General features: G+C 32.5%; 2 protein-coding genes across 3 annotated transcripts; one reads left to right on the forward strand and one right to left on the reverse strand.

Moving 5' to 3' along the window:
- Positions 1-3,034: 3,034 nt before the first annotated feature.
- On the reverse strand, positions 3,035-60,546 carry LOC129227350 (poly(U)-binding-splicing factor PUF60-like). Of its 2 annotated transcripts, XM_054861893.1 has the most exons (13): positions 60,410-60,546; positions 55,860-55,917; positions 50,343-50,584; positions 46,533-46,579; positions 44,967-45,180; positions 41,490-41,617; positions 40,378-40,446; positions 27,917-28,019; positions 22,875-23,003; positions 14,314-14,500; positions 12,182-12,561; positions 8,262-8,451; positions 3,035-6,355 (listed from the first exon to the last, which is right to left on the reverse strand). In XM_054861893.1, the coding sequence occupies exons 1-13, from the start codon at positions 60,440-60,442 to the stop codon at positions 6,246-6,248; spliced, it is 1,890 nt and encodes a 629-aa protein (XP_054717868.1). In that variant the 5' UTR covers positions 60,443-60,546; the 3' UTR covers positions 3,035-6,245. The 2 variants fall into 2 exon arrangements, with proteins under 2 accessions (XP_054717868.1, XP_054717869.1); XM_054861894.1 differs by lacking the exons at positions 55,860-55,917; positions 60,410-60,546 and adding an exon at positions 50,917-51,038.
- Positions 60,547-61,181: 635 nt separating this feature from the next.
- Positions 61,182-120,189, forward strand: LOC129228520 (AP-5 complex subunit beta-1-like). Its single transcript, XM_054863200.1, has 26 exons — positions 61,182-61,316; positions 73,351-73,445; positions 73,563-73,689; positions 73,775-73,906; positions 79,675-79,799; positions 79,939-79,975; positions 81,875-82,021; positions 83,016-83,090; positions 83,916-84,059; positions 92,031-92,080; positions 93,098-93,176; positions 93,207-93,330; positions 96,617-96,770; positions 98,745-98,831; positions 101,374-101,515; positions 102,448-102,583; positions 102,673-102,779; positions 105,174-105,243; positions 107,044-107,113; positions 108,700-108,767; positions 109,913-109,986; positions 110,780-110,864; positions 112,054-112,098; positions 112,305-112,365; positions 113,928-114,107; positions 118,653-120,189. Exons 1-26 carry the CDS (start codon positions 61,182-61,184, stop codon positions 118,936-118,938), a joined length of 2,835 nt encoding a protein of 944 aa, XP_054719175.1. The 3' UTR covers positions 118,939-120,189.
- The last annotated feature ends 23,990 nt before the right edge of the window (positions 120,190-144,179 follow it).

Below are 144,179 nucleotides of genomic sequence, written 5' to 3' on the forward strand. Positions count from 1 at the left end.
AATGTATCATGAAATTGAGGAAATCGTTAAATCGAAGTTATACTGTATTTACAAAATGAATGACCAGACCAGTCTCGAAAAAATTCCTTGCCTACCCTTCGCGTTTTTAGTGTAACCTAGCTTGGTCTGTTGCAATCAGTCTGATTCCACGATTTGATTGCGCATGCAGGTAATCCATTTGCAATAATGAGCTATCTTTTAACTTTTGCATGCATTTTTTGTACTGTTGTCAATTTTGCTACCATTTAAATGCTAGTGTTATTGTTCCTTTTAAGTATTTGCATACCCTAGCATTGTTTTTACCTACTTTGCAGATTATCTGCGGGTAATTGGGAGTTTTGTGTACATTATTCTAGGGTTCCCACAGTCCCTCAAAAACCTAAAAATTTATCAAAGGCCCTATTTTTATGATTTGCCAAAAGCTTCAACATTTAATAAACGGCAGACATTAGCTAAAAAGCTATAACCTAATAAACTGATAATTTAGAACATAGATTTAACAAATAATTTGACCATTTATATACATATTCCCCTTCAACATTTAATAAACGGCAAAGACGTTAACTAAAAAGCTACAACCAAATGAACTGATAATTTAGAACATAGACTTAACAAAGAGTTTGGCTATTTTTTATACATGCTCATTAGGGTGGAGTGGAAAAAAACGAAATTGAGAAAGATGTAAAGCCTATATGCAAAAAAGTTGCCTCTTACCAAGCCTCTTTATCACACAAAACTTCAGCTAAATCAAATTATATCTTTAGCTGCCCATTTGACTTAGAATTTTAAGTAATTAGACTGATTTTTCATTAAACTGGAAAAAACGGAATGATACAATATAATTACCTCTCATTTGAAACTTTGAAATGAAACTCTTGATAAATAAGTACTTAATATAGTTAGTTGAATAACCTAGGTGATTGCAAAATTGCTTCGCAAATCGCACATGCTCTGTCAGAACCTTTCTTTGTGTAGTGCTATGAACTGCATCCTTTGTTCTTAGTTGGTTGTCTTTGTTTTTAAGTATTCTATTTAGTTCAAATGGTTTCAAACTATTGAGTTGTAACTTCAAATGTAAATAGATGGCTGTTTTTGCATATAAACAACTTTTTAAAAAAACATAGTCGGAAGTCAAAGTCAAGGTGTTTCTTTAGCGTCGTAAATGAGATCAGTGTCAATTTTTATAAGTGCAACTGAAATCCAGTCAATTAAAGCAAATAGTTGTCCGCATTGAAATTTATTGTAGGAGTCTTGAATTCTTAAACAGTTATTGAGTTTATTCATTTTTCCCCTTCAAAGCTGTTGACCAGCAACAGACTCTGTGCTCAGCTGGGCTGGTCGTAAGAGTCCACAATGAAGACCTCAATGGTCCTCTTAAAGCTATCTACCCCCTTACTCTTTACAGCCGCTTCCGGTAAACTGTTCCTAGTGCCTACAAATCTGCTAAAGTAATAATTTGTCTTAATTTTCAGATTAGCCTGAGATTTGAATAGCTTAAAACAACGACCCCCTTGTCCTGCTTTCTATGTAAAAATTTAACCCATTAACATGTTTCATATTGATAAATTTAACCAACTGAATCATGTCCCATCCGACTCTTCTTTGCTCCAGACGATACATATCAAGAATTTTATGTCTAGCACCGTAATCTAAATATATAAGTCTTCTTACTAGCCTAGAAGCACTTTGAGCTGTTTACAATGAAAGAAGCCCAATCTTTCTTCAGATAAGGAGACTAAAGCTGAACAGCATACTAAAGATTAGGTCTTACCAAATTCATGCATCTTTTAAGGAGTATTGATAAGAATTGACGCTGATCTATCGGAGTCACCATCCTATGCTACATTTGGAAGTTTAATAGTCATTTACAATGCCGAACAAAACCTTTGACTTATGTTTTTCCCTCCTTCAAAACAAGAAGTTTTTTGCATAAAAACTTATTTATGTAAAAAATAACATCTTCATTTACATTTGAAGTAATAATTTAATAGTTTGAAATAATTCTTACTAAATGTACTACTTTAAAAGAGAGACAACTAGAACAAAAAACGCAGCTGATAGCACTGAAGGCAAAAAAAGTGCACTGGCAGATCGTTTGCAGGTTTGAAATCGATCTCGCAATTACCTAGGTCATTCAGCAAACTAAATATTATGTATTTATTTATCAAGAGTTTCATTTCAAAGTTTCAAATGAGAGGTAATAATATTTTATCATTCTGTTTTTACCAGTTAGGTCAAAAATCAGGCTAACTACTTAAAATTCAAAGTCAAATGGGCAGCTTAAGATATTATTTGATTTAACTGAAATTTTTTATGATTAATAGGCTTGGGTAAGAGGCAACTTTTCCCGCATAAAGGCTTTACATATATCTCAATTACGTTTTTTTCACTCCACCCTAATGCTCATTGTAAAAAAGTATTGATTTGGTTATAATGATACAGGCCACTTTCAAAGTTTTGATGAGAGATCTTATAGCAAGGTCCGACTGCATACCTAATAATGTTTATAAGCGAAACTCTTTCCACCTTGAAATGTTTCCTTTTAAGACACTGGCGTGAAGTGGTCCTAGGAGTGACTTGGAGTGTCAGTCCGACACGACTGCAGCTGAACTTTAAATGGTAAAATATTTGCTAGAAACGATACTAGGTAATTTTGTAACAAATCATCCTTTTATGCAGTAATAAAAGAAAAGTCTTCTTATTTAAGGGCATGTTTTGCTTTATCTGGACAAACAAAGGTAGTACTGTAATATAATTAACAATGCAATAGGTAACTAAAATATTTATTTAAGTGTCTTATTTATGAATCTTTACTATTCATTAATTGACAGAATTCAATACAACTTGATTTAAATGTTTTTTCCATTTTTAGTATGATTTTTTCCACTCCCGCAAAATTATCTTGCATGAGAACAATACCGACTTCTGCAATATTTTATGAACTTTTATTGAAACAATTTTCTTTAAAAGCTATAGTCATATTGAAATTTAAGCAAAAACAACAAACACCGTAATTGAAAAATGAACATTGTGTAGAAAATATTTTATTATTTTTTTATGAACAAATATACAAGATTGATTTTGCAAACTGGTAGTTACCTGTTAAAATTTCATGAATATTCTACTGATGAGTTTAAAGCAATGAAATGATTGCTCCAATACAAAAGAAAAAAAAACTATTGTTGAAAATCGAATTCATCTTTGGAATTGTGGATTACCTAAAGATAACCAAGTATTAAATTTTTATGCTAATTGATAATTGTTACTGTAACTTCCAAACACTTATAATCCAGAGAAAATTTATTTCTGATCCTTGTTTTCAGTGATTACACATTTTCTAAAGCTTGGCAAATTTTAAAAGGATTTTTAAACGGTAAACAGTAAATGCACTTATTGAGGCTTTTCAAGGTTTTTAGAAGTTGAAACTTAAAACTGAATATTCACTCACAATCCCGAAGGCAGAAGGCACTGCGACTCGCATCGTAATTTTTGATGCTAACTATTTCTTACTTGAGGGCGGGAAAAAAAAAAACATTTTTTTTGAAGAAAAGATTTAATTGTGAAGATTTGTACCATATTTTCTGGGATTAAATTCAGAGGCAGAATGACTTGTAGTTTTTAAATTGTGTATTTAAGCATTTCTTGGTGCTGATTTAGATTTTTCTATTAATCTAACATTGGTTCATCTTGCAGACTATTTTTAGCTTTCTTATTCTATGTCGCAGACTGCTGGAAAAAATTTCTACTGCCGGATCACAATACTTACTTTCAGTTCTGTTCTTTAAAATAGATTAAAAACGAGAATCTAACAATAAAATTAGTTTTATCTTACAGATATTAATTTCTTATCTGTGAAACTGTATAAAAGTTTTTTAGTTTTAAACTGGATATATAGGTGTTTATTTTGATATTATACATAGTCAGCCATTTATACATATAGTAAGTGAAAACTTAATTACATCAAGCATTTGAATTATAAGATGAAAGTTACAGTACTTACAGAGCAGCAACTGATGTTGGTTTTTATACATTTTATATTGTGGATTGTTGTTTGTGTAGATTTGAATAAATTTATATTACTGCTTGTAATGATTAAAGGAACCAAAGAGTTTCATGACTGTTGCATTATGACTTTGTTTATACAGAACAATAGGCAGTTTATTAGTTTTAAAAAAATGAGAACATGAATTTATTAAAACACATTTGAATGTAATTATATGTACATAAACTGTGAACTTCACTTTTTAGTTAAATTTATAGAGAAAAAAGGGACAAAATATTTTTACTGCTATTGTACTTGAATTTTATTATTTTTCAAGTTTGATTTATACATTTTTATTTCATTCGTTTGAGCTTGTTTAAACACTGGTCGCACAATATCAGTGATGCAATTCACAATGTTTATGAAACTTGGTTTAATAATTACCGGTGACGATGGGTACATTAAAATTGAGATATGAATTTTGAGAGAAAAAGGAATGCAATAAAAAGCTTGGGTTTAAGCATGAATGAGATGAAGTTCATTGGGGTTATAAATAAAAAAAAATGCAAGTAGTTTCACATAGTAACCTACCACTTTTGATTCATGTATGCACGCTGAAAATATAGTTCGTTTTTTGAAAAATTCATACCTGTCAACACATTAACATTATTTAAATACATGTTTTTGAGGTGAAACTTAGAAATTAAATACCATGGTTTAAATGCAATGTAGAAGTTATATTATATATATATATATATATATATATATATATATATATATATATATATATATATAAAGGGAGGGGGGAGCACCATGGACACTGCAAAAACTAGGAAAATACCTATAATTTTTTCAAGGAAACAAGGAGAAGTTCTGTAACTTGGTCAAAACCAAAACTTAGAGCATGAAAAATGTCACATGGTGGAATGAAGGAAAAAAATCATTATAATGTTTTATAACTATTTCCAATGCATTAAGTCATTATCTATAAAGAAAAAGAGATGAAGTTTACAACAGCAAAATTCATTACACATGGACTGCAACATGTAATGTTTTCTAATTCTATGATAAAATATGAAAATTCACTTCGAGCAATCTTTTACTTTTGAAAATGCAGAGCATTAATTTTTGTAGGAACTATGTGCTTGATATGCTGAAACCACTGCATCACAATCGACCACAGCCGTGAATGAAAAATTCGCATGCAAGCAAGCAATTTTTAACGTAATTTGAGATACCTGGCTTTTATGGCTGTGGTTTCAGCATTATGGAAAGCACAATCAGATGCCAATAGAGAATCCTGAAAAGTAATGATAAAGAACATCTAAGCAATGTAAATTGATGATTTAGAAAAATATTTAATGAAAATTTTTAAGCTACGAAGTTTATTAAAAAAATTCTACGCTTTATGTTACACAATACCCCAAATTTGCACTGGTAAATTATGCAAAAAAAAAAAAAAGTAAAATGAAAATTTATGTAAAAATTATTTTTAAACAAGTAGGCAAACACATGCTTAGACCATAAATTTTAAGAAATGACTGCTGATTCAAATTTACGTGATTAATTGCAGGAGAGTTTTTAAAACTTTATTAGCCTTGAAGACTCGGCTTAATACTTAAATGCAGATTCTGACATTTCAATTATTATTTTCAATAATATAGTGGTATGAAATTTTTAACATTTTAAAAAATGAAACACTAAAATGTGATTATAATGCATAAAATTAAAGAAAAAAAAGACACACTGTACTCATTTTTTTAACTACATTTACACTGTAGTATTTTACTGTATTAATTCGAACATAAATTCGAGGTAAACCTAAGATTTGTTATGAAAAATATGAAAGTCATGAAATTACTATGAAGAAAAAGTTAATGATTACATTCTTTAAGACGTTTGGCAAGTTAAAAAAAATTAAATTAATGAAACCAGGCTTCTCAATTAACGTAATCAATTGCTTGCCAATATATTGCACGCGTAAATTTCAACGACTGTGGTCGATTGCAATGTTTTTCATTCATGTTAAACTACCAGCATACATAGAGAAAATCCTGAATGCCAGGATTCCTACATTATAAAAAGCAGTCATCACATATTTACACTTGCCAAACAATCATAACAAAGAAAAATGTACAACAAATGAAGTGGAATATACAATATTCATATGGTTGTACCAATATATGTCAACATATTAATGATAAACTCAAAAATATATTGAACTCATATTCTGTACAATCATAGTACACAGAAATATTTTTGATCATCCTGATAAATCATTAGCTTCATAAAGAGTTTGGTCGTAAAGTTCTGCTTTCACAATTCGTCCTCCAAAAAATCGTCCATTCAAAGCATCTCGAGCTTTACAAGCTTCTGCAATAACACAAAAAAATTAACTCACTTACAATGACTTGCAACAAAAGTAAAATTCCAAAAATAATTTTTGATAGGGAAAATACATAAACATGGTTTGTGCACAAAATTTAAATTTTCCCCTCTAATCCTTTAGGGGCCAGACTCGAAGCTCTGAGTAGATCCAGGGTTAAAAAACATCAAAATCATTAATTATCAAATGCCAAAGGCAGCATTGAGCCACCCCAGGTGATGGAGCCCCCCCCCCCCCCCCCCCGAGTAAAATAAATGATATAGTAATATATTCTAATTAGTTGATTTTGTGACACCTAGAAATTCTTATTTATAACATTACTAGCTGTACCCGACGCGCATTGCTACGCCAACAAAAAAATACATCATTACACTGATTTTCATGACAATTGGTTAAACGGGGCAGAAGTTGCTACTCTGCAGTGCCACCTGGTGGCGAGTGGCTTCAATGAGCATATTATGCACCTTCTCTGTAGAAAAATACATATATATACAGTGAAACCTGTGTAAGTTGACCACTTGCGGTGCAGTGCTTTGGTGGTCAACTTAGACAGGTGGTCAACTTATAGAGGGTAGTAACGAAAACATTTTTTTTTGTCATTTCTTGCCCCATGCATTCATTTTTCCAACTAATTGGAATACTTTTAGACTCACTTTCATTGTTTAACATTACTTTAAAACAATAAGTAAAAATGCTTTTAAATATTTTTAGAGATTATTTACCAGAATAATAAATTAAATGAATAAATATAATGCGTAAATTATCATACAAATTTAAAATCTCTGTAAATCGATCAAAGAAAAAAAAAGTCTGATTGCTCATGAAAAACTACTTAATTGACATTAACAATTCCTAAAAATTCATAACGAGTCAAAAGTGCCTTAAATTCTTCATTTGATTTTTTCTTGTACATCTGTAACAATGGTAATATACTTTTCAACGAAATAACTCCTTAATGAAGTTTGGCTATTTATTTATTATTTTTTTTTTAATGTCTGGTTGCTTATTTCATGCATAACTGATTAAACTTTTAGTACAATCTAATGCTTTTGACAAGGGGTCAACTTACAAAGGGTTTTTTGCAATACTCCAAATCAAAGCTGGTGTATATTAGTGGTCAAGATAGACAGGTGGTCAAGATAGAGAGGTGGTCAAGTTACAGAGGTTTTCCTTCATTATATAAGATAGGACTAATTCCGTTCCTGACAAAAGCGGTCAACTTACAAAGGTGGTCAACTTTACAGGTTTTACTGTATAGCAATTTTCATAATCATCGGTCCAGGTATCAAGTGAAGCCGTGACTATACTCAAATTTTGTACTCACGCAGTTTGCAAGGTACTGGGAATATTTATAGACCAGTTCGAAAAAAATCCGATCGATAGTTTCTTTTTTATTCCAATTTAAGTCACAATCCATTGGATAAATACGAATAAAATTATCGGCTGCAGAAATTAATTCGCGTGAAAGATCTCATTGATAATCAAATAGAAAAAGTTTTAAATCCCCCCGTTGCATGAAAAGCCATAAAACAATAAAGAAAGAATTTATTTGTTCAAACTCAAGAAAAATGGCAACAGCTAACTTCTTATCAATGAGATCTTTCACGCGAATTAATTTCTGCAGCCGATAATTTTATTCGTATTTATCCAATGGATTGTGACTTAAATTGGAATAAAAAAGAAACTATCGATCGGATTGAACTGGTCTATAAATATTCCCAGTACCAAAAATAACAAACGGTGAAAGTTTCAGCCAAATCTGCCAGGTAGTTTTTGAGTTCATGGATGACATACAGACAAACATTCATTTTTAAATATAAAGGTTGAAGAGAGGCATAAAAGAGGTGACAGTAATAATAACAGTATAAAAGGAAATAGAAAAAAGGAACTTACCAAACGGGGCACTGAATTCAACAAATATTTTAACTATGATCTCAGCATCATCGTCTTCTGACTGTCTCTCTTGATATATAATGACTCTGTTGACTATGCCATATCTACCACACTCATCAGTAACTTCAGATTCTAAATCATCATCTAAATCTTCAACGCCAACCATATTTCTCAAAACAATCACAGTCGACTGAAATTAAACAGTATTAATATGTAGAAAAATTCTGTGCTTTACATTTGTAAAAATAAATGCATACAACACAGGGGCGAAGAAAATTTTTCAAAGCAAAACATTTTTGCCCAAAATTTCCCCAAAATGTACCTGCATCATAGAATTATTGTGTAGGATCCTTTTTTTTTAACCTGAGAGTAAACCAAAAGGCCGCTAAGGAATCCCCCCCCCCCCATCTTATTGTTTCTTTACATAAGCCGTAAGGGTTTCTTTCGACCATCGGCTTGTTTCTAGGACTCGACCGATGCATCGGCCTGGCCGATGCATCGGCGCCAATGGTTCAACAATTTAGCCATCGGCATCGGCGGCCGATGCTAAATTGCAAGAAACATCGGCCCATCGGCCTTAAAAACTTCGAAAAGCCGATGGAATTGGTCGATGTTTTTGAAAAAAAAAGACCTTTGATGTTTTACCTTTTAATACAAAGTAAAGGTTGTTTTCATATAAAATTGTTTACTAAATTTCAGTATGAATTTTTATTTGAGTCACCCCTGAAAGAGTTTTTAATACTGCATTCAGGTACCAAACAAGTTAATTATTGCGTTGTTTCTTGCTGCTGGATGTACGTAGTATCTCTCCTAAGTCATAACTCCAAAATGGTAAACTGTAGAAGGATAAGTTTTCGCGTGTGGGGTGTGCGTACGTTCCAGTTGTGCACTTCCCTTTTTGTTTTCGATCGGGTGTTCTGAAAAGCCTGTTTACTCATTTTTTGTGGCTATTAATTACTTATTTCAATGCAAAACTAAGATAGCGTCTCAGACTGACGGTCATTTGGTGATATATTGCCGAATTGGAGACCATGGAAACAAATATGAGATGGAAAAACCCCGCTATTCATTTTAAAACACTCTGTATTTTGAATCCACCACTGCAAGTCAATACAAACTCGGGTGCAAGTTTCGGAAGGGTTTTTTTGCTCAATGTTTATGATTATTTTGAACTCTATTTTTTACGACTATTTTGAATTTCCGAGAACACTTGTGCGCCCCTCCTCCCACTCCCTCAATTTCTGAAATCAAACTCTAGTTATACTCCTGAGTTATTTAAAACTAACACCATTCATAAAATTAGAGATTTTTTTTTTTTCAAACTTTATCTATTGTTTAGAAAGAATTTAGAGCATTAATTTAAGAAATTGACTAAAGAAAGACGTTTTGAATGGTGACACAATTCGGAAATCAAAGGGACTTTTGAATTTTTTCTTCGGAAGTGCTGAAATAGATTCAGAAACTCTTCCGAGGTGATGGTTTTAGGGGTTCTGTACTACAAATATTAGGCCGAGGTTGGAGCCGAAGTGTGAGTTACTGCAAAATCAGAGTGTGACCCCCCCCCCTCCATTTCGTAATGCGCCATCTTTTTTGTATCATTAATAGCGATCGATTTTTTTTTCTGTTGTAAGTAACTATTTTTATGTATTTATATAAAATCAATGAATAAGTTATTTTCGTTTTTTATAGAAAAGTTTCAAGGATTTTCTATTATGCAATTTTTTTAAATTTCAGAAAATTACTGTTAAATTGAACAATTTAATTTGAACTTGTTTGTAAAGCTTCATAAAAAATTAAACAATCTAATTGTTCAATATTATGTATGCAAACATCAGATCAAGTAGTCATATGTATTCAGTTATTAACTTTGTGTAAATATTGATTTTGTTTATAGCTGCGTTTTAAGAACCTCGCTCTTTTCATGGCAATTTTTTTTTCCAGCAAAATTTATGTCACTGTTTTAGTTTTTTGAAAAATGCAAAATTTTCTATTCATAAATTTTAAATAAGAAAAAAATATTTCTTTTATGATTTAGTATTGTAATTTATCTGTTATCTTTTTTTTTAATTTGATGACTAAAAAATGTCTACGTGCAATCTTTCCAATTTAATTGCGTAATTTGTTGACGGTTTCATAGTTTTATTCTTAATTTTTTTTGAATGATTTAACAACATAATTTAATGTTTTTTAACTATGTTTAGTGAACTTAAATCCATACATCATTACAATATTACTGAAATCTTAGTTATATGTTCAATTAAAAAAAAATCAATTGTTTATTAAACAGTCTTTTTGTTTTTCTTCCTTTTTTCTTTCTTTCTTTTTTTTTTGGCTGTTGTTCTTTATCTTTTATTGTACAGCAGTCAAAAAAGGAGAAGCATAACTACACCCTATATAGATTGTACGTAGTACGATCCAAAAGTTCGGGACAAGCTGTATAAAACCTTACCCAGAATAGTTCACATTACAGAAGCACATCCACCTTCAAAAGTTTACCTTGAGGGACTATGTACTTCTGCCAGTGTTAATATAACTTTTGGAAACACTTCTGAAAGCCATTTTTTGCTACCTTCTATGATGCAGCTTTATCTTCTCCTGACGGAGGAAAGCATCGTCCATGCAAATGTTTTTTTGCTGGGAACAGGTAAGTCACACGGAGCTAAGTTCGACGAAACATTATGTTATTTGTTTGTCATATCAGAGAATTGACCAATCGAACCGTGCATCCTCAACATGAAAGTCGCCTTCTTCCCTACGATGAAGTTAAAGCAGCAGCGCAAGAGGCCTTACAGGAGGTTGCGAAAATGTCTTCCAGGAGCGCTTCTAAAAGCTATACGAACATTGGCAGAAGTGCATAGTCGTTCAAGGTGACTATTTTGTAGATAGATTTGCTTCGGTAATGTGAACTATTCAGGGTAAGGTTTTATACAACTTACCCTCCAACCTTTAGATCATACTACGTACGTATGAGTTTTCAACTTACTTTTTTATAACGTTTTTGAGTGACGTAAGTTTACGCGCATGAAGACATCACAAGAGAATTTGCGATAATTAACTGAGGAAACGTTCAAAATGGATATTTCGGTCATCTACATGTTCTTAGGTACATATGCATGTACAGATGTGCCGAAAAAACTTGTGAAGTTTAAATTGGGTGATCGTAAAATAAAAATTGAGGTGAAAATCTGATTTTTTTTTTTGTGATTGCAATTTCTTATTCGTAGAAAGGAAGTAAAGTGAAATGAATCAATCATCCTTTAAATCTCTGACAATTTTATCAATTTATTTGTGTTTTTTTTTTTTTGCCATCGGCCAACAGCATCGGCCATCGGCCATTTGGAGGAAAACAATCGGCCATCGGCCATCTTTGAACAATCGGCCAACAATCGGCATCGGCCCATCGGCCAAAAAATGCCATCGGTCGAGCCCTACTTGTTTCTTTGCAGCATATAAAAACCGTTTTATCTTCAAATTATAAGCCTTTAAATACTTTCTAGGGCAAGTTTCTTGTATTTTAATTTTTTTTTTTTTAAATAAATTTGGCTTCTTATAGTTTTTAGATTTTATTTGATATTAACATCTCTTGCATAATCTGACCATGCTTTTACTGTAGAACTGATTTCAAAATGGTCTTTGTAAGAGTTTATTTCGGCACCATAGCCATTTTTCTCATCACTGCACTCTTTACATAAAAGGGGAGAAGAGAGTATTTATGCAATAGTTAAGCAAAAAACTTGTGATGATACGAACATTATAATTTCTTAATGTAAATGTAAAGTTTTATGCGTGCAATATGCAAGTTTTGGGTATGGTAAAATGTTAAACACAGTAGCAAATACTTTCTCAGAAAAAAATATTCAACAATCAAAGGTAGAAGTGTGAAGACAATGAATACATTTAACATTTGAACATGAAATTACCTCTGTTCGCCTCATTAGCTTTTGCATCAAAATATGCCTGGCATTCGTTCCTTTAATCATCATATTTTCCTGCTGCTGCAGCGTTTGTGGTTCTTGTTCTTCCGCAAGTTTTTTTTCTAATTCTTCTAACTTTTGCTTTTGGGCTTCATTGGCACCAGATTCTGTAATTGGAATAACTGGTGGGACAGCTGCAGCGACAGGTAATGTCACAGGAGGAGGTATCACTTCAGCAATAGTTGGGGGTGGAATTGCAATAATTGGAGAGCTAGACAGCTCAGTTTTCACAGCAGTTGCAACAGCAGTAATGGATGGAGGCAGAATGGGTAATGTGACAATGCCCGGTGGAGGAATAACTAATGGAGGCCGTACAGGAGTAACACCTAAAAATTAAGTCCATAAAATCAGAACATTTAATGACAGGAACCATTATCAAATCAGGGAATCATTTACAGCAAATTTTATACAAAAGATATTCTGCAAAGACGACAGTTTTGATCATTTATGACAAAATTTTCTAAAACGGTGGGAATCCTCCCTGATATAATCATTAAAACCTAAAAGTATTAAATAAATTTCCACAAATAAAGTTTTTTACATAGTACAAGTGGAGCAAGATTGTTTCAAAAACATCAGACAAGCTTTGAGAGAGAGAATATTTGCATATTAAGTGGGGTGTTAAGTGAAACTACAGTGTTGAAATTAATCCTGGGTAGAGCAGAGCCATGGCAGCAGCTATTTAGGTCTGGGTGCATACTTCAAAGCTTAAAAATTGGTTAAAAAGGTTATTAAAAAAACGGAAAATTATCTATTTAACTGAAATTTACTTTATTCCATGCCCTTGGTTAATTTTCCTCCCAGATGCAGTCTAGAGAATGGAATGAAGAATGGCTTTTTTTTTTAAAGATTAAAAAATAAATAAATAAATAAATAAAAAGCTTTATTAAATGAATGAATTACCAATGTTTCAATGCACAAAAATTGAAAATTACTGTAAACACATTTTTCAGTGTTACAAGGAACACTTTTTTCAATGCAAAGAGGAAAGCAACACTGTGGAACAGAAGACAGTATGAATAGCAAAAAAATGGAAATTAACAAAACAAACAAGACAAAATGACACCCAGAGCCAAAATTTATTACGTAATTCCATCAGAAAAACCTGTTAATAAATTTCCAAGAAATCCTATAAACAATGCAAATTGTCCAATAAATGAAACTCTGAATAAATCAGCAATACATTTACTGATATTGGAATTAGTTGATCACAAAACAAAAAAGAAAGCAAAGAAAAAGAAGAAATGTACAAACAAAAAACCTAAGGGGGGGGGGGGGGAGACAATTAACATAAAGTAGAAAAACAAAACCTATTTTTATCAAAAGTCAAGATCTGACAAATTGGGGCATTTTTGGATAATTTGATAAGAGTTGAAATCAAAAGAGTGATTTGAATCTCAACAGTGTTGAGCAAAACTGGATTTATTCCCCTCCCCCCAAACTCAAGATGAGTTTCCCCAAATATTTTAAATATTTTTTTCCAACTACAGCAGTGGTGCCTAATCTTTTTCTACAGCAGGCTGCACTTCAGATTGAGATGAGTCTTAAGGGCCAGAACCCATATAAAACTTAATTACGTCAATTTATTTTCCTACATTGCATGAGAAAACATGGAAAAGGGAAGAAAATATAATAACTAAGAATTACTTTCATCATAACTTGTACAAAATTTGTAGTATCTCTTTTGAAAAACCCATTTTCAAAACAATTGGCTCCAAATTTGTAACATTGGGACTAATTGATTGTATCTGGGGAAACCACAGTAGCAAAGAATATGGAAGTTCAGAGGTTTTGAAGAGTAGAGATTTTACCGAGACTTGGTAGGGCCGTCGAGAACAGTTTTGCAACATTCCACAACCTGTTTTATATTAGTAACGGTGAACAAAACTGGTCCAAGTGTGGCCGGTGGGCCATAGGTTGGGCACCGCTGAACTACAGCATAGGGTAGATGATTAGATTACAACTGAAGTACACAATTAAACCGTGAAGAATATAAAAGCTAAATGAAAATAAGACAATAAGAGAACCTTTTAATTTCCTGTAGTGGAAAAAATGTAGTTTAAAAAAATAATAATAACCTGTTATAATTCCAGGTGCATTGGCAGCTAAAACAGGTGTAGGCAAAATTGTTGGTGCAACAAGTCCAGGAGTGCCAATTGAAGGTATAGCAAGCCCAGGAGGAGGTATAACAGGACTTAAAGCAGCTTCTGAGGGAGCAGTAGTGACAACTGGTGAGACGGTTGAAGAAGCACCTAGACCAAGGGCCTGAAAATTTCAACAAATAAAACTGTTAGTAAAAGCTTAACAGAAATGTCAAATATTTTGTTTGTTTTTGATTAAAACGCATCCCATTTCACATTAAAATGCTACAACACTTGACTACATTTAAGTGCAATGCGTACGTATTTTGCACTAGGTGGGTTAGAAAGGCTACTTAGAATCTATATGTAGTGTCACTTCTTCATTGTGCCAAAAAAAAAAAAAAAAAAAAAGTTGCAAGGGCAATTAAATTTTCTTATGTCTTTTAAGGAGATATGCTTTTTTTTCTCATGGAATCATGTGGACACATTGAACCAATAGCACGCCGGAAATGTTCACTCTAAAAAAGAGGGGCAATAGGGAAAACTGATTACCTGCAAGGATTTTCTCACTTCTCATTGCTTTGATGTGTTTAGTGTAAGTCCACGCTTTTTTGTTAATAATTGATAAATTTCAGACCATACGAGTTTTTTGTTTTGAGTTTTATTTAAGAACTAGTTTTGCTATCTGGCGCTGCACGGACATCCTCGAACATAGTAAAGTGACACATGTTCAACACTCAGGCGTGAATAAATGAGGAGAAATGTAGAGTAAAATTTCTTTTTGCATAAATGACAACAATTCCCAAAAAACCTCATAACAATAAGGATATTAGTCCCTAAAAATGGCCTGCTGAATAAGAATGTCAGTTCCTAAAATAATAAGAATAACAGTTCTAAACAAAATCATCACTGCCTTTAAAATCAGGGATAAAAAGAGCCCAAAGTCAAAAAAGAGGTAAAATTGTGAGACTTAAAATTTGAATATATATATTACATTATATGCGAAATTATATTGATACTATACTGTCTTTTAAATATTATTAGATAAATGTGTGTGTGTGTGTGTTTTTTTTTTTTTTTTTTTACTAGTAGAAATGCTAACAAATGAATAAATAAAATAAGTTTGCATTTATTTAAGATTGTAACAGATAATAGCAATTCCATTTACCACTTTCAATTTCCCATAGCCCACAAATCAGGTGAAATTAAAACTTTATGCGACATCTAATGCTATAAAAATTTCATATAATTAAACACTTAATACAAGCTGAATCATTGGACACCATTATTACAAAATGACGTTATTAGTGTGGTTAATCTTGGAGAAATAATTAGAGGAGGATTTTGAAATTTTGTGGAGCAGCTGGGTATGTTCTATAAAAATCATACAAAAACTAAACCCCATCTAAAACTTTTTGAGCTTTGATGGTCATTTTAAGCACTAGCATAAAAATGATTATTTTTAAATAGATAAAAAAGATTTAAATACTATGTCATGATTTGAAAAAATAAACATCTTTAACTTCCTATATTTACATGTCTGTCATAATAAAATAGCACAGTATAATTAAAATAAATTTGAATTTATTAAGATCTTCAAGAGCTATATCTTTGGTAAGCCTGATAAGCATTAAAATTAGATTTGAAGAATGATGTTGGCTTAAATTAACTCCACGGAACAGGATAAACATTTTTAAATGGGCGTGGCAGTCTGCATAAAAAAATAAAATAAAGTATAAGAAGGGTTGAAAATATTAGTCTACAAAAAGGTATTAATGTCTAAGCAGTAGAATGGCATAGCAGATGAAAATGAGAGTGTTACAGAAGCGGATGCAATCGGATTTCAAAAGCTACATCTAACGATTGCACCCACCATCACTCTCCAGCATTTCCCCCTCCAATCCTATTTCACTCTTCACCAACAGCAAAAAATTCCTTACTTCTTTCTACTCAAGGAAGAAAGTGTGCCTCAACAAGAGTCCTGATGGAAAGGTCCGGGCAGAAAGGAGGTGAGGGGGTGTTTGGGCGATTGTGAAATGGGAATGGCAAAACAATGAGTGTACAAGTTTTCAGCAAAAAATAAAACACAGTGAAACTTCGATAAGTCGAAGTTGCAGGGAATGAGAAAAAAATTCAAGTTATCGAAAAGTTTATCTTATTGAATTCGAAAACAAAACTGTAGAACAATATAAAACACCACCACTGACGACCATTAAATTTATAATACGAGCAAAAAAGTGAAATGATAATGTATCAAAGATAATATATCGTTGCCTCAAAGCACCAGTATGATATTTTACTGTTTTTTTTTTGGGATCAGAGGTTTTTACTGTTGTTTTGCGGCGACAATATACGCTTGACTTAGTCAATGTATAATAAGATGTTATGAATGTATAATATGATGCGTTTGAATAGGTTGGAAAAAAAAATTTATAACTTTATTTACTTTAATTTATAACTTTTTACTTACCAAGGAAAAAAGCATGTAAAAAAAATAATAAATTCCGTTATCAAACATTGCTTTTAGCAGGAATTTTTTCTTCTGTTAAATAGTCCTTGGATACTTTTAAAAGCATCAAAGAGAAAGCACCGCTAATCAAAACTTTTTTTAAATTTTTTAAAATTGTTGAAAACTTAGAGACGCATCAAACTTTAATGAAATTTCCCTCTTCTTCGCTAAGCCACAATCCAATAAATTCAACTTTTTTTGGTAGCTTAAAATTTTAATTATTCCATTAGTCTATTTTAAAGTTCAATTTCAAACATTCGGGAATCAATAAAACGGCACAACAAACATTAGCTTATTATAAGAACCAAAGAAAAAAGTCAATCTCGGAAAGACCAGCTGCTTTGTAGAATACCGCAAAATTCCAAAAATAGTTCATAACCCTCCCTTTCCCGTTTTCACTAAAAGTGGAAATATTCCATAATCCCAAATATACGCAACCCTCTCCATGAGCAGATTTTTCTTTTCTATGGAAGGAAATGAAGCAAACAATTGTTCGAAAAAAAAAAAGTCAAATTATTTGCTAATAATCGAATTCAGAGATTTATTTGATCCACTTTGTTTAGATGCCTTTTGATGCAACGCAGTGGCGCAGATTTCTTTCTTTTTGATCACTTTTTCGGAAGAAGAAAAAAAAAAGATTTCAACTTATAGAATTACGTTAACGAGGAAACTTTGACGACAGAAGAAATAAAATTCGACTCATCGAATATTTCGACTCAATGAAATTTGTCTTATCAAAAATAAATAACATTAGTTCTCCATTCAGTTAGACAGAAATAAATATTCACTTCGGCTAATCGAAGTTTTTGACTCGTCAAAGTTCAACTTACCGAAGTTTCACTGTACATACAAGAAGTTTTGAAAATAATAGTCCACAAAAAAGTTATAAAGGTTTAAGTGATAGGATGGCATAGTAGGCGAAAACGAGCGAGTGTAATGGAAGCAGAAGCAATTGGATTTCGAAATGCATAAAGGCTGACGCTTTCTATGTCATTCTTGGGCTTTTTTCCATCCCCACTTTTCTTCTTTTCACCTTAGAAAGAACACATGAGTCAGCGAAATCTTCACGGGAAGAACGAGATCGCGATCGATCGCTTGAAAATGCTCGGCGGCCGGGAAACGAAAAAAAAAAATTGTTACCATTCCTTGACGGAGAATAAAACTAAGGTTGCGTGACGCATGAATAAAATTTTCACCTGAATAAACCCACCCCACTGAATGCCCCCGTCTGCGACAAGCTTTTAGAACTTCATAATCTGTCTGCAACATTTCGGGCGTGGTTTAAATAAAATAAAAAAAATAAACGAGTCTCTTTTTAAATAATTATTTTTGAAATAAGGCAGGACCCCCCCCTTCCCCCAAAGACGATGGTTCACTTCCCTAAATTCTTTGAAGCACTCCCCTCTCAAGCAAGAGACCTCCCCTCACTCCAAAAAACTGAGACCAAAATCTTTCTCAAATTACCTCCTAAAAGTTTCAATGGTGCAATCTGATGACCCCTCACCCCTCTGTCCTTGGTGGGCACCTGACATTTGCAAATTTGCATTGGCTATTGAACAGGGCTCTGTCCAGGATTTTTCACAGGGTCCATTTTATTTGTGAAAAATCAATTCATTTTTTTGAAAGTAAAAAAAAAAATGGCTCATAAAAGAATTAATTTCTTAAAAATTGTTTTAGAATTGCATTTTAGAAGCCTATGATAAACAGTTCATTAATATCTATAGACACAGTTGCAGAAAAACCAAAATTAAACCATCTATTCAGCATTTAAATTTATGACTCAAACAAAAACAGAATTTCGTTTTAAAATCTTGAAACGATGGTTTTAATGGACTTTTCATTTATTTGCCTCCATAAGAAGCAAAGTTAGGTTGAAAAAAAAAGAGTGAAATTTCGATTCTCATATCGGATGCAATCAGATTGCATTTTTCAAAATGGAAGCAATAAAGGTATAAAAAAAGTAAGTAAAAAAGTTTATTAAAATAAAATAATTTTAGAATTACCATTTAACAGGGGTGCATATTGAATTTTATTAATAGAGGGTCCATTATGAAAGTAATGAGCATGTACTGGCAAAATGTATTTATTGATCGTAATTTGTACAAATGTTCAATATTCTTCAAAATACATTCCTCCTGCATCAATACACTTGCGGAGACGTGTTTGCTACGCCTGAAAGGCACCCTGAAACTCTTCCAAGGGAATGCCTCTCAGGAACGATGTAACATGTTGTTGGATGTTTCCCAAGGTTCCCCAATGTTTTCCTTTCTTCTCTCTCTCTCGAGTCGCAGAAACAAAAAGAAGTCACATGAAGCTAAGTAGGGACTGTAAGGTGGTGAGGGGTCACCCGGGGGGGGGGGGGGGGGGGGGGGGGGCATCCATAACGGGGTTCGTCGGCGACCTCCTCCTGGCTCTCTTTGAATGCCTTGTGCCACTTCCCAGACTGTGATCTTGAAATGCAATCGTCCTTGAAGGCTTCTTGCAGCATCTGGAATGTTTCGGTTGCATTTTTTCCAAACCTCACGCAAAACTTTATGGCGTATCATTGTTCAAGCGAACGCTCCATTGCGTTATGTTACAAAAGTTGAAAATATACTTCAAGCGTAGGCACTTATCTCCGCTCACAAGGCTCGAAAGCAACTGACGACTGGATGCATTGAAAGGGCATATCCCGCACCACATTTCCCAGCCGGTTTTACCGTGCTGCCATCTATGGTCATGCCACAATAACATTATGCTCATTACTTTCATAATGGACCCTGTATCACTGACATATTCACCGAAAATTCGGAGCCTTGAAAAAAAAAAAAAAAAAAAAAAGGATGCGTAAAGGTTTAACACCAGACACTAAATGGCGATAATTTTAAAGACCATATTTAAAGCGATCACATTTTCAATGCGATGATAGTTTTCTTTTTTTTTTTTTTAAAGTCATTAGCGATGATAATTTTCCTTTTTTTTAAAGTCATTAGCGGGAAGAAAAAGTTATTACACTGCGTTTTTAGAGAACTTTATAACAACACTGCTAACGATATGATAAAAACAAACAAGCAAAATTATTCACTATGTTAGTTATGTATCTATTTTTTTTTTTGTACACAGAAATATGCGTTATTTTGATTTCAGATTTGCTATTTCAGTAAACAATTTGAAAAAGATCGTTTTGTTTTGGTTTATAAGTGCAGCATGCAGGCGAATAAGAAGAATAATCACGTGTGTGATCATTCTCTCCCTGCTTCAGCAGTTCATTATGTCCAACAGTTGCAGACAGCTTTTTTTATTTTTATTTTTCCTCACTGCAGACATTTTTTTTTTAGCGACAATTATTTTTTTAGCGCGGTCAGAACTGTCCGCGATAGGGTTCCGTTGTCCGCGACATCCTCGCCGTGTCGCGGCGTTTCTGCCACTGGGTGAATAAACAAGGAGAAATATAGCCTTAATTCTGACATTAAAACAAAGACAACAGTCCAGAAATATCATTAACAGAATCTATGAATTTTCATCGAAAACCCGTTACCAATGAGGAGAACTCCCAAAAATTCTCATTCCTAAACCAATCTTAGTCAGAAATAAAAACTTCATTTTTATGAGAACAACAATCCCTAAAAAACAATTATATTGAGGGCAATGTTTCATAAATCAAATCAACAGTTCTGTTAAGAGCTTTAGTCAGAATAGAGGCAACAGACTTACAAAATTCAACTGGAATGTAAACAATCTCCAAAACTCTCCTTCGGAAAATAAAAATATTCTTCTTTATCAATCAAAAAAAAAAAAAACTTTTCTTCACATCAATCTTTGCTTTAAAAAACTATCATCTGGTTAGAGAAAACAGTTCCAACACTCACAAACAGAAAAACAAAAATGTCAAAATAACATCAACAGTATATTTTTAAAAACATCAAGATTAAAAAAAAAGAAAAACAGCACTGAAAAATCCCCCTTTGAAAAAGGACAACATTCCCCATTTGAATAAGGACACCCGCTGTTCAAAATCCACATCAGCTAAGTAAATCTTAAAGTTAAAAACGGAAGTTTTAGCTCCCAATCAGATTATATACAACAGTGATAAAAATTTTAATTAAAAATACAAAATAATATTTTTAGCCATTGTCTCTAGGCTGCACAAACAAACATTAAACAATAAACTAGTATGTTGTGGCCATCAAGAAACTTTCTTCTATATATTTTTTTTCTGATCCCTCCCCATGCTTGATGAGGAAGCAATATTCCCAACAAAAACAAAATTACACATGCAAAAACTTGACGACCATCCCAATGTCTGAATTATTGCAATAACAAAGCAAAGAGCGAAAACTGAAAGTTAATTTAAAAGCCTTGCTTGAATTAATTACAAATATTTTATTTGTTAACAAACATAAGATGGCAACAGTTAAAAATTTTAAATCATTGAGATAATATTTCCAATCATTTCCATACAATTAAAATCAGGAGAAATACGCAGACGACAATTTATTACAATTTATCTATTATCTTTCTTATTGTTGCATTAATAAAGCTATTTTTATTCGCAAAAAAAAAAAAAAAATCAACACCTCTTAGAGCGATTGGCGTCAAAATTGAACCGAAGCCTGTTTACATATGGATTCATATATTCCAAATTTCAACCAGAACGTAGCATTACTTCTTGAGATAGGGCACTCACAATGGAAAAAAAGAACGGGTGATTGCGCTACCCCATTTTTAGCTGTTGACACTAAAATAAAATCAGCTCTTATACCCACTAAGGGCTACTTGCCGATAAATTTTTCTTTCACTCCGTTCATTATTTCTTGAGATACATCAGTCACAATTGACGACAAAAACGTTCTATAGCTCAACCTCCGTTTGAGTTATTGACACCAAAATTGAATTAGCACCTGTTCCTGTTAATGGCAACATATGGACCAAATTTTGTTTGATTCCGCCAGTTACTTCCTGAGGAATAGCAAGCACGCGCAACTCAAAAAACGTCCCATTGCTCCACCCCCCTTGGAGGAATTCGCGCCAAAAACCAATGGGCACAAGTTCACATAGTGGCACACATGTGTACCAAGTTTCGTTCGATTTCATGCGGTAGTTTTTGCTGTAGAGCGGCCACAAAAAACTGGTCACACACAGACGTGACACACAAACACACACACACACACACAGACAGACATTTTCCAAAAATAGTCAAAATGGACTCAGTACACCTCAAAACTTTCGAATCTGTCAAAATTCGAAATTCGAAAATTTGCACGAATCCAATACTTTCTTCTATATATTAGATATAGAAGAAAGTAAAAACAATCAAAATTCGAAAATTTTAACAGGTTTCTCATTTTAAAATGAAAGTCAAAATTAAACACCCTATTTTTCCACCAGCAAGGATGTTTTAATTGCGTTCTTCGTAAACCTCAAGATTTTTGTACTTAATGTATCATCAGGATTTATACTTGGTTGTTGGAAATGAAAAACCCAAAGAGATAACAGTGCATTGAGAGCAACAGATGTTCCTGATAACGATGTGTGTTGTTACTAACGGGAGACTGGAATTACATGTGGTGAGGGTAGATGTGTAACTGTTGTCTTGTGTAATAAATGTGCATTATAGAAACATTTAGGTATTCACTTATAAAGTAAACAGTATAGTGGTCTAAACAAGGAAATGGATGAATAGTTCAAATTTAATATAGCCTCCTGAACATTAGACTACAAGATTGAAATTAAAATTAGAGGCAAGTGAATATTTGAATGATAATATTAGTTAGTAATGAATCAAAAATCCTGCCAAAAAGTGACAATTGCCTTCTTAAAAAAAAAAAAAAAATTTAGAGAGAGCACTACTACCGATCATATTGCAGCGAATAAAATACTGAAAGATAAGAATGACAGTTCAAATCTATAAACTTCTTTGAACCTGTACAGAATTAAAAAAAAAACATTTATGAAATTCTCTCATATTTTAGCAAACCTGTTTTAATGAGCACTCGGTTATGATAAGGAAATAGTTTGTTCCCTTCAAATGCTCATTATAAACAATTTTGACTGTATTAATTATACTTACAATAGCATTGCTAGCAACAGCATCCATAGCTTGAATTTTTGCTGTGGCAGCAGCAGCAGCGACAGCAGCTGCTGTAGGCATCGTACTTGCCGTTGTCGGTGCTTGGAGTGCATTTGGAGGTGTAATTGCCTGAAAAAGAAGCATTGGTAAAACTGAGATACTAAAATAATAAGAGATACAAAGCATTTTGTTTAGCTATTGTTTAGCTATTAACCTGTTCTTTAATCCACTGTATAAAATATATTATGTTTATAAATGTTAAGTAATTAATATCTATGAATTTTAAAAAATTTAACAAATAAAAAAAAACATTTAAATAAAATTTAAAAAAAAAAGTCAGATATTAAACAAAAAAACAATTACAAACCCTGTGAACTACAGATATTACTCATGTATTAAAACATTTAAAATAGTTGAAAGAAAAAATAATTTCAGCCAGTGATTCCATACTTAACTTTCTGATATTCAACACACTTAAAATAATTATTTAAGTAAATTATTTTAGAATTGCATTTTAGAGCTCTACAATAAACATATTATTCATTACAATCGACGTAATTGAAGCAAAAAACAATCAGCGATTTAGACTTTTAACTTTTTGACTCTATTAAAGGACGCAAAATTTCGCTTGCAAATTTAAACTTTGTGATTTTTATAGGAATAAGAAGAAATTTCATTTATTTGCCTCCTAAAAAAGCATAATAAGCATCAAAAATCAGAAAAATTCGATTCTCATATCGAATGTAAAGAGATTGCTTTTATCAAAAGTATAAAAACGGCAAATAAAAAAATTTATTAAAGCAAAAAAAAAATTGCATGGTGCTTTATGCTCACACACTTACTTGCCGTAATTTCAGGTAGGTAAGTCGCCCTATCTATACGCCGCATGTGCAAAAATTTACTAATTAGTTCATCGGTTAAGTCGCCCCATCGTATACGCAGCAGAAGAGTATCAACACATGGCGCCCCACCCCCTCTATATATACAGGGTTTGTCCGGAAAGTAATGGAACCGATTTTCCTCCGCCGCGACTGTACTTCAGAGCGTGCATGCGCCGACTGGATTCGGTAGAGGGCATTCTGATAGCCACAAAATGTCTATTTGAGAAATATTCTCACCAATTCATTTTAAAAGCTAAGTGTAAACTAAGTGTAAATGTTTTTACTCACTTGTATTTCTTTAATAATGAAAAAGCAGTTAATCTTTTCCCTTAAAAGACGCTTGTTTCAAATCACGTATCGGAAAATCAACGTGTAAACATCGGAACGACTTCGAACGACGTGTTTCGTCAAGAAGAAGGATGTGACGTCAGAGCACGAGCGGATACGTGATGTAATCTCCCGATGACTCCGTGGCAAAACGAATGCTCTGGAAAGATCCAGATTGGCTCTTACGTAAGCATATCCGGAATGACGTGCCGTGTGTGCGGGGTAGGATATAAGCAGATGGAATCAGAAGGAAATCACTCTTCTGCTCGCGTTTCTCATTTGACTGACGATGGTCATATTTTTAAGAGGATCGTTCGCTGTTGAAGCGACGTCCTGCACTGAGGAGATGGCTGTTAGGATTTCGCCATGAGATTCAGGGACTTAAAAATTTTTTGAAACATTTTAGAATAATTCTTGTTAAGGTGTCAAATATTTTTTTGGAAAGATGTTCTTTTGGAACATGAAGATTGATTTGAGTATTGTTGAAATCCCACATACTTGTTTATACCATTTACTGAAGTTGGATTTTATTTACAGTTGTTAATTATTAGATTTATAAATAAAATGATTTAGCCTTTCAATTTGAGTTCTGACATTTCATTCACTTGATAGCTACAGAAATGTGAAATAGAAAGGCATCTGCTAAACTTATGGTGTTTACATTCCTTACGGGAGTTAGACACAAATTGTTAGGTCAACACGTTCCTAGCTAATGAACGACCGGGTAGTCGGTTGTCTCTGAGCACCTGGAGAGTCAGGACAGGCATTTTCGTGTGACGTGTTTCTGTGAGTGGTGCAAGCCGAAAATGCAGCGTTCGTTCAGACCGTTGACTAAGTCTTCGTTTAATTGCCCAAGTGTTCAATTTACCAAAATCTGTGGTTAATAACATTGTGACGGTGCATTTGAACATGCGCAAGGTGTGCGTGAAGACCAAGCTGCTACCTGACCAAGGCCAGCTTCCCAAGGCTTCCGCAGACGCTGTACAGCCCAAATGTGCCCCCCCCCCCCCGCGGACTTTTTTTAATTTTCTCGCCTGAAAAGGCCAATGAAAGGCAAGCATTTTGAGACGACAGAGGGGATCCAAGCAGCATGCATCGTGGCTCTTAAGGCTATTCCGGAGAATGCCTACCGTGACGCCTTTAATGCTTGGAAATTGAGCTGGCAGCACTGCATTGATGCAGAAGGAACCTGTTTTAAAAGTTTTTAAAGAATTGTAACAATTGGCTCAATAAATTTTTCTTAATCGACCCAGTCCTATTACTTTCTGGACAAACCCTGTATCTCTCCCTATATATATGCATGGATGCGATCAATTATAATAGTAAGAACAAAACTATAACAAGCGATAACACTTATTGATAGATAGAAATGGAGTAAACTTTGTGTTAAAAAAAAAGAAAGATTGGAAATTGCTACGGTTACATAAAAAACTAGTGTTGCCAGATGACATCTACATTTGGTTGGGTGAGAAGTTTTCAAACCATTGTGTTATACTTAGCAGTTCATCAAAAAATTGTTTAACTTTTATTAATTGATTTTTTTTAAAAATTTATCAACAAGACATTTTAAAACATTACTCAGACTATAGGGACTATCAGACAAGCTAGCAATTCCCCCATTTTTCAGCCTTGTGAAACGTATGGTACCATCACAAACCTGGCACTAATGAAAAGAACAACAATAGCGAACAGAGGCAAAATCGGCGCAAAATAATGCAGGTTTAAGGGAGTGAAAAATTAAATTTAATAAGAACCTGTTTCATGGTGCAATTTGATAGCTCTACTAGCGTTTATTAAATGAATTTTAACATTGCAACTCGATTCAGCCAACATGAGAAACACTAAAAAAGAAGGATGGGGGGGGGGGGGGGATTTCTTCAGATATGTCGCAGATGTTAAATTTCAACTTTAAGACATGCATAAGCCGCGGCTTATCTACCTGAAATTACGGTGATGAAACATTTAAACAATAACAAAACATCTAGAAATAAATATTAGAAACATCAAGGCTTGCGTGAAATCTACAATAACCACTTCTTTAGCTGCAATTGCTTATCATTTGATATGGTATATGAAAAATCAAGGTTGAGGGTGGTCAGAGAGCAAAAAAGAATAAATCCGAAAAAATTTCATAATATCATCCTGAAAAGGGATGATATTATGAAATTTTTTCATACTACATTGCACCATTTCTCGCAAGAGTGTTTATTTCTAAATAAATCTAAATTTTGATAAAGAGGCAACAATTTCTAACCACTGAGTCCTTGAATAAAGGGTTGAGGGAGCTAGAGGTTAATCTTGGCTGCATCACTCATTAATGTCAAACCACATTATTTGATTGACTTTTCCATTTTTCTTAAATTAATTAAAGAAATTAAAAAAAATAAATAAAGAATAAAATAAGCAGATATAACGTAGCAAATAGTAAAAAACAGTCCTACATAAAAAATGATTGAAATATTTGTAGGATGCAAAAAGATTGAAATTCAAACGAGGCATGCAAGTTTCAGCGGAGCACATGTTTGACGTCGTTGGCATGCTTCCCACACATACGTTTTTGGCCTCGTTGAGGATGAAGATTCGAGGGGAGGAGGGGGAATAGAAAGAATAAGAAAACGGGGCCCGAAAATGAAGAAAAATTGGACTGTTTTTGAGAAAAATAAGAGTGCCATTAGGCCTGAAAGACGCAAAAAATGAGGAAAGGTTTCAAAAGCCAGCAGAGGAAGCCGGAATTCTGGCAAAAGCCAGAAAAATATCATCCCTGGAAAAATACATTGCTCCCACTCACTTTCGAAAGTGAAATTTCCCTACTTTCTGAAAAAGAAATTCAGGCAATTTCTTCTATATTACTAGTGACCACGAATTTGAAAGCAACTTTTCAAACATACAAAATGGCCATTTTGCTATGTTCAGGAGGCCCTTAAGCTGTGAAATTTCGTTCAAGTTATTTTGGACCCTGAGGGGTGCTATTTGAAGCGTTTTTTAAAAACAATTTTGTTATACACATTTTTACAAAGTTTATTTTTGTCCTTGGGTTGGTGTGGGATTTTAGATTTTTTTTTAATGTTTAATGAGTGTTTTACCAAAACACGATTTCTTATGGGAAGGGGAGCGTGATTTTTATTTTGTTCTAATTGTAATGCGTATTGTGACCGATTCTTCTTAACAGGCACTTTAAACCTTCGGGAAACAAATAAGATTGCAATGAAATCTTCGGGGATTGGCGAGCGGCAGCGAGCAGGGGGTAGAGCCTCCTAATAATTGTAAAAATTCAGTGCAGTGGAAGTCTTAAATATGTCAATGTACTAAATTTGAAGCCGGTTCTTAAGAAGAAAAACAGAAGTTTAGCAAAATAATTAAAATTTCGGAGTATAGAAATGAAATCGGAGAAATTCCATGAAAAACAACAGTCAAAAATTTGATAAGTTTTTTTGATGTAACAAATCATAATGATTCGCAGATTGAAAACACATTTTAATATTTTTCTAGGTTTTCAAGCACTTGAAAATGAAATTTTTTATTTTGAGTAGTTTTGCAGGTTTTTTAAAAAAGCATACTAATCATGCTTTCACAACATTTGTGCACCAGTCAGATTTGTTTAAACCTTGTTCATATACTAAGCAAAGGTTAAAAGTAATAAGTTGCCAGGAATCGTTACGAACTACTATTATTTTGAATTGCATTATTCACTACACAACACCTTTTTTTTAAAAAAAGGTGTGTGCCACATTACAAACTACTAAAAACATTTAGTGACTACAGCAGTTTCATTATTTGCAGCAGCACTTCTTCTGACCACTAATTGGAACTTATATACATTCAAAATATACTTACCCTACCAACACGTAAATATTGCCCTCCTAAATCAAACAAATTCATTGAAGAAATTGCATCCTGTGCAGATTGATAATTTTCATATTCTATAAAACCGTAGCCTCTAGAGAAATATAACAAAAAAGAAATAATTTTAAGAAGCACATTTATAAATCAACTAAATTTTGTTGCACATATACAAATCATCTCAGTTTTATCTTTCTTACAATGAGAAGACTAACAAAACTTAACAATTAACAAAACCGGTAAAGAAAGCAAGCCAATAAAAACTTAAGAAGCAGGACAAGAAAAGTTAGAAAGTTGTGTTATATATTTCTTAAGAACATGAGATCATTACACGTATATATTTGAGTGACCTATATTAAGATGAATTACACAAAACCCGATTTTAAAACACAGTATTGTTTTGTGTAATTATGATGGGCAAAAAACATTAATTGGACATGATTTTCTTGTTTTTGTTTAGACAGATCACCACACAAGAGCTCCAGTCAAAGGCTTTTTTTTGAAGTTCGTAAAATAAAATAACCAAGGATCCAGGTCCATCATTTAAGGGAGTCAGGGGACTTCAAAAAAAAAAAAAAAAAAGTTGTTGCATAAAGGGGGGCAAAATCTTTTTTTTTTTTTTTCCAATAAAATTTGCATTCAGTACACACCTTTTGCTTTACTTTCAGTTCTTCAGAGATTGTAAAAAAGTCACCAAGTCAAGTGACAAGTCCAACAACGGAAAAGTACCAAGCATTGTACTTTCAAATGTAAAGAAAGACAATATTTTAACTAGCACCTGTGATCAAAAACTATATAAAAACTGCATTGAAAGGTGCATAAAGAACAAAAATACAATAGAGTAGAGTATTAGAGTGAGCAAAAAAAGACTAACAAATTTCACCCTTAGTTTGTGACCTGAGGCACAAAAGTGTTTTCCAGAACGACAATTTTAACATGATGAAATGGATTACTTGCTAAATATTGCCAAATTGAAACCAGATTTGAAAACCAAACTTTTTTGCCAAATTTGTATCCAACTTGGTGATATATCGCTTTGATCATTCTGTTCAGTTCTGCTCCCTTCTTATATAGATAGTCAGGGGTCTGGCCAGAGAATATTTGGGTCTGTAAACGGACCCTTCACAAAAATACCATCAACCAAAATGGAATTTTCACAAAATCCCGATCAAACAAAATGGACTCTTTCCAAAATTCTGATAAACAAGATCGGATCTTTCACCAATTGTTTATTGAAACAGCAAATCAGAAAGCAAAATAAGGCATATTTCCGTGTATAAAACCGATAATTTTTGGAACTTTTTTTGAAGTCAAATTAGAGGGATCAGCTTATACAAAATCTGCTAATTTTGCAAAAAAAAAAAAAAAAAAAAAAAAAAAAATCGGCACTCTTGCCATGCTGATGCTCCTGCAAGCGATAAATAATTGCTACTGCCAATTAAATATAATGCCTGTTGTTTGTTTTTGGAAAGAAATTAAGCCACTGAAAATAAGTTTGGTTTTAAATAATTTTGTTTGTTTTACCACAGCTAATTAGCAGCGGTGTTGTAAACTTTTCTGAAAAGGCATTGGTAAGCACTTCTCTTTTCTCCCCGCTCATGATTTAATAAACAATAATAATATATATCAGCGAAATGAACTTAGAACTGCAAAGGGATAGTAAGGGTGTAGAAAAAATATGATCGCTTCAGATAGGGTTACCAACTTCAAAATTATCACCACTTAGTGTCTGGTGTTGAACCTTTATAATGACTTGATTAGAAAATATTCTCATAATTTTACCAGCTTGTCAATATTTGCGTTTTTACGATGAGGTGTGATGTTCAACTTATTTTGGGAGAAAATTATATGGGTTTGATTTTTCGATGCTAACAAGGCTGATTAACTTTAAATAAACTCTTTTAATTACCGTTTTTTTTCTTTAGATGTCTACATTTTGAAAAATACAATCTTTTAACATCCGATATGAGAATCATATTTTGTTCTTTTTTCAAACTAACTTCGCTTTATTAGGATACAAATAAATGAAAAGTCTCTCTGTTTTCATATCAAGTTTTTGAAAGCAAAATTCCATTTTCTTTTATGAGTCAAAAATGAAAATGCTAAATCGATGGTTTAATTTTTTTTTCTTTTGCTTTTACTGTGTCCATAGATATTAATAATATGCTCATCATAGGACTCTAAAATGCAATTAAAAATTTTTTTATCAAAAATATTTCTTGTACAAGCCGTTTTTATATTTTTAATGCCTTCGCTTTATGAATTGCAATCTCTTTGCATCCGCTATGGGAATCCGATATTTCGAATTTTTGATGTTTAGTACGCTTTGTTAAGAGGTAAACAAATAAAATCTCTTTTTATTTTTGTTAAAACCATGAAATTTATAAGTTTTAAACGAAATTCTGTGCTTTATAAGAGTATCTTGGGTCAAAAAATTAAATGCTGAACCCTTGTCTGATTTTTTTTTTGTTACAATTATTTTAAATACTCTACAGAAATATTTCTAGTATAATTCAACATAATGTAGAGAATGGTAGATAAATATTGAAACTTGAGAGAGCAATGCCGCCCCCCTCCCCGCCAATTACTAGAAAAACACTCCAAAATGATATTCTCGATATAGAAGAGGAAAACACTCAACTTTAAGTTTAAATGATGCAGTTTGTGCCATCTCTAAATTCTAAAATTTCGTTTTAACAAAAAAAAAAAAAAAAAACTTTTTTTTTTGTGAAATTATTTGATTTTTCACAAAAAACGGACACTTGTGTGAAAAATCCTGGACAGACACCTGATAGTATTAAAAAAGTGAGGGAACAACTTTTTATGTCTACCCAAGCAAACCTCATATCTTTTAAAAAAATTTATTTGGTACATTTTGACCATTATTCAGTTTTGTGATGATGTATGTTTTTGTCTTTACAATGGTAATACGCAAAGTCTTTTGGTCACTGGTGATAAAGGTTTGGTGATAGATTAATGGAGATTTATGAAGACACCAAAAGATAAGGGTTTGATGAATGAGTGCTGGTTTATTGTCACAATAAAAACATTATATGCCATGATCAAAAAAAGTATAGTGGTGTGTACATAAATTATAGCCATTACTAGAATAAATACTGTTTGACCTTGCTGATCAGCAAAAAGATTAAAACGATAATTTACATATCAGAATTAAAATATGAGCATTCAAAAATTATTATACTACATTTTAGCTTTAAACTATTGCAGCACAGGTGATCTATTTACAGATGATATGGAATGTTACAAAAATAAATCAAACATACAACCTCTAATGTCCAGACGCACGTGGATCGACGACACTTTCACTTTTCTAACTCAAAATGCTATTTTCACAAGAAAAACACACAAATCGCCCCGCACACGATTTGGTGAACGGTTGTTGATTTTCTTTTAGCGCTTTTTGTTACTGGAAAGTTAAATACTTTCCCGATGCATCTGGATCTCCATTCGTGAGCATTGTGCTCATTAGATGCACGTGAGCCGGCAAGGAAACTTTTACCGTTCTTTCTATCTTTCCATAAGGCGTCTGCAAAAAATTAGGCGATCAAATCAGGGATCCGGATCTCCACATAAAGATCACTAAGCAGCATCGGCGGTTGTTGAGGTATATTTGTAACACTTCCAAAGTTCTCTTTTACACCATTGCAGCTGAGACAGTTCCACACAAGTTGTGTGCGTGACCCCCGAACACTAAAAAGTGCCGGGGAGTCGATGAGGCTTCTTAACAAAACTACATTCTTGTAGAAAATTCCACGAACTACTGAAGAGTTGGAAAAACTGAGACCACGCCGGAATCTCACAATTAACTGTGCGGTTGCAGTTACAGATGGTCGAAACCACGAGGTAGAAAAAGCAGCTTGGTGCGATAGAGTTATCACATGCGTGGAGGATGAAAATGCAGTTGGGGACAGGTGTGGCAAATCATGATTGTCACATTCCTCCCCCCCAAGAAAAAATCACGTAAAAGGTTAAATAGGCATTTCCTGAATAATCACCCGAAAATGATAACATGAAAATTTGGTATATATAGAACACAACATGACGAACAATCAATACAAATAAACCAGCAAAAATGTATACGTAAACACAAAACATAATACACATAATACCAGAAGTCACTTTAGACTTTCGTAAAAAATCTATTTAATGGCTAAAAAGACAAAAAACCAGCGTGAACTTCGATTAAATATGTTAAAAGGAAAAAAAAAAAAATTTCAATCACCCATAACAAAATTTTCCTTTTATACAGTACTATGTTGAACAAATTCTAATTATCTTCCATCACTTGCAATTTGCCAGACTGATTAACTTTTGACACATGAAGTAGTGAATTTCAATTGAATTTTCTCATGAACAAATTTTTTTTTTTTTTTTTTTTTTTTTGCAAATCATAATTTTCATATTCATTTTATGATTTAACTTTCTTAATGCAATGATTGCAAATGATATTTTGCTTATGCGCATAAACTAAAACTTCAGATGTTCAAACAAAATGTAATGCAGCTAAAAAATTCTGTATGTTTACATAGAGAAAAAATACATTTTTTGTTTATTTGCCAGTATTCATATTTGGTGGAGTAATGCAGTTCACAAAAAATTTTGTCTCTGTTGATCTATGAAAGCAAGATACCGACTGAAAAATGTGAACACACGATAAATTTAAAAAAAAATATTTTTGACACTTTTGAAAAAAATATTTTCTCTACAATCGAAAATTCGGACCAGCCAGACAAAAAACGACTGCGTTTTGTGAGCTCTCAAAACACTAGAAAATACCATTCCCAAAAAATATCAAAAGAGAAGAGAAAAAAAAAAATTATGCACTTATCACCTATGTGTTGACAAAACAGATGAGTAAAAATTTCACTATGCAACAAAAACATTTTTTTGTGGAAGTTTTTTAATTCATTAATTTGCTAATTGCCATTTATGCGACATCATTGTTTACATCATTTTCATTATATATTTCATCAGTACTTTCATTTTGAGCATTTGTCAATTTTGCATTTAGAGGTACTTGTAAAAACAGTTTACTAACATGGTATTTTTTAATCAAGTCCCTGCTATCATCATGAAATTCAATGAGATAATTGTCATTTCTTAATTTTCTAGTGATTGTATGAGGACCATCATATTTTGCACAAAAGGTGTTTGTGTGAGAAGGTATTTCTACAAATACTTTATCTCCCATTTTAAAGTTAGGAATGGCACGACCCTTAATGTATTTCAGATGTTTAGAAAAATACTCATTTTCATTAAATTTTACCATTTCCCTAGTCTCTAGAATATGTTCTTTGAGCAATTTTAGATATTTAGATGGGCTTTCCCCTTCATTAGATTGAGTAGTCAGTGTAGAAGGTAAGTTCAAATTCCTACCAAAGAATATTTCAGCAGGACTAAATTTAGTGACAGCATGTTTGGAACAATTATAATGAAGCTTAAAAAAAAGTAACCTATCGGACCACTCACAAACAGAGTTGGACATAGCAGACAGGCTTTCTTTCATTATTCTGTGAGTCCTTTCAATAACCCCGTTACTCTGTGGATAGTATATAGATGAATTTCTATGCTCAATATTGAGTGATTTCAAAAAATGTTCTAATTCCAAAGACTTGAAGTTAGGAGCATTGTCAGACAGCAGAGTCTTTGGAATTCCAAAATGTGAGAAATACTGATTCAAGGTGGAAATTATGGTGGAAGATTTAATGTTGTTTAAGGGTACAGCTTCCAAATACCTGGAAAAATGATCAATGATTGTTAAAATATAAAATTTTTGATCGTGTGACCTAGGTAGTTTTCCCACAACATCAATTGCAATTACTTCTCCACAGGTGAGATCTCTCTTTTGAATAAATTTTGTTGTTGTCAATTTTGCTTTAGGTTTATTTTCCATGCAAGCACTACAGTTGTTACAAAAGTTTTTTGTGTCTTTTAGCATCCCATACCAGGAGTAAGTCTTCTTAAGAAAATCATATGTTTTAGTAATACCAAAATGTGAAGCATGTGCAGACTTAAGGCATTCTAAGATTAAAGAGTTCGGCATGAAAATTCTCACTAAAGTTCTATGTGGCTTGTGTTTTGGGTTTATTCTGATCATAAGTACATTGTTATCCTTATTAATAAAAAATTTCTTACAAATAAATTCATCATTAGCATCTAGTTTGTCAATAATACATTTAGTATCTTTAGACTCCCTTTGTTTTTTGGCTATGTTTTCCAAAGTTAAATTAGGATTTGCCTCAAAGATATTAATGTTGTTTACAACCAAATTAGAACTAATTACTCTTGAAAGATAATCAGAAGGATTTTTTATGCCTATTATGTGTTCAAGTCTGTAGTTAAATTGCTGCAAATACATAAACCATCTTGCAACAATCTCAGGTTGCTTATCCAATTTCAAATGATATGTTAAAGGTTTTGCATCAGTTAATATTACAAAAGATTTCCCCCCAAGAAGATGTTGTTGAAAATGTTTAACAGAATCATAAATAGCCAGCAATTCTCTTCTAATTGAAGGATATCTAGATTCTGAGGGTAAAAGTTGTCTTGAATAGAATTCGACTGGAAAAAATTTATTGTCATGCTTTTGCATGAGAATTCCACACAGAGCAATTTTACTAGCATCCGTTACAAGATAAAGTGTTTCAGATTCGACAATATTTTTCAAAGTAGGTTTTTTAAGCAGAGCATGCTGAATGGTATTAAAAGCTTCTTGACACTCATCATCCCATATAAATGTAGAATTTTTTTTTGTTAATTTTACAATTGGATGGACAATCTTAGCAAAGTCATAAATCATGTGACGAAAATAATTGATCATTCCAAGAAAAGCTTGGACCTGTTTTACATTTTTAGGAATAGGTAATTCCAACAATTTAGTTACATTATCAGAAGATGGTGAAAAGCCATTTTTATGTACATTAAATCCCAGATAGGTTATTTCCTGTTTACAAAGCTGTAATTTCGCAGGATCGAGTGTTAAATTAAACTGAATAAGTCTGTCAAAAACTTTTTGAAGCCATGAACAAAGTTCCTGAATTGAATTCCCTGCAACAATAATATCGTCGAGAAAAAACTGTACATTGGGACCCTTGATATCTCCTAGGCATTTTAGAATCAAACTATGAAAATACGACGTTGAATTGACACTGCCAAAAGGTAATCGTTTAGGAGCAAAATTTCCTAATTCACAACAAAATGCAAGCTTGTGTACATCTTCATCCCTAAGTTGAATTTGGAAGAATGCCGACTTTAAGTCAAGTACACAATAATATTCCTTTCCAGCTATGTCGTGTAAAATGTCTGTAATCAAAGGTAAACAAATTTTGAACGACTGAGTGACGCAATTTAAGAGACGATAATCTATTACCATTCTGAATTTTTGTTTTTTAGGATCGACCTCAAATGGTTTTTTTCTTACAAAAATGACCGGAAAACAGTAATTTGAAGAACTTGGGATGATAATTTCAGAGTCGAGTAAATTCTTTATTTCCTGCTTGGCAAAATCCTTTGCAATGCTAGGAATCGGATATGGCTTTGATTGAATTGGAAAATTATGCAACAAATTAAATTCAGGTGTGACAGCATTAGTCGAGCCAAGAGTTTGGTAAGACTTTGAAAACACCCTACTGTTTTCCATAAGTAAATTAAGAATATTACTCCTATCAGGTTCCTTAAGGTGTTCGATTTTGAAGTCAGATTCATTGAGTTCTTTTTTTCTTAATTCAACTACCTCTTGCATGGTTAGACTGTTTACATGGTAGTTATGCTCAGTAGAAGCAAAAATATTGTCATAGTCGACATTTTCAAGATTTCCAATTTTTGTATTCTTATTCACGACAATGGTCTTATTAGAATTATTTTCAATTATTGTGATTATTTTCCCATCATTGACAGTATGAAGAGATTCAGAAATTGTGTAATTCAATTTGTTCTTAAGAGGGTTTAAGATGAGATGAGTCTTTAGCGACAAAGATTTTGGAACAGAAAGTGCTACAATTTTGGAAGAATTTGGTTCCAAAGTTATCTTTTCAAAAGTTTTTGCAATAACTTCCTCAGAAGGAGTTTTTAAAATGTTATTGCAAGCATTACTATTATTTGGAGATTCTTCGAAAAAGTCAAATTTGTCATTCCCCATAATTAATTGCTTATTTGGGATGTCTAAAAGAACTTGGTTGGATTGTATAAAGTCATATCCGAGAATAATTTTGTACTTATATTTCCAATTATTTTGAGTGATAAAAAAAACATTACTGAACCATTTATTGTTGATCTTGAATTTCGAAGAAACCGCAGATAAATATGGTACAGAAATATTGTCAATGGTGTGAATTTTGACGGATCTAGAAATATAACTAACTTTGGCGTGATTTTTTATTAAAGTTAGTGTACTAGGTTCAACCAGCGATAAGTTGGCACCCGTATCAATAAGAGCAGGCACACAAAAATTTCCAAAATTTAGATTAATAATGGGCAATGAATCAGAGTTCGACCCCTCACATGACATTACATGTTTCTCCATCACCTCATTTGGAGTCTGTGGGTGGTCTTGTGTCATAATGTTGTCAACTTTGTGATGGTCATTGAATTTATTTTGTTTTGAAAAATTTTGGTTCGCAAAATCATCAGCATGGGTCCTTGTGGAAGAATTGTTTGAAAATGAATCACAAGAACCCCTAACTAGTTTAAAGAATTAGAATTGCTCCCATGAAAATTTTCCCTAGCAAAATTAGAGTTATAAAATCTCTTCCCCCTATTGTTCCTGTTCTTTGCTTTGAAAGAATTTTGATTTCTCCTGTTTGGGTTATACCAACAATCAGCAGTACTATGTCTTTTATGACAGATCCCACAGGAAATTCTTTCCACATTTGATCTCTGTCTACTTCCCTGTCTGAAAAATTGACGACCCCTAGAGAATGATCCCTGGACATTATTTACATTCTTGCTCTGAGTGTCTTCTAATTTTTTTGTTAGCTCCTGAATTGCCTTGTTATTTTCAATTTGGTTTTTTAGAATCATTTCAATTTCAGAATTTTTTGAAACATTGTTGCAAACTAAATCTGTATTGTTAAGTGCAGTTTCAATATTTTTTGCAGCCTTAGCTACCTCATCAAATTTGGTGAGACCTGACTTAATAATATCGAGTTTAATATCTGGTCGGAGAGCATCAATTAATTTTTGCGACTTTAATTTCTCAGACAAAATTATGGTCTCTGATGAAGAATTATCATTTAAGTCAACATACTGGGCAGTAATTGTTGATATTTCATCAACCAGGTCAGAAACAGACTGATTTGGCTTTTGATGAAGGTTGGAGAATTTTGTCATAATTTCAGAAAAATTTGATGTTTTTGAAAATTTGTTCTTAAGCGCCTTTGAGAGATGTTTAAAATTATCTAACTTCAGATTTTTAGAGGCATTACTTATGAATTGAAGTGCTTTTCCTGTTAAATTTAGCTTAAGAATGAGGAATTTTCTGTCCGAAGACCAATTTTCAAGCTGTGCAACTTGTTCAATATTTTCTAAGAAAAATTCTAAATTTTCCCCTTCTTCTCCAGAAAACTTTTCTATATTATATGCTAGCGATATATTTGTTACACTACTATGACTCCCCTTTTTGTTTGCCATGATGTAAATACAGGTGAAAACACAAATTCAATTTAACAAGAAATCATACATAGAAAAACAAATCCCCCAAAATTTTGCATCACATAAAATTCAAAAAAATTTATACTATCATTTCATGATACTGAAGGAAAGATTGTAAAACATATCTGAAATACCATCATTCAACAATTCAATATGATCAAAATTTACCATGAGATACATTGTGTGATACCATGCAATATCACTTCAATACACATTTTTTTTTGTTTTTTACTGCTACCCCTCACAGTTTGCATAAATGCACATATACGAAAAAGTTCATTTTAACCACAATATGGAAAAATATTTGTAGGATGATTGAAAAAACTTGTATTTTGAAATTAACATTTTGTTCCTAACAAATTTTTTTGAAAAAAATTGTTTCAAATAGCCAATAACCCGGCACGAAACCAAACGGCACCAATGATAAAGGTTTGGTGATAGATTAATGGAGATTTATGAAGACACCAAAAGATAAGGGTTTGATGAATGAGTGCTGGTTTATTGTCACAATAAAAACATTATATGCCATGATCAAAAAAAGTATAGTGGTGTGTACATAAATTATAGCCATTACTAGAATAAATACTGTTTGACCTTGCTGATCAGCAAAAAGATTAAAACGATAATTTACATATCAGAATTAAAATATGAGCATTCAAAAGTTATTATACTACATTTTAGCTTTAAACTATTGCAGCACAGGTGATCTATTTACAGATGATATGGAATGTTACAAAAATAAATCAAACATACAACCTCTAATGTCCAGACGCACGTGGATCGACGACACTTTCACTTTTCTAACTCAAAATGCTATTTTCACAAGAAAAACACACAAATCGCCCCGCACACGATTTGGTGAACGGTTGTTGATTTTCTTTTAGCGCTTTTTGTTACTGGAAAGTTAAATACTTTCCCGATGCATCTGGATCTCCATTCGTGAGCATTGTGCTCATTAGATGCACGTGAGCCGGCAAGGAAACTTTTACCGTTCTTTCTATCTTTCCATAAGGCGTCTGCAAAAAATTAGGCGATCAAATCAGGGATCCGGATCTCCACATAAAGATCACTAAGCAGCATCGGCGGTTGTTGAGGTATATTTGTAACACTTCCAAAGTTCTCTTTTACACCATTGCAGCTGAGACAGTTCCACACAAGTTGTGTGCGTGACCCCCGAACACTAAAAAGTGCCGGGGAGTCGATGAGGCTTCTTAACAAAACTACATTCTTGTAGAAAATTCCACGAACTACTGAAGAGTTGGAAAAACTGAGACCACGCCGGAATCTCACAATTAACTGTGCGGTTGCAGTTACAGATGGTCGAAACCACGAGGTAGAAAAAGCAGCTTGGTGCGATAGAGTTATCACATGCGTGGAGGATGAAAATGCAGTTGGGGACAGGTGTGGCAAATCATGATTGTCACAACTGGAGTACTTATTGTTACAGATGACCGATAGCTGTTCTCTATCGCAGAATGCTGGTCTTTGATCTCAATATGCAGATACCTTAGACAAAGTTTCTTACCCATCCCCCAAAAGCGGTGCTGCACCTTCTGAATGAGAATCGAGGGCTTTAAAGCACCACACCTCTAAAAATTTCAATTTCGGAGTCAGCCCCCCCCCCCCACATGAGTTCCAGCTCTCTCCCCCCACCCCCACTGTCATTCATGCTTTAGTATTATTATTAGAAATACTCCCCTAGAATATACTCTTTTGAGAACAACTCAACATGCTTGGATTCAGGGGCGGATCTAGAGGGGGGCCATGGGGGCCATGGCCCCTCCCAAAGCCTTGTGATTGTAGGATTTTTTTTTTAAAGAAAAAAAAGATCGAAAATATTATGAGAAAATAATAAAATTTAACACAGGTTTTTTACATTAAAAGAAATTTAAGCCTTAATTGGGAGAGAAATTATATCTCTCTCCTCGAAAAAGAATTATTATTTCCAAAATTTTACTCCTTCGTTTGCATCATATCTAGATTCCAACTTTAGACACTTGGACGCTCTCTAAATGCTGTTGTATTGCTCACGAGACCAAAGAGAGCCTAAATTTGCGTATTTGTGGCTTTAATTTCGAAATTTTTCGGAGGGAGAGCTCACAAATCCTCCATCGCTTTCTCTAATACGTGCAAAAGTAGCTTAAAATTAGATTTTTAGATCGTCTAAGGTAAAATATTAAGGAAGGGGGGATTCCAAACACCCTCACTCTCTTTTTAGAATCATTCATTTTAATAATGTTTCTCGAGAGTTTGTTCAAAAATTTTGGATAGCCCCTCCCAAAATGATCGGCTAGATCTGCCACTGCTTGGATTCTGTAATTGAATCTTTTGCTGCTAAGGAACGAAGAATGGAATTCATTAATGAATGAACTGTTAAGTTAAATACACTATTTTCTTCAAAATAACTGTAAACCTGGTAGTACTTTAGTAGTATTTTATAGCACTGCATATTTTTGACCTCAGTTTCAGTGATTATTTGTTTTCTTAACCTGTTTATATGCATTTCTAATGTATTTTTGTAATTAATCAGCATTATGTATTACATATTTTTTCTTTGCTGCATAAAAAATGTTCTATTCAATACTGCAGTCGTTAGAACTAACATGCTTTACTCAGAAATCACATATATACCACAAACAAAAATTTTAAACCATAAGTAATAATATCAAGACAACTGGATATTACAGCTGCCTGGGCATTCGCTTGGGCACCACATGTGGCTGAGATATTAATATATAATAATGACAATACTAAATTTTAAAATTAGCTAAAATAGAAATGCTTACTTGTGCTTTCCAGGAATGCCACCACTTTGTAGTTTGCACATTTTTATTTTTCCAAAGGCCTCAAAAACACTAAATAGGAAAAAAGCAATGACACATAAAATAAAGACCTACATTTTAAAACACAAAATACATTATAAAGCAACAAAACTACAAGAATAGAAGACTAAATGTTACACTACATGTTGGGACAATGTGGGATCAGTCAAATGGTTTTTGTAAAATTTAAAATTACACATTAAAGGTTTGTCTATAAAGTAATGGGGCAGGATTTGTTGCTTGCTTTGGAAAGCAACCGAAGTGTAATAAGGCATGTGTCTGAAACTACAAATATTGAAAAAGGCACTGTGGAAATTTTTGAAGCAGTGTTTTGCTGAAGTAGGAATCACAAAGGCGAAAATATCTCTTCATTCTCCTGATTTAACATTGTGTGACTTTTTCTTTTTTCTAAAAATAGAATCTTTACTAAAAGTAGTTCTTGAAAAAGCCCTTTTGAGTAAGTAGCAGCAATTAAGAAGAAAACATTGCTGCTATTGAAACAGTTAATGAACAGCAACACACTTTCAATCTGTGCAAAATATGAACGATTCGCTGTATGAGTGCCAAAGGGGGGTACAGTGAAGGATACACAAGCAATAGATTCATCATATACTACTAGTAAATTTCTTTTTTCTTTTTTTTGATTGTCTTGTTATTTTGCAGAAAGACCTTGGATATACTTACAGAATATATATTTACATGCTTTTAGAGAAAACAACAATGAAATCTATTTTCAACTCGCATTAAAACTATATTTTATGATTATTCACACTGAGAAAGTGGAATAAAAATTTAAAACTTGATAACTTATTAAATAGAAAATATTGCCAAAAAGGCAATCTGAATACTACACAATTAATGACACAAATTTTGCAAACTGTTATTGCTATCAAGAAGACTGGTCTTAAGTACAAAAAAGTTTCCGAAGCTCGGAGTATACCAGAAGACACTCACATGAAAGTAACTAGCAAAATTTATTACATCAAAAAATGGAATTAGCTAAAATAGAAAAAGGGAATTTAAGTAGAATTTTATGAACTAATTAAAAAAGAAAAGTCATAAAAATAACAACATACCTTTGAATATCTGTTTCAGTTAAATCTTGATGAACAGAAGCTACATATATTCGATTGTACGTCTTCGCTTCTTCCATTATTTGCTCAATGATTGGTGCTGCCTGGGGCATATTACTTGGACGGCCAACCTGATTATCATGATCAGATTAAAAACTACAGCAACAGTTTGAATACATAAATACTGACCATTTTAAAAAAGAAAGGGGGAAAATGTAAAAAAGGTGTTTTTATTATTTAGTTTAAGTGTGATTGGATAAAATTGCTTAATTATACAAGCATTTTACTTCAAAGTAGTGGCGCGACATCGATGCAAAACATGGATGCTTCAAAATATCGATGTTAGAAATTAAAACATCGATCTTTTTATCAATATTTAACATACATTTTTGAATGTACTACACTACAGATTTACATATATGATTATCTCAAACAAATCTTTCTTAGTAGATCGGTAAATTCTTTTGGCATTGCGTCAATTCGTTAAATTATAGCTATTATATGAGAAATTTCTAAGCAGCCAAGGATATATTGACAATACAGAACCTCTCTTAAGTAAAATACAAGTCAATTTAGTCAAGTTAAATACAATTTAATAAGAATAATTTAAATAAGAATAATTAAGAACAATTAAATTTACATCAAAAATGAATATAAGAAAAAATGTATCATAGCGCTTACCATCAGTTGAATGATGAGACAGAGTTGTGCAAATTATACTACAATACAGAATTAATTCTAACAACTATTTTTACGAGAAAAAAAAATGTGTTGTACTGTTAGTGCGACATAATTAAACACAAATTGTAAGTAAAAGGGGACGAACTGTTGGGGAAAGCCGATAAGTATTATTAACCCAAAATATTTGGTGCTGACAGTTTGGAGAAAAATGAGCAAATTGGAGCTGGAGACATGTGTTCGTCATCAGATTCCGACAATTCAATCTCTTTCTTAATTTCATTGTCCAGATTTTTGATCCACCTGTCGGATGCAGCTTTGTCTTCGAAATGAAGATTTTTGAAGCGCGGATCGAGCAATGATGACATAGCAAAGAAACGATTATTTTCGATGTCACCAAATCTTATCTGAAATTGTTTCAAAATATTCAATTTCAACTGCTCAGCAAGCTCTGAAGTGCAAACCACGTCCTTGATTTTCTTTTCCATCAGCTTAACGATTGGTATAACACAACTTGATGTTACGAATTTTTCTCCAGATGCTTGTTTTGTAGCAAATTCTATGCTTTGTACAGTGAGACGAACTCCATTAAAAACTCCACGTCCGAAACTAAAGGCATTAGTGGGGCTGATTTACTGAAATTTACGATGCTGCGACACATCCTGTCTTAACTTAAGAAATCTTTTTACCATGTAATAGGTAGAATTCCATCTAGTTTATACGCATTGAATTGAAGTGTATTTAGTTTTCTTCTTAAGTTCATCGTTACCTACCACGCTGTGTTTGAACCAACCTGCTGACAATGCTTTTAACTTTATCGAGGATTGAAACTGCATCTGGCAACAACTCAGTAGATTTTTGTGCCATTAAATTCAATAAATAAGCAAAACAGTTACCACGCTTTTCTTTCCCGTATGCGTTTTCCACTGCACCTAAAATATTTTTCCCTCCATCAGTTACAACAGCAGTAACTTTTTCTTCTTTTATACTCCATTCAGAGCCTGTATTCACTAGGTAATCAGCCAGATTTTGGGCAGTGTGACTTTCATGCAATTCATAAACACCTAGGATGACAGATTCTAGCTCCCAATTTTCAATAAAATGTACTGTTACACCATGAAAGCTTCTCGTTTGGCACGTTTCAGTCCAAATGTCAGTAGTGAAACACACATTTGCCACCTTTCCAGTCTGTCTTTTACAATATGGGCAACAGTTTCATACTTTCAATCATCAACGAATCAATTGTTCTCCGTGATGGAACTGTATACAACGAAACAGTTACTTTTAAGAAATGCTTAAAACCCTCATCTTCAACTATTGAGATAGGCTGGGATCCCTACAAATCATGTATAATATAGCTTGTGACACTTTGCTATGCAAATGCACACCATCTTTAAAAGAATTTAGATTAGAAAAACTTTCTCTCAAAGTTTTTTGATGGAACTTTGGAACTAAAGCATCTTTATTCATTATTACAACATTCAAATTAACAGATTCAATAACGTAGCTCTTCTTCCTCTTCTGATAGAGTTACAGTAATTGAAGAACATGGAATGGGTTGAAAGTCTGGATTCTGCGACTTGTCTTTTGCTTTAGGCTTCCCTGAGGACTGAAAATGTTTTTCATGAATATCTCCATGTTTTGATCGCAAGTGTCCAATCAAGTTTGTAGTATTTCTAGCTGATTTCAGGGATTTCATGCAAATATTGCATTTAGCTATTGTAGAAGAGGTTTTAGAGAAATATTTCCAAATAAGACTTTTAGGCGGCATAGTCGAACTTCAGAAAGGTTTCCTCACTTCAAGTAAATTCTGATTTCACAACATAATTTCCACAATAAAAAGAAGCACTTTACTTCACGACACTAAATAAACAGACTAAAACCCTTAAGAAATTTATGTCTGCACTAAGATTCTCTAACTAATTACTGAAACACCACATTGCTCAAGTCAACAGAAAAAAATAAACAAATCAGACAGGAGGAAGCTTTCCTGCCGCCGCACCATTTATGTTTATAATACCATTGAAAAAGTCCCTCTGTTTATTTTGAATGCATTCATTACTCCCTTGAAGCGGAAATGGTTTTGGGAAATTCCAGATAATCTAAACAACGACAGCAGCGGATTCACTTTCATTGATTTTTTCTGTGTTTTTCAAAGCAATGTGGATTCAGTATATATCTGAGTCTATTTTGCACATTTTTCAATCGATGTTGCTTCTCTGTGAAAAATTTTATAATAATTTTCAAAAAAAAAAAAAAAAAATCAACATTGAAAAAATATCGGACCAAAAACATCGATGCTCCTAAAATATCGAGAGTAAAACATCGATGTTTAAACAAAAACATTGATGTTTCCAAAACATCGACATTGCACCCCTACTTCAAATTAAAACGAAGCAATTCTTTTCTCAATAATATCAATGTTAAGACAAATAAATACCTTTGTGCTGAACAGTAAAGTAAGACAAAACGTTAGAAGAAGCACAAATTTGTAAATTACAGATTTGTGCTTCTTCTAACGTTGTTTTGTCTTACCTTACTTTAATATCAATGTTAACTATCTCTAACTTAAAGTCTTTTCTATGATGGGGGGGGGGGGGGGGGGGGGAGGTCAATCAACTTCTAGAGTGGGATGATGGGCAAAAAAAGGGCTGGGAACCACTGATATAAGTCAAAGCAGATTTTTTAATATGAACAAAAAAAAAAATCAGTATTTTTGCTAGAAATTAACAAATTTAAAACTGAGTTAAACATAGATCGATTTTTAATACATGCAAAACGTAGTAGTTGTAAATAAAGTACCTTAATATTCCTTCCACCTATCATAACTCCATTCATCTGATCGAGTGCCAATTGCGCAGCTTCAGGAAGTTCATATTCAACAAAGGCAAACCCTTTGTGTTTCTGCGTAACTGGATCCCAACTCATATTAATGGACTTAATAGGTCCAAAAGGAATGAAAGCTTGTCGTATTGTATCTTCTTTCAATTCAAAGCTGATGCTTCCAACATAAACCCTATTGAATAAAAATGTATTGATCAGTTAAAATATTAAAAATTTATAACTTATCAAAGTAAAATTCAAAAAATCTAACAACCCCAACAACATACAAAATCAGACGTTAAAGTTGGATGGGCAAAAGGGACAATTATTTAAGTAAAAACAATACCTACAAAACACAATTACTTGATTTAAAAGAAGAATTGAGTCTAAATCATTTATACAGACAATTCAGTTTTAAGGTCAATAAATTGTTGGTCTCAACTGATCCTTAATGAAAATAATGGGTTAAACCACCCTGCTTTTGAGATCATTTTTTAAATGAAGAACTCGGTTTTAGCATCATCGTTTCAATGCTTTATTGTTGACGCCATCGTTTCTTAAGCAAAGTTTAAAGCACTTATGTTAGAAAAAATTACAGTGCAATCTCATTTATCTGGACTGGCAATCTGGATAAGAGCCATTTCACAGTAATTCGGAAAAAATGTAGAGATTGTAACATGACACTATTTTTGCCATAACTATTGAAATTACTGTTTGACTTGCAAATTATTGTAATTTGAGTTTGTGTGTTATAGGGCAAACTAAAAATAAAATTTGGTGCTAATCAAACAGTAAATTAAAAAGTTATGGCAAAAAAAGTTACGTTATGGACTCTAAATAAATGTAAAATACCACGAAATGACCCATAAATGAAAATCCGGGTAATAAGTAAAACACATATTGTAAATGAGCAGATTTATCTTTTACCACAGAAAAAACATGCTTTTTAAAAAAATTATATAGGATTCACTCGCCTATACATTATCATTTATAATTCAGCTGCACTTCAAACTGACACTCCAAACCCTCCAAGTTGTTTATTAGCAGACTAGAATTTACTGTATAATCTGTGCAGGAGTTGTACATATATTCAAAATAAAGAGGGAAAATATTTGGCAAATTTAGCTATGCCTTCGATTTAAAATAGCAGCTTTAGTCGCCAGTGGTAGCCTTAGCCCCTTATTTATAATTTCACCTTGGTTTTAATGGCATAAACAATGTGAAGTAGCATTAAAATTACTGAAAGTATTATTTTAATGCTGCTTAACATTACTTAGTTCAATTCCTCTTTCTTTGCAAGGGATAACATGAATGATAAAGAAATTTCGTTTTTAGAGGTAAAAATGCAATTACTAGAAATTATTTTAAGACGCAAATTAATTTTTAAAAGGAAGATATCAAAATAGGTGAATCTAGGGGGAAAAAGAGCAGGTAAGGTAGACATTGTTTGAAAATTTTAAGGGTTGATTTGGCATTTAATCACATAAAACAAATTAATATAATTGAGAAAACCTTTTTAATAATGGAAGAAAATGAATTTCCTACCTGCACATTAAAACTAATGCCTGATGTCGTTGAAGAGTTTTTTGTTGCTGTAAGAAAGAGAAATAACAATAAATAAGTATTAGAAATGTATCAACAGGTTGGCGACAGGAACTGTGAAAAAAAGTTCCCTGACTTTTCCCTGATTTCCCTGATTAAGTTCACCAAATTTCCCTGATTTACGTTACCAATGATAATGGTTTTCTTTCTTTGCTCTACTTGAAATCCATTGTATGTTTGTATTAAATGCAGTATTTTAAACGTTTTAAGTTGTGTAAAGTTGTTGAACTAAAGATATATTTTAAAAAGATGCTACTTTTTTAATAAAATGGTTATAAAAAAAAGACAATGTTTTTGGAAGGAAAGAAAAACCAACAAAACAGTATATTAAATTTTTATACATGGAAAGATTATAGAAAATTCAAAAAAAAAAAAAAAAAAAAAAAACTTTACTTTCAGAAACCACTTAGCATAAGAAATTTAAGAAACTATTAAAATTACTCTTAAAAACATATGTGTATTTATGGTAGAACTAAAAGTAATTGAAATTATTTTTAACTAAGTTTTCAAACAGTATAATAATTGTTGCAAGAATAACAAGTAATAGTGAAAGAATAGAAGTAATGTAGTTATTCTTATCTAACTAATTGACACATTTATGCAAAATAGATGAAACCATTTGACATCCATTCATAGGGAGCTTTTCTCTAATCAAGAATATAGGTTTCAATGAATGAATACAGCATTTTAACAATAAAAAAATAAAAATATTTACTTAAGTTCACAAGTTAACTCTATTTCAAATGATTTCAGTATGTAACCAAAAAAAAAAAAAAATCTTAGATTGCTTTTGTAACAAACAACTTTGAATGCAAGAAAAAAAAAAAACAATTAGTTAATATCAAAATATATAAAAGAATACAACTTGGTTATAAAATTAAAAAATTACTTAAGTCTGAAGAAAAGAAAACCTTTATAATCTGCGGCGACAACAAATAGTATAACGGCAAAAAACAAAGTTTTTTTAATTGAAAGTTCTATTTTAGCAATTAAATTAAAAACCCAAAGAAGTAATAACTTTTAAGCTTTTATAGTATTAATTCAAAAACCACCAAAGATTTCTTCTTGAAATCGTGATTACAGTACTTAATTACTTCGAGACAATGGAATAAAGGCAACAAGCTAAAGCATTAATGAAGGCTTCCTCTTTGCCTGTATGGTTGTTTATTTTACGTAGCATTGAAAGTGTAAAAGGAAATTTCAAGCTAGGTAAAATAAACAACCTAACAGACACAGAAGCAATCTTAATAAGTTCATCCTGTGGTTATAAGTAACATTCAATACTTTGACGTTGAGGAAAAAAGATGCACAAATATGCAGCAGTGTATAATCGCACCTCATTAATTTTACTTTTTTGAACAGATAATTGGCGGAAAATGCGTAGGGAATTAAAGTATTTAATTTTGTAAAGCAAAAAAAAAAATTTTTTTTCTTCATAAAATCAATTTTCCCTGATTTTTTGTTATTTTTTCAAAATTCCCTGATATTTCCCTGATTTTTCCCTGATTAATAAAGTTCCCTGACTTTTCCCTGATCTGTCGCCACCCTGATCAAACATTAAAAAGAACAAAATAAAGTGAACTTATTAAAATTACAAATTTTACAACTGTAGAACTGTTTTCCTTACGTGAAACACTTAGAACTCATACGCTACTTCAAGCATTTATATTTTTATACGTCACTTAAAAAAAAGAGCTGGAACTACATTGTTAGGTCTTTTATTAAAAGAAAAAAAAGTGAGAAAAAACTATTCATGAGATCAATAAGAGGTGCAATTAAGAGCTATTAATTCTTAAATTTTCCACTCTTTTATCTCAAAGACTAGAAAATTGCCAGTCAAGGCATGAAGGGTGAAAAATTGCTTCTACATTTGAATGATGCAATTGTATGGTTGTTTTGATGGTTGAAAATTTAACCCTAGCTTTAGTAGATAGCGTTCAGGGACCGTGTTAAGCAATTCGCCAATGTGCCAAATGCGATAAAATCGTAAATTCTGCGAAAAAAATCGAGTTTGGCGAATTTATTGGCGAACAGAAATTTCTCCAAAATATACACAGAAGAAAAAAATCTTCCTTCAAATGTCAATCTAGATAAAAATTAGGTCCGTTCACAAAATTCGGACCCTTCGCAAAATTTCGACCCCTAAAAACGAACCTTCACAAAACTCCCAGACTAGCAATCACTGAAAGTTGTTTTATCCTCAGACCACTCCCAGCAGAATGAGGTGCGTGCACGCGCCTTAGAATCGGATCGGAGCGTTACCGTCCATCGGATCGCAGGAAGGGTGACGTTTGCCTCTCGCTGATCGGATATCGAGGGCGCATCGTTACTACCGAGTAGAAATTGTTGGGGGATGCTTTGTTGAATGGCGTGTTAGTTTCACTGTGTTGTGTTCGATGTCTGAAACATCGGTGGAAGATAGGAATGCAGTCTTTACTTTATTAAAAGCTTCTATTTCTACTCTCAAATATTTTAAGAATGATAAATACAGTAAAAGACCGTTATAACGCACACCTTGGGACCAGAGCTTTTGCGTTATACAGGTTTTTGCATTATATAGATCATTTCACAAATTTTGAAACTAATATTCACAATATATCTATATATTTGCTTTTTAGAATGAGTTTTATCTGCAATGAGTATTAAAGCACCAATATTACAATTAGTTATTCACAAATAAATATGTTTCACAATCAAAATCCTACACTTCTTCTAGCTTCATGGTTTGCATAACAGCTGCATTTTCAAGAGCCATTTGATATTTTCTGTTAACTATGAGTACTAATTTTCAATTTAAAAGCTTTGAAATAAGATGGAAAGATAAAAAACTTTCAAAATTTAATTTGCCTAACAATTTTTATTTTTAGGCAACAGAGAGATTTTTTTAATCTTCAAAACCTATTGTTTACTTCTGAAAAGTAGTGCGGTTTATAGAGAATTGCGTTATACAGGTCGGCGTTATAATGGTCTTCTACTGTATCACTTTAAGTTGTTTTTAGCCATTTTTCCTTTGAAAAATTACATATGATTTGTGGAAAAACTGTACTTAAATTGCATTTTTTCCTCACAAAATTCCTAAAAACCGACAAAAATTCCTGGATATACCCGTCTTTATCCACAAAAAATTGTCAAAAATTAAGTTATACTTCACTCTGATTAAAGATTTCTGCAGACAAAAACACATTAAGATGAGTAAAAGTTAGTCTTGGACTAAGACTTTGGAAATTTGGCTAACACTTTAAAAATTTGGCTAATTTACTGGCGAACAATTCGAAATCCCTGAACGTTCATTGTTCACCACTTTTTTTGTTTCTCCAAAAATTGTCTTACCAGTAAAACAATTAAGTTACCAGATCCAGTTTAGCCTTGTCAAAATAAAGCATTTCCCTGCATGTCAAACATTGCCAAAAATTTACCAAATTATAAATAACTGAATTTTTAGTGCTATGATGAAGTTGCTCGCTGCACTTAAAACAGCTACCTGTTGCATTTTATTTAATTATTTATTCATTATTATTATTCATTTAATTTCTTTGATGACTTGTGCTGTATTTAAGTTCCTCAATCATATCAAAAATAAATGTCGACATTAACCGGCGAATATCAATATGCACTTACCAATATTAGCAGGGAATATTTTCAGTGAATCACTAGTGAAAAAATCAACATTCTCCAATATTTTTCTTTTACAGTAACACACACATACACCATACAGCTAATGAGTAGATAAAATATATCAGCGGGAAAACTTACTTGTTGTTGATGTGCAATAGTTTGCTTCATTAGAACATTCTTTATGCTTTGTTCCATAGCATATTTTTTGGCTTTTGTTATCATGTCTTGTTGCTCAGAAGTTAATTTTGTCAGGCCTAAACCAAGGATGCCTGTAGGAGTTCTCAAGGCACCCGGTCCCGCAAGCACCGGCCCCGTCTGTTCCAATTGCAGTTCAGCGGATAACATGTCCATGTTTGGTAATGGAACCACAGGTGACCCATCTGCCAAATCAAAAAAAGCATTAGCCAAATTCGTAAGATGTTACATTGCTTTTCCTTAAGAAAAATGAAAAAACTTGTAACTTCCTTCATAAGTTTCATAGACCACTATAAATTTTAACTTTATTTTTCAAAACTAAAAAATAAACTCTTTACATTTTGGGAAAAAATACCCTTCACTGTTAAACAAACTTGTCTAATAAAGTTTGGAAGTATTGCAGAAATCTCACTTAGAGACTGCACATAAATTTGCCTCATTATATATTGTAGTACATCAATATATGGCAGACTGGAAAAGGATAAACTAAGAGAAACATTCTAAATATGACCTTTACCGCTTTATGCTAATGTCAGAGCCGCAAATGATTCGCACGAGCAAATGAAATGGTGAGACCAGAGCATGGGTCTTCCCTCAGTTTCAAACTACATAATATAAAATACAAGAAAAAGAGAAAAGAACAAGAAAAATTAAAGTTACATTGATTAATATTCAATTTAGGATTTCTTTTAGCTAAGGAAAAACACTAACATGAAGAGTAAACATGGTCACACATTAAAATGAATATTGTTACACAATCACACTTCCTATTTTGCAGGTCAGAGGTATAAAAGTTGTCAATATTAAACATTAAAGCATTGATCAGTAGTTTAAATTTCAATGAAAAAGATTTCTGCAATTACGAGATAGGCTAATTTCTGCTTTGGCCCTGTAAGATTATTTTGAGGAAAAAAAATTTTTTAATTAAGAATATTTTGAACATATTCAAATTTTATTGCAGTACAGACGGGGCAATTTCAAATGCAAACATATTTACTCTTCACAAAGGATAAATAATATTTCTTGGAAATATGAACTGGAGTAAAAAAAGCTTTCCATTAAATTTCTTTATAAATTTCATTTTAAGCGTACTTTAGTTCAAAAATTAACATTTTTCTTAAATACTTTCTAAACCAGAACATATATCCAACTTTTAAACACAAAAATTGCACATAGTAATCTGTATGCAATAAAACATTCATTGAAACAATCCATATAAAATAGAGAAAACCTTTTCAACACTTAATTTTATTAAAGCAAAAACTTAATATTTGATTAATACTTAGAGGGTATAGCTCTGCCAGTTAATTTATTACAGTAAACTGAAAAAAAATAAAATAAAATAAAATAAATAAGAAATATGACAATCAAACTTGCTTATATCCAAATTTCAATACTTAATTTTACAAAAGCAAAAACTTAATGTTCCTTTAATACTTAGAAAGTATAGCTCTGCCAGTTAATTTATTTCACTAAACCGGGGGAAAAAAAAAAAAAAGACAAACTTGCTTATATTCAAACTAAGCAGAAAATGGTGCAAATATTTTATGTGTTACCCTGAAAATTATAGCAAGAATTTGTACAGATGCAGATCAGAGCATTTTGGGAAACAAAATTACGAAAGTGAAATTCGATATTAGACTAAAGAAACTAAAGTATAGTAGGCAGTATCATAGGCGCAAGTTTGGTGATGTGTTCAAGACTGAAAATATTTTCAGCCCCCCGCCCCTCCTCGACGCATGCGTGCTTAACGAAAAATTTGTGTATAAATGTTATAGATTTAAACTATGCCAGTTTTGGAAACTGTGTTTGATTTGAATTTTAAGTTTTTGACTTTTCTAACAACATGAACCTAGTTCAAATTGTAATATTTAAGTGCTTTGATATCGTAATTCCAAAAACCTAAAAACTGCCAATAACGGGGGTCTATTTTTTTAAATTGAAGTCCAAAAAAATGCAATGGTACGCCATTTTGTTAAAGTTGAAGGAAAATGATATTTCAAGGAAAGGACTAAAAAAAGTCAAACAGCACGAGTCTAAAAGCCACTCCTCCAAAAGCACATAGCAAAAAAAACAAGCCCATGGCGGAAAATCGAGAGAACGTCGATGTAAATCCGTGGTTATGGAACGGTCCAGTATTCTCTCTCTTAAAGCATATTTTTCAAGCACTCAATTTTTCTTTTTCAAGTAAAAACTGAAAGAAAGTCCTCGATTTTCTTCCAACCCGACCAGCAAAAGCAGGTCTTGCACCCATGGGCAGTATTTTGTTTCAAACTAAAATAATTTTCAGTAGTTTCAACTAGCTCTCCTAAATGCTGATTTTTCTCTAAGTGTATCATTCAAAACATAAAATGCTCACATGTTGACAAATCCACCATTTTATGGAACTAGTCTATTAAACTTGCCTATTTAAAACTGCTTTTTGACTCCATTTGTAAACATAATGAATTTACTTAATATTGTAAAGTCCTTTTTTTATGATTTTTATTACACCTGACTCATGCAAGGTTCGAAAATATCGGATATTTTGATATGTATATATATCGGATATTTTGATACATATATCTGATATTTTCAATCAGCAAAAACTAAAGTCTTCAAAATAGTAAATGCATCCTCAAATCACTCCTTATTTTATTATATTGTTTTAACAATATGTAGACTTAAAATTTAAGTTTCTTTCATTATTTATATTTAATATTTCATTTAACATTTTAATCAACTTTAATAGAGTTAATTCAGCATCAACTGTGTTGCTTATTTTTCTTTTATTGACTACATTTATACAGTTATGTAATTCAGAAATAAAAAATGTGCATTAGTCCGTGCAAAGTCATTTTTTTCTGACCAACTTTTAATATTTAATTAGGCACTTTTAATATGAATAGAAGTTGTTACATTACGAATTATTTTTATGAATATAGAATAAAAAAGGAATATTACATTACTTTGTTACATTAATGATGTAATAATACATCATAAAAATATAGTACATACCTTTTAGATTATTTTAAATTATTAAGGAAAAATATTACTATGATTAATATAACTTTTATATTGAAAATACCATAGTTGAAAAAATAAATATCGAAAATATGATATTTTTAAAACAAATATTGGATATATATCGGCGAACCCAGGACTCATGAATAAAAACTCAAACAATTCTGCAATCCAGTAACTTTTATGTTTTAAAATTTTCCTCCTTATGATTAATCATTTTCCCCTCTTTAAAAAAACTAATTTAGGACTCAAAAAATAAATAAGTAAATAAAAAGGAATAAAGTCTAAAATTGAGACCGACATATGCAAGCTTGATTGTACTTTTTTGACACTTATCAAACAAGAGCTTTTAATAAATATTTTTTTGAGAAAACCCTTGGATCAAAACCTATTTTAAACTGGATTTGAAAAAAACTAATTTCATTTGCATTGTTATATTATAGCTAAATGTTTGAGGCAGAAAGATCTCACAGCCAAAATTATTATTATTTTTTTTTTTTTACCAAAAACAATATACTAGCATTTTTCATTAATATAATTTTGAATTGGAACTTTAAAAAAAAAATGTTATCCTTGAACATTTACTGCATTCCCCCAAAGAAAAAGAAAGAAAAAAGTCTTTTGTTTTTCGTTACATGAGAAGCAAAAAATATTTTGCAGTAAATATCCAATTTTTTCCACTTCTAGGTGACACCAGAAAGCTGAAAAGAATTCTAAAAGATTATTAAGCAATAATAAAGCAGCGACACATTCCAAGTAAAATAAATATGCATTTTATAAAAATTCTAAGTGACATTATATGGGAAGATTCATGTGTCACTTAAGTTTTTTCCCTTTTTTTAGTCAAAATAAAAATGTATTTTCTTTTTTAAAAAGTAAAAGCTTTCTGAATTGGAACTTCAGTAAATGCATCTCACATCCAGCACTTATAAGGCCTTCTCTTTAAACAAACTTTCATATATTTTCAGCTTCTGGAAAATACACAGAAAAAAAGAAAGATTTTCATTATTATTTTTATAATACTTGGAATGTCCCATTAGCACGTTTTCTAAACATGTTTTTTTTTTTTTTGTTCCTCTTTAATTCATTATACCACATTGCTAATATCTAAGTTTTCATCTTTAGAAAACAATAATAAAATAAACTGATTATTTCGATAAAAAATGATTTAAAAAATTTTTAATTTTTCTTACTCGCACATAAAAAATATCAAAAAGACAGAGTGGTATACTTGATAAATATGCGGTTCATTAAGTTAAAGTAGTACGGAGATGGCAATTATTCATGAGCTCTATATAAATGTAAAAGTAACGTATTAACACAAAATGTTATATTGCAGCATTAAAACTGATTTTGCTGAAATTTACAATTCCAACTAAATGATTTATGTAAAGATAGCGCATAAATCTATAGAAAAAAAATGTTAACACAATTCCAAAAACAAAGCTAAAAAATTTTAAAATTCAAATTTAACTCAGGGGGAAAATAATCAAAAAGCTAACTTCAAAAAAAAAAAAAAAAAAGGGGGGGGGGGGTTAAAAATCAAGCTTTATTTTAATGTATTTCTAAATTTAAATGGGAACCAGATTAAACTACCAGACATAATTTCCTTTACTTTCTTGCAGAAGCTTTTAGTTTCAAAACATCATCATTTTTTCTTGCTTCTCTACAGAAATGTTATCTCTTTGATGTAAGTTAACTTCTATAAAAGCAGGATATTGTCAAACAAACCTACACCATTTGTTTATGAAAGATAAAATAATCAACGTTTCTACTCTAATATCAAATTTTAAAACTATTTTTTCTGTGAATCAAATCAAAAACTTACTTATAAGGCTAAATAACAAAGAGTTAACTATTTTGACGATTGACAATGAAGAAATAACTTAGAAAGTATAAGTACAGGAAATATTTTCACTTTTAAAATAAATGCAATAAATTTGATCCTTTAAAGAAAAATTAAGAAAAAAAAAAAAAAAAAGAAAAAAAATTGCAGCCTCATAGCACTGATGTTGCCTTATCTGGAAGGTGTTGATCCTCCAAGTTGATACCTGTAAAACCCATAAAAAGAAAAAGAATGGAAAATAAATCCTTCATCCACCATGAACAAATTTTACACCTTGAAAAAACATAAATTCTCACAATAGATATATACATAAATGTGTATCATGTAATTTATGTATGTATATTTCTACTGAGAGGAAAAATAAATTTACAAATACGAATGTCAAGAGATACCAGCAGTTTCACACAAATGAATTAAAGGCGAGCCTGAGCTTCAATGAAAATATGCCCACTTTAAAAACCATCAACTGATGACTCTTAGAATCCTTACACAAATCGGTGTAATCCACTTCTTAAAAAAACAAACAAAAAGAGTTTCTATTTTAAACAATGGGCATGAAGAATGTATAAAGAAAAAAAGTGAAGTCAAGATTGCACAAAGCACTACAATACCTTCTATTTTAAGCTTCTTCAAAAGTGGTTCGTCCCCAGACAATAGCTTCAATCCATTCTGAAAATATTATTGGAACATTTAAATTAAATGAATTATTTTATTACAAATTGAATAAAACAGTTATGAAACAACTTGACTGAACAAAATTCTATAACTGAACAACTTCAGTTTAGAAACCAACAAATATTGCAAAAAAAAACATTACAAGAGTATCAAAAATTATTACATAGAAAATAAACAGTTTCAAAAGGAAGGAGTAGGGCAGGCTCAGCATTTAAAAGGGATACACTTCGATAAAAATCCCGCTAGTTAACGCCCTAGACCATTGAGAGATAGACAAGTCACTCCATTCAGTTACTATTGTATGCGATGAAGCAGGACTAAAGGTAACAAATTTTATTAACAGGAAGAAGATCAAATAATTTCGCCGCCGTGTACCACATGGTTCGGTCCTTCGGATTTCAGCGTTTTCTGCCTATGTCTCTCTTTTAGGAGAGATTTCAACTCTTAAATACGCCTTATTGCTATGCACATAATTGCAATGAAACAGGAAGAAAAGGAGGATTATCGTAAATATGGATGTATATTTGTGTGTCGGAGGGTGTGTTTGTTCTTCACAGGGTTGGCTTTCTGCCGGCAGAAACTAGTTTTTGCCCTGCCAGTGGTAGAAACTGGTTATAACCGGTAAAAACCGGCAGAAACTGGCAAAAACTTAAAAGTGTCTTTAATAACTCTTAACTTTACTTAACTTTTAAAGTAATTACTAAATGAGATATTTGTTTAAATAAACTGAGATATCAAACTTCATTTCATCATTGTAAAGAATAAAATCCTATGCCAGTGTTCTTGATTTAGTTCAAAAAGGGACCTTTTCAATTGCAGATGCTCGTAATATTTGCATTAATCTAACAAAGGACAAAAATCAGATGGGTTCTTAGGAAAGAGGAGTGACATACAGAACTAAAAACAGGAAATTACAGATTGTAATTTGCTCGTTTTATATGCTTCATCTAAATTGCTTGTGATTCAAATTATCACATGCTTCAAGAAGAAAGTGTGAGAATTTTACTTGCCAATATTAACCTAGATTTTGTATGTACCTAATGTCACAGCTTTGCAAAACAAATTGGCCCCTTTTCTCGAAACTTATTTTTCTAGTCAAATTTTTACCACTTTCCCAGTTACTAGATGGTGGACCATTTTGAAAAAATATACAACAGATGAAAGTTTCACGAATATTGCTTGTTCCTTGATGCATTGCCTGCTAGCTCTTCTGTTGCAAGAATAGTCTTAAGTTCCTCATTTGTGCACATTAAATCAAGAAACGTGTTTGGATTTTTTAAACCACCTTTTCTCAGAGGCAACTGCAGAGACCAAACAATGTAACATTTGTTGCAAAGTAACAATCGATATATTGTACTTTAATTAACAAATTAATTATTTTTTCCATGTATTTTCTACTGTGTGTCAATAATTAATTTTTTATCATTTTGTGAGTTTTTGCCAGTTTCTGCCGCAAAAGTGGCAGAAACTGGCTTTTGCCATGCCGGTTTTAACCGGTTTCTACCAGTGGTTTTAACCGCCTTGGCAGAAACTAGCCAACCCTGGTTCTTCATAAAAATACATAATTTTTGTCGGATTTTTACCAAATTTGGCACATAGGTTCCACTCTTAGATGTATTTTGAGTATGATTCTCTAGGGGGTGTCCCCCACGCAATCACTTCTCTGTAGTGATGCCACTGCATTTGAGAGGTGAAATATGATTTCAAATGTAATAGAATTTCAATACTTAATTTTTCAGTAACTCTTTAATAGCATTTTGGGTGTTTCTCCCCACCCCAGAAGGGTGTCATCAAGGGGGGGGGGGATCTAACAATTATTTTATCAAAACCTTTTTTCCCCTGTCTTATAAAACAATATCAACACTTTTTTCATTTCATCACCCACTTTTACACAATAAAATGTGCGCTTTGAATGCACTTCTCAAAATCAGCCAATAAGTCTATGGGGAATTGCATTTTGGATTTCACGAAGAACTTTTTTCTGACTCTAAACATAAAATATTAAAAATATGTTTAGAATTTATAAAATTTTCTCGATTACACACCCAAATATGGGGGAAGGGAATTTGCAGTTCATGATTTGAAAGATTTTTTTTTTTTCAACATTTCATCTATTTATTTTTGAAAATTTTCTTTCTGTTTCAGCATTGTTTTTGCAAGATTGCAATTCATTTTATTAACTTAGGGAAGATAGAAGATATACTAAAATATACAGTCGAACCTCCATATATCGAACTTCCACATATCGAAATTTTCTACACATCGAAATCCCAGTAAATTTCTATGTTCATTACCTAGAAAAATTGTTTCTATATATCGAAAAACTCTCTATATATCGAATTTTTTTTCGAGACATTAGTAGTTTTTTTTTTTTTTTTTTTTCACTTTAGACTGTTTATCTCATGAAAAATAAAGGTTAGGGGAGAAAATTATGTTCACTAAAAGTTGCTACGAAACTCATATCTGGAATCTGGGGTTGAGGGCTGTGCAGATAGGTCGTTGTTCCGTTCTGGAGTTCTTAAATTCCCTCAAGTTTATTTCAAATATCTTAGTTATAACCTGTAACATTGTCAAATCAGTTTCAAGTTATCCCTTTTGTCTGTTGATTATCATTCCTAGTCTTTTTTAGCTGCAGTTAAAATCATTCAAGTTAAGTAGATTGATTTTTTACTTTTCTCTCGATTACATTCTCAAAACGAAAATCCCCTAATGTTGTGGATCAAGTTGAATTGCCGAAGAATGAAGATGTATGAAGGCGCAAAAATGTAATTTCTGTTATTTTTTTAATTATTAACTTTCATTTAATGCTCGTATAAATTAGAAATTAGGTTTCATACACGAAAATTAGCTTTAATTGTAATGTTTTACGAGATTTTTAGGATAAAATAAGATCGTTTCTATATATCGAAATTTCTATATATCGAATTTTTTCCCGGCAATTTGCTACTTTGATATATGGAGGTCCGACTGTAATAGTTTACAATGCATTAACATTTGAAACTTTTAATATCATTTTCAAATTTAATATTTTATTCATTTCTAGAAGGCATGAAATAGTAAATGAATTCGTAAAAAAAAAAAAAAAAAACTTTGCACTATAAAATGAAGGAGGGGAAGAATAAAGCAGTTTCCATTCATTGTAAAGAACTCTACTTTACTGCTATTTACCCTGTTTCGAAAACGTGTGTGAAATGCTAACTCTATTTCTCAATGAGAGCAACTGTTAGAACCATTTTTAAATAGGCAAAACTGGACAACGTACTGTAGAAATTGAAAAAAAAAACACTTATCCATGAATCAGTAAACTATGCGCTCACGGGTGACAAAAAAAAAAAAGTGCCAAAAAATTTCAGGCAGAAGGTAAAAAATTAAAATCAAAGAAATCCCTACAGATTTAGTGCAGCTCTGCTCTTGTGTGGAAGGATGGAGTAACGTGGTCTCCTCAAAGATCCCTGTGTGAACAACCGCACCCACATCCCGTATCTACATGTTAATGATTTAAGGTTCCCGTTGGATTTAAAAGTGTTCCATGCAAAGGGTATATATACCAGCGGGGTACCTAGCGCGGGTGACACTCAAGGGGAGGGAGCAATTTGTGATGTCAACCCTCCCCTCCCCCCACGAAAAATTTGCATTTTAGTTTTATATCTTTTAAAAACTTGTAATTCCACTGTTGGCCTCACCCCCCAGATGGGTGACACCCGAGACAGATCACAACTTCCGCGCCTGTAGTGATACCACTGTATATACTAAATGCTTTTTATAGGAAAAAACATTATAACATATGCAAATTGTATTATTACATTATGTTTTTACAATCCAGGACGTTGGGGGGGGGGGGGGGGTTATAGACAAATGGTCAAGGTTGGACGATCAAGGATCCCCTGGGTAAGACGCACCCAGGAGGAAGACTTATACTTATAGGAGGAAGACTTCCATTGTGTCATTCTACTACGCTGGGATTGAGAACCTTTTTGTCAACTTCAAAATTAAAGAGATTCAATACGTAAACATCTGCCAACCATGAATTTCTTTATAACATATTTTTTTGTTAAGAATTTTTTTTTATGACCCTGCTCTTGATCACACTAAAATAATAATTTTATTTCAGAATCATTCAGTCACTAAAATTATTTCTATTTAAAACTTTATTAAATTCAAAACGCTGTTCGTTATATTGGTTCAAAAAATGAGATCACTTTCTGATATTAGTGCACTCATGTAATAGTTTTTGAAATCGTATCGCGCCAAGTATTTTTTGTAGGAATTACGATTACCATTGCATTCGAAGATCAAAGTTTGATATTCGATGATTAGCAAATACAAGGTGACATTACGAATAGATTTTGAGCATCGAGCATTAAAAACGCTAATTGAATCCATTTATTTCAAGAATGATCATTTATTCTCATTAAAATTAAAAACTAGTAAGTTACACGCCATTTTCCAAAAAATTAATAGTAAGATAACTAGTTATGAAACTTACTTCTAATATTTGACCGTTACCTAAAGTTACCATTTTTATAATTTGATAAACAACTCAAAACCACAAATTTTTAAATATTTTTGTCCCAATAATTTAAAGAAGCTATCCAAACATCTCATAGCCTGTAGCGATCAAACCACGCAGAATTTGCTGCAAAACTACATAAGCTCATAAGCATAATGCAGCTGCAGTCGGGTCAAAAAGGCATATCATTGGTTCGTTAGGGATATTACGTCATTGCTAGAGTTGAGTTGTTAATTTCGTGTAATAAGAAATAAAATTTAGTTTGATCTTCTTGTTACGAGTAATTTCCTTTTTGAAAGTTATGACGAGTAAACACTTGAGAAAAAATTTCTTAAATACATCGTTATAGGTTGCGTTCGGCGAAACTCACCGGTCGACTGGTAAGTAACTGGTACCTAACCGAAGCGTTCTATGATCATCCGGTTACCACAGCGGTTACCATTCTAGGCAGTTGATTGGAGCACGTGATCATTAGCGGTCACGTGATTAACTACCGGTCGCTCTCGGTCGAGCTCGTCGAACGCAACCATATTGTCTTTTATGATGTAAAACGAAATACGAAAAACATTTTTGTGATGTCGACTGGCAATCGTGTGTGCACTACAATCAAAATAAACAAAAAAGTGTCATGTGGTTTTTGGTTTTTCTCACAGATTTCTGTTGGACAAAATTGGATAAAATTAATCTTGTAGTTATAAACGCATACTAAATGTAAACTTAGTGTCGAAATTTGGATCTTTCTGAAATGATGGCTGATAGAGTAAGCCAATCTGTTTTCGGAGATGACTGGCTGAGAACTTATTCTCAGTTTCGAGTGAATCCGGCTTCATTTCTTGACAAGAAAAAAATTACCAAAGAAGCATTTTGTTTGGATATTTTAAAAGTAATATATTGTGTCAAAACATCCCTACTTTCTAATTTATTTATTTAGTTATTTATTATTTATTTTTATGTTATACATTCGCTCATATGTAACTCATACATTAAGCCATAGAACATTATTATACTTAAAACTGAAAGCTTTATTTAAGGGGGCGAAATAAAAATCTGTGTCAAAAACAGGGAGGGTCCGATCTATCTTTCTGAGAAATTATCTGAATTGAGGTCAAAAATCGCAATTTGAGGGGGGGGGGGGGGGGGGGGGGTTGGAGCCGAATCTTCTTCAAAACTGAAGTCAATTTTAGCCTTTGCTGACGCTAGGAGGTTAGGGCTTCTCCCGAATATTTTCCAATATTAAAAGTTTCTAAGATAACAATTTTAGTAGGGGACGTTAATGGAATGAGGAAGCTTTATGTGCTCGATACAGAAGCATTTCGACATTTGAACTCTGAGAAGCAGTTATAGGCCCTCTTTGATAGTGTTAGGAGAGGAAGGAGGGCCCAGGGTTCCCATTCGTAATATTTTTTAAATTAAAATTCATTTTTGACTACGTTAAAGTAATGGGAAAGCTTCGAGCTCTCTTTGAATATGTACTTACACAGAAGGAGAGAGGGGCCTCAAAAACGCAATTGTAGGATATTTTCGTGGATCTTAGGGTGTGGGGTGATATAATGTCCCCAAAAACGTTGTGAAGTCAGGTACGCGATCCTGGAACTTTTCAAATGTCCTGTCCTGGAAAGACGACTTGAGGATTTGTTTGGTAACATTAGTAGAAAGAAGGGTGGAGGAGGCTTTCTCCTGAAATTGAAATGCATTGTAGGCTATTTTTCAGAAGGAAGGTTCAGGACGCTCCTGTGGAAATTTCTGAAAACCAAACTTTAAGCTATCTGTGATGAAGTTTGAGAGAGGGATAGGAGTTTGGGGGCAGGCTGATTTGCAAGAAATTTTTTGAAATTGAAGTTTTAAGATTTTGGCATAATAGGCTTCTTTTGGAGACGTTAGATGAGATGAGGGTTTTGGATGTCTTTCTAGGAAAAAAGTTTTAAATGCAAAATTTTTGGCTCTCTTTGAACAGCTTAGGTGAATTAGGTGTTTTAAGGATCTTCCTCAGAAATGTTTGAAATTGAAGTCCTAAAACACATTTTAGGCTATCTTCGATCATGTTTTAGGGGAAGAGATAGGGTTTAGTATTCGAGTACTCTCCTCAGAAATTTTTTGATGTTAAAACTTTAAAGGCACAATTTAAGCTATATGGTGAGATGTTCGAAGAGGGTGAGGCTGTCCTCAGTAATTTTTGCCCTCGGTAATGCCCTCGGTAATTTTTCCAAAATTGAAGATCTAAAAATGTACAATTAGCCTAAATTTGGAGGTGTTAAGGAAGGGAAGCTTTGCCAGCTCTGCCTGGAATTTTTCGCCATTTAATAGGAATTTTAAAGCTATCTTCGTTGATAACAGGAAAAGAAATGGGAGACTTGAGAGCTTTCCCGTTTTAAAACATTTTAAATCTTATCTTTGATTGAAAAAAAGATTTAAAGTTCCCAGCGGGAAATCGTTTGAAAGATTTTGATTGAATCCCCAAAAATCGACCCTTTAGGTCATGTTGATCAAGTTAAAAAGACGAACCAATTAAACGCCTCTCTGTCCCGAAAATTTTAAAAATTGAAGTCTAAACACTGCAAATTTTATGAATCTTTGGAGACATTAAAAAGGATCTGGGGATCGGGGCTCTTAGGAGGAATCCAATTTGTATATCTATAGTAACCTCCTCAGAGGTTATCACTGCCACCACTTCAATCTGTAACTTAAGGTAAAGAGAGAGAAAAATAAGGAATTATGCTCTCTTATGTTCATAAGAACAACACATGTTTTGTGTCGTAGTACTCTTCTCGTAATCATACCAAAATCTTACATTTCAAAAGTTTTTTTTTCACTTCCTTCTATAGATTTACAGTATTATGATTACCTTGTTTGGATTTTTTTTCACAATACATCTGTTAAATTGCCGCCCTCAAAAATGTGCCGCCTGGGGCGGACCACTCCCTCTGCCCCTTCCAAGCTATGCCACTGTTGGTACTAGTTACTCTCTTTAAAAAAAAATCCATGAACGATTCGTACTAAAGCAAATCTTAGAGACTCATTTCTATAAAGCAGCCAGGTGTTGCATTATTGTATAAACTTGATGCTTTAAATGTCACAAGTCAATCTAAATGTACCTTCAATAGTCATAAAATTTTAGATATACAAAAATCAAGAAGCAAAGTACAAATATTATTTCTCTTCTAAAGAAAGTTAACTGTAAGACACTTTGTAGAGTTTCAATGCTTTTATTTTTTTTTTAAACGACACTTGAAACCGTCCGTTCGTGTAGACAGAAATTTTGTGCAAAATCCTCTCTCCCACTCTCAAAATATTAAACTAATGAACAACTTTTAAAAATGGTATAATATTTTTACTTCCCATGTTATGAAATCATGTTATTTGATTGAAGGAATACTACTTTAAGGATATTTGTATGAGCAAATATTAAAAGGTGACTTATCTATTAAATGAAAAAAAAAATAAATAAAATGTCCATTGCATTACATCACCTCTGTTAAATATTTGATGTACTTTAAAATTAAAAAAAAAAAGGATGTGTGTACTCACTTACATACATATAAAGTAATATATCTTTAATTAATGTTTTTTGAGGCTCAAAAAATGTAAAATGTAGATTTTTATACTTTCAAATTTAAAGGATTATAGTGTGTTTGCAGTCAGTAGGTATTAAAAATCTAAAGAAAAACCCTGTATTATGTTGTAAAATATGATGTTCACAATAACTACTAGAGATGTACCGAGTAGCACTTTGGCCGAGTACCAAGTACTCGGCCTTTCATTACTCGGCCGAATTGCCGAGTACTCGGCCTTTCACTACTCGGCCGAATTACCAAGTACCAATTATGTTTTAAGAAGAACCACCGACGCACATGTGATGAATTTTGAACTTATTGGAATAGTAGTATAGACCTCCTTGTCCATATAACAGTTTTTAAAACTAAATTCCTGCTGAAATTTAATTACACATTGTTTAAAAAATTTTGTTTATTTCAAAAATTTTACAAAAAAATTATTTTTAAAATTAGAAATAAATAAATAAAAGGTATAGTTAATCAAGTTGGAATTAAAACAAATTATACCAATCTATTATAGTTCTAGTCTGCCAAACATAAATAATTTTTAAAAGCAAATAAAACAAATGTGCAGGAACACTGCAGACACGTGTTTCTGCATTACAAGGAACGTCTTTTTCAGCGCATAAATTGTGAGCTAAAGAATGTAAAGACATTTGACAGAAGAATCCGACTTTTGGCGGATGCCTTTAAATCAACGAGCTCACATTCTGTGCATTGAAAAAGGAATTCCTTGTAATGCCAAAACACGTGTCTGCACTGTGCTTTTAACATTGTTTTATTTCCATTTATTTTTTAAGCAAAGGTATTTTTATATTTCTTATAACTAATTTTTGTTTGTAGCAAAAATCCAATTTTAATATAAAAGTTCCATATTTTCTACACTTACTTTTTTTGCACAATTTTTAATAAATAAGTTTTATTAACTTTGGGGACATTAAAATAAAGACTAATTCCATTGAAGCATTACAAACTTCATTATTCTCAAAATTTAAATTTGACTTGTAAATGATTGTAGAAAATTATATATGCTTGCGCTTTTGCAACTACTCAGTATTGGCTGAGTATCTGATCAAAATTGGGCCGAGTACCGAGTAGTTACCGAGTACTCGGTACGTTTCTAATAACTACAATAAAAACGAATACTGCAGATAAAGCACTGAGTTTGTACAATTTGTCAATAATAATAATTTCATTTTTAAATGAAATTGAAAAATAAATAAAGTAAGAAAAAATAAAACAGCAGTAATAAGTTTTTTAGCAAAAAAAGTATTTTTAAAAACATGTTTTTAATGATTTTGAAAATTTTCGAAGGGGGCAGTAGTGGATTTTAGGGGGGTGGGCATGCCCCCCCAAAAGGATTAATTAATTTTACTATTTTATTTATTACTTTTTAATTGACCCTTTTTTTCTCATTTTTTATGTACTTAATTAAAAATAACGCGAAACACACACAGCATATTTTGAATAAAAGCATTTTTGTTTGCTAAAGAAGTATTACTGGTGTCAGAGGCCCAGATTTGCAGAATACATTTAATTCGCTGGTTTCAAATTCAAGGGACTGTATTATCATGATTCGTCCTCTAATTCTTCTTTGATGGAATCAATAATTAACATTTTCTTTAATGTTTAGGCGCACCTGAAAGAGTCATTTTGATCCAGGAACTTATTTGTGAAATAATAGATTTCTTTTTCAGCTTATAAAAAATACAAAATGAAAGAAATCATATGGTAGTTTCTTGCAAAAACCATAATTTTTAATGGAAATGGCATGTAGTATTAAATATTTTATTTCAGCTGTATCATAGGGCTTTAAGAACAAATCAGCAACTATTTTGAAATTCACACAGAAATAGTTTCTGAATTCTTCAGTAAAACTTATATGTTATGAGAAGTTATGATTTTCTTTATAAATGAATAAAAAAAAAACTCAAGTGAGGTATGGGTATATTTAATAACCTTGCCCTCGTGTTATAATCATTATGACAATGTTCTTAAGCAAAACTGCTCATTGTCTAGCATCTTGGTGACATTATATTGGGTTTAGTATTTAAATATTATAATTTTAGTATCCCACACAAGAGGTACCCTGATCAGGATTGGTTTAGGGTTTATACTGACGGATCGGCCACTCCTTCAGCTCGTAGAGCAGGTGCTGGTGCCTACTCCAAACATCTTAGTCTTCAGGAGCCTCTCGACACTTGGGAGCATAACTTTGATGGAGAAATGAACGCAATTTTTATAGCCATCAGATCTATTGGAGAACCAGCCAAGGGCAGATTCAGGGGAGGGTCAAAGGGTCAGCTGACCCTCCCCCCCTGTGACAAGAATTTCATTATGATTTTTTTTTTAACTTAATTTTTTAGATCCGAAAACATAGCACATGGAATAATGTTAACCTTTTTTTGCTTGGTTCTGAAAGGTATTTCTTCTCAGCCCAAGATTTCTTTCAAGGATTTATTGGGCTATGGTTACTTTGAGATTTTTATTCATCTTCTAAAGAACAATAATCTCTAATAAATTCATCGTTTTTTTCAAAACACTCTTTCACCTTAAACCACATGTCGTGTATGTGTGTGTGCTTTTCCCAACTATTTTGTAGCTGTAAACTGGTATATTCAAAGCTTAGGGTAACGTGATCAGCCTGTCAGCCTAAAGAAATATTTTTGATGAAAATTTGAGGGAATATGATCCATGGCACAGGTTGCACCATTGGAAACATTAGCGGGGCGGGACCGAAAGTTTTTTGATCCTATTTGGGGGGGAGGGGTGCTCTGTAGCATCTGAGGGGGTACACCATCACCATGGGGGAGATTGGCACCCTTAATTAATTGCTTATGTTTTACTTAAGAGGTATAACACGCAGGCCATTGAAACTTGCCCCCCCCCCTTTCAAAAATTTCTGGATCTGCCCCTGGAACCAGCTGAACAAAATATTGTTCTCTTTGTTGATTCTCAGGCTGCAATTCAGACCATTACTGATTACAATCTATATCCTTCAGAACTTGAACTTGAGTTTAAAAAATCCATTGACTCTCTTTTGCGTTCCGGAAGAGAGGTTGTCTTCCAGTGGATCCCAGGCCATTGTGGCATCTATGGAAATAAACAAGCAGACATCTTGACTAAAGAGGCTGCGTCCCTGCATCCACCTTCTCGCCCGGTTCAGCTTAGAAACGCTAAGCCACTTCTCGCAAGCAAAATCCAACATGCTACAGTCTCTGCCCTGAGGAACAAAGCTGACAGGAAGCCCTGGGCTAATTTTTAGATAGTTTCGTTTTTAGTCGAGCTGAGTTTATTTTTAAATGTGCTATAAATAGTTAATTAGTTTAAATCAGTGTTTTGGATTTAGTATCTTGCAAGAAATGTAAAATTCCTGTTAACGTCTGAACCGCAACAGCGTCAGAAGAGCTATTGGCCTTCTTACTGGTCACTGTACCTTGAAGCGGCATCTTACTATTATGGGCGTCACTGATGACCCAATTTGTAGAGGCTGTCGCTTTCATGAGGAAACTGTTGCACATGTTCTGTGTGATTGTGATACCTTTTCTGCCTATAGATTTAAACACCTTGGCCGCCACTTACTTGATCCTTGGGAAATCTTTGATATTCCCATTAAATGCCGGCTAATCTTTGCTATGGCTACTGGTCTTTTTTAAGATTTTTGTTTGGGGTTTAGTACAATAGACCTCTGGTCGCAGTGCTTGGCTCTGCTGAGCCCCCTCTCCTTCATTTCATTTCATAGCGTAAAACCTCATTATACAAAGGTTCTCGTAAACTAGCCACCGAATTAGACAGAAACCCTTCTGAAAAAGGGCCTCGTTTGTTAGAAAAAAAACTACATATAACAGGGGTTCTTAATTTTTTCCGACTCACGGCACCCTTTGATGAATTACAATTTTTTCACGACACCCTAATCTATTTCAATTATACATGCATATTGAAACTATGGACAGCTCACGACACCCCTTGCGGCAACCCAGGTTGCCCCCACTTTGGGAACCCCTGACCTATCACATAAACAATAAAGCATTCGGGTAACAAAGCAGCATAGTCTTCTTTTTTGGACTGCTGAAAAAACTGATGATCTCAAAACCAATGGAAACATATCTGGAGTTCCTGTATCAGACTCTGAGACTTCAACGTCTTCGTCAACTTCCAATTTTCTACAATTAGAATTAATCAATTAGTGAGTAATTTATCAAGTTCGAATTATATTTATAGAATATTTAATTTTTAGTTAGATTCTGGCCGCATTTTTTACAATTATTTTAAGTGATGTTTTACTTTTATTTTAAGTAATGTTATTTTTCTGTATACAAGATCAATGTGTCCAGTATCATGCAAATTTATAATCTAAGATGGACATGCCTAGCATTATACAAATATTTAATCAATCAGGGGTTTTGTGATCCGAAATTTCCGAAAACTTTAAGGTGTCGTTTCTGAAAATTTTCGGCTTACATTCTAAAACTGAAAAATTATTTTAAAAGAAAAGTTTTAAAATAATTTTTAGCAATGATTTTTGTAAGCATATTTGATAAGCTTTTATGATTTCAATGATTTTTGTTTGTATATTTGAAGAGTTTTTGCAGGGGTGTGTGTGTGTTCATGGAAGAAAATTTTTTTACGTCTTGAACATACCCTCCCCCCCCCCCAAGTGAAATCCTGTATCCGTCCCTGAAAAGAAGAAGCCTTCATTTGCAACAAGATTAGACCGTTTGTTCCTTTCTTGACTCTTTGTCTTTAAGTAGCGTACTATAATGACAATTTAGAGAAGAAATCATTATTTTTAGATTTTTTTAAAATATACCTTACAAGCTATTACTTCTTCACGTATTTAAATAAGTTGATATAATTGTATATTAAATCAAACTGTACCTGAGAAACACAATAGGGCAGAAGAGATTTTAATTCGAAAAAAATAATATGATTAGGGTAAATCTTAATTTATTTTAAAAAGAAATCTCTGAATTAAAAATTTTCAATAGTTGCACTCTCATTCCCCCGCCCCCATCCTATTTCTTCCTTCTTTTTCCAAGTTCGTCTGAAAATAAAACAGTCTCTCCTCCGAATCCCCTCTTACCGCCAAAAACATTATGGAACATCTCAACTTTCATTTCCACATCTTTAATTTCACAAAATTTCCAGGGAAAGTCTCTGAATACCTTACAACATCGCTTGAAACTGTGTTTGAAAATTGATGAAAATTGCTTTTTTGGAGCTACAATTTCGAAAGATTGCTGTCCCTAATGTTACCAAATATGATCCTACACTCACGTTTTTAAGACTTAATTTTCAGAAAATGTTTGGGAATATGTCCCCAAACCACCTTGTGGCCCGCCTTTGAATCCTTTCCAATACATTAATATCTTTCTTAAGATAAGGAGACCAAAACTGAACAGCATACTCCAAATGAGGTCTTACCTAACTTCTATATAAGGGCAGAAGAACTTCTTTAGATTTGTTTGAAATAGAGCTATTGATAAACCCAAGCATCTTATTGGCCTTGTTACCAGCTATGCTGCACTGTTGACTAAACTGTAAATCCTGACAACAAAAAATTTTGAATGAGTAACTTAATCTTATTAAGATGCCCAGACCAGTAACTTTTTCTGCCTGTCTAATGACTGAAGCTTGCAAATAATAACTTGTGCACTTATTTCCATGCCCTAAATGTTGCACTTGACATTTCCCAACATTAACAGCCATACCCCATTTATCAGCCCACTCCGTAATATGATCTAGATCCTCTTGCAGCTGATTTGCTTGTTCTTCATTATCTACAATCCCCATAACTTTGACATCATCAGCAAAGCAATTCATGTTCCCAGAAATATTTTTATGAATATCGTTCATAAAAACAATGAACAAAACAGGCCCTAACAGTGATCCTTGAGGAACCCCGCTTAAAACCTCACTCCATTTAGAATAATTTCCCCTTACAAGTACCCTTTTGTTTCCTTCCGGTTAGCCAGTTTTTTACTCAAATGAAAGTATTCCCTCCTATTCCTATATCAACTAATTCGCTAAGTACACCAACATGCGGTACCTTATGTATCGTTACAAGATTTTTTTTTTTAATTCAAAAATTTCTTCACATTGTTACCCAGAAATTTTTACTTATTTTAAATTGCTGCTCATGTAGTTTTAAAGAAAATGTGACAAGTTATCAATATTTGGAAGAAAATAAAAAACTCGATTTTTTTTCTTTGTCTGCATAAAAATTCTGAATCTGGCCCATGGGCGCCCACAGATTCATATGCAGATGGGTACACCCGCATGTAAATTGCTGATAAGTTTTTTACTAGTTTTTACTTTCTTCTATATCTAATATATAGAAGAAAGTATTGGATTCGTGCAAATTTTCGAATTTCGAATTTTGACGGATTCGAACGTTTTGAGGTGTGCTGAGTCCATTTCGACTATTTTTGGAAAATGTCTGTCTGTCTGTGTGTATGTGTGTGTGTATGTGTGTCACGTCTGTGTGTGACCAGTTTTTTGTGGCCGCTCTACAGCAAAAACTACCGCATGAAATCGAACGAAACTTGGTACACATATGTACCCCTATGTGAACTTGTGCCCATTGGTTTTTGGCGTGAATTCCTCCAAGGGGGGTGGAGCAATGTTATGTTTTTTGAGTTACGCGTGATTGCTATTCCTCAGGAAGTAACTGGCGGAATCAAACAAAATTTGGTCCGTATGTTGCCATTAACAGGAACAGGTGCTGATTCAATTTTGGTGTCAATAACTCAAACCGGGGTTGAGCTATAGAACATTTTTTGTCGTCAATTGTGACTGCTGTATCTCAAGAAATAATGAACGGAATGAAAGAAAAATTTATCGGCAAGTAGCCCTTAGTGGGTATAAGAGCTGATTTTATTTTGGTGTCAACAGCTAAAAAGGGGGTAGCGCAATCGCCCGTTCTTTTTTTCCATTGTGAGTGCCCTATCTCAAGAAGTAATGCTACGTTCTGGTTGAAATTTGGAATATATGTGAATCCATATGTAAACAGGCTTTGGTTCAATTTTGGCGCCAATCGCTCCAAGAGGTGTAGATTTTTTTTTTTTTTTTTGAATAAAAATAGCTTTATTAATGCAACAATAAGAAAGATAAATCGTAATAGATTGTCGTCTGCGTATTTCTCGTGATTTTAATTGTATGGAAATGATCGGAAATATTATCTCAATGATTTAAAATTTTTAACTGTTGCCATCTTATGTTTGTTAACAAATAAAATATTTGTAATTAATTCAAGCAAGGCTTTTAAAATAACTTTCAATTTTCGCTCTTTGCTTTGCTTTTGCAATAATTCAGATATTGGGATGGTCGTCAAGTTTTTGCATGTGTAATTTCGTTTTCGTTGGGAATATTGCTTCCTCGTCAAGCATGGGGAGGGATCAAAAAAAAAAAAAAAAAATATATATATATATATATATATAGAAGAAAGTTTCGTGATGGCCACAACATACTAGTTTGATTTGTTTATTTTTAGTTTTTTTGAATTTTGTTTATCTGATTTATTTTATTTATTTTAAAGCGAATACTGAGATGTATTTTTATCTTTGATAAAGTTAATTAGTTTATAATTTTTATGCATCTTTCTCTGATCACAATATTTTTGCACTTCTGTTATTTGGTCTTGCTTAAAATGAAATTAATTTTACTCATTCAAAATTTTTTGTTATCAAAAGATTAAAAATAATATTGCTCTTAAAAATTTTAATATTAATATTGCTTTTTAAAATTTATTTATTTTGAAAAGCCAGGGGGTGAAAGTGCCTTCTTTGCATACCCTTACCAGTGCTGCAAGGGAGGCGTACTGCAGCGCCGGAAACCGTACTGGATGTAAACATGAGATTAATAATTTTCATGATGTATTTTGTAGCTTTTCCCTATCTGATTAATTAAATGCTATTTGAAAATCAGGGGGTGAAAGTGCACCGCACCCAACAGCTTTCATGGACATGCACATGATAGTATCTTTCGTGATTTACTTATATTAGTTTAAGTATTTTGTACCTTTTCCTGTGTTTAAAATAAATTTAATTTTATTAATTTAATGCAAAAAATTAATTTAAGTAAGTTTAAATATTGAATTTTCCCCCCCAAAAACTGGGTTGTGTTGGGGGGGGGGGAGACCCATGATCTGGCCCCTTCACTTTTTCAAGGCACGAGCCGCCACTGATTGAAGATGTTTTCCGTCCACATTCAAAGTATATTAGTGCATAATATTCATGTACTTAGACGTAGATTCATTGACCTGAAGGAATCCTACAAAAAAAAATTAATAATAATAATAATAATAAAATAAAAACACACACATTTAAAAATGAAGTCATTAAAACTTTGTTGTGAAACATCGAAGGCGGGGGGGGGGGGGGGTATCAATTTACCATACCCCTCCAAAAGATTTTTCTGTATCTGCCCCTGGGAGGGTGTTTAAACCCTAAAAACCCACCCATCAAATATGACCCCATATAATGTAGTACTCACTAGAAATTTCAGAATTAAAATATTTTCCTTGTGTCTAAAAAATCAAATATGATGAAAAACTTGTTTGGGGTGAAATGAAATAGGTCATAAAAAGCATAGAATTTTATGCTTTTTAATTTTTCGAAAAGAGTTTCCAATTGAATAGAAGTAACAATGTATTGCATAGGGTTGATGATTATGAACGGTGCACATTCTCCGAAGAGCAAGATTACACCCCCCCCCCAGATGCCACAATGATCCCCCAAGATTGAGAGCCCCCCAAAAACGAGAAAAATACAGCTGAAAAAAATCGAAGGACTACATATGAAGTAGAAAACTTATTCAACTCAAAGTTACGCTCATACAAGGGCGCCCATATGCAAAATTTTAAGGGGAGACTCAGACATTTCCCCCATGGTTTAGCAGGATATTTATCCCATGGAAACCAATTTTTCAGTACAGATTAGAGCTTTTAAAATTTGGCATTTTTAATAACTTTTTCATGAATGGCTGGAGAAGAAATGTTTTACATTTTTGCAAAAAGGTACTAAAAGCAAGAAAGTTCTAATTTCTAGGAGGGGGGGGGACTTGAGCCCCCACATGCCGCTCACCCCATATGGGCGTCCTTGCAATCATAGAATAATTGTTATTTTGCTCTAAATTTGATTTGAAAATTTTCACAAAAATGTTTTTAAATATTTTACTGTTTGTATCTTGAACAGTTATGTGCAAATATAGAGAGGAGCACAGAAATTTTTTGTTACATTGAGTAGCTAAGAAGGATTTTAAATCTTTTCTGACAAATGTGTTAACTTTTTGTTTCATTGAAATTTTTTTGCATATTGTTGCTGATAAAATTTGAAAAATAAGTGTGATTATCAATTTTCTTTTTAGGAGATATATTTGGACCGAACTGATACACGGTGTAAAATTTGTTTATTATCTGCTCTACAAGATATCACATCACAATTCATCACTGACGTCAACTTGTAAGCTTTTAAATATGTAAATTTGTTCTTTGCAGCTAATATTTGGGAACAGTTTGATAAGCAGACATTATTTGGAAAAAACAATGTATGGAAAGTCTATATCTTATTTGCTTGCAGGTTCGAACAAATTGTTGGATCACTTACAAACTTATATACCTTTTTGGGAGATAAACAAGACAAAAAACTGCTAAAATGTCAAGTGTTGGTTACCGTGACTACCATCCTTTTAACTTCAAAAATAATAGTGAGTTCAGTTCATGCATGTTGATTTATTTCAATATGATATAGAAAAGAATGTTATTGATTGTTTTGCTTTTTTTAAATTCCAGAATTATGAGGATTCTCCTCTATTCTTGAATTTTAAGATTTTTATTTTGAGTATTGTTCTATCTTCAACTGAGGATCCAGCTATTATTTCAACAGCTTGCAAATGTTTAGAAGAAATTGAAATCTTCTTTCCTGTAAGTATGCCTTGTTTTCTATATCAACCAGTACATTAACCCAGTACATTATTGTAGCATCAGTGTGGTTAAATCATGTTGCAATGTTTCAAAGGATTTTTTCTAAAAAGGATGCATCATCTAGAGAGGAAACTATGTGTGCTACAGGTGCAGATTCGGAAGGGAGGGGAGGGGAGGGGGTCATACTCCCCCCTTATGGGACCAAAGATAGCCTAAAGCTGCATTTTTGGGATTTATATTTGTGCCAAAAATAGCCCTTCCAAGAATGACCCCTTTCAAAACTAGAAGCTGATACTGCATTTGGTGTGCTGTAGTGCTCTATCACCCTTGAAATGTTTGTGAAAGAGCTGATCTACACGTTTTTCTTACTTTTTGGTAGACAACCATGTGTACCCAAAGCAGAAAAACAATTGATGCTGTGAGCTAATTTGTCAATTTATTGCGATTAGCAGATAAAGGGAACAGAGCATCCTTTACATTTTGAAGGGGTAACCCCTCAGGAAGTAATCACATGACGTTAGGTCTGGTGACCTGGGGGGGGGGGGTGTAGTCATAAAAGGCTAAATGACCTCTCTCTTGATCATCATTTTGACTAACTAAATAATAAAGAACAAGTGAGACACACATATAACAATACACATAAAAATCCAGTGGTAACTTATTAAAAATGTGCAACTTGCTCTATGCTATGTGCTATAGCTCCACCACAGAGCTGTTAGTTCAATATTCTCATACCAGTAATTTTATGAAACCTCACTATTCTGTTTCAATTACCCTGCATTTTAGCAGATGTGAATTCAAAAATATTCTCATATAATAGCAATCTCAGGGGTCTGTCCAGGATTTTTTACAGGGTCCGTTTCTTGTGAAAAGTCAAATAATTTTGTGAAAAATTAAATAATTTTGTGAAAAATCAATTAATTTTGTGAAAAATCAAATAATTTTGCAAAAAAAAAAAAAAAAAAAAAATTTTGTAAAAACGAAAGTTCAGATTCTTGAGATGGTGGAAAAAACTGCGTCATTTTAACTTAAAGTTGAGTGTTTTCCCTCTTTTCTGCTGAGAATATCATTCTTGAGTGTTTTTCTAATATTTGGAGGAGGGGGGGGGGGAGGCATCGCTCGCTAGGAGATGGGCCCCCCTCAACTACCAATATTTATCTACCATTCTACATCATATTAAATTATACTAGAAATGTTACTTGTATAGTATTTAAAATAACTGTAAGAAGAAAAATTAATTCAGGGGTTTAGCATTTAACTTTTTAACCCAAGACACTGTTTAAGAGCACAGAGTTTCGCTTAAAACTTATAAACTCCGTGATTTTTACAAAAATAAAAAAATATTTTATTTGTTTACTTCTTAACTAAGCGTACTGAACATCGAAAATTCTAAAAATCAGATTCTCATAGCGGATGCAAAGAGATTGCAATCCTCAAAGTGAAAGCATCAGAAGTATAAAAACGGCTTGTAAAATAAATATTTTTGATAAAATTATTTTAGAATTACATTTTAGAGTCCTATGATAAACATATCATTAATATCTGGACACAGTTAAAGCAAAAAAAAAAAAAAAATAATAATAATAATAAATAAATAAATAAATAAATAAAATAAACCATCAATTCAGAATTTTAATTATTGATTCATAAAAGGAATTGGAATTCCGCTTTAAAAACTTGAAATAAGCTTTGTTACAAAAATGAAGAAACTTTTCATTTATTTGCATCCTAATAAAGCGAAGTAGCTTGAAAAAAGAATAAAATATAATTCTCCTATCGGATGTAAAAAGATTGCGTTTTTCAAAATGTAGGCATCTATAGAAAAAAAATGGTAAATAAAAGAGTTTATTTCAAGTTAATCATCCTTTTAAGCATCGAAAAACCAAACCCATATAACTTTCTCCCAAAATAACAGTTTAACATCACACCGCCAGACACTAAGTGGTGATAAGTTTGAATTTGGTAACCCTATCTGAAGATCCCCCCCCTACCCCTACTATCCTTCGCAGTTCTAAGTTCATTTCGCTGTATATTATTGATTATTAAATCATGAGTGGGGAGAAAAGTGCTTACTACGCCTATTCAGAGAATGTTGAGGCTTTTTCAAAGATGTTTACAACAGCACCACTGCATAAAACAAACAAGCAAAATTATAAACCAAACTGACTTTCAGCTGTTAATTTCTTTCAAAGAAACCAACAACAGGCATTATATTTGTTTGGCTGTAGTAATTATTTATGACTTGCAGGAGTATCACAAGAGTGCCGATTTTTTTTTTTTTTTTTGCAAAATTAGCTGATTTTGTGTAACTTGATTCCTCTAGTTTAACTTTAAAAAAGGTTTCAAACATTATCATTTTTATACAGGAAATATGCTGTATTATTTTAATTTGAAATTTGCTCTTTCAATAAACAATTTGTGAAAGATCCGTTTTTGATTATCAGAATTTTGTGAAGGGTCCGTTTTTGTTGATCGGGATTTTGTGAAAGGTCCGTTTTGGTTGATCGGATTTTTGTGAAGAGTCTGTTAACGGACCCAAATTTGCTCTGGCCAGACCCCTGAATCTATTCTGGGCGTTGTTTTTTCAGCCTTGCTGATTTTTCTAAAATAAAATGACACCCAAAATTTTTGGAACTGTACCAAAATCTCAAGTATCAAAATATTCCTTACAATTGGACACCTACTTGAATAGAATTTAATCTGTTTTGACCTTTGCTGGAAACTTTAAATTCAGCCCTTTTCTTATGTCATTATGTTTCAACAATTAAATTGGCTGTTGCGACACCATCGTCAAATCTTTACTAATAATAAAGCTGAAAGTCTCTCTGTCTGGATATCTCTCTGTCCGGATCTCTCTCTGTCTATCAGGATCTCTGTGACGGGCATAGCCCCTAGACCGTTCGGCTGATTTTTATGAAATTTGGCACAGAATTAGTTCGTAGCATGGGGGTGTGCACTTCGAAGCAATTTTTCGAAAATTCAATTTTGTTCTTTTTCTATTCCAATTTTAAGAACATTTTCTTGAGCAAAATTATCATAACATGGTAGAGTAAATTACCAAGTTATCATAGCATGGAACTGTAACATGGGCAAGCCAATTGGTGAGAAATTCATTATGCATTATTTATAAATATACAGGCAAACCAAAAGACCTTTTAATTTTCTACTTCGGGCAAAGCCGTGACGGTGCCACTAGTTTTTATAACAAAGTAAGATATATCCACATTGTAAACGTGGAAATCAAAATTGCCCTCTTTACTATTCATTCAAATTGTGTATTTCATGCTTAAATTCTTGAAATTTGTAATTAAAATAGTTATTAGCTTAAGCATACTATTTTTAGTTTTATGTATGACATATTAAACTAAAATTATATTAACATTGCATAATTAATGTGTTACTTTATTTAACAAAAACATCTTTGCATGTTTTGTAATCATTTAGCAATACTTTATGCAAATTACACTATTTTGCATTTATACAAATACAAATATACAAATACAAATGTGCTGACCAGCAACATGCTCTGGGCCCAGCTAGGCTGGTCGTAGGCAATTAATTAGTCCCCAATGAAGATCAATGGCCTTCTTAAAGTTATCCACCCACTTGCTCATTACTGTCTCTTCTGGTAAGCTATTCCAAGTGCCCAAGACCCTACTAAAGTAGTAGTTTTTCCTAATTTCCAAGTTAGCCTGAGATTTAAATAGCTTAAAAACAATGACCCCCCCCCCCCCATCCTGCTTTCCCCGCAAAAATTTAATCCATTTACATCTTTCATTTTGATAAATTTGAATAACTGAACCATGTCCCCCTCTGACTCTCCTTTGCTCCAGGCTGTACATGTTAAGCCTATTAAGTCTGGTATTATAATCTAAATCTGAAAATCCCCTTACTAATCTAGTTACCCTTCTTTGAACCCTTTCCAATACAAAAATATCTCTCTTCAGATAAGACGACCAAAACTGAACAGCGTACTCCAAATGAGGTCTTACTAAACTCCTATATAAAGGCAGAAGAACCTTCTTAGGCATTGAAAGCACTGCATTTAAAAAAGTTTACCTCTGCAGAATTTTTAGTTTCATGTTGAGTGGGCTTGTGGGCAAGAAAGATTTTGAACTCAATTGTACACCCTGAAAAAGTATTTTAATGCATTGCTTTAATTTCTTATGTAAATTTGTTAATGATGCTGTATGGCACCTAGCTTTGCCACATGGTATGATAATTGACATAGAGCGCGAGCTATTAGAATGTAAAACTGAAAAACTAATCTAACATGCAACATGTAATGCAAAAAATAAAAGTAAATAAGTAAAGTTTTAAGTCTTTTTTTTTGCAAAAACAAACAAACTTTTTACCATTAATCTTCTTGTGGTTGGTTCAACATCTGTTTTGACCAAATGTTAAATGTTAAATTATTGGTTGCTTTTACATTTGTTATGCAGTATAGGACTCTAAATCCATAATGCTTGGGACTGCAACCTTTCTGGATTTTGGATTCTGACTCAAAAAATACAGTATAACTTTGATTTAACGATACCAGATTCCACAATTTCCCCAATTTAATGATACATTTCACTAGGCCAGATTTGACTGCATTAAATATCTATGCTTCTCAATTTAACGATAACTTTTTCCAGTCCCTTGACAATCATTAAATCAAAGTTATACTGTAGTGTGAACTCTCCTGTCGTGAGGCATTTGATACGGTTTTCCTGGTTTTGCTATTATCCCCATTAAATTTCTTTTATTTTTTGATCAATCTGAATGAAAGTACACTTCATTATGCTAAAACAAAAGTCAAAAATAATTTGCAGCAACTTATAGTCCATGCATGTTGCGTTTTATTAGAATGCAATGTACCGATTCAATTAAGAAATGAATAATATTGTTACAAAAAATAGTTTTTTACTTTTGTTCATAGGTTTTGTATTGCATACTTATGAGAAGAAAAAAGGAATTACTGTTAAGCGAAATTGGATGTTAAAAGATTGCTGCACGATTAAAGCAACTCATTCATGCATAACATGTGGCATCAAAATAATTATTAAAAAAAAGCTGAGCTGAAAGCATTGTATTTCCAACAAGTAATTACCGTTTCTAAACTTTTAAAAGGGGGAGGGGGGAATGTTAAATTAAAAAAAAAAATCATATTCAAGGGGAAAGTTCTGGATTTTGGGCCTTCCAAATTTTGAGATTCCGAAATTGGGGGTGCCATACTGTAATGCCTTAACCAATGAGATTTGCAATTGAATTTCGATTATTCTGTTCAAATTTGTAGCCTTTGAAAAAATTTTATGTTCATGTTGATAATTTAAAAATTATGATAGCAAAAACGTAACTATAAATATGCTGAACATTCACTTTTTATTTTGTTTAAAGGTACTGCATAAATTGTACAATAAATTAAGGTAATCTTACAAACACTTCTGCAGCTAAACTATAATGAAAATGCATTTAGATGATCATGCTTTATTTACACAACATAAATGTTTGAACCAGAAGACAGTGGACCTTGTTAAAAAATTTTGCGAGAAATGTTTTTTACATTTTTTAATGTCTTGTAAATAATTCTATGCAATTTTGTTACAAAATATGTTTTTTCATGTTAATGAACAGTAAATCTGCTTACTTACGAATTTGCTTTGCTTATTATCCGGATTGCCTTTATTCCCAATTGGTCTGCATAAATGAGATTGTACTGTACTTGTAAACTCAAGATTTCCATATTTCAATTTGATTTTTCTCATTTTTTTAAAAACCGTTTATAGGGTATTTTGGAGTCTGATTTTGAACGACTGTTAAATGCTTTGAAAAAGCATTTTTCTCCAGCTTTCCAAAGTTATGTAACTTTGCTAAGTATTTGTATCAGACACATGATAGAAAAGTCAGCAAAGTTAGTATGATTTACTTATTTTTTGAAATTCTTTTTTTCTTTTACTTTGCTGTTTTATACTTTCTTTTTTGTAATACTCTTTCAGCCTTTAAATTTTAAAAAGTTCATTTTATGAATTATTATTATTATTATTATTTAGAAATCAAGATCCAACTGCTAGAAAAAATTTCCTTAGAGTAAGTTAATTTTCTGTTTTATGTAATAATCATAATTATTTTGAAAATAATGTTTTTAATAATTGAATCACATTTAAAAGAAGCTCATTTTGTGCTGTAATACCACCAATATGACAAAAATGGATATGTTACTTGTTATGTTACCTGTTAAAAAGAGTATCATGTTTAAAAAAAGAAAAAAAAGGATACATGATATAAAATATTTCAGGAATTCATTCATTCATTCGTTCATTTAGAAGAAAATTGAATCCATTTATGACACTCTCACAAAATTTCGAGGTTTAAAAATAGACCCCTCATTTCCCATCAGTAAAAGAATTCTATTTTGTTTGCCCATTTCAATTAAATTAATTATTATTTTATATTTACTTTATAACTTTTTTTCTTCAAATAAATTTCCCAAAATTTAATAAATACTTTTGCAAAATTCATAAAAAAGGACTCTTGCAGAAATATCTAGAATAACTATCATGTAAAATTCAATGTAAACTTTCTTATATGTATGTATCAATGTGTTTGTACTAAAACATTGTGCAAGAAAAAAGCAGAATCTCATAGCTCAATAATGAAAATAAAGTACATTGTACTCAACTTAAAAGATTACATATTTCAATTATTTTCTGAACGTCGACTATTAGAAACTGTTACCAATTGAACTAAATTATTTTTAAAATAGTATGGCTAGTATTAATTTGCAGTGATTTAGTCTTTATCATTTCTTCATATTGCCACCTGATCACACCAAATAACAGAATATGCAAATTACCAGTTGTATTTAAACTCCCGGCACTTTGCCTCCTCATTCGTCTTTTCTTTCCTTTTTGAATTCCAGACTGGCTTGGTTGTTTTTTGGCAGCTCAGTGGAGTCTGCTTGATTTAGCCAGTTGCTCTTATTATGCATTGCATTTTGTAGCTTTGAATGTTTAGTGATTTAAGCTTTAACATTAACTTTATTGATTATTCAATTTAAAGGAAAACCTGTTAAACTATTTACATTGGAGAGAATATCACTTTTTTCATATCTCCTTATATGTATCACAAGCAATCCATAAATATGTTATTTTAATTTTCGCTCTTTCTGATGTTGAATGAGATAAATTTAACATCTTATAAGTATTCTTGAACCGAGCTTTTTCTGCTTGGTGCTTCCGAAAATCTTAATAAGCTGAGTGTTAATGAGTGCTTACAGTTTAACAAAAACAATACTTGCTCAGGAAGTTTTTAGATTTATTTGCTGATTTACAAGGCCTGCCTCAGAGTTTAAATAATCTGTAGAAGCAAAGAGCTGGATGCATTATTGTGATAGATTTATAGAGTAAAGAATAATAGCATAGAATGCCATGCTACACTTCCAGATTGCTACTCACTTTTTGCAGATCATCTTGGGGTAACGAATTCAAAAAAAGAAAAAAAAAAGCTCCACTCAATTTTATATTATTTATAACTAGAAAATCCCCCTTCCAGGTATGACGGATAAAACTTGCTTCTCTTCTTCTACATTTAAACAAAGCAATTGCCTGTTTGGGGATATTTTTATAGTTGAAATTTTAACCCTAACTCCAGTGGATTAACCCTAAACTCCAGTAGATAGCGTTAATTGTTTTGATTTCTTCGTTTTCTTAAAATGAAAGTCTTACCAGTAAAACGGTTAAGTTACCGGGTCGTGTTCAACCTTGTCACAATAAAGCCTTTCCCTGCATGTTAAACATTACCATAATATATTATCAAATTATCATGCCGTGAGGCGAGTGTCATTGTTGAAAGACGCGGGTTACTTGACCATCGGCTATTATTTATATGAGGTTGGTCTTTGTAGAATTTAGCTACAAATCAATTTATCTTGTTTGCATGTATAAATATACTTTCTGTGTACACATTAATATTTTTCTATTTGTGTAGAGAAAGCATCATGAAGAAGAAAATTATCTTCTGATATTAGTGGCATATATTCAGGAACTGCTACCTTTAATGTCACACATTGCATTTTATAAAGTGTTGAAAGACCTCATTCATGTTGTGAAAGACTTTGAGGAACTAAGGCCTTCGGTAAATTTTTTATTTATATTTTGACTTTTTAAATTATTTGTGCATGCAGTATAAATTGTTATCAAGTATAAAACTAACTGAACATTTTTTTAAAGATCTTAATGTTGTAATGTTATGACTAGGGATGCCCCGAATAACGAATATTCAATTAAAATTCCTACCAATTGTTCGGCTGAATACCAAATATTTGGTTTAACCTTTTAAATTGTAATATATGTATTTTTTTAATTTTAGTTCCAAATAGAAAATGCTTATCTATTTTCTGTCATTTGGGAACTGTAAATGCATTTTTATTCAACATCCGAAATTTACCTACATTACGTTGAACTATTTATTGAAAATAAATAAAAATAAAACAAATTAATATAATAAATGATTGATTTAGTTTGTTTTTATCTGCAACTCTACATATATAGCTAACTTTTTTTCTGATACATGATTTGATAACTGATTATCATGGTAACATGCTATTTTAGAAATAAGGAACCTTGCATTTATATCGACCTAAGTTGCTTAAAATTTCGTTACAAATTACAATTTAGCGGTTTTCTATTGTCTTCGTCTCTTCAGTAACTGATCAACTGATAATAATAGTAACATATAAACAAACACTTCAGTGTTTTCTCTTCAATTAAAGTTACTTTGAATGTGATATTATAAGTAAGTAACATTTGAATTAGAGTTGTACTTTCTTTCATTCAATAAATACAAAATTGTGTCTTTGTTTACCAATTCTCGAACATTTGAAATCATTTACCATTCGGTAGCCAAATATTTTTGAAGTATTTGGGTAGAACAGAATATTTGGTATGTCTATCAAGTAGACAAATGATTAATCAACCCAATATTCCCTGCATCTCTGTTATAATATTCTTTTTAATAAAGACTTAACTTTTATTCATAATATGAAGTAATCACACACTTTTTGGCTGTATTTGTTTTGTTTTTTTTATTTTTAAAATGTTATAATTTGTTTGCTTGTTTTTTTTTTTAGATTTTCAAACTCTTTCTTCCAACTCTTATAATGACTGCTGATGTCCCTCTTCTACATCTTGCCTTTGATTTAATGGTATTATAAATTCATTTTACTAGTTACCAATCAGCATGTACCTTTATAATATTAATCAATAGTTGAAGTTTCATGTTATTTATCTTTAGCTGTTCTACAGCTGGCTTGGTATGCCATTCATAAAGATATCAGAAATTTTAAAAGTGCAGTACACTCCTGATTTATTTAATCAAATGGGAAGTAATCTGGTTAAGCAAAATTCCGATTAAAGTGAAGATTAAAGAAAATGTGTTATGATTGATGAATGCACTTTTTAAAAACTGCATAAAGCAATAAGTGGCTTAAACAATTAAAAACAACGATTAAAATGAGCATTTCTTAAGTGAATCCAGTTTACATGTATTTCAAAAGCTGTTTACACACTCATATATCTTTAAATAAATAATTTCTTTGTTCAGAGATATTGTGAGTCTATTGTTAATATTAACTGTGTTACATTATCAATTAAATAATGTTATTCATTTTAAAAAGTAAGAAAGATATATGCAATGTTAATAGCAATTGTACTAATTACAACTATTCTTTTCACATCTTAATCTAAAGAGTCAAAAAACTCTGTATTTTGGCAGTTTTTTTCTTCTGTAAGAGGATATAATTATTCATTAAAAATTATTTTAACAGCTTAATTAACTAATTAGTGTGTTGCTTATTTTTTTTTTTATATTACTGATCTAATAAAAACTAGATTTTTTAAAAGTTGTAGGAATAGAATAAATTTGAAAATAAATAAAGGGAGAAAGAAATAAGTTTTAAAAAAAAGTTTTACAACTGGAGCAATTTTAAATGTGTGACTTTAAATATACTTTGCTTTTTCTTTGTTAATAGGAAGAATTTGATGATCAACTATTTTCCTTATATGAAAAACAAGTGCTCTTGAGACAACTAATTAATGCAGCAACTCATCCCTGCTTGACATCTCATCACAGGCTACTGTTTTCTAACTGGCTTAATCAGCTCCTGTTGAAAAATGTAAGTTTTTTGTAATGATTCCATAGGTGGATCCAGGTTTTTATTTTTAGGTCCACACTTTACAAAAAAAAAAAAAAAAAATTAAAAACGTTTTTGTCAACTTTTTTTGGAAGGGGGGGGGGGGAGTAAAAAGTTTTTGGAGCGCATTTGTCTTTCATATATTTTTGTGAAAAAAATCCTGCCATATCGTATAGAGCATATTTCACTATCACAAATCTAATCTGAAGTCCCTTTGGCCTAAAGGACTTCGTTGGGTTATCGTTGGAAGCTGGGATTTTTTTTTTTTTTTGAGCAATCACGATTGCTTATTGTTCTCATTTGACTGTTTTGCTGTCCTATCTTTTTATTTTCCCACCGCCACCCTCCGCTCCCTGTCACCGTCGACCGGCTCCTCACGATGCTGCTCCTATAGCGAAAGCCATCTCCAGGTTGCATCCGTGTCCTACACACACGCGCATACATACGCAGCTACACGCACGCACGCATACACACATACACACACACACAAACATACACACACATACACACAACTACCCACACATTCATGCCTGCACACTGACACAAACACATATGCCTACACACATACACATCCCCCCCCACACACACATACACACATTCATATACACAACTACCCACACACTTATGCCAGCACACAGACAAACACACATGCCTACACACACATACACATACCCCTACACACAAACACACATACCCCCACACACAAACACACACGCCTACATACACACACTTATGATTGCGAAAAACATAATTTGAATTCAAAATGTCAAAATTCAAATTAATTTTTTAATGATGTTTTGATTTTTGAAGAATTGATTGAGCTTAAAAGTAATAAAACAACTATTTTTGAAAATAAAATTTTGTAAAAGGTCTAATTTTTTTTTAAAGGTATTGAATTTTGTGAAGTGGCCGCTTTTACAATATTAAAATCTGTGAATGGGCCACAGAGATGACCCAATTTGTGTCTGAATTGACCCCTGGCTCTTTGTTTACTAACTGTAGTTTATGTTTAGAAGGGGGGAAAAGGAAAAGTCAAGTACTTAAAGTAATGCAACCGTACAACTCAAGGCTGTAGTCAGGATTTTGTTTCGGGGGGGGGGGGAGTTCAAAAATTTTCGACGAAAAGACAAAAAAATCGCCTGTTCCTATGATTTTGTAGCATATTGCGTATTGGTAGGCATATCGCAGTAGGGTGGGGTGGGGGGGAGCAACACAGCAAAATGAAAATTTTTTTGGAAGGAGACGTGGGAGAGGGTAGACCCTATTATTGGTTGATTTTTGGAATTTTTTCTTTTGACCTTGTTTCAGTTTCAATTTTACTGAATTACAGAGAGTTAAAGCTACTTTATCAAAATGGGAGCAAATGTTTTCTCAGATAATCTAAACTAATTAACATAATATTATTTAATCAAAATTTAATAATGTACAAGTTTTATTTGTTCAGAAAAGAATTTGTGGTGGTCGTGATTGTCGCAATTGTAAAAGATGCCAGTGACATAAGGACCTTTAACTTGGGGCTCAAGTTGGTCATGAAATAGTAATATATACCACCAGTCACTTCTCATGAGCTCTGAGGGGTCAGGCAGGGCCCAAATGATTATTTGTAAGGGGGGAGCATATCTAGGAGTATCTTTAATATTTTGAAATACATGCCAAACTGACACTGGGTCTGGTATCTCAATTTAGATGCAATTTCCAAAGACCTTTTTTTAAACGCTATTCAGACTACATTTGGTAGTAACTCAAGGAAAAGATGTGGTTAGCGGACACTCCCCTGGAAATTTTTGAAGCATTAAAAACGCATTTGGAAAATTTTGTTAGTTGTAAAAACACAATTTTGGGATACATGTTGACATGTTAGAGGAGGAGGTGGTTGCTCTAACTCGGATATTTTTTAAAAGTTATAATACCTACGCTTGATGACGCTGGGGGTTCTCAAATTGGAAGAAGGTTCGGAAGTTCTCAAATTTTTGACAACAGGATTTTAATAACGCTAGTACAAATTTTCTTTCCGTGAGTTTATTACGGAAAGGAAAATAAAATTTAGGAGTTTTCCCTTCTTAAAACACATTCTAAAGTTCTCTTTGGCATCCTTAAACAAAAAAAAAGAGGTTCCCCAGGGAAAACTGTTTGCAATCAAAGTCCAAGAAATATGATTTTCTATTTTGTTTGGTACAACAGCATAAGGAGCGGGTAAGTCGCTGCTATCCTCTTATAAAGTTTCAAAATCAAAATTCTGAAAGTGCACCTTTTGTGATAAAAGGGAGGATAGCAGGGGTCGGGGACTCTGACCCGAAAAGGTCAGCAAGGACCTAAAAACACAATTTTGAACTCTTTATGCTTTTGTCAAAGGAGTTAAAACCCTCTTTTGGATTACCAGTAAGTGTTTTTATTGCAATACTTAAACTCTCAGTCAGAAGTTGCTGCCGCGGCATGATCCAACTCTCAGAGTCATTCTGAAGTCAAAACATGAATTTGAGGTATATGAAATTGAAGACCTCTTTTTTATATCACATGAGTCTTTAATACAGGGGCTTCTCGCTTCTTCCCCAGAAAGTTTAAGAATTTATAGTCTTGAAAATGCATTTTCAACGATCTTTGGTTTTGTTAGAGGGAGAAGAAGTTTGAGCTTGTTCTCCCGGCCATTTTTCGAAACTGCTATTGTTATGTCCCTAATTATGTTAATAAAATAAATTCGGGAGCTCACCAATGAAATTTTTTTTAAATTGTAGCTCTAAAAATGCAGTTTTGGAGGAATTTTGGAGATGTTAAGGAAAAGAGAGATTCAAAAGCAATGGATTTCTATAAGTTATGTAATTCATAATTCTAACAACAAAATCAAATGATTTTTAAATGCAAAAACTCTCAATTCATGCATTTTTTTTTTCACTTTTTGTAAGTTGATTTCTTAACTTTGATCATTTGCTGAACAAAATCTAGTTAAACTTTAAATTTTTAATTGCTGAAAATAATCATTAGTAGTCTTCAAATCGTGATGCAAATTTTGAACAAATTTCATCCTTTATAGTTTTTACTGTGGCTTTAAAATGGCAGGAAATTTCAAATTGTAAGAAAAAAAAGTTATTTGTCTGCATATTTGCAAATTTATCTAAAACTTTCACTGAAAATAAAAACAAATCAAATGAGAGGAAAGAAAATAATCTTAGAAAAATCGTTTCTAGGTGAAAGTGTATCTACTAGAAAGTTTTATTCCAAGCTTCATGAATATTATTTTGATGTTTTCATAAAACAAACAAGTGGGAAGACATATCTCTGATTATTTATTAGTAAACATTAGTGCTAGGGATGCACTGATTAATCAGCAGTAATCAGTAATTGGTCTCGATCTGCCTCTTTCCCGATATTTTTAATCAGCCATTTTTTACCGATTAATCAGCATTTTCTTTTTTGATAATTAAAACTACTGAGCTATGCTAACAGCAACAAGGAACTATGCTGCTTGAGTTAATTAGTAATATATATATATATATATATATATATATATATATATATATATATATATATACAGGGGCGGACTGGCTGACTTTGACCCAGTCGGAAAAATAATATTTTGGCCCACTTCTGTAAATTAGTCGAGCAAAGACATTAAACTACTACTAGTTCCTATTTTTCTTTAAGTTCCTAAATCAAGATTTAATGTTCTAAAATAGAAAATTATGAAACGTAAAATATAGCTAACACTGACACATTTTTTATGTGCCTTGAGAGGATACTTATGGTTATAAGCCTGAAAAGGCACATCTTTAGGCTTCTATACTGACAACATAGGAAGGACACGAGGAAAGAGATGATTAACCAGGTTTATCCCTCCAGAAATTTTTTGAAATTGGTTGATCTATATAGGCCTTAGGCCTATACAGGGTTCTAGTTCCCTTCCAAGCGATATTTTCAAAGTTAATGTCAAAAAACACAATTTTACAATTTTCGGTAGCGTTCAAGGAGAGGGAAAACAAGGGGTTCCCCCATAATTTTGTTTTCTTAACTTTTTTTTTTTTTCAAAATTGAAATCCATTTTAGTCTATCTTTGTTTGCAATAGAATGTCGGGGGCTCTTACTAGAAATTCTCCAAAATGGGAAGTTTTAGAAATACAATTTTAGGCTACCCTTAATAAAATTAATGTATTTTTATGGAACAGCATAGGGAGCTCTCTGCAAAAACGTTTAGAGTTTGAACTATTACACGAGCTGATGTTTGCATCAAATGACTTCCTTTTACTCCAATTTAATGTAATTTTCTCATTATTGGCAATTTTAATGTGATTCAATAGTTCTCTCTAAATATCTCCAACAATGCCAAATCAAAACCAGATTTTTTTTAAAAAAAATCCCCAAATTTGTCGCCAAGTTGGCGACAAAACTTGGCGACCGAACGACTGGTGATATATTGCCAAGTGTCCGCCAAATTATAACACCACCTGAGTTAGCATTGAAATTAACAATGATTTCCCCCCAAAAAGGTGTAAAAGACCCCCTAAGGAACATCCAAATGCAACCAAAAGGGAAGATGCCAGAGGTCTGGCCAGAGGATATTTGGGTCCGTTAACGGACCCTTCACAAAAATCCGATCAACCAAAACGGACCTTTCACAAAATCCCGATCAAACATTACGGACCCTTCACAAACTTCTGATAACAATATCGGATCTGTCACAAATTGTATATTGAAAGAGCAAATCTGAAAGCAAAATAACGCATATTTCTGTGTATAAACCGCATATTTCTGTGTATAAACCGATAATTTTTGGAACCTTTTTTTAAAGTCAAATTAGAGGGATCAGCTTATACAAAATCGGCTAATTTTGAAGGAAAAAAAAAAGAAAAAATCGGCACTCTTGTGATGCTCCGATGCTCCTGCAAGTGATAAATAATTGCTACTGCCAAATAAATATAATGGTTGTTTGTTTTATCACAGCTAATTAGCAGCGGTGTTGTTGTAAACTTTTCTGAAAAGGCATTGGTAAGCACTTTTCCCCGCTCATGATTTAATAAACAATATTAATATATATCTGCGAAATGAACTTAGAACTGCAAAGGGATAGTACGGGTGAGAAAAAATATGATCACTTCAGATAGGGTTACCAACTTCAAAACTATCACCACTTAGCGTCTGGCGTTGAACCTTTATAATGAGATTAGAAAATATTCTCATCATTTTGTCGGCTTGTCAATATTTGCGTTTTTACGGTGCGGTGCAATGTTTAATTGTTATTTTGAGAGAAAATTATATGAGTTTTGATTTTTCGATGCTAACAAGGATGATTAACTTGAAGTAAACTCTTTTAATTACCGTTTTTTTTTTCTTTAGATGTCTACATTTTGAAAAATGCAATCTTTTAACATCCGATATGAGAATCATATTTTGTTCTTTTTTTCAAGCTCACTTCGCTTTATTAGGATTCAAATAAATGAAAAGTCTCTTTATTTCTCTTAGAACTCTCATTTCAAGTTTTTAAAGCAAAATTCCATTTTCTGTTATGAGTCAAAAATTAAAATACTGAATAGATGGTTTATTTTATTATTATTTTTTTTTGGGGGGGGGGGGGTCAACTGTGTTCACAGATATTAATGATATGTTATCATAGGACTCTAAAATGCAATTTTAAAATAATTTTATCAAAAATATTTCTTTTACAAGCCATTCTTATACTTTTGATGCCTTCACTTTGAGAATTGCGATCTCTTTGCATCCGCTATGGGAATCCGATTTTTTCGAATTTTTGATGATTATTACGCTTTGTTAAGAGGTAAACAATAGAAATATCTTTTTTATTTTTGTTAAAATCACGGAATTTATAAGTTAGAAACGAAATTTCGTGCTTTTTAAGAGTGTCTTGGGTCAAAAAGTTGAATGCTGAACCCTATTCTGAGTTTTGTTTTATTTATTTATATTTTTGTTACAATTATTTTAAATACTGTACAGAAATATATCTAGTATAATTTAATATAATGCAGAATGGTAGATAAATATTGATTCTTGAAAGAGCGATGCCCCCCCCCCCCCCCGCCAAATATCAGAAAAAAAAATCCAGAATGATTTTCTCGTCATAGAAGAAGAAAACACTCAACTTTAAGTTTAATTGATGCAGTTTGTGCCATCTCTAAATTCTAAAATTTCGTTTTAACAAAAAAATTTTTTTTTTGCGAATTTTTTTGATTTTTTACAAAATTAATTCATTTTTCACAAAATTATTTGATTTTTCACAAAAAACGGACCCTGTGAAAAATCCTGGACAGACCCCTGGATGCACAACTAAATCCCACTAGCAGTCTACCTACCAAATTTAAACTTTCTAGGACATACCGTTTTTGAGTTATGCGAGATACATACACACATATGCACATACATACGTACATACAGACGTCACGAGAAAACTCATTGTAATTAACTCGGGGATCCTCAAAATGGATGTTTTGGATGTCTGTACGTTCCTAGGCATATATACACGTGTGGTCGAGTCGAAAAAAAACCCCAACATTCATTCGGGGGTGAACAAAATAGAAATTAAGGCCGATTTTTGAGTGAAAATTTTTTCGCAAATACAATACTTCCTTTTTTGTAAAAGGAAGTAAAAACGCAAAACTAACTTTGGTCACGTTTGAGAGAATAGGAGGGTCAGTGATCTCACTTGTAAGCATTTGAAAACTGAAGTATACTTGAGCCAATTTTAAACTACATTTCCTTACTATAGAGAATCTGGCGACTCTCCTTCGAAATTTTCCGACATTGAAATTTTAAAAATATAATCTTATAATATGTTTGGAAACATTGAAAGGAAAAGAGAAAGGTTTCCCACAAGATTTTTTAAAAGGGCACCGTGCCCTTCTGCATTTAAGCTAACCTTTGATCCCTGTCCTTGAAACGTCATTCTTTCGTTTCAATCATTTATCCACAAGAATCTGATTAGAATATATCTGAATGTTTTTTGCATTACCTTTAAAACTAAACATAAAAAAGCTTTTTAATATTTTAAAAATAATTAATATCGAAAACACTTGAACTTTGTACGTACCTAGTATACCAAAAAGTAAAAGAAGTACCTTTTTTATTCAACAGAACTTCTCTACCCTTTTATCCCTTTTATCTGAAAGCGCGCTGCCCCCCTTTTTTGGTCTGGAGGAAACACTAGTTCTCTTTGGGTATTTTTTTCTGAAACTAAAATCAATTTTGAAAGTTTTTTGAAAAAAATTTGAAAATTGACCAAGAATATTTTGAGTTTTAGCAATTTAAAGCAACCCCATTTTTTTTTAGAAAACAATAACTAAATTTAAATATTTTTTTTAAATACTTATGTTATGATTTTGCGAATCAAACTGATGGTGAATCAGTGCAAAAAATTTCAAAACTCTAAATTGTTTAATACCATATTTTTTCAAACTGCGTCCCGGACCACCTTAAATCTGTTATACACAATTTCCTTCTTGGGCCTTGATGCAAAAACCAAAAACCAGGTAAGTCCAGACTCAATCATTTTGGTAAGACCAATAAATAACATCAGTATCCGATCGAAAGGCTAATATCTTTCCCATATTATTTACTAGAAAGCAGAGGTCTAATCTTACATTTGTAACCTGTTGTTGCACCAATAGGAACAACCAATTCTCCACACGCAAAAACGAATTTTTAAAAAAGAAAAAGTTTGGACTTAAATCGTTCCTGCATCAAAGTCCCCAACCTTGTGCATGCCGCTGCTCATGTATCAACACCCCAAAGCATGACCCACACATTTATAGCAGGGCCGGGGCCGCTTTGTCTAGTGGTGCAGGTCAATTGTTGTTAATAAACGTACTAATATAAGCTTTTGAAAGCTCTTTTTTCGTCCCAGGCCTTTTCAGACCGCGCCGGACCCTAATTTTTCTGGCTCCCTCCCGTTTCCTCAATGTGGGAGCCATGGAACCCAGAGCTCTAAAAACTAGAGAGAAAGTTGACAAAGAGAAGAAAGCATTTGCACCTGTGAACTTCAGCTATTTACTTTGGCCCCCGGGGTAAGGATGGGAGAAAAATAAACCTGCTTCCAAACACTTTTTTCCCATAGAGTGGACAAATTTCAGTTTTTCTTCCATTATTACGCTTTAAAAAATGTTAGATGTGAATTAAATGTATTAAATTCAATAAAAAATTGCTTAAAGTGGCCCACTCAGCGGTTGGCCCAGTCGGGAATCCCCGACTTGCCGACCTAGCCAGTCCGCGCCTGTATATATATATATATATATATATATATATATATATATACAGTAGAAGACCGTTATAACGCCGACCTGTATAACGCAATTCTCTATAAACCGCACTACTTTTCAGAAGTAAACAATAGGTTTTGAAGTTTAAAAAATCCCTCTGTTTTGCTTTCAAACATAAAAATTGTTAGGCAAATTAAATTTTAAAAGTTTTTCATCTTTCCATCTTATTTCAAAGTTTTTAAATTGAAAATTAGTACTCATAGTAAACAGAAAATACCAGATGGTTCTTGAAAATGCAGCTGTTAAGCAAACCATGAAGCTATCAGAACTACAGGTTTTTGATTGTGAAACATATTTATTTGTGAATAACTAATTGTAATATTGGTGCTTTAATAATCATCGCAGTTAAAACTCATTCTGAAGTGCTAATATGTAGATATATTTTGAATATTAGTTTCAAAATTTGTGAAATGATCTATATAATGCAAAAACCCGTATAACGCAAAAGCTCTGGTCCCAAGGTGTGCGTTATAACGGTCTTCTACTGTATTGCACCAGAAGACAATAATAAGCAATAAATAAATTTTATTTTAGAATGCAGAATTAGGAAAATTTTGAATCCTTATTTTAAAAAACAAACAAAGGAAAAAATAAATCATCACTCCCAGAAATGAAGAAACTATTTGCTAATTCTGCAAAGTTGAACTTGTAAATACGCCAGTGCTAGGATGGAAAAATTGTGTTTGAATCATCAGCATTATAGTTAATCAGCTGCCAATTGATCAGGAATCTGCCAATTTGTTTACCAGTGTATCTCTAATTTAGTATCATTACTATAATCAGTATGAAAAACTACAGGTATTTCTTGTTGCTTGACATCTTCATTAGGACATTTTACTGTAATGCAATTACGTGTTTGTTTGTTGCTTTGTAGGATGTACTTTCTGCCATATCTCCACAACTTCATCTTCTTCTCCCTGGACCTTTTGATGGCCTTCTTACTCAAGAAAAAAAATCATGCATGTTTTCCATATGTATTCCTAAACACATGAACACCAGTGAGTATAGTTAAAATTACATTCAAAATGTAGTTTTTAATTTAAATGTATGTTGTGGCAGAAGGAATCTTATCCTGTTGTCTGCCACCAATCTTAAAGTTTCTGATTGATGTTTTTGCTTAATGATTTATATGGTAATAAGGATGAAAAGTGCTTTAAAATCTAACACTGCCTAACTTTTGTTTAAAAACTGTATTATTTATGTATAAATGTCATAGTAAAGCCCAAACTTTAATTCTTTTTTTGGTTGGAATACGAGGAATTCTTTATGCAAATACAGTTTATCAACTTAATACTTGTAAATAATTCTGCAATGTGTTTTTCTAGTTACTGTTGAAAAAAAATTGGTCAAAACACTGATTATACTTTCAATTAAAATTCTGCCTGATAGTGGCTACAATAAATTTAGAAGGGAAAAATTCTTTTGAAATTGAGAATAGATTTTCGCAGCTTTTCACATTCAGAATACGTTTAACTTAATCTCCAACAGATTTTTTTTTCTGTATCCCTAATTTGGCCATGGTCACTGTGAAGTATCAGAAAAACAATAGGTGAAGAATATGTGATTTGGACCAGGGTATTCTGGTAAAAAAAGGGGTAACTATTGCAGAAGAAGGTATTTGCCTTGGAAAAACTGGTAAGGAATGTAGCTGGCTCAAATACTGTGAAGAGCTGAAAATTTTAGAAATTTTTGGATTGCTATAATGAATTCTATAGCGTTTAGTGATCTTTACAAGTATTTGAAAATACTTCAACGACATAGGGCTTCAGTTGGGAGCATAGGCGGATTTAGGACTAAGTTTCTAGGGGGGCATTTTTTTTTTTTTTTTTTTTTTTTGAGCAATATTGGCTGGTTTTGTGTCTCTCTTGTAGTCCAGACAACTTTTCTGTTGAGGCGATTTGGCGAAAAAGGCCATCCCCCCCCGCACACTCCATGTTGTTGTTTCTCCTGAAATACATAAGGACCTGCTTTACTTATTTTGTGTCATTTTATTAATATGTTGCCTGCTGTCCTTCTTAAATTGAACCCAAGAGGAGTAATAATGGTGTCCCTTTAAGTAGGATGTAGAAAATCTTGAATTTTAGGGGGTACGGGGGGTTTTCCCCCAGAGGAATTTTTGTAAAATAGATATAAAATTCTGCATTTTGAAGTCTTATAAGGGGTAGTTGGAACTACAAAAAGCTCGAGTTGATAGATTAATGACAGCAGCCCTCAAAAAGAAAAAGCGAGGGAGGAGAGAAGATTGTGCATTGTTGTTTGCTTATATCAGCTGTCGGTTCAATTCCATAAGCTTTTGATCATGCCTCCAACCCACCCACAAATACAAAAATGCCTATATTAAATACAAAATTGATCAATAGTAAAAATGCTTTAAACAAAATGGGGTAAAATAATTAACAAGAGAGTAACATGCTGCCCATTAGGACAATTCATAATTTATAGAATTGATTTGAAAAAAAAAAATGAAGCACACTTTGATTAGGAATTTCAAAGACTCATCTAATTCTTTTCAAGGACTCAAGAACAATTAAAATTATTTAAGGCACTTCATTTGCCCTTTCCAGTTCCTGAAAATTAGTATTAGAATGTACTGTCTTACAGTATTGTTCTAACTTTCTAAGAAACAACTATTTTAAGTTTAAAAGAAAAAACACCCTATAGCTTTGTCATTACAACTTTTTTTTTTCAATTACGAGTAGTGCAGAAAACAAAAAAAGAATAGAGGTGGAGTTTTTTTAAGTACAGCATTCAGACTTAAATAAACAGCAAGATATGAAACCTGTGAGTCAAAAAATTTATCCCAAGTAATACATTGCTGAAACATGAGAACCATGATTTTTACATTTTTGATACAGGATGGGGCAATTAGCTGAATTTGAAGTACTTCTTTTTTTTTTAAGGAAGAAGTCATGAAATTTTCGGGAATTGGGGGCCTGTAACAAAGCAAGTGCCTTAAGCTATAGCTTGTTTAGTTTATAGGTAAATCCGTTTTTTTTAAACCTTTGCTTTTGTTTCTAATGTGTTGAAATAATCGTTAATTAATTTAAGTATTGCAAGCTTTGCAGCGGAATACATAGCTCATTGTTTTCACTTATATATTTGCCCTAATGGTTTTTAGTTCAAAGAAGCCTGTTTCAACACATTTTCAGCAACCCAGTGACAGCTTTACTACTTGTAGTACAGAGTATGGTGTCTCCCCCCCCCCCCCATTAGAAAAGGACAGTTGCTATTCTCTTCATTTTCACTCCTGAACTATTCAAAAAAGAAAAAAAAACATGACTGTTTTCTTTTAAGATTTTGGAAGGTGTGTTGTTATTATATATAAAGTCCTCCTAAGACTAAGGGGGGCATTGCCCCTCTTCGCCCTCCTCCCCTCCATGATTGGGTCCATTTTAAAGGTTCACTCTAACAGGGGGATTGTTACATCCCGGGTTCGTTACTGCAGGGTTTGACTGTATAAAGAGAAAATAAAAGCGTATCCAAGCAGGGGTGAATTATCATAATGTGGAACATCTCAAATTGGTGCAAAAAAAAAATTCCCATTCTAAAATGATTGTTGCCACTTTTCATCCTTATACTTCAACTTTACATATTAATGAAACTTTTCATGTTAGTTAAGTTTTCTTTTGTTTCACAGATAATTTTCTGTTTTAATGACTCAATTTAATTATTTAGCAGATTTTTTTTTCCATTTTAATGTAACTTTTAGTCTTGTTTTGTTTCAAAATTAATCATTAAATTTTAGTCAAATTGCTTTTGGCAACTTATACAAGAAGATAGCCCTTTGTTTGACAACGCCTCTGTAATACTAAATGTCTATTGCTTTCTCTTTTTTTACATAGAGCAAAAATGAACTCAAGAATGTTCCTTTAAAACTGGCATCTGTCGAGGATAATAGAAATTAATAGCAAAAAATTTAGAAATTAACCAATTAACAATTTAATTTGAATTGTTTGGATCCGCCGACATATCAAAATCCATTTTTTTGATGGCTACTGGGTTTAACTTATTATTACCATATAGAGGAAGTTCACTTTTTGTGGCCATTGCAATAGGCATTCAGTATTAAGGGTGCATTGGTTTTGATCAGAGTGGTTTAAAATTTTGGAAATGTGCCAAGTGTTTCACATTATGATAAATACCCCTCCAAACAATATATTCATTTGAGAACTATAGATCTTCTTAGGTATAAAAATTAGTTCCTCTTTACAGTATTTTATATGTGTAAAAAATAAAAAATTGCCTAAAAAAAAGGCTTTCAAAATTGTGTTGCTTCTTCTCCAGGTGCAGCAACTGATTTTTTGATTGAGTCAGCAAGTGGTCTTAAGAAATGTGCCTTATTACTTGGAGGAACGAAAGCTGCTGCCTCATTTTTCCGAACATTATACACATACTTTGTGCATCATAAGACTCCTTGTATGAATGACTTTTTATACAAGTAAGCTCTATTTAAATTTTTATGTGTTGAGATGAAAAATGCTAGTGGCATAGCTATCAACTTTTTCAATTCATCCGGAAGGCTCCCAAATTCTGGTGCTTTCTACCAAACTCCATAATATAGTATCTTATGAATTTTTATCAAATTAATGAAAGATCTCATAACAGGGATTTTTCAGTAATTAAAATTTCAGAAAAAAACTCATTGGTAAAGCAATTGTAATCCAGCAGTGATAGTGGACTCATGTGAAACTTTCTGATGACAGGGAAATTTTCTGAAACTAGATCCCGTGCCTCCCTACTTTGGGAAAACTCTTCAAAAATCCCCTAATTTTACCGATTCTCTAAGTACCGATTAAACATTTTCTGCCAATAAAAGTAATATATGGAAGAGTAAAAAATTTGAGCAAAGTAACAGAAATGCTTATAATCAGTAAAATTTGAATTTTTTGAAGCTAAAAGTGAACTATTCATTCCAGGTCAGATAAAAAGCACATAGAATGTTACAAACTGATTTTGCATTTTTCAAAGTCAAGTTCAAATAATGCAAAAAAGTATTTTAATAATTTTCAGTGGAATTAAGAAAATATTTTCATGAGTTGAAATACACCGCCAGCTCAGTCATTCCAGCCGAGGACTGCAGTTTCATGCTTATTAGCACTCATCAGCCCGGCATAGGAAGTGACTGAGCTGGATGTGGAATTTTAGCCCTGGCCGTTGAGTGGTAACTTAATGAAAATGTTCATGGGTTGTTTGAAATGTCTTGCTCTTTTTAATTAAGTTTTCTGCAAGAAATATTGTATTTACGTAAAAGAACTGAAAAAACAGGTACCGTATATACTCGCGTATAAGTCGAGAAATTTTGTCCAAAAAATGAGATCAAAGGAAGGGGAGTCGACTTATACGCGGGTCAAATTTTCCGAAAAATTTTTTCCGATCAGCGAGAGCTGGGAAGCTACGAGAAATGCCGATGTACGGTTACAGGTAGTTGCTGATAAGTTGATCGTGTGAAAAAGCAAACTTATTCAAAAATAATAACTAAAAAAACCTAAATAATACACATAAATAAAGATAAATTTATTCCTCTTTACTAAGGATCAAATCAGGAATTAACAAATATCGTGAAACGTATGAAAATATTTATCGTCAACTGTCACGTCATTCAAATAATTAACTGCTATACTTTTTGTTTTAAGAGTGGCAACATACTTGCTTAATCATATCTTTTCAAAGCACGTGCGCGGCCCACGGCACGTGCGCACTTCTGCCTCTTGTTTTCTTAGTGCCGACTAGTGCCGACAGCGATTCAAACTCTGATATCATTGAGGATTCCGCAGCCGCCGATGTATACGATGATACGGTGATGACGGAAGCGGACTTTAATGCACTTTTTTTTGCGTCCGACTCGGAATCCGAGTTTGAAGGCTTTTAGAAATGTTTTCCTATTTAATTCCTATTTTATTTGTAAATAAATGTGTTCATTATTTTGAAATTTCTTTGAAAATAATTCGCGATGTTTTTGGAAAGTATGGGTGTCGACTTATACGCGGGTTTTAGATTTTTTCTGGATTTTTTCTCTGAAAGAGAGGGGGTCGACTTATACGCGAGATCGACCTATACGCGAGTATATACGGTAAGCCTTTTTTCAAATTAGTAAACCTGTTTTTGCAAGATCAAATGCAACCTTTGCTTTGGATACTTTCTAGTTTTGGATTGAGGTAGCTCAGCTCCTGCACTTTTCTTAATTGACTTTTTTTTTTCCTTTTCTCCATATTGGATGAAATTTCATCCTAGTAGGAATAGTAAATTCTGTAGAATATTGTGCTCCTGTAATTTTTTCCCCTTTTTTTTTAGAAAGTCTGCTGTGATGTTCGAATTGTGTGTACATATTTTTCATGAAAAAAATTTCGGTTTCTTTTTTCTGAAATAGAAAAAGTAAGAAATTATCATTCGTAATTTTAAATTTTATTTTCAGATTATTCATAAGTATCATGAAAACATCGCCTCATTTGTCGCCATATGCATTGAGTTTCTTGAATTGTGCAAAAAGAGATTCAGATAGGTGAGATCAAGTTTTTAAAATACTTTCAGTGAAATTTTTTATGACTGCAAAAAACAATGTTATTGTAAAAAAAAAATTGTGATGTACCACTTCTTGTTATCCTTCCCTCCCTCTTGTCACAAACTCACCAATGTCATGATCCATAATGACATAGGTATTTAATTATAAGATCTATGATCAATTTTTAACAAAACTGCATGAAAAGTTTTTAAAAAATATTAAAACTTAATTTTTTAAAAATCAAAAACCGAAAAGTGCCGGAAATTTTATTTCACAAAAGTCTTCGTACACTTTATAAAATGTCCATATATTATTGAATAATCTAACTTTTGATTAAGTTATTAATTAGTACAATATCATACAGTATTCATAACACCTTTTAAACGTCTGGGAATGGATTTCATTCTTTTTCTTTCTTTTTTTAGTGTAATTTCTGAGTAAGTATTCTACCACACTTCGAGTCTTACTGTTTCTAGATCTATTTTCGTTTTAAAGCTCTATTTTCGTAATCTAGCCTCCAGATATCTCTAAATACGTTACATTAAGTTAAAATCTGAAGATTGAGGTGGTATTTTCTAAATTTTAGGACAATTTTCGAGGCACTAGACGCAAGCGTTGAAAACCGTGTGCTTCTTATCATTATCTTAATAAAAAACAAAGTTGTTTCCAATAACCAAATTTTTGGCTAAGAGTTCAAAATTGGTTTTTAAAATATTTAAAGGAACAGCATGATTCATTATTTCATCAAAGAATTACAAACTACCAAGTCCTGATGCTGATATGCACCTTCACACTAAAACACCTCCACCGTCCTGATTAACTGATCCAACTAAGTTCCTAATTTTTTTTTCTACTTACAGTTACAACAATTGAACCAAAAATGTTGAATTAATTTTTATCTGTAAGTAAGACGTGATTCCAAAACTTTTTAGCTTATTTAACATTGATTTTGCGACAAAAAGCGTAAGCTTTCTGTTTTTTTCACGACCAAGAAAATTTCTGCGGGAAGAGGTCCCATTTAATCCAGCTAATCAAAGAACTTGGCGAACAATTTTAGGTGAAAATTAAATGTAAAATGTTTCATTTAACTCTGCAGAAACTTTTACAGACTCAAATGTGTATTTTTCATATTTTTTTTAATTTTAAATCTACGATCACGTTTTGTCAACTTTGCCGATTAACCCTTTCTTACCTTGTTTTCGGTCCGATTCCTTTCTTTAAAGCATTTTATCTAGCACTTTACTGTACAAACAAATAAATTAACTAATTTAGAGACATTTCTAACCAATTTACCACTACTGTGGGAAAAAAATTCAAATTTTGAATGGTGTTTGCGGTTTTTTACGAATACAGGCCATTTTACAGTAATAAGCACAATATTAAGGAATAAATAAACAAAAAATTAAAGCCAAATGACTTATAAGGGTCAACACAATGCAAAAATATTAATAAAACGGCCCATGATAATTTTAATCATGAATTTATTCGAAAATATTTGAGTGTACGATGACTTTTGTGGCGTGTTATTTCTCTGTCTCTTCGTTTTCTGATCCATTTCAAAAAGAAGATCCGTCAATATTTTGAAAAAAACCAATGGGTTGTATTTAGAATGACATAGGAATGATGTGAAAAAATATTGGACTTTATATTCGAATTCAGTTTTGAGTTATTTATGTTTTACTAAAAAATTTCAAAGTGTACAAACACTTTTGGGAGCCACTGTAGGTATAAAAACTGACCATTCCACAGTTTAACTATTTTGAATTTCTCCTCTAGAAAGACTATATGTTTAACAAGAAAAAAAGGACAATTGAGAGGATTTCTCCAAAAGGGTACTCCTCAGGACTTCTCTTCATGCTTCTAAAATGAAAGGCGATATCCCAGTAATTTCATTGCTCACTTTTAATTTGTCTTATCTATTCAATAGAATTCAACCCCAATTAAATTCACTGCGGAATAATATGATTTCGAGTATTGTTCTTACAGCACCAGCAGCACTTCAGTTGACTTAAATCCTTGCATCCCCATGACCTTGTATAATTTCCTTTTCCAATTTAAGTGATTACAATATACAATGAAAATTTCTTATGCCATCACCGGTATCAAACATACAACAATATTATACGTAGTGCAACACTACATACGTGAAGACTGTATTGTTCAGCAGGAATCATATGTTGTCTCTTTGGATCAGGAAATGAGGTAAATCAATTTTTCAAATCTCATAAAAACGAAACAAAAAATGTTGCATACTATTATTTTTCAAACTAAAAAGTACCTTTATAACATTTATTTAAGGTAGATAGTTTTTTTTAAAGCCAAACTAAGTCGGGACAGGCTTCTAGTTTTCATCTAAAATAACTCAAAAAGCTACCTGAGCAGAAATTTTGTCAAAATTGTCCTCCTGTGTTATTCAATTTTCCACACCTTTGACTTTCACTATATCCTTGTCTTAAGTAGTATTTATTTCTTTGCAATTAACATTGTCTATCCGATGTCTAAGAATTATACTTCTATTACAAACTTTTTTTTTTAATTTTAGCAATTTTACCAGAAATGTACTTAGCCATCTAGTTGAACATGTTCTGAGCATTTCAATGAAACAGTTCACAGAAAAATTGGAATATTACTTAGAAATTTTAGAAAGTGCTTCTCAGGAGAGCGGATCTGTTTGTAAACCACGTGTGAGTATCTTTTACAGGGGGTTTGTTCAAGGGTGTGTCCAGAGAAAGTTATTTACTTAAAAAAATATATGATTACAAATACAGACCAATTTATTAAGGTGATAACTTTGATTACCATTTAGATATCTCTTCCACCCTTTTTCACCAGTAGATTCAAACCTTTGTCAGGCATCCAGCGATCAAAGCATTCAGCCAATGATAAAGCTTCATGGACTGTTTGTGTTTCTAGCAGAGGTTCAAGTCGACAGGTGAATAAGACTTAGCCACAGTGTGGTTTGGCAGTCCCTGACATTAATGGATGAAATTACTCACTATGAATTATGATTTGCTTAAACTGAGTATTTTTATTGTGTCATTTTATTTCATTCAATTTCATATTGTGCTACTATTTTCACAAAATTTAAATTATATATTATGAGTTATATTTTTGTCCTTCTTTTTGACTGATTCAATGAAATGAAATTGCTTTAGAAATCAGCAATTTGATAGATGAAAATTGAAAGATAAATTCGTACAAAAAAAAAAAAAAATAAATAAATAAATAAAAAAATAAATCATGGAAAGGCTGATCTGAGCAGACTCCTGCTTTATGTATCAATTGTTTACAAAAAGCATCAAAGCTATTTTGATTTGTGATTGTTACTTTTGTAGCTGTAAAGATATTTTTAAAATATAGTATGAAGATTAGTTATGTCTTTTTTTATGTCTTTCAAACTTTAAATGTTTAGCCATTGTTTGTAATAAAGGTAAAACTCAAAGTAAAAGTCTCCAGTAGGAGACTCTCCGGAGAGTCAAAGTAAGTCTCTAGTAAAACTCAATGTTTCTTTTAGTGGGAGAAGAAGTTATAAATTATTATTTTTTTTTTTTTACATTTCTTGTCTTCTTTATTCATTAATCTATTTTTGTTTCTTTTTTTTTTTTTCTCATTTTAGTCCGTGTTAAAGCTTCTTCAAAAGGTACTCAATGATTCTAACTTGTGCAAAAATAATCCCTGGTGTTTAGGAAATAATATATTGTCAGTTTGCAGGTCATTTCTGGAGAATTATGATGTTCAGGCTTTTTATTATGGTATTTATTTCATTATTATGATATAGCTCATTCTTAGTTATTTTTAATTATTAGAATTGACCTTTAAAATTTTCTGTTTCATCTTTCAGATTTAGCAGAAGTGCTCTGTCTTGTTACCAAGACTTTTGATGATGTTGATGTGAAAGACAGAGCTAAAATTTATTACAGTATGATTACTGCTCTGTCAAAAACAAAAGTTAGTTATAGTTTTCATTATCTGTATGGATTTTTTTCATAAATGCTTGTTGTCAGTGTACAAAACATCTAGTCATCTGTTCTGTTGAGCAGAAAAAAAAAAAAAAACCCTGAACTTATTCAGTTTGTTTTTTAAAAATAACTTACTGAGCATTAAAACAAATGTTGTTATTTTTGCTGCTTTTTGTGCGTTAAAAGTGGTGAACAAAACTAAATTTCTCGCCGTTTGAATTATCAAGTAATTTCTTTAGCTGTGAACTTGTCATAATACTATGTAGTTCAATCTAAACAAGATATGCAAATTAATTCGAAAAAGTATAAAAAAGTAAACAGAAAATGCATGTGGGGGGAAAAAAAATTCTACATTGTCAATCAGATTTGGCCATTTGCGACTACAGTTTTAATCCAGACAAAAGTTTCATATAATAGTTCTTTTTCATTTTTAAAAAGCCTTTCCATTTTTTTTTAATTGTAAAGAATGTACCTTAGTTTTATTTCTAGACTAGTTTTCTTCCTGTCCAGTTTAGCTCCCCCCCCCCTCACCCCCCCCCCCCCAGTTGTGTAGGCTTTATTGTGCTATTTTTAATAACATTCCAATCTTTTCATACATTTTTATACAATTTGTTATGTATATCTCAGTTAAATATCACAATTCAAGTTTTGTCTGGAAGTGGTACCTTTCTGTATAAATGGTTCATTTTAAATATGTTCTTGAAATTTATATCTTTTATTTGTAAATAGCAATCAACAATTCACTTGCATTTTGTGTAAAAGCATTTTATTTTAGAATTTTACTTTTGATTTTTTTGTATTATTACTCCATCGTTAGACAAAATCACTTTTATGTAAAAGTTTAAAATTGATATTGTTCTGCTCACATAAACTTCAATACTTTTTCCTTCAGATTTATTTTATGTACAATAAATGTCAAAACGTTTTTAAATTAGGAAATTTTACTGCAAACAAATTAATAAATCAATAAAAATAAGAATAAAATACTAATCATTCAAGGGGGATTTTAATGAATGAAAGTTATTCTTTAAAAAGGAAGAAGTTGTTAACACGAAAATGAGTAAGCCTGGTTTTTGTGTAAATTACAAAGCACTGAATGATGCCTCTGAATACTACTTTGCTTAACCTTTAAGAACATGGTACGCCACTCAGCGAGAAAGCTGCAGTGAATTTCACAACAGTCATTTGACCAACACCTGGCAACTATTTACCCTTTTCCCAAGGTCCGTTCATGACGTAATTGTGTTTAAAGTCAAAAGTTGCCTTTTTCTCTTGTTCTTTTTGATTATTTTTTATAGAAACCACACGTGAATGTTCCAATTTTGTATGCAAAAAACAAATAAAAATAACAAAATACAATTGTGAGAGCTGCAATAATTGTTCAACAAATGCCAATAAGTTGTTTCAATGGCTAATATTTCATTTATATTTATACTTTTTCTTTTTTTTTTAACTTCATGTTCGTGAAATTCACAAATTAAACGTTATCATCATTTTTTTACTACATTGTGATCATATTCACTTTAACTATGTTTGTCTATTCATTCAATTAGATCTTTTCTATAACATTACTATGCATTGTATTAAGTAGGAAAATGTTTAAAAATTGATTGTTAAGCTTTAAAACATGCTGGGGTACAGAGTACACCACCTGTGTTCTTATGTTACTTCAAACCGTCTGCGTTCTTGAAGGTTAATACATTCACCACTCACATTCAGCTTTAAAAAAAAGGGTGAGGGGGGGGCAATTTATTTTAATTTTTATTATTTTTATTTTTAATATTGACATTATGACAAAGGTAGGTCTTTCCAGAACTAGGGATGACCAGTATCAAAATGTTGCCACTTGCAATTGTTTATAGTGCATCAACATTTATGCTTACAATCTATATAGGTGTGTACAGTGCAACCTTGTTTATCCGGACCAACAATGACCAAAGGCAGGCTGTAAAGTTCAAAAGTTCGGATAATCCAGGTAGTATGGAAAAAAAGGAAAGCAGATGTTTAAATAGGCAGACTTATTGTTCATAGTGGGGAAAAAAAACATATTTCGTGAGATTCACACAGAATTGTTTACTAGATATTAAAGAGTATAAAAAAATTTTACATCATTAGTTAACAAAGAATTAGTTCATTTTTTTCTGTTTCAAACATGTGTAGCATTTGAACTAATCATAGTCACGCAAACGATTCATCAACAATAGACTTTTTTCAAAAAGCAAATGTTTAGTGTACTTATAGTTATGTTTTTAGTATCATAATTTAAAATTACATATGCAAACACAAATTTTAAATAAGGCTAAAGATTTGATCTGGATTATTCAGAGATCTGGATAAACGAGGTTTTATGAACTTACAGTAAATATTTAAATTTTACTTGCAGATTCAATCTATTTTTAAATTGCAAACAAATGAAAATGATTCCAAAAACCCTCTGACATCATTTGTACCAGGTAAGAAAATACATTTATTCTTAAAACTTTTTTATACTTTTGTTTCTGAATATTTGAAGCATTTAATTATTATGTAAAACAATGCTTAATCTTTGTATTTATTAAATTTATCATTTACGATAAAATGCTAATTCCTATAAATTTAATTGCCTTGTTATGGATGTCTTTTTTAAAGGTTTGTAACTGTTTCTTTCAAAGTGTATTTTTGACTTATTAAAAGTTATTTATCAATTTTAGTGTTGATGACTTGGTATTGATTTTGATAATCTGTATTACCATGAAAACATGTTTTCTATTATATAATCATTACTCAAAACTGTACTCTTACTCAACCATTCATCCCTAAATTCAGTTAAAATCATAGTTAATTAAAATGCTCCATTATTTTGCTTTCAGTGATGAGTTTAAATATTCGTATCTTAGTTAAAGAGTTCAGTCTCTTTATAATTTCTCTGAGTGTGGTTATATAAAATACATATTTATTCATTACTATACTAGAATCAGCAACATTGATTAAAACTATGGTTGCTTGGGGGGGGGGGGGGACAACTTCCAAGGTCTCCATTTGCTGACCCCATGCTTACATCAATAAGAAACCTTTTATAATGTGTTTAAGCTGCTTTAGGTAAGATTTAAAAACAACAACCTAATAAAATCAAAGAAAAATTTGAAAGTTTTAACATATACTGTCAGCTCCACTTAATCGAATGTCGTCGGTTCCAAGAAATTTTATTCGATTAAGCGGGGTATTTGGTTAAGCGGGGAATTTTCCTTTACCTTTCTAAATTGACAGCATTTGTATTAAAACGTATTAATAATGAATTAACAGCTATGTAAAGGAAATAATTAAAGTTATATTGGCAAAAGGTTTTTGAAGTAAGTTAAAAACCAAAATATTAAACAATTAGTATGAAAGATTACAAGTACATATGAAAATTATAAAAAGTAACTCACAACTTGAGTTATGAAATCTGTTTTCGTACCTTTTTTCAGTTCATTCTTTTTTGAAAAAGTCAATAATAGTGAATTGCTTGCTCTAGGTCTTTTGGGAATACTTTTCTAACTCCCTTTTCCCCCTCTTACTTTACCGTGTTTTTCATTTAATATTTATCAATTTATTATCATTTAAATTGCATACATATTTCTTTGTGTTATTTAATTTAATTATTGAATGCTTTTTTTTTGTAATGGCAAAGACAAAAGAAATTTGGTAGAACATAGGAAATGTTTTGATAAAATATGAATGTTATTTTTCTTGCCGGTTGTGGGAGAAAAATATTTACATTATGTATTTATGTCAGTAATTGTTTGTACTTAATTTGTTCAAAATTTTAGTTCTAATGCTTAGTTCTAAGCTCCATTTTTGAGACATTGTCAATTTGAAAAATAGCAGAACTTACTTTGCAGACACTAACTCTAACAGTAAGTTTGTTCATGAGACTTTTATACTCTATAATTTCAGTTTGTTAAATAACTAGCTGTAAAGTCTAATTTTGTACAGTGATTCATCAAAATTTTTTGTGGATTTAATGACTTTTGCCAGAATTCCAACAATATGTGTAAGAATAAAAATAATTTTTTTTTTCTGGACATTAGCTCAAAATATATTTAACCTTATGTTCACTCTTTTTCAATGTGTAGTGTATATATTTATAATATTATTAAATTTTATTTTGAAATGTCTTTAAAAAATTCAGTGATTTATTTTATTTTTCTCTTAAATTAGCAATGTAATTGTGCTTATTTCTAAGTATTTTGAAGAAGACAGTTATGTAATATTCATTAATCTGTTTCATTTAGGTGGAAATTCTAATTTACAATTTGCGTCTCTAGTTCAGGATTTACCAGAACCTGTATTTCTACTTGCCAGGTACTTGCTTGTTATACATGCTAAATATAGTATTCAGACCTGCAGGGCCGGATCTGTAAATTTTTGGACCCCCTGCAAAAAATCATCAGGGCCCCTAAGCGACCACTGGATTGCACCCCCCCCCCTTTTAAATAACTATTTTTTTGAATGAGTGATTGTTGTTTGTTTTGAACTGCTCCGATATTTCTACCTTAATTATGAGTTCATTTGGTTAAATGTTTTTATTTATTAATTATTATTATTATTTTAAAGTTTTGAGCAGTTGTAGGGGCAGTTGTTAATTCTTATTTTTATAATAATGTTGAAAGATTTTTATCATAGTGTACATAGATCTGGGCTTGCATTAACTGCCTTTGGAGGTGTTGCCAAACAGAATTTTCCTTGCACAATGTATTTGAAGGAACTACTGAATTAAAACAACAAAATATATGACTACTCTAATTAAATAGTTATCCGCTACCATGTAACCCTGGTTAGGAAACATTTCACTTTTGGAGGAAACCTCTACAATTCATCTTTTTGTGCACTTATACCTATTATGAAGAAAATGAATATCTATTATGAAGAAAAGATTCCCTACCTTAAAAGCTTGAATAACATAAACGTTCATGCTTTTAATACACAAATAAGCGTAATACATATTTTTTTAGTGTTTGTTTTATGTATTTATTAGTGGCACTTGCACAGCTTTGCCTGTAGTAGAAAACTAAAAGGTCATTTAGTGCGCCTGTATATTTACAAATACTGAATGATGAATTTCTCGCCAATTTGCTATGTTCATTTGCTTGCCCCTGTTAAAGTTCCATGTTATGATAACTTGGTAATTTACTTGCCCACATTACGATAATTTGCTCGGGAAAATGTTCTTAAAATTGGAGTAGAAAAAGAACAAAATCGAATTTTCAAAAAATTGCTTCAAGGTGCTCACCCTCATGCTACAAACTAATTTTGTACCAAATTTCATGAAAATCGGTTGAACAGTCTAGGCGCTATGCATGTCACAGAGATCCAAACATCCAGACAGACATTCAGCTTTATTATTAGTAAAGATATTGAAACTAGTCAGATTACCTTTTTACTCTTTTGTACATTTTATTACTTTTAAAATTCTAATATTTTGTTATGCACTAGGTAAAAATAAATAGAAAGCTCTGTTTTTTTCTACATCTTCTATTTAGACTAGATAAATAGAAAACTAAAAAATAGAAAAATTAATTAGTGGAACTAGATTTTATTATGTTAATTGTTCTTCAAATTTCTTTTGCTAATATTTTTCTAATAAATATTGTTCTTTCTTATGTATGACACATTTGGCAACTTTATGTTATGCTTTTATGTAATCAGTTTTAGTACAGTAGACGTGCTAGTGCTCTCTGAGCCACCCCCACCCCCCCCCCCAAAAAAAACAAGTCACATAAAAAGTTCATTCTTTTTTCCACTTATTCCAACTAGTAGAGTCTTTGTTGTGTTCACATTCTTCTTGGCTATTATTATGATTATTATTGTTATTATTATTACTATTATTATTTGCAATTTTTTCTCTTGAAAATAAATCAGTGATGTGTATTTTTGTTTCATGTATCTAGGATTGAAAGATTATTTGAAAATACTTCCATTGACATCAATGATTCATCAGCTATCTCAACAAATCAGGGTAATGTTATATTTAGCAATACAGTCGAATCCCGACTTATGCAAGGGGTGCGTTTCAAGACCCCTAGCTTAAGTTGAATTTTTGCGTTGTGGAGAAGAGTATGCATATGAATTTTTTATTAACATGCCCAATTATTTTAGACTTTTTAAACACCCCTCAAACTGTTGTAGACCATTTCTACATTACCTTTTCTTACATAAAAACCGGAATTTTTACTACATTAAAAATAAAATCTGCATTATTCGATATAAAATACTGTTACAATGCACAAAATTAATGACCAATGGTAGCTTTGCACTATAATAGCACTGTGCAGCAGCTATAATAGTTATATTTATAACTAAAAAATTGAAGATGATGATTTAAGGTGCACAATTAGATCGTTATTCTAATATATTTTTAATTCAGTTGCTTCTCATTTACTTTTATTACGTTTCCATCTATGGTAACACCCCTCTGTCAAAGTCTCTATAATCCGCACTACAGGAGTAGCTTCCAATTCCTTAGTGTTTGCATTTTGCTTAGACGCTACTCTGCAAGCTTTATATTAAAATTATAAAAGTTCTGAATTTTTACGTAATGCCTTTTCGTGACTTTCAACTGTACGTATGAAAGATTCACTCATACCAAATTGTTGTCCTTCCTTCGATCCAATTTTTTCAAGCGTATCAAGGATCTTTACCTTTTCTAAAATTGCCTCAAACTTTCACTTTTTCTTTTCATCTTATCAAACTTTAGATGAAACAATGTGCCTAGGGGCCACAGTATTTCATCACCTTTCATATTCAGAATTAGAAAAAATGAATAAAAAATGTTGCGTGGTTATTTTTATGCGAAATAACAATGCAATGTTTAGACTAGTGTGGTATGGGAACTTGCAGAGTCACTGATGCTAAAAGGATGAAAGTTCATTCACGAAACCAATATTTAGTAGTCGATACTTAGGACCACGATTCCTTTCCAAATATTTTCGTGTTGCGATCGAGGAATTTGCATTAGCTCTAAAATTCATTACCAGTGAAAAACTCGCGTTATAGCCATTTTGCGTAAGTTGAATCGCGCTGTAGCGGGAGTCGACTGTACATAAATATTTTGGTTTGTTATAGTGTTTAATGTTTTGTTACTAATTTTTTTTCTCTTTTCAGACATTCTAAAAATGTATCAGACTCATATACAAGCAAATGAATCGGTTGTCAAACTTCCATTTAGTCTAAAACTAGTAAGTTACTTTATATAGCCGTAAACATCAGTGATTAAGAATAATTGCTTACAGTAAACGCTTATTGCGTAACAGCTTTGGGAAAAAAATAATCACCCCAAAAAACACTTATTGGTATTTTGCATTTTTTTTTTTTTTTTTTTTTTTTTTTTTTTTGAGCAAAAGGATGGTCATTTACTCCTTAATTTATGTTTGATGTATTTCATAAATAATCAGAAAATAAAAGTTATTTTTTGTTTCTCTACTATGCTTGCTCCTTGAAAGTTATCATCGCTGAAAACACAACCATCCAAACTACTCAACTTATTCTTTAGTCCTTAATGTTAAAAGGAAATTAATGCATTGGTAAATTTGGGGGAAATCATGTCACTGTTGAAATGAATGGATTATACTGTATTTATATTTTGTATATGTATATATTAAGAAGTGTAGTATAAATTAATGAGTTTAAAAATGAATGTAAATTTCTAGTTTTTATTAAAGAGTTGTTAGCAAAGGTTTACTTCGAAAAGACCATTTTATTTGCTCATACTTGAAAGAAAATGTTAACACCTGCTGTCATAACAATCAAATCTCAAAATTTTAACTATGAGGTTTATAATTTTTGCTAAAACATGCACCTTAAAAAAAAAATGTTTTCTTTAGTGTATTGATAAATAGTTTTCAAATTCTAATAATACATTTTTCCACATTTAATGTTTCAAGTTTCACAAGAACTAGTTTCAAGCTAGAAAGTCTATGAACTTAACGTTTCTTACACTAAAGTCTATGTCATATGAATATTTTTTTTTAGGTTGAAGATGCAGATAAAAAATTTTTCGGTTTATTTGGCATCATAATCTCTACAGAGTCATCACCTTCTTGTAAAGAAATATCAGGTTTAGTTATTATTTTTAATTAATATCACGGCAAGTGAATTATTTTTCAAAAATGCTTTGATTCCAATATTTTATTCCTCAATTTTATTCATAAGATAACTATATAAATTAATTTCATCTGAACATCTCTACTGTTTTTATTTTACTTGATTTTTAAAAGAAATCTTTGACAATGGAAAATGGTCTTACTAATTTGTTAGTAAAGGAAGATCCTGTCATAGAAGTGGTGGGAGTGATTATGGTTGCGTTAATGCCCTTCTAAAAACTATAGAGAAAAATAATTAATGACTGCCAAAATACTATTATAACCAGCTCTTTTTTATAATACTGACGCATGTTTTCTTTATGCATGTTGTGCATATATATATCAAAATAAGTACATATTAAACTTGTTATATATTTTAAAAACAAAGCTTTTTTTAACCCCTATTTTAACACTACTATTAGGTTTTCATTTACGTGGCATTTTCTTTTAACGTAACCCCCGCATATAATGAGGGTCTACTGTATATTGATTGGAAACATTGCATTGGTATTATCATGCTTCACTTTTATTCATGATTACGTTTTAATTGAAGTTTATTTGTAAGCAATGTCATTAATTATGACAATCAATTATGCAAATATTTTTGAGTTTATTGATAAATTAATCAAATTAAAAATGTTGTTTTACATCTGTAAAGGGCCGTATACTAAAGTCACATGTTCCATCAATTTACATAAAATTTTTTGTACTAATTTTCACAAAACTTGATGTACATGTCATTATTATCTCTATTTAACAGTTTTATGATAAAAAAAAAAAATTTTGCTTGCTCTACCATAGGAGGGAGTGAGAAGCTAAGGAATGTAAGTGGCAAAATTAAAAATCTGAAGATAGCCAGTACAAATAGTAGGGGAACCTCTCCCCTTTCTTGGGGCAAGAGATTGTACTAGTAGCTCTTTTAGGTGCTGCTATGCAGCATGAAAAGCGTTTTATTCAAAACTTGAAAATGTCCACTTACATCCCTTTGTTTATCACTGCCTCATATGGTCTTTAAATGGTTGACAGTTAGTCTTCTGAAAATGATGTTTAAAATAATAAAGTAAGATACAAATGGTAGAAAATTAATGTGACTGAGCAACATTTGGCACTTTTCTAGCATGATATTAAAATTGCTTGCTAATTATGTTTTTTTCTACTACGTAGTGATTGAAGTTCCTGTTTTTAAAGCATTGCCAGTAGAATCAAATGGTTTGTATTATTTTCTTCTAATAGGAGTATTTTGTCGAAATTCATTCATAAAAAATTAAAGACAGTTCAGTTACTTTGAAATGCTCATAAGTATTTTTAAAAACTTCAAAATGTTATAAATATAGTCTGATTTTATTAACAGAAAACCTGTTTTAACCATAAACTAATGTAATTTGCAATTTATCTTTTTCCTTCTTTTCTTTTAGTTCTAACAGTTGATCTAGATCTTATTCCAGTTCAGCCTTCTCCTTTGACCTTGAATTTTAAGTAAGAAAGTTATATTATAATATCTTCTCTTATAATTCAAAACCTGGGTGCAAAAAAAGGAGCGCTTCACTTTTTAAGAATTTTCAGGAGTCGCAAAAGACCATTTTAAGAATTCATTTTTAAAACTTTTGTCTTTATATTTCATATTATATTTGAATTTGTGCCTGGCCTCTACGTAACCTAATCTACATAACCCTACGTAATGTCAATGATATTTCAATAAAAAATTGAGTTGGAATTATCCTGTTCTTGCTCTAAATATGTATAATAACCCTCTAAAGAACTGGACTTATGATAATACAGTGAAGCACCGTTTATATGTTTTTGAAGGGACTGTATGAAAAAAGCATACAAACGAAAAAACGTATAATTGGTATAGGTTAATGTGTATTAGACTTTGCAGGGACCAATCATAAAAACGTATAATTTATAAAAACGTATAAAAGAGAAACATATAAACAGTGCTTCACTGTAATCTAAATTATATTCTGTTTTGTTGTTACATATGGTCAACCAGAAATCAATCCATGAAGATTTGGCAGCTCGGTAAACAAAGAAATAAGACAACATAATACATAAATGAACAAATCAGAAAGGAAAAATGAATTGCGTTCAATAAATGTTCATTAGAATTCTGGCAGTCCAATATAATTTAGGTATTTCACAAAGTCTCTGTACCTCTGGATGTAAGCCTTGGCACTTAAAAAGGTGTCCTGAATTAATGCAGATTTGACAAATATTTGATGGTAGCGTACCTGTTTTATTAAGATATTCTGCCAAGCAGCTGTGGCCAGTCTTTAGCCTGAATTTCGCCATGGATTCCTTACTAGGTCCACGGCAGCTTGTTTTCCCACTGTTTTGGATATTGGCCCGCAACTTACCTATTGGCTCTACAGCTTGATCTTATTTGTGAGTATCTATAATTTTTTGCTAGTGGCCTGTGCTTCAGTAGTGGCCACTTCAAGTTTACTTTTGAAACTTTGAAGAAAGAAATGAACAATAATAATGTGATTTTTTGTTGGTACTTAATGTAACTATCATATTGAATCAATTTTATTCATCAGTTATTTGAATTAGTAGTAAATAATGTAAATACTTCGGAAGGGAAAAGTCAGATGGCCACTACTGAAATTTTCAGATTTTGGAGTAGCCACTGCTGGATCAAATTTGAGGTGCGAGAAAAAATTGAACAAATTGAAATTCTGGTATTTTTAGCGATTGGGAAGATTTAGAAAACGTTGGACTATGAAATGCTCATTGGCTTTCAAGAGGGACAATCAAAATTGTAGACCTACAGTTTCAAAATATACTTCACTGTCGCCACTACTAATGCATTTTAAACCTTGAAGTGGCCACTACTGGTGTTTTACCTTAGTTGGAGATATATCATTCTTGTACTGAATGAAAGATAATAGTTTACTTCATATAGATTTCTTCTGCGTGAAACAGAAAACCCCCAAAAGTGAAGCTGTCCCCTTTTTGTGCTGAGGCCTTCAATTTCAAATCCATATCTATAAACATGAATGTCTACTAGTTTGTTTTATATCATATATTTTTATTAGAGCAGAATTCACTTGTGAAAATGGACAAAGCTATTCCTGCCAACTTCCATCGATTGCCTTAAATTTTGAAGATCTTATCCTCCCTTTGCCAGTACCTGAATCTTTTCAAAATATTTCTTGTTGGAAACAGAATTTGTTTGATGCTTTGTGGAAGGATTTTGACAAAGAAATTTTGGAAAAGTAAGCAATTTTATTGTCTTCTTAAACTTTGCCAGAACTTTTAAAATCCATCTAAGGCAGTTATCTATATTCCTTAAATCCACAAACCCTGAATCTGCACACATGTAAATTGACCACAGTATTTCAAGCATTTGTGGGATGAAACTAAAGAGTGAAATGAGAAAGAAAAAAAAAGAGTGAATGAGTGAAAAGTTAACATGGCAATAATTTTATTTTCCTTTGAAATCTAAAAGTAAGGGATAAATTTTCAATTTTTCAGTTATTTTAAGGTTTTTCATTGTGTTAAGGTTTTTGATGAGAAACCATGGGTATGTTCGCAAAGAATAACTGGTTGACTGTGGTTAACCAGTGACTAACCAGGCACATTACAATAGTATAATAACCTTACTGGTTAATGAAAATCTCCTATGGACACTCACCGCAACATCATCTAACGAAATATTGATGTCATCAAATCAATTAACCGGTGCAACCAGTTGCTCAATGTATTGCATGTTTCTATAGCTGCATGGCTGATTGTGCTCCAGGTTTTATGTGATTCACCTTCTGTAAGTTTCAGGACATCCAGACTCATTGTTTACACTTTTTAGTTTATCTCTCTGCTCAAAAGTATTGAGGTATATGAAGCAAATTTACTTTCTAAGCGAAATGTGCAAAAGTTAGTGAGGTACAACGGCGAATACAAAAGGAAAGGTCATGACCCCCCCCCCCCCCCCAAAAAAAAAAAAAAATAGAAAAGGCGGTAAAATTTTTGAATGTTTGCTTGAAAAAATATTTAAAAATGTCGCAGTCATGAGAAAAAGTAAATGTCTTTTTGAATTCAATTTTTTTTGGGCATTACATGAAGTGGTGGATACAAAGAAGGGGGGGGGGGTCATGGGAGTCGTGACCCCCGCCCCATCTGTGACATTACTTTTTAATCTGTTATGAGGTTCATTGCATTTGATTAGTGAAAATGACAGCTTGAAAAAGAAAGAAAAGAACTTGACCGAAACCACAAGAGAGTAAATAATTTCTGAATTCCCTTTTTTGGGGTATTACATGTCACTTTTCTATTTATATGTAGGCCGTAAATTAGCTCTGCTTGAGACAGTATATTCTTTGCAGCAGCTGTTTTCAGGTGCCAGTATTATGAAAAGAACAGGGTTCGTACGGGTCATGGAAATCCTGGAAAGTCATGGAAAAAAAATAACAGAATTTCAGACCTGGAAAAGTCATGGAAAATTGAAGTTTTCATTGAAAGTCATGGAAATTTATTTCAAGTCATGGAAAAATTTCCTGGACAAAGAGAAAAGAACAGCAACTAAAGGAGCATTAGAAATCTTGAATTAACAGTATAGCACATAAAAGCTATTAAAAGTCGAAAATTGAACGATCCAAAAATCAAATCTGAATTTAGAAATCTCATTGCATCCACTCCTGTCGCAGCTGCTTGCCATTTTTTGCGATGTGATTTTACTGCCTGGACATCACTTATTTTGAATTTACTGTTATTTTTAACACTTCTTATGTTTCATATTCTGTAGTAGCAAAATTTCACGTTCTTAGTTTTGCCACGCCCACTCAAAAAAAAAAGCAATTCAATTGCATGCGAGTTCGATTCCATCACTCGTAAGGACTTTATTATTAAATTTATCAGAGTTTATCTTAATTTGTTGAATGTTTTAGAAAATAAAGATCTTAAATCAGGCGATAGAATACAGAAAAAAAGGAATTCTAATGCTCTAAAAGAGTAGTGCCCAACATACGACACACAAAACTAATCCATACGACCCACTGCTACGTTCAATGTCTGGAATTAAACGTGTTCTGGAACTTCTGAACCTATTAATTTATATACATTTGGAAATATGCAAATTTGTAATTAAAACAAATATACTTTTGAATCAGAAGATTGATTCATTAATGAATGGTTTTTTCAAAAAAGTTCTAGTTTAGAAACATAAAGGACCAAACTATGTGGCTTTATTCAAAGAACCAAAATACTGTCAAGTTACGTGGATGATTAAAGGCACTGTTGACACTAAAAGGTAACTTTTGAAGCAAATTTATTGAAACTTAGTGATGACTCATTCAACCTTTGTCCCATTCAATATCATTCTGCCTGTTTTTTAAAAAAAATATCAGACATTTAAGCATCGTCATATTCGCCTCGCTGCATTTTTACTTTACTTAAATTTATATGATGAAGACAAATAAGAATAGTTTAGTTTTTTAAGTGTGCACTTATATTTTTTCCATTACGAGTAAGTGCTTCAATGAGGCTGTGGCATTTATATAGACGTTTTGTAATGCTCATTTCAAAATATTACGAAGTTTGAGATTAAATAGTGCTATTCTCTTCGTATAACGATGTCATGAAAATTTTCATTGAAGTCATGAAAAAGTCTTGGAAAAGTCATGGAATTTTTTCATCCAAATAGAGTATGAACCCTGAAAGAAATCTGCCGCCTGACAGATCAGAAAAACATATCTGCCGCCTGATTGCTTTTTATTGGACAAATTTAATCGTTGATAGTTATTGTAATGTGTCAATATTTTTTATGTTAAGTCTAAGATTATTCTTATCTGTAGTGTTTTTTAAATAGTTTTGTTTTTGTTGATGCTGTGTTTATTTTTAAATGAGCTGTAAATAGTTAGTTTAAATCAGTGTTTTGGACTTCGTGTCGGGCAGGAAATGTAAAATTTTAGTATCCTGTTTGCCCAAAACCTCATTACACGAGGTTTTCGGTCATTAGCCCATCATATTAGAAGGAAACTGTGCCAAAAAAAGTAGCGTTTGTTATAAAAAGGATTATTCTAAATTCTTCGCGAGTGACCAAAATAATGAAGCGTTTGGTTGACAAAACATTGTTATCTTTTTTGAAAAGTTAAAAAAACTGATGAACCCCAAAACCGATGGAAACATATCCGCTTTTGATTTTTCTACAGTTGAAAAGAATCAGTGAATATTCATGAATTATATTCATAAAATATTTAATTTTAAAGAAAATTTTCGGCGCATTTTTTATTATTATTTAGTGAAGTTTATTGTATTTTTCTGCATACAAGATGAATGTGTGTCCTGTATCGAGTATTATGCTACTGTTTAATCAATATCTAAATGTATCATCATGTTCATAAAACATATAATTTTTCTTAGATTTTCGTAGCATTTATTTATTGTATTGTTTTTGCTGGTGTGAATACTGATCTAAACATTCTATAATACAACTTAACTAGGTCATTTTAATGTATTGAATTATTTTAATTAAGTTTAATTAATAATAATTTAAGGTATATTTAATTTATAATAGTTAAAATTAATTAGGTTTTCAACCAACTAATGGCCGTTTTTGTGCTTTTATTGACACCTAAAGAAAACCTAAGTTCAAGAAAATTGCCGTATGTAAGACAAAGGTGCCCCCCTAACAGCTAGGATGCACCCTTCCTAAATATCGCAAAGACCCCCCCCCCAAAAAAAAGTAAGAGCTCCCCCAAAAGAAAAAATACCCCTCAAAACAACCCCTTAAAAATTTCAATGGTGCAGTCTGCGCCATGACCTCCCCCCTCTGGTGGGCACCTCTGCATAAGACTACAATCTTGAGCATGACCCCCCCCCCCCCCCCGCCTAAAATGAAATCCTGTATCCACCACTGGTGAGGTACCAGTTAAGATCTAGCAAGGGAAAAACATTACGTGGAGTGCATACCAATAGATACTTGAGAAATCTGAAACTTTACTCTCTTGAGGGTATTGGAAGGTCCCAACAATCAGTACAATAAAACCTGTAAAGTTGACCACCCTTGTAAGTTGATCACCTGTCTATCTTGACCACCAATATGCACCAAATTGGGCTGAGATCCTTATAACAAACCCTTTGTAAGTCGACCACCTGTCTAAGTTGACCATTAAAGTACTACACTGCGAGTGATCAACTTACACTGGTTTGACTGTATATGATAAAGCAACCAGTCTGTGATCATAACTCAGAAGCCCATTAACTGAAATGTAACTAACGTAAGTCATTGCAAACTTTTTTAGCAGCTGTGAAGAGATCTTGTTTCAGCTGCCAGTGAACCTTGAATTTATGCTGAAATTAAATGTTTTTCTCTTTGTAATTAACTTAGAAGCTTTAGGCAAATTTTATCATTCTTGAAAAATGTAGGCTTTTGAACTGCATATAGTTGTAAAACAAACTGGAATTTTTAACCCTAAATGCTGGTGAATTTCTATGAAAAGTTTACTAAAAAGTAGAATAAAAAGGAACTAAACCGAATTTTAGAAGAAAAAAAGTATGGTTGCACAGCACACCGTAACGATCTAAACTAATTTTGTGTCATTGAAAAAGAAAAAATGGAACAATTGTGATCCTTATGCAAAATACATACAAAAAGCCCTTTATACTTTACAATTAGTAAAGACTTCATGTAATTCCATTTTGGACTTAAAGGTATAAAATACTGCATAAATATCCAGCAGACTTTTTAAAAATATATTTATTTAGTTTGATTATAATTCTCTTTTATTTGGCTGCCACTCATTATTTTATTCGTTTTTATACAGAGGAGCAGAAGCTAAATGTTGTAAATCAGCGTTCTGTTTGCCAATGGAAAAAACAGATTTGCAGCATTTTGTTGAAGAAAAGTGGGCACCGTTTATAATGGCAAAGTTCCCTAACTGCTCATACAATGTGGCCATGCATTTTTCTCCAAATTTTCACTTACTAATGAAAATAAGTACTATAAATGAAAAACCATTTATAAATATTATTGTTGATGATACTTCTATGCTTCCATGGACGAGCTTATTTTTGCAGGAAGTCAGAAAAAACGTGACTTTTACTCAATGATTTCTTACTACAGTATTTACTGACAACAAAGATCAAGATTAATAATCGCTACTCGCCTTGTGGCCACTCAATAAAGAAAAGTGACAACTAAAAATTTAAGCATAATTTGTCACCCAATAGCCTTTTCCCCCAACCCCACGTGTGTTATTAATCAAAATTTATCATCATTAACTAGCTACATTTTCCTTTACTTAACTGATAATTTCTTTTCAGTTTTAGTAGCAATTTAAAAGCTTATTTTGTTGTTGGATTCCCCCCCCCCTTTGTTTTTTGGTTTACAAAAATAGTGACTACTAGAAAAAATGTGTGATGACTACAAACTAATAAATTTGTTTCTACTTGCCACTAGAGATCAGAAAAGTTTACCTATCTTAATCTTTAATTGTCAGCAATAAAATGTAAGTGAGCATGATCCCTTGGCTTTCAGGTGATACATTTACTCCCTTTCCATTAAATGTTTCAACAGATTATTTTCTGTCTTTCATTTCATGAATTAAGCAATTATTTTATTTCATTAAAGTTGTGCAGAAAATGCTGTAAAAGTTAGCATAATTTCTTAAAACTGAAAAGAATTTTTGTTTTAAGTTTGTGGATCGAGGCAAGCAAAGAACATTTTTATTTTAAATGTATTTTCTCAACCAATATGTCTGTATGTTCTATCACCTAGTCAATGTAAAAAGTTGATGAAAATCCATTTTAATTTATTTTTACTTATTTATTTATTTTCCTTTTTAATGTGCAACATTTGGAAGAAGCTCCAAATCAGTTTGTCTGATATTTTTAAGTATTGAAATATTTTCAAAACTTATATTTTAAGGTCAGCAATAGAGCTACATCAATTCTGAACATATACTTTAACTTTTTTGGAAAAATACTGTAACTTTTTTGCATACACCTTTTTATGAGTTATTGTACTGACAATGAAAAACAAAAACAGTTTCTTTTTCTGTTTTCCATGGTGAAAATAAGATCGCTTATAAAATGATGCTGTCTAAAAATTCTTTATTAGTTTTCATTCTGATTAATGCTGCCTGAATTGTATAACTTCCGCTTTTTCACTTAACTAAACTAGCGTTGTATACTGTAAAATCTTATGCATAAAATATTAAAGTTAGACCCCTGCCTGTGCTGGTAGATTTGTTTCATAATATATTAAAATTGTTAAATAAATTTAATTTCTATCTGAATTTGAACTTAACCTAATTTTATGTCATATTGTATCTATTTGAAATCTTAGCAATGTGAGTGATGTTTAGCCTTTCGATCACATAGACTGGATGCCTAAAGTGCCATCTGCTGTGCTGTGAAAATAATAACACATACAGTGGGTTCCAAAAGTGTTCGTACACCTACGACTTTCAATGAAATAGTACTCAATCCATTGGTTAGAACTAATATTTCGGAATAGGTATTTAATTATAAGATCTATGACCAATTTTCAACAAAACTACATGAAATTTTTAAAAAATATATTAGAACTTAATTTTTAAAAAATCAAAAACCAAAAAGTGCCGGAAATTTTATCTCACAAAAGTCATTGTACACTTTAAAAAATGTCTATATATTATTGAATAATCTAACTTTTTATTAAGTAATTATTTAGTAGAATATCATGCAGTATCAACAATACCTTTTAAACGTCTGGGAATAGATTTCATTCTTAGTTCTTTCTTTTTTTTGCATAATTTCTGAGTAAGTGTTCAACCACACTTCGAGTCTTAAAGTTTCCAGCTCTATTTTCGTTTCAAAGCCATAATTTCGTAATTTAGGGTCCAGATATCTCTAAATATGTTACAGTTAGTTCAAATCTGGAGATTGAAGTGGTATTTTCTAAACTTTAAGACAATTTTTGAGGCACCAGACGTAAACGTTGAAAACCGTGTTCTTATTTTATCTTGATAAAAAACAAAGTTGTTTCCGATAACCAAATTTTTGGCTAAGAGTTTAAAATTGGGTTTTAAAATATTTAAATGAACAGCATGGTTCATTATTTCATCAAAAAATTCCAAACTACTAAGTCCTGCTGCTGATATGCACCCTCACACAACAACACCTTCACTGTCATGATTAACTGATCCAACTAAGTTCTTAAGATCAAGTTCTTTATTTTTCTTCTTTTTACAACTATACAACAATTTAATCAAAAGTGTTAAATTCATTTTTATCTGTAAGTAAGACATAATTCCAAAACGTTTTGAGTTTATTTATCATTGATTTTGCGACGAAAAGCGTAAGCTTTCTTTTTTCGCACGGCCAAAAAAATTTCTGTGGGAAGAAGTCCCATTTAATTAAACTAATCAGAGAACTTGGCGAACAGTTTTATGTGAAAATTAAATGCAAAAATTTTCATTTAACTCTGCAGAAACTTTTACAACACTCAAATGTGTATTTTTCATAAATTTTTTAACTGTAAATCTCTGATCACGCTTTTTCAACTTTGCCGGTTGACCTTTTTTTTTACCTTGTTTTTGGTCCGATTTTTTTCTTTAAAGCATTTTAGTAAGCACTTTACTATAGAATGGAATAAATTAACTAATTTAGAGACATTTCAAACCTATTTACTGCTACTGTGAGGAAAAAAATTCAAATTTTGAATGGTGTTTTTTTGGTCTTTTACAAATGCCAGCCATTTAAAAATAATAAGTAAAATACTAGGGAATAAATAAACAAAAAATTAAAGCCAAATGACTTTACAGTGTTAACACAATGAAAAAATAATAAAAAGACGACATCTGATAATTTTAATCATGAATTGATTTGAAAATATTTGAGTGTACGATGATTTTTGTGGCGTGTTATTTCTCTGTTTCTTCGTTTTTTGACCCATTCCAAAAAGAAGATCCGGCAATATATTGAAAAAACTACGGGGTTTTATTTAGAATAGCATAGGAATGATGTGAAAAAATATTGGACTTCATATTCAAATTCAGTTTTGCGTTATTTTGTTTTACTAAAAAATTTCAAAGTGTACGAGCGCTTTTGGGAGCCACTGTACATAAGGTGTTTTGTACAATAATTTATTTGGAAAATGTTTCGAAAGATAGAAGAAAAAAAATTAAATATTCATATTACATAAAAGATAATTCTGGTCACATAGTTAAAGGAATATAGGGGGAGGGGAGAAAGAGATGGTAATCTTTTAATGATGTTTTAACTCTAATTTTTTTAACACTATTGGAATCAAAATCTTTTATTTGTAAATTTATCAGCATTTATATTTTGCTTCAAAAAAGACATGTAATTAAAATGTAATTTGTGTTCTATAAGGGTTATCAATATTGCTTTTTGCCATAAATAGCTGTTTTGCTTCACTCACGAAAAACAGCATATTCAAGTCTTTTAAACTGACAAATGTTTTTTTTTATTCTATTGGTTAATAATTTCAAAGGACTGGAATAATAAAAGTGTAGGTATAAATACATTTTGTATAATTTAAAACACATCTACATGTGCATAATTTTATGCTTTTGCTTGTATCGAAACTTTTGATTTTTTATTGAAAAAATAATAATTTGTCTCACTTAAATTGTGCCAAAAGAATAATTACAAGATAACTTTAAAGATTTGCCGTGGAAAATTATTTTTTTCTGAAATATTTCTTTTAATTCCACTGTTAACTTTAGTAGGATAAATGACTAGTTGTGGGCACCCAACCCCTTGCTGAGCAGGTTTGTCTTGTATTGCCAATATCAAGCTTGTAATTGATATTTCAGGAACACCATTGAGGGGTTCTCAAAATAGTACTTTTCAAGAACACCCTCATGTTTTTTCCAAACATAAGTTATTATCTTCAGTGTTATTTATTGTTTTAATGCTTTTCAGTCACCAGGAGTTTTTTTTTTTTTTTTTCATTTAAATTTTTAAAGGGTTTTTTTTCTTAAGGACTTGTTATTGCTTTTTTTTTTAATCAGATCAAAAGCCTTTTTGTATTACATAGGTATACTGCCTCTGAGAAGTTGAGGTATGGCCTTGAGCAAGTCCATTTCTTTCAAGGGAGAGCAATCAGTAAGAAGAGGAATTGTTAGGCGCAGAGTTGGGAAAACTTTTGAACTTCAGCCGTTTTCCCTCATCCCTATTTCAACAAATGAAATCGTTTAATCGGCCAGCCAGAGGAGCTCAACTTGCCATAGGAGGACAGTATATTTGCCATTTATTAAATAGATAAGATCTTTTCAAGATAATGTGCCCATAATTCGTCAAGTAAAAGTTGGTGTTTTATTCAAGAGCACATATGACTATAATCGATTTTTTGGCGATTCTCACTCAAAATTATTATATAGAATTGAGGATAAAACATAAGCTAAATTTGGCATACAATAAATAAAAAGTGCAGCGGTATATTTATTTATTTATTTTTGTTGCTGGGAAGACAAACTTTTCAAAAGCGATTTGTCAGTTATCCTTTTTTAATTTTAATGTTTCGCCAATTGGAAATCCAAAAAACTTAAAATTTGATTATATTAGAAAAATATTTATATGTTTTAATATTATTGAGTATTTTTTTCTGTGCATTTACTGAAAGTAATTGAATTCAGCTAGCATGACCATTACTAGTTTTTCTTTTTATGCCCATAACTAATCAAGTGTGACCATAACCTGTCAAACCAGTGTTTTCCCCAATTTATTTCAAACTATATGAAAATGAATAAAAATTCCACAGCTATAAAAGTGCAATTTCTAAGTTCTACAACCGTGAGTATTAGCTTTTTCTATGAACTGGAACTGCAGCATCACAGTCCAAATTAAAGGAAAACTCTTCTTGACCATGCCTATAACTAGTCATTTACATATTTCAAGCATAAACTGTAATTATCTGCCTTTATTGTAAATTCTGTAAAACTATTTTTGTATGACATATGATTATTTATAATAAAAAGTTATATCTCATTTAAGTCCAATGCTATTTTATTACATTTTATTTTCATACAGAAAATGCAACAAACATTTTAATCTGTTTGCCTCATTTTCGATGGTATACAACAGCAGTTCCCAACCCCTTCCAAACTCCGAAAGAAATCGGCAAACCCCTTGGGTACTAGGTAATAAGTAACAAGCAAGAATAAAAAAAAGCGCACACATAAACATAGACAGTAAAATTTGGGAGATCTTTTTTAGTTTGATGCTGTTACATAGTTTACAAGTAGCACGAAAACATAATTGCAAAATATAGAATTACAAATATTGCTACGAACTTAAAATGGTCGCTAAAAAAAAAGCGAAACAAATTTACCAAAAAATAAACGCATTGATTATTCTGTGTGTTGAGCTTCAATCAAATTTGAAAAAATTTTGAAAATGGGATATTTGTGGAACAAAGAGGTTCAAAAAAAAAAAAAAAGATTGGCTGAAATTGTCTGACACAAAGGTACATTCATCAATATCAGTGGCGGCTCGTGCCGTAATTTAGCGGTGGGCCTGCTGTGTAAAGTTTTCACAATAATATTTATACAGATAAAATGAAGAAAACTATAGTTAGTAGTGCTGAGCAACAAAATACGAGTCTAGTCCTTTTGCAGTTTCTTTATTTCGTGCTTCTCTTCAAACGTCAAAGTTGTGACCTCCGAAACGCAAGGATGATATAATTTTCATTGGAAATTGACAGCTTGAGCATACCTGTTATGGGACAAAAGTTACAAAGCAATTGGTCTTTTATTTCTTGAGAAATCCTTAAAAATGTGAATTTTTGAAACTGTCCCAATACTTTTGGTCATATAGATGAATAATTTTTGTGAATGAAGTGACAAGTGCAACGTGAAACTTTCAGTTCGATTGTAGCGAAAGTGAAACTTCTTCATCGGAAAAGGAAGCATTGATAAACATCTTATCAAATAGGAAGAACAGCGCGTCCCATGATTTACAAGAAGTAAATTTTCGTTCGCGCTGCTTTTCCTGTTTTAAGTTATACAGGGTGTTTCTGAACTCTTGGGCAAAACTTTCAGAGGGGACAGTAAACATCTGGACAAACAATATAATAGGAAATATAAGGGTCCCAAACGTCTTCCGAAGGAGATAGGCGCCATTAAAGTTTAGGGTTCGAAAATTCAAATGATCATAAAAAACGGAAAAATTAGTCGATTCGTTTGCGGTTTTCGCTAAAATTATTCTTTTTATCTGTATTTTCTTGAAGATAAATTTTGAAGATTTTGTTTAAAAAAATGTCGATAGAGAGAAGACGCACTTTGGAGTAACGAACAGCTATTTTTGAATCTCATTAAATGTTTTCCAATGCTTGAACTTAAACTTAAATTTTGAGCTCAAGTTCTGAATTGTTGAGAGTGATTAGGTAGCGAAAACTAAACTGTCTTCAAAGGTTTAAATGTACTTTGTTACAAAAAAGTGTATGCATCAAGAGTGAATTGAGTTGCAACCAACAAACTCGGCAAAAATGTAGATTGGTAAGAGATGATTAAATTTTCGTTGCCAGTGACGAAAGGGTAAGCGCGCTATGCGCATACAAGATGCGTAGATAGGTACGATTGAAACTGTGAATGCTAGTGTCAAAGGGCAGTTCAAACGGAACTGTCGAGTTGTAAGGACGCTATTGTGACTAGGACGACCTTTTTGAGGCATACGAACAATTGTTGGACTTTTTAAAGGGACCTACAGTAGGTCTCAGAGAAGCAGGTTGGTTGTGCGCGCGTATCTGCCGCCACCTCGGTCGGAGCGATATGGTAGTAGCTTAGTATAGGTAAAAATAAATGAATCACTCTATTGCGGTTGGTTAAGGCATTCTAAAAACAGAAATGAGCGCGAAGATCGCACATTATAAGAGCGGCCACTACCGTATCAACAAGGTCGCTAACATTAGTTCCATGCCCCTTAACACCTTCCGAGAAACTGATGGTATCAAGAAAAACAATCCCGAGTAGACTTAAAAGATGCTGGTATCTCGAACCCTTGTCCATTGCGATGGATTGGATTTTCGTCAATTATATTTTCGCTGCACTTCTTTAGCTGGGTTGTGATAGACAGGAGGCATGGTATCTTCAACGATGAATCTCGATTTAATCCTAGTGCTCATAAGTAACCTATTTCACTCCATACCACGCCGTGTTTTGTCTTGTATAGCCAGGGCTGAATTAACATCTATTTACGCCCTAAGCCAAACTTAAAGATTGCACTCTCCCCACCCCCTTCACATATCCGAACTGTATCAACATCGTATCCCCCCCCCCCCCCCCCGTGTTTCTCAGAGGTGTAGCAGCGTCCGGGGGATAAGTGAAATTTCGTGCCCTTCTCCCATTTGAAACTTGAGCGATGGGTTTCTTTTTTCGTTTTCCCTGGGTAATGTTCAAAAGAGTCCTTCTGGGTTAATTTTTTTTTTTTTTTTTTTTTGTGACAGAGGGTGTATTTCAACTTCTGAACACATTTTATTTTGCGCGACTTAATCAAGCCCAATGATTCTGATTTTGAGCTGAAAATTTAAGTTTAAATCCAAGCATTAGAAAAAATCTAATGAGATTCAAAAATAGCGGTAAAAAATAGTTGTTCGTTACTCCAAAGACTAAAGCGCCCTCTATCGGCATTTTTAAAACTACACCTTCAAAATTTATTTTCAAGAAAATACTAATAAAAAGAATAATGTTAGCGGAAACTGCAAACAAATCGACCAATTTTTCCATTTTTTATGACCATTTGATATTTTGGACTCTAAACTTTAATGCCGCCTATCTCCTTCGGAAGACGTTTGGGACCCTTTTTTTTGACATTATATTGTTTTTCCTGATGTGATCGCCCCTTAAAGTTTTGCCCAAAAGTTCAAAACACCCTATATAGAGCAGCTAGGAAATGTTATTCCTTCTTGAAAATCGAGCTTCTAGAAAACTACAGGTATTATTTGCATCCCCCCCCACCTTGATGTTTTTTTTTTCTTGACACTAATTTTTTCTCAGCAGAAAAATCTTTGACGCATTTTAAAAATTCATTGAAAAGCAAAAATTTGTCGTATGAATAATATGCGATTGCTACTTCACAGGTTGAAATTTTTTTTTTTTTTCTGATGACATCGTAAAAAAAATGAAAAAGAAAAGAACATTAAAAACGTGCAATTATAAGTAATCGCTGTATCGTCACAGTAAGAAAAACAAGCGTCATGTGAGGTGATTAATCATTTTGTTAAACAGAAAGTAATACTTTCAATGTGGGGACCGTTAGCGGACACGGGATGAACTTGCGTACAATTTAGACAGGGGTGCCAAACCCCTAAGAGGTCGCACAACCCTAAATATTGCAAAGCCCCGCCCCCCAAGGAGAAAAATCCCTTCAAAACATCCCCCCCCCCCCAAAAAAATCAACGGCGCAGCTGTACCATGACCCCCCCCCCCCCTTCCAGGTAGGCAACCCTGGTTTGGATGAGGTTCGAACAACATATAGTGCACAGATTGAATTCTAGTTATAAAAGGTATTGCTTTCTGTTTAATAATGATTAAACACCTCATATGAAGTTTGTTTTTCTTACTGTGACGAAACAGCTATCACTTTAAATTCTTTTTTCTCTCTCCTTTTCCATTTTTTTACGATGTCATAAAAATTCTTGAGACTTTGAAGTGTTATGGCGCAAACCGTATATTCATACTACAATTTCTTGATTTTCAATGAATATTTAAAATGTGGGAAGGACTTTTCGGATTTTAACACCGCTGCATATATTTATCGAGTGTTAGATATTGCTTTTTTTTTTTTTTTTAAAGCGTGTCAGTAATAAGGAAAAATCATTTCACATCTTGATTTCAACGCCTAATGAACGCACGGCCCAGCGGATTCTAGCACTAATATCGTGTATATCTTAATAATACTTCTTCGGGTATAAATAATCCCAGGAACGAGAACCATTTGTAGAAACATTGAACCCAACGAGTAGGGTTCTATTGCAACTCGCTCCTGATTGCAAAAAAAAAAAAAAAAAAAAAAAAAAAAAAAAACAAACAAACAAACAAACATAGCTTGAGTTTAAGATGTCAAAATTCAAATTATTATTTTTTATTCTGACACCTGGCTTTGAATACCCTGACAAGATTGAGTCAAATGCATCGCACAAGTTAATGTTGTTGTTGTGTGCCAGCTAGGCTGGCAGCTTGGGGTGTGCTGCTTCACTTTTCCAGCTGTATCGTACTTTGGTGTAAAGTCCGACTTTTACAGTACACACATGCCATAAGGACCCGTTTATAGGGTAGGCAACCATTCACAGCATAACAACACATTCACACAAAGAAAGGACAGGAGAGAGAAAGTACCTCCATGCCCTAGCCGGGATTCAAACCCGGACCTTCTTGTCGCAAACAGATTTCTCTTACCACTAGACAAAGTAGGCAGCCACACAAATTAATGATAGTAGCAATCCAAAATAACAGTTTAAAACGCATTGAAGATATACCCCCCCCCCCCTAATTTTCCAGTGTTTTCATTTGTATTCCTTTAAAGTGCCTCTAGTATTATTCCAGTTGGAACAAGATTTGTTTTTCTAATTTCATTGGAGAGAGACGATCCATTAGTTGAAAACCAATGCGAATACATGAGAAATTAAAAGTAAAAAAGCATATGGAAAGTTAAGCAAAGTAATGCATACCACCAGTTGGACAGATATCGGGACGCTTCAAAGTCAATGTTATCTGAGATTATTCTTTATAACTACTTGACCTTTTGATTCAGACTTGATTGCTCTTCACATTTCGTGTGTTAAGGTAAGATAGATAGCATCATTTGCATCACCGATATCCTTTCTGAAGGGTTTCAACTTGAAACGTTCTCTGAAGTGTAAATAACAAAATAATACAAGGGTACTAAATAGTACAAAATGCAATGTTTATCAATTCATTGCATTGACAATGGTGAGAAGTTTTTCCATAAAGAAATGAAGTTTCATTTCAACCTTCATTTATTTCTAAAATATATCTCTGACCCCCTCGTTTTCCTTTATCTCCCAATGCTTTAATTATGTGTGTTATTATTAATTTGAATTTTAAAATAATTTAGTTATTTGTTCTTCTTTGCCATTTATATATTTTCATTTATTTACTTATTTTTGAGGGAACACATTTTTCAGAACCTTTATAGTTGCTATAAACGGGACATTTTCGGCAGCGAGAAAAACAAAAGAGTTACTAAAGTGGCGGCTATCGGTAATTCATATACTTTTCTTCTTAAGTCAAGCTCTATTCAATACAAATATTGGAGAAATATGAAAATTACGATGGCACAAACAAACGAATGCCGTCAAACAGATAGAACGTATGACGTTAAAATTATATGCCTGAGGTCTGCTCGTATTTTTATGAGTCTTATTTCTCATTGCAGCCGCTGATGAACTTGAGTAAAATTTGCGGCAGTCAAATTCGTTTGAGCCTTGATTCTCTCTTTATAATGTTTATTTAAAAGTAGTTTCCTGAAAGCGCTACAAACTACTATATTTTTTGTATCGAATTACTCATCACTACACTACTTTTTTTTTTTAAACGTAGTGCGTTACACTACAAACTACTAAAAAATGTAGCTACTACAGTAGCAGTAGCATCGCTACTTGTAACGCGCTACTTCCAACCACTGATCTGGATGTTAGTAACCCTAATGTTTTACTGTTTAAAAACCTCCTTTTGCATGCTTAACACAACGAAATTGCATTTTTTGAACAAAAGTGCTAAACAAATGCAGTATGAAAAGAGAAATGTAATAGAGAATTGAAATTAGACTTATCTTTAAATCGTTAATTTACAATACATACCGTACTTCCTGTACTACCAGACTAAAAGTATCAAATAAATTCAACAAGATCAAGTTGTAAGTACTTTGTTGAAAATTTTAATTGATTGTCCAACCCATTTGCACGTAGATTACTTCAGCTTATGATTTTCTTTGTTTTGCTTTAGTAAAATTCTGAACCATATGAATATCTTCTTCGTTCAAGCAAAAGTCACTGAGTCCAAAACTTCAGTTTTGAGACATTGTCAATTTGAATTTTCAAATCCAACATGAAAAATAATTGCTTTACATTACGAGATATCTAACTGTAATTTCTAATTCATTGCAGTGATTTTTTTTTTTTAAGTTTTAATAACTTTTACCAGAACGCTGACGATATACTGATGCAATGTTAAGTTCTATGTAATGGGATCCCATTGAACAACTAAAACTTAAAATTTATAAAGTTCTCCCATTTAAATGCAATAATTCTAATGGAATTAATTTAAAATGCTCTATTGTTTTCTATTTTACATGTTATAATTTTTGTTACGTAAAAACTTAGTGTTCTTTGTTGGTGTTTCTTGCCATTTAGCAAGTTCCTTTCATAAACAAGCAAACCCGCCAAGTAGGATAAAACATAACTTAACATCTTTTCTTAAAAGAGAATGATAATGTGGTCGTTTCCAAAATTTATTTTTTTCTGAAAAAGCATGCTTAAAAACATAGGATCTGACCATTTTTTAAATATTTTGTTTAAGTTTAATATTTTTAAAAAAATACTTAAATCGGTGCGCTTTCATTGTTTACATTTCTTGCCGATGACATTACAAATGATGAAATGTCATTCTGTGTTGCCATTCACGGTCTAAAATATTTAATTCGCATCTTTACTCACGTGTATTGGCAACGATATGGTTGATAGCAAGCGCAGAGCGCAATTTTAATTCGCTTCTTGATTATCATAACGTGGAAACGCGATACAAAGATGCGCCAAAGAGCATCACTTGTGACGTCATCAAGACCACGCCTTGTTTGAAAAGCCGGAGTTTTAAAAAAATAATTAAAAAATAACTGTTGGGAAAATGAAAGAATTTTCTGGGTCCATGTTATTTATTTATTTATTTATTTTTGCTTATTCTATCAATTTCAGTGACTGAAAGAACTACTTTTGACTGAAGGAAACAATCCCATTTTCCGCTGCTCCCAAATAGTATCTGATAGTTTGGAGTTGCGTAAAAAGCAGCCTATATCTCTCTACGATAGATCTGGAACGTATGCACCGTAGTATCGCATGTAGGATAAAACAGGATTTAATGTTAATCCTATCTTTAAAGTAAATGATATTTTTTTCCAGAGAGTATCTGATATCAGTTTGAAATTTCCAAGATAATGCAAAAACCCGCCTCAACGATATATAATTGGAAAGACCTTGCGCGTTTTATCAGGAACAAGCTTTGATATCAACTTGTATTGATCTATTGCCTCTACATGAGGTAAATTTGAACAGAAGTATTTCAATATGTTAAAATTGTATAACATATTTAGTTCTATAAATGTACAAATTATAATAAGAGTTGCAGGCACGTGATTCAAGGCTAGAAAGCACTCCATTTTTAACGGAAACAAATAATTGGTAACAATAAAATTATTTGGTAACATTAAATAGTAATAATGTTACCAAATAAATGGTAACAATAAAATTACGGCAAAAGACTTTTGTAGAATGTTTCTTTATCTATTACTGCTTTTACACAAATCTACCACAGTCTAAATCAGAGGTAGGGAACGTGCGGCATCCGTGAGTTTTTTAAGCGGCCTCTTCAAAAGCTAGCTCTTCTATCAATGTTTAAATAAATTTTTTACTAGGCCGTGGTGGCCTGATTGGTAAGGCGCCAGGCTCCTAACTGGAGGGTTCCGGGTTCGATGCCAAGTCAGTTGAAATTCCTCCGTGTACACCGCTGGGGCACGTTAAATATGTTGTAGTCATAAAGTTCTCCACGTGAATCATACCTCTGGGGTTTCTGAACCAGGAATTGTTTGGTTTTTGGTTTTGTTCTGAATTTCGGAAATGTTGATAGATTGTGTGCTGTTTGAGCTAATTCGGACTTCTACCTAAACGGAGCTCATTAAAACGGAAGTCGTCCCTCACTTCCTTAAATCGACAAACAATGGAGTTGTTTCCTTCAGTCAAACTTTAAATCACTAAAGTTGATAGAATGAGCAAAAAAAGAAAAAGAAAAACATGGACACAGAAAATACTTTTATTTTTCCAACAGTTACTTTTTAATTAATTTTTTTTAAATGTCCCATTTTTCAAACAAGGTGTGGTCTTTATGGCGTCAGAAATGATGAGCTTTGCTACGTATTCCACTGGCGTGCTGAATGTTTAGGCTTGCTGTCTACCGCGTTTCCAGTGAATGGCAGATCATCAATTGTAATGTCATACGTAGAAGTGTAAACAATGAAATTGCACCGATTAAAATGATTTTTTAAAAATATTAAACTTACTCAAATTATTTAAAAAATGATCAGATCCTATGTTTTTAAACATGCTCTTTTAGAAAAAAAAAATATTTTTAAAATTCTGGAAACGATTCCATAGCTACTCTGGCTTGGTGATCTGAATGGTACAAGTAACAACAGCAACAGTAGATTGCTACAATTTGAAAATCCATTTTGAGATTGTTACATTTAACATAGTTCAGATTAGTATATGCAAAATAAAAGATAAGTGAATGACGAACTGTCGTAAATCGTGATGAGATTTGGCAAGCAATGGGGACGGGGTGCGCAAGAGACGATTTTTCGTCTCTAACCCTACCGTTCGCCGATTTTCGTTGCGTTTGTTGGGACTATGGAATGACAAATTAAACTAAATTTCAAAGTAAAACAAGCTCATTTATTAGAGGGTCGATAAAAGCTGCTCTTGAGGAAATTCGATCTAAACATTCTACCACTTTCAAGCAAGAAACAAAAGTGAGTATCCTACTAAATTTTCCATCATATTTTAAAATTATTTTATTTAGTATTGCTATACGCTGGTGTTACATAGCTTGATATAGGTATATTTCTAATCAGAAAATCGCCCGTCAAGGCATGACGGGTGAAAATTGCTTCTACATTTGAACGAAGCAATTGCCTGTTTCGTATATTTTGATGGTTGAAATTGTAACCCTAACTCCAGTGGATTAATCCTAAACTCCAGCAGATAGCGTTCATTGTTGACCACTTTTCGTTTCTTCATTCTCCTAAAAGTACAGCGTAACCAGTAAAACAGTCAAGTTACCGGATCCAGTCCAATCTTGTCAAAATAAAGCATTTCCCTGCATGTCAAACATTACCAGAAAATATTATCAAATTATGAAATTATCATGCCATGGTGAGAGTTTCATTGTGGGTGACGTCAGGAGCGTTACTCGATCGTTCGCTATTATATATGTAAGGATTTTTTTTTTAATGTAAACTCTTTTACAAATATTCCAACTCATTGCTTTCAGGTGGTATTTTAATAAGTAGCTTATAAAAATTATTAAGGATTAATCAATCCCTTATGTGTAAACGCAAAAACATTTTTTTATTGTAACTCTATTGCAATTATTTCCACATTATCCAAGAAATTGATTAAACAATAGCCTTTACACAAAAGATGCATTTGTAGGTTCATTAACATATGCTGCCTCCGTTATTACTGCTTAATTTAAATCAGCGGTTCCCAACCTTTTCACCTTTGCGCGCCCCTTCCAACATCCGAAAGAAGTTGGCGAACCCCTTATCCATTTAGTACATAATAAGTAAAATAAAATGAAAAAAAAAAAAAAAAAAATCCACACACGACACACACAAACACGATTAAAAATTGGGCTTATGTTTTATATAACAAGAAGGAAAACATAATTGCAAAAAAAAAAAAAAAAAAAAGAGAAATTTTTTGTGCTTCAGTCAAGTTTAAGAAACACCCTTAAAATGGAAAATTTGTGGAAAAAAGATGCTTATAGTTTGGTTCAAATATTTAGTGCGGAATAAAATACGCACATTTGAAAATAACAGGAACGCTTAAAATTAACTCTAATAACAAAAATATTTTCAAGGTCACTTCTTTATAAGTCAAATTTTCAGCACAAATATCATGCAACCATTTTTACACACAGTGCAAATAAAGTTGCATGGTTTAATTAAGTTTTGTGAGCAATCACGATTGCTTATTGCTTTCATTTGACTGTTTTTGGCGTACTATCATTTTTCCCACCGGCGCGGCGCCACCCTCTGCCAGCACCACCCGTCGCGGCGGCCGGCCTCACGATGCTGCTCCTCTACCGAAAACCGTCTCCAGGTTGCATCCATATCCTACACACACACGCATACATACACGCACCAACACACACGCACCAACACACACGCACACACAAACACATACACACACATACACAAACACCACCATACACACACATACACACACGCATGCATACAGACACCTACACATACACACAAATACACACAACTGCCCACACATTCATGCCTGCACACAGACACAAACACATATGCTTACACACACATACACATACCCCGCCCCCACTCACACAAACACTCATACACACAACTACCCACACACTCATGACTGCACACAGACACAAACACACATGCTACACACATACACATACTCCCCCACACACACACACACATACAAACACACTCGTGATTGCGAAAAACATAATTTGAATTTAAGATGACGAAATTCAAATTAATTTATTTTTTTTTTCTTTCTTTCTTTCTTTTTTTTTTTTTAATTACGTTCTTCACACTGCTGCAAGCTTCACACAGGAAAATTTTCTTAAATATTTTTTTTTCACCCTTCCTGTGGTCTTTGTAGGTTTCTAGTCATATTTTTCTCTTTTTCAGCAATAACGCTGGAAGTAAATTGTAGTTTATGTAGGGTGAAAATTATTGTAACAAATAGCAGCACGATCGCACTTCGAGGCAAAACCAAGAGAAGTGCGATAGCTCTTCATCACTCACAAATAGCAAAAAAACTAAACATCGAAAATTAACTAAAGATCAGGCGCTTGCATATGGTCCGTGAAATGTTTTCATCAAGTTTAATCGAATTTCTTGAGCTACTGAGAAAACCAAGGTATTCATTTTCAGATTATTTAAGTTACCGCCCATTAGCCGGGGCTAAAGCAGAAATACATGAAATACACCGTCAGCTCAGTCATTCCAGCCGAGGACTACAGTTTCGTGCTTATTAGCACTCATCAGCCCGGCTTAGGAAGTGACTGAGCTGGAGGTGGAAAACCTCTTAAGGAAGCCAAGAGTGCCAAACAAACTGGTAGCTAATATAGAATTAGCCTTGCTTTCAATCTTTGAGTTGAACCGAACCATTGCTTCGGTCACTCTGCTGGTCTGTGCTAATTCTATATTAGCTACCAGTTTGTTTGGCACTCTTGGCTTTCTTAAGAGGTTTTCCACTTCCAGCTCAGTCACTTCCTAAGCCGGGCTAATAAGTGCTTATAAGCACGAAACTGCAGTCCTCGGCTGGAGTGACTGAGCTGACGGAGTATTTCAAGGTATTCATATTCTTTCATTTGTATACATTGCATTCAAAAGTGGAACTCTTTTGGTATGGCTTCAAATCTATCATTCTCGATGAAAGCGGTAAAACTCGCGTCTTGAAATGTTAGATGTAAAATATGTTACCAAGTCGGGGTTAACAGTTTTATGAAAAGGGTATCGAATGTGCCAGACACAAATGAATTAATGATGAAAAAAAAAACCGCTTTAGCTTAAGACTTCATTTCAAACAAACATGTTAATGTTCCGCCATTACAATATTATTTTCGCGAACCTCCTTTGTACCTCTCGGAAACCCCCAGTGGTTCGCGAACCACCGGTTGGGAACCGATGACTTAAATACTGCCTCCAGCGGTAAAAAGTGTCCCCGTCTCTGTGCTATACCAAGAATTATCTGTACATTAGTCTTTACATTTGTGCCAGAGTTATAAGTGGGAAAACAACATTATCTCTAGCTTGTTACATTGAATCAAATTTTCATAAATTAGGTTTCGGATGTATCTTATTCGCACACAAGCTAACATCTTTATGTGTTCATAAAAAGGCTCATTGTACCCCGAAACAGATGTATGCTTTTCTTTTTTTTTCTTTTTGCAAGTTAGTGCAAAACATGTTTTTTCATTCTCCATGCACAGATGTAGTTGTTAAAATCGCTTTCGTAAATTTTCATGCTACATCAACATTTTTTTAACTTCCTTTTACAAAAAAGGAAGCAATGTATTCGCGAAAAAAATTTCACTCAAAAATCGACCTTAATTTCCATTTTACTCACCCCCGAATGAATATTGAGTTTTTTTTTTCGACTCGACCACACGTGGATAAGTGTCTAAGAACGTATAACGTATAGAGTGTATATACCGCAATGGGGTCGCTTTCGAAACTCTAAAAGTATATTTTTCTGAAAGAGCATGCTTAAAAACATAGGACCTGACCATTTTTAAAATAATTTGGCTAAGTTTAATATTTAAAAAAAAAATTTAATTGGTGCGTTTTCATTGTTTACGCTTCTGGCGATGACATCACGAATGATGAAATGACATTCACTGATGCCATTCTCAGAGCACAATATATTATTTAATACGCATCTTTACTCACATGTACTGACAACGATATGGTTGATAACAAGCGTAGAGCGCAGTATTTAATTTGCTTCTTGATCATCATAACATGGAAACGCGTAGACAGATGCGCCAACATCATTTGTGACGTCATAAAGACCACGCCTTATTTTCAAAATTGGACATTTAAAAAAAATAATTAAAATTAAGCGTTGGAAAATAAAAGTTTTTTCTCGCTCCATGTTTTTTTTTTTTTTTTTTTTTTTTTTTGCTTATTCTACCAATTTCAGTGACTAAAGTAGTACTTTTGACTGAAGGAAACAACCCCATTTAAAACTTTAGGCGAGGTTGTTTTCAGGGTTTTTCTATCTTCCTTTTTGGGGAGAAAAGGGGGGTAGTATGGGGCTCTCGTTTTTCTTTGAGGTGGGGGTGGAGGGTCTTTATAGTATTGGAGTGTGTGCCTTTGCTCTTGGGGAAATGGGCACCTTTACCCCCCTCCCAGGAAAAATTCGAAATGACGGCTTATATACGTGACTAAAAACTGAAAAAATCAGTAAATTATAGTTTGTTTTACTGTTTAGCTTAATGTTTTATATTATGATCACGTCCCCTTTAAATACTTCTACGCCCCCTAGAAAGGCTTGTCCCCTTTGTTGAGAAGATTTCATTGGTACATAAAGCGTGTACAAACAGCGAAATTATGTACAGTGCAGTAAAAATTATTTACTGTAAAAATTAAGTTGCAGGTAGAAAATAAATTTAATACGTTTGTGCTCTAAAGTAAAAGATGATATTACAACGTTAAATTGCACAAATTTGCAGGGAAATGCTGACATTTGTTTTGAGGCTACAAGGAAACCTTTTTCTGAGCAAAAGAAGGGAGTTTTTTAACTTTGTAACATTATCTTTTAATATGCAGATGTTTCGTCAGTAAACCTTACAATAGGCCTTTCACATTCGGTCGGTTTTCGAAAGTATAAAATGTTGTCATTGATTTATAACCACTAAATGCAAGAATATTACAGTCACGTGTTTCATGGGTGGATGGAGGAACTTCTTCGCCAATGCATAAAGTTGTTTGCTTCAAAATGTAAAAAAAAATCCGTTTTTTTTTTTTTTTTTTTTTTTTGAGCAATCATGATTGCTAATTCTTTTTACCTGACCATCCTTGATGTTTGGTTTCTTTTTCAACCCACCGTCCTCTGCAGGCGCGACTCCTCACGGTAGCCTCTTCTCCTGGTCGGTGGCGTCCATGTCCTACACACACACGCTCATACACATATACACTCACACACGCGCCTTTACACACATACACACACGCCAACGTGCATGCACACAGGTCTATGTACACACACACAACAAGCTTACGCATACACATACAAAACTGTACACACGTAACTGCATAAGAGGAGGGACAGGAGCCGTTTCTAGAAACAAGTGAGTAGGATAGTAAAAAATGAGTAGGGTCCTGTCGCAAATCGTGATTGCAAAAACATAATTTGAATTCAAAATTTCAAAATTCAAATTATAAACTTAAACAATTTTTTTTTTTAATTTAATTTAGAGCTCACAGCTCCGTGCTCCGATAAAGGATTGAGTTCCTTTTTAAGCCCAAATCACGTGTTTACAATATTTTCGCAAATTTATGATTTTACTGCATTTATTTTGTACTCAATATTTATGCAAAAAGATAAATATTCCACTTTCTTCTAATAAGATACTTATTGGATCAGTCCAAGACTTTCACGGAAAAATAGACATTTTGTCCATCATATGACAGTTGATATATTTTATTAAACATAATTACCTTTAAAAAGTATTGTTTTTCAATGAAATATATGATTGTGCAGTATCAAAAGCCTGTTTTTCACGGAATGGCATTAATGAATAATTAAGAAATGTTAGAAAATATTATCAAAATGAATTTTAAGTGGAGTTTTAGAGAGGGCTTACATATATCTTGCATTGTCTTTTGATTTTGAGTTCTGCCTACACCTCCCAAAAACAATTTATTCGCAAAACAGGCCAAGAATCAACAGACTTTATACATAGTTTTCCCATTCAATATGTGCTCCACTACAATATTATTTCACCGAAAGAGGAATATCGGTCGATGAAAAAAGAATGATAATGGCTAACGATTTTCCGTTTTTATTTTGTTCTTCCTTACTTTGAACTAAATACGTCATTTCGAACGCTCAGAAAAAAAGGCTTATTTTTGGGTTATCGCAAAAGGTTTGATAACAGGAGATCAGACATTGTTCTTTTTCATTTCAATAACAATGTTGATTAGGTGTGCTGTGCTTGTATGTTCGGAGCGAAATATTTTCTCCAGGGTGAGTTTCATTTTCATTCTAATGAAAAATTTAATGTCTCCAGATTTTATATTTTGCTCTTCGAATAATTTGGCCGCTACTTACTGTATTACCCCGCGTTAACCGGCATGCCGCAAAATTCGGGGGTCACCACATTTTCATTAACACTTACCTGGTCTTTTCCGGCATGCCGGAAAAATCGAGGTTCTGAAAAAATAATTATTACTATAAAAAATATATGTTCAGCTTAAAAATGAATTTAAGTTCTATACATATCTTATTAGTATTAATAAACAGTTTAATTTTGTAAAAATATTTACTAGCATTGTCATTTGTTATTTTAACAAGAAAAATATTGTTTAATAACGAATAATTTTATAAAAATGAAACTAAAACCAAGCAAACATTTAAACAGTAAGTTACTGCCCCTAAACCAGTGCTAAAGAATTTACCATATAGCTATTCAATAAATAAAAATTAAACTACCTCTCTAAAAGGAACATAAAGTAATTCATTTGAAAAAAATATGAACAAATCCAGTAACAATGACTGCTTCTGAATTAATTACTTTATAGGCATATGATTAAATCCGTTAATAATGACCTGCCATAAATAACAACCACATATTATATGCGATACACAATTTTTTTTTGAAAGAAGATTAATTTCGGGATCAGTTTATTTTGTTACTCACAGTGGTTTACTTTCTGATTGAAACTGAATGGGGAAATTTACTTTTGTTTTGTGGCAAAACAAACCTGAAATTATCCAGCACGACGGAAAATTTGAATTTTCCGACATGTTGGTCAACCTCGCTTTTTACGGGGATGCCGGATAATGCGGGGTAATACGGTAATTCTATTTTAGAAATTTAGCAAATTTTACCTTCATAAGTTGTCCGAAGGGCTATTTTGTGTGGGAAAAGAAAGATTTCGAAGAATTATTTTTCAAATAAATGTCCACGATTGGATTAGCAATAATCCTAATAGAAGTTATTGATTCAAAGCATATTGTTTCAACGTGTGCAGTATTGCTTCCATGATGTGCTATTCTCGGAATTTTCTTTTATTTGTTTTCCAATCAATAATGTTAATCAATCTTTCTTCTGGCATTACTTTTCTTTAAATGTACTTTCCTTTTACGATCTGCGGTACGAGTAATTTAGAAAGAGATAGTGGAACCTCGGTTTTGCGATTTGGCTGTTTCAGTCGTTATATTAGTCCTGGATCTGACAGCACTTCTGTAGGAAAGTTTGAGTAGGGAGAATTTTTTTTCAAAAATGTTAGTAGCTGTCCTAGAAAGTATTTTGGACTCGGGTGGACATCCACCACCTGGTCACTTCTCCTGCTATGACGTCATCAAAGATGGCGGCCTCTCGATCACATAAATGCTCATATTTATTTTAATACTTGACTTTTTTTGCGTGATTCTTGCACATTTGTATACTAATTTATATTAACTAGTTTACTTTTGAGTGACAGTGTTAAAGTTTTCTTGAAAAAGTAGTTTGAAATCAATTTATTTTATTGTTTTTTATTTATTTTCCATTTTTAAAATTCATTCTTTAAATTTATTTTTTCAACTGTCAATCGTTGAATAACCGTATAAAATTATACTCAAAAACTATTTACATAAAAAATGTTTATTTGCCATTTTCACCTGGTGTAACTAATCCATCAGAATGTTTATCAGTCGCTCCACTTAGGCGCGCCACTATAGGCGGCGCAAACATAACATTCGAGCGCGTTGTTAAAGTTGGCAGCCATTGAATTATATGATGTGTTATGAGTGCGACAGAGGGTGGTTTTTGAGATGATGAAACACTGTTAATTTGAATGATTCTTTTGTTCGAGATTTATCGAAATAAAATTGATACATGGATATTATTAAATTGTCGAGAGTGTCAAAAGACAGCATAAGAGACCTTAAACCAGTTGAAAAGACTTGCATTATATGTAATAAAAGCGACAATAGTGTGATAAGTACAGAAAATGGTTGTGAAAAAATCAGAGCCGCTGCAAAATTGCGAAATGACGTAGTTACTAAGCGTTTGACGCGTTAAGTGAGGAAGAGTTGTGGTACTACCATATGAATAATGCTTGCTATAAGCAATACTGTCATAAGAAACCTCTTTTACAGCTTCAAAATGAGAAGGAAAAATCAAAAGATGAAGATGACGGCATCATTATTGCTCAGTCGAATGTGCAGGAAAGTTTAAGGAAATCTGGAAGGAAGCGTGCACGTCACCACAGTCCTCAAGCAGGAGGTATTTCTCATCGATTACAATTGTGTATCATCTGTAACCATGTATCACATAATCGCATTTGCGAGAAGTACAGAAAAAGTGAGTATCCGAGAATTAATGAGTTTTTAAAAGCCACACTATACTTACAAGATGATGTTTTCACTCGCACTTATGATTTGGATGGTGTATCAAGTGTTTTCGGCGCCGATCTTTTGTACCATGACAATTGCATTTCTGGATACAATTCTGGATTGAAATACAAACAAAAACTTGAAGCAGATGACAGGAGTACGCATCCAGTTTCAACTAGTATGTTGTGGCCATCACGAAACTTTCTTCTATATTTTTCTTTTTTTTTTCTGATCCCTCCCCATGCTTGACGAGGAAGCAATATTCCCAACAAAAACAAAATGACACATGCAAAAACTTGACGACTATCCCAATGTCTGAATTATTGCGAAAGCAAAGCAAAGAGCGAAAATTGAAAGTTATTTTAAAAGCCTTGCTTGAATGAATTACAAATATTTTATTTGTTAACAAACATAAGATGGCAACAGTTAAAAATTTTAAATCATTGCGATAATATTTCCTATCATTTCCATACAATTAAAATCACGAGAAATACGCAGACGACAATCTATTACGATTTATCTTTCTTATTGTTGCATTAATAAAAATATTTTTATTCGAAAAAAAAAAAAAAAATCAACACCTCTTGGAGCGATCGGCGTCAAAATAGAACCAAAGCCTGTTTACATATGGATTCACATATATTCCAAATTTCAACCAGAACGTAGCATTACTTCTTGAGATAGGGCACTCAAAATGGAAAAAAAGAACGGGTGATTGCGCTACCCCCTTTTTAGCTGTTGACACAAAAATAAAATCAGTTCTTATACCCACTAAGGGCTACTTGCCGATAAATTTTTCTTTCATTCCGTTCATTATTTCTTGAGATACAGCAGTCACAATTGACGACAAAAAACGTTCTATAGCTCAACCCCCGTTTGAGTTATTGACACCAAAATTGAATCAGCACCTGTTCCTGTTAATACCAACATATGGATCAAATTTTGTTTGATTCCGCCAGTTACTTCCTGAGGAATAGCAAGCACGCGTAACTCGAAAAACGTCCCATTGCTCCACCCCCCTTGGAGGAATTCGCGCCAAAAACTAATGGGCACACGTTCACATAGGGGCACATATGTGTACCAAATTTCGTTCGATTTCATGCGGTAGTTTTTGTTGTAGAGCGGCCACAAAAAACTGGTCACACACAGACGTGACACACATACACACACACATACACACACACATACAGACAGACAGACATTTTCCAAAAATGATCGAAATGGACTCAGCACACCTCAAAACGTTCGAATCCGTCAAAATTCGAAATTCGAAAATTTGCACGAATCCAATACTTTCTTCTATATATTAGATATAGAAGAAAGTAAAAAAGGTGGCAACCTTTTCGCTTTTAGCTCATGACATCGAATCTGGACTGCAGGAAGCTTACGGACACACACTCAGTTATATTCGAGACAAGTTTAATATTCAAAATGAGGGCATCAAAATCAGCAACAAGGAGCTTAAACTAATGTTGTGTGATTACTTTCAAAATGACATTTCTTTAGCCGAGCCTAAAGAGGCAAACAAACAGGTATGTTTTTTTTTTGTGAATCTTCACACAGAAGTAGCAGATGTCCTTAGAAGCTGCAATCCTGTATCAGAATGCGCCATTCTACTAAGAGACGCATTGCAGGGGCTAGATTTCTAGCTCAGCGATAAATTTGGTGATGCGCAAGGAATTAAAAGATCTTGGACTAAAAGTAAAATACCTGATGTTTTAATAAACTTTTTCAGTACATTATTTGACATAGATCCAAACTCCATGAAAGAAGTTGACAATTAACAAGAAGAGGAAGAAAAGAGGAAGTATTCTCAGAAGTGTAAGGCACAAGTGTTATTACAAATAATGTACTATAACATACATCGTGGCACTAAAAAAACTCCTTTACATATGATGATGGGCGAAGCAATACATAAGAAATGCAAAAGCAAAACATTGATAACAAGCTTGAATCATCTCGGCTTCAGTGTCAGCTACAGTGAGGTCACTCGTCACCACCATAATCTTGCAAAATATGCTCTTAAACAGTCTCCTACTGCAGTGCCAATGCCTAGTCATTTTAAGACTGATTCATATACGGTTGGCGCTTTCGATAACTTTGACCACGAAGAATCTACTTTATCCGGAATAGGAGGCTCTCATGATACTGTGTGCGTACTATTCCAAAATAAACAGCAAGACATATCAGTTAAACCATACTTATCGGAAACTGGTATCACACGAGGTTTGAAAGCAATTCAAGAACTACTTCCATGCCAGAAGATACAATTGTATTTCAAACCGGCAAAACGTCTTGATTTTTCCAAGCGATTATGAAGTTTCCTCAAATTTGTTTAGAATGGATGAGAATGAGAAGAAGAAATACGAAAATTCAGACAAGTTATGACAGTTTTTAAGAATTATAGAACCTCTTTTACACAGCTCTGATGTTATTGTTGATTACGAGCATTCATCATCTCACCGAATGATACAAATAGTTCAGGCTCGTTCGTATGACATGCAGAGCTCTTTCGTTATGAGCTATCTGAAAACTGTTCATTGTTCAATGACCAAGGGCTAATGGTAAAACCACAACAAAGGAAACATCTTATGGTAGTACTAGTGATGATACCTGGTTCAAGTCTGACGATAAGAACCTGTTTTATAGTCGACGTCATGAACTCTGTACGAAAGGTTATGACAAATGAAAATAAAACCTTTGGTGGAACTGTTTCAGCTTTTTCGTCATACATCGGGAGCATCACCAAGAACTGTGGAAGAGTAGATTACATTTTTGACAGTTATCGCAAATTTTCTCCTAAAAAGTCTGAAAGGGTGCAAAGACAAGGTAGCAGCATCGTAAAAAATGTGGTCAAAATCTCAGAAGATATTCCATTGCCTGTCCAACTCAGAAGCTTTTGGGGATCTTCAGGAAACAAACTGATGTTGCAAAAGTTCAGTGCTGATACAGTGATAGCTTCAAACACCACATAATACCATACTTTTAGTGCCTTTCATGGTAATGAAGAGGATAATGTAATATTTAACTGTACATCTGTGCAAAGTGGAAAACAGATAAACCACCCAGAATTAAACTGTCTGACAGTAGAGGAAGTTGACTTCAGAATGTTGATTCATTCAAAACATGAATCCCTGTGTGGGTTCACTAAAATCGTTATTTTTAGCGCCGACACTGATAAAATGATGTTAGCTTCAGTGGCGGATCACCGCATAGGCGCATGAGGCGAGTGCTGGGGCCTCCAGCA

This window comes from Uloborus diversus, chromosome 8, assembly GCF_026930045.1.
Source record: "Uloborus diversus isolate 005 chromosome 8, Udiv.v.3.1, whole genome shotgun sequence".
NCBI classification, from domain to species: domain Eukaryota; kingdom Metazoa; phylum Arthropoda; class Arachnida; order Araneae; family Uloboridae; genus Uloborus; species Uloborus diversus.

Coding starts and splice junctions, on each gene's coding strand:
- LOC129227350 (XM_054861893.1), bottom strand. CDS start 60,442: ATGGTAACTTTAGGTAACGGTCAAATATTAGAA. Junction 41,618..44,966: donor TAGGTGGAAGGAATATTAAG/GTACTTTATTTA, acceptor CATGATAATCAG/GTTGGCCGTCCAAGTAATAT. Junction 40,447..41,489: donor ACTGAAACAGATATTCAAAG/GTATGTTGTTAT, acceptor TTTCCTATTTAG/TGTTTTTGAGGCCTTTGGAA.
- LOC129228520 (XM_054863200.1), top strand. CDS start 61,182: ATGGCTGATAGAGTAAGCCAATCTGTTTTCGGAGATGACTGGCTGAGA. Junction 73,907..79,674: donor AAATTGAAATCTTCTTTCCT/GTAAGTATGCCT, acceptor AACCGTTTATAG/GGTATTTTGGAGTCTGATTT. Junction 108,768..109,912: donor AGCTATCTCAACAAATCAGG/GTAATGTTATAT, acceptor TTCTCTTTTCAG/ACATTCTAAAAATGTATCAG.